Consider the following 121,896-nt stretch of genomic DNA (forward strand, 5'->3'; position numbering starts at 1 on the left):
GATGCAGCAAGATAATGCAACAAAAAGAGACACAGATTTGTGTGCCGCTGACAACAACAGAAGCGGACAAAGAAGAGCACACAGCAAAATAGACACAGAGAACAGACAACTGGAGGGGGGGAAAGGGGAGAGAAATAAATAAAAAAATAAATCTTTAAAAAAAAAGGGAGTGGGTATAGCTCAGTGGTTGAGCACCTGCTTCCCCGTGTACAAGGTCCTGGTTCAAGCCCTGGTACCTCCTAAAATATATATATATATATATGTATATGTATGTATGTATGTATGTCAGATTGTGATAAGTGCTATAAGAAAAATACAGACAACAAGGTGAGGCCTCACTGATTCTATTAGTCAAAGGGGTGCTGATGCAAAATACATCCTAAAGAAAAAACAGACAATGAGGGAAAAACAACTGCAACAACAAAACAAGGAGGAAAAGCAATGAGCAAACAGACAAGGGAGCCATCTTGACATGGGTGGTGGGGGACAAAACAAGTAAAACAAACAAAAAACCAACTCAGGGAAGCAGATGTAGCTCAGTGGTTGAGCACCAACTTCCCACATACAAGGTCCTGGGTTCAGTCCCCAGCCTCGTATCTAAAAAAAAAAAAAGAAAAATTGAATTGGTCCTAAGGATGGCAGGGTTTCTTTTTGGGGAGATGAAAATGTTCTAAAATTGATTGTGGTGATGGTTGTACGGTTCTTGGAATAGGCTGCAAATCACTGACTTTCACATTTTATACTGGTGAATTGTACAGTATGTGAAGTATTATCTTGACACAGCTGTTATAGTAAAAACAAACAAAAATAATGAGTTGGCATTCCAAGCAGAATGAGAGAATGAACATTTTAGGTGGAGGGAGGTTTTAGTTTGGGGAGCATATTTGTGAGGAAGTGTCTCTTTAAGAAATGGCAGTTCTCTTGTTCTGAGTCTTTGGAAACTGACAACTCAGGCTTTTATGGAATGCACCCTATACAGTGCCAGGCAGTGAGCTAGGCGTCTGGTTTGCAAAGATGAAAATGACATAACCATATCACTCACAGCTCTTAGACTATGTTTGGGGGTGGGGGGTGGGATGAGGAGGCAACACCATTCACTGAACAATTTAACTGTTCCATTCTACTCTGAAATGCCACCTTGACATACATTAAAAATGTCATTGGGAAATGATTGGGCTTCCATCTACCATGTGGGAGGACCCAGGTTCGGTCCCCAGGAACTCCTGGTAAAGGCATGCCTGCGTAGTGAGCCAAGTGCCCGCATGGCGAGCCAGCGCCTGTGCAAGTGAGTCACGCAGCAAGATGATGACACAACAAAAGGAGAGAAGAAGGGGAGAGTCAAGGTGAGCCGCAACGGAAAGTAGGAACTGAGGAGGCACAGGTGACAGGGAACCTCTCTCCACATCGGAAGTCCCCAGGATCGAATCCTGGTGAATCCTAGAGGAGAAAAACAAGAAGAGAAGACAAGAAGAGACATAGACACAGAAGATCACAGAGCAAATGGACATAGACAGCAAAAAAAAACCCAGCAGGGTGTGGGGAGGAAGAGGGAGAGGGGAGAGGGAGGAGGAAAAAATATATATCATTGCCACATTCTTTATTGTACTTTGTTTTTTTAACAGCTTCATTTAGGGATAATTTATATACCATAACATTCACTTGTTTTAAATGTACAATTCCATGATTGTTAATAAATACACAAGTTGTGTAACTATCACCACAGTCTGATTTTAGAATATTTTTATTACCCCAAAAAAGAAACTTAATGCCTATTCCCACCCCCAGCCAACACTAATCTACTTTGTCTCTGTGATTTGCCTATTGCAAGTATTTCATAAAAATGGAATCATACAACATGTGGTCTTTTATGTCTGACTACTTTGTTTATTTCTTTTTTTTTCAGACTTTAATTTAATTAATTTATTTATTCCCCCCCCCCCCGCCCCATTGTTTGCACTTGCTGTCTGTTCTTACTGTTTGTTGTGGGCTCGACTTCTTTTTAGGAGGCATGGGAACCGAACCTGCAACTTCCCAGGTGGTAGGTGGGAGCCCAATCACCTGAGCCACATCCTGCTTGTTGTGTTTCTCATTGTGTTTCCTTGTTGTGTCTCTTTGTTGTGTCATCTCACTGCACCAACTTGTTGCATCAGCTCATCGTGCTCATCGGCCCGTTGTGCCACTCGTTGACTTTTTTAGGAGGCACCAGGAACCTCTGCTCCCTGCTTCATTGTGTCTCTTATTACATTTTTTCTTGTTGTGTCAGCTTGCCATGCCTGCCCGTTGTGCCAGTTCACTGTTTTCTTTTAGGAGACACTGGGATCTGAACCAGTGACTTCCCATGTGGTAGGTGGGAACCCAGTTACCTGAGTCACATCTGCTTTCCCTGTTTATTTTTTTACTTTTCTCCTGTTTATTTCTTAATATGTGATAAGGTCTGTCTTCTTCCTTTATTCTTCATTGAAAAAAATGTATTGGTATTCTCATGTGTTCATTCTTTCCAATGAACTTTAAAAGCCAGGTTCACAGCTCATTTTATACATCAAAAGGTTATCACCCAGCTAGATTCCAACTTAATCATTGAGTTGGCTCTGAATGAATTTTGACTCTAAAAACCAAATCCATCTTCAAGGGACAGAGGATATATTAGTTAGTCAAAAGGGGTGCTGATGCAAAATACCAGAAATCTGTTGGCTTTTATCAAGGGTGTTTATTTAGGGTAAAATCTTACAGTTATAAGGCCCTAAAGAGTCCAACTCAAGGTTATTTCCTTACCAAACTCTGTTGCCACATGTTGAAGAAAGATGGCAGGCAATGTCTGCAAAGGTTCAGCCTGCCTTCTTCCTCTTAAGGCTCCATGGTCCCAGCTTCTCCTATCTCACTTGTAGGCTGGGATAAGGCTCGTCTCTCTTCCTGGGGCTTGTTTCTTTCTGGGCTCAGCTGCTCTGGTCTCTTCACAAGGTCACCTGCAGACTCTCAGGCTCATCTCTCCTCCTGGGGCCTCTGCCATGTCTAATGAGCTGTCCCTATTCCTCTGTGTTCTTCTCTGTGTATCTACTTCCATGTGAGAGTCTGTTTTATCAGCCCACCAAGGGGGCAGGGACTCAACCTTGTATGTCCTAATGGTTGAATCAAAGCTCTAATCATAATATAATTTTTTATTTTTATTTTTTTTTCTCTTCCCTCCCCCCATTGTCTGCTTTCTTGTGTCCATTTCCTGTGTGTTCTTCTGTGTCCACTTGTGTTCTCATCAGGCGGCATGGGAATCTGTGTCTCTTTCTTTGTGTCATCTTTCTGCGTCAGCTCTCCATGTATGCAGCGCCACTCCTAGGTGGGCTGTGATTTACACGCTGGGCGGCTCTCCTTGTGGGGCACACTCCTTGTATGTGGGGCTCCCCTCTACGGGGAACACCCCTGCATGGCATAGCACTCCTTGGGCGCAGGAGCACTGTGCATGGGCCAGCTCACCACACAGGCCAGGAGGCCCTGCGTTTGAACCCTGGACCTCCTATATGGTAGGCAGGTGCTCTATCAGTTGAGCCATATCCGCTTCCCATTAACATAATTTAATCAAAGACATCTCAGCTGAATCTAATACAATCAAAGGGTATCATGCCCGGAGGAACAGACCAGTTTACAAACATAATCTCTCTTTTTGGAATTCATAAATAATATCAAACTGCCACAGAGGGTATTTTTATTTTTCAGGACCCAAAAAAAAAAAAAAAGTCCAGCAGTTGTTTCAGACTGAGCTAAGCAGTAGCCTAGCCCCAGAATAAGTACATCGTAACTTTACAAGGTAACTATGTTGAAGGGCACTTTGTATGTAAGTTCTGGTTCCCTTTCTAAAAACAAAACAAAATGATGTACAGTTTTTTCTAAATCTGTATAACGGAAACTATAACACCTATGCCCTGGATATCATGACCATCTGTCTACTTGCTTTACCTCCGCTATCTGTCTTTAAAGTCACACCATCACCAAAACACAAAGAGTGTGCACAGAACAAACACTTGAGTTATGGCTACTGCTTAATGAGCTCTTGGCCACTGCCAGACACATTTAATCTTCCCATCGACCGGGTGTGGTAAGTATTGTCTTCATCCCCACTTCAGGTATTCAGAGGGCAAACATTAGGACCTGCCCTGGGTGGGCACTGGTAAACCCGAGGCAAGTGTTAACCAGCCCGTGGTAGAATGGGAAGACATAGTGCATAAAGTGGGAAACAAATGGTGACTATATAATCAGAAAAAGGCAGCCAACCATGGTTGCAATGGAGGATAATAATAACAAAGAAGGCTTTAGGGAAGGTCAGTCTAAGAAGAGGATCTTCAATCTCAGACTTAAAACTCAGAAAGGAGTCAACTCTTCCAAGAGCTCGGAGACTAGCATTCCAGGCAGAGGAAATTGAGGCACAGAGAGGGACAGGAAAGGCATGAGGTCATGCAGTGACTACACAAAAAGTCAGGATTTGAAACCCAATGACCCCAGTGCCAGAGCCAAATTCCTATCCAGGACACTCTAGTGGCTGCCCACTTCCGGGCACTCTCCTCTTCCCCTAGTGCAGGTAGTGTGGGATCTCACACACACAGCAGGTCCTCAATGAATATTGCCCTTGCTTCTTCCTGGATGGGTGGATGGCTGCTGAGGGCTGGCAGCGCTTGTGAGTTCTGAAAGCGTTTATCCTTCTGGACCCCAGTTGGGAAAGGAGGTGGGAGACAGGACCAGGGGAGTTTTACCCCATTGTCCTCCCTTCCTTCCTGGCTTTCCAACTGCAGCTCTGACAAAGCTGTTTTAATGAGTTTATTGAGGGTCCTTTCGTCTTCAGTCCACCTTTGAGCTGGAGCCTTTCCGGGTGGGTGGGGGAGGCTGGGCCTGGGGGAGGGCTCAGAGCACAAAGGCCACAGGCTGGAGAGAGGACAGAGGTGGGGAGGGAATCTTGGGGCCTGGAGGGATTGAATTCACTTCTTGACTGTCCCCTCTTCCAAGAGACCTTCCTTGCCTGCTTAGGATAAAATAGTTGTGCCCAGCCAAACCCCTGTCTTTCTCCCGCCTCTTCCCCTGCCTTATCTTTCTTCTGGTACTTAGCACATAGTAGGTATTCAATTAGTGTATGGTAAATAGACAAATATTTATTTGTGCACCTCATGTGAGAGGCATAGCCTTGGCCATTTTTCATCCCTTCCTTTCTACCCCGTCATCCATCTCGCACAGTGGTGACCACCACCCTGATGTAATAACCCTAGCTTCTGCCAAGCACTGGTTTTATTTTTAAGTTTCGGGCTTTTGTATTTATTGCTTTTTTTTTTAAACAAATCACTTTATTGATACATATTAATTATTACTTATTAGTGCAATGTCAATTCTTGGAGTGTAGATTCCAAGAAAGCAGGGCTACTCAGTGGTGTAGCCCCCTCCCCAACCCAGGGCCTGGGTAATCACTTGCTCAGTGAGTGAATGAACCCCGGCTCAGCTGGAAATGGCTTCCAGGCCTGCGACGCCGTGTGAGTGAATTCAAGGTAAAGTCAGCTGACCAGAACACTCCATGGGATTTTCCTCTTCCAAGTATATATGGGGGATGGCTCTGCTCTCCTTTCTCTAATACATGAACCTGATCTGGTCACTCCCTTGCTGAAAAGCCTTCAGTGGTTCCCTAGTGTCCTAGTGATAAAGTCCTAACTCCTAGTCTCTCTAGCACCTGCCTGATCTAGACCCTGTCTACCTGTGGCATCAAACACACCACGCGCTCACTGTTCTTGGGGCCCCAGCAATACTATTCCTGGAAGACTCCCCTCCTTCCTTCACTCTCAAGTTGCTCTTGCCTGGCTGACTTCTTCAGAATGAAGCCTAAAGGTGCTTTCCTCACAGAGGTGCTTCCCGAATCCCAACTGCATGAGGGCCCTCCTCTCCCCCCCCAGCCCTGTCCCCTACAGCAGCCCCGCTCGCAGGATATTCTGTAGTTGCCCAATTACTTCCTAACTTGTTCAATGGTCAGGTCAGGTCACTGAGAGCAGAAACCACCACAGTCCCTGGCATCCAGCACAGTGCCCGGCACAGGTGGCAACTTGGGGGAAGACGGCACTTGCTTATAAGCAATGTATTGAGAACTTACCCTGTACCCCTTTTTGTTGCTATCAAGCCCTAATCCTCCCCTCCTCTTTTTTTTTTTAAACTTTATTTTTAAAGAAGTTTTAGATGACAGAAAAGTTACATCAAAAATATAGGGGAGGGGCGGCAGACTTGGCCCAGTGGTTAGGGCGTCCGTCTACCACATGGGAGGTCCGCGGTTCAAACCCCGGGCCTCCTTGACCCGTGTGCAGCTGGCCCATGCGCAGTGCTGATGTGTGCAAGGAGTGCCATGCCATGCAGGGGTGTCCCCCCGTAGAGGAGCCCCACGCGCAAGGAGTGTGCCCCGTAACGAGAGCCGCCCAGTGCGAAAGAAAGTGCAGCCTGCCCAAGAATGGTGCCGCACACACGGAGAGCTGACACAGCAAGATGACGCAACAAAAAGAAACACAGATTCCTGTGCCGCTGACAACAACAGAAGCGGACAAAGAAGACACAGCAAATAGACACAGAGAACAGACAACCAGGGTGGGGGGGAAGGGGAGAGAAATAAATAAATAAATCCTTAAAAATATATATATAGGGAAACGGACTTTGGCCCAGTGGTTAGGGCGTCCGTCTACCACATGGGAGGTCTGCAGTTCAAACCCCGGGCCTCCTTGACCCGTGTGGAGCTGGCCCATGCGCAGCGCTGATGCGCGCAAGGAGTGCCGTGCCACGCAAGGGCGTCCCCTGCGTGGGGGAGCCCCACGCGCAAGGAGTGCGCCTGTGAGGAAAGCCGCCCAGCGTGAAAAGAAAGAGCAGCCTGCCCAGGAATGGCGCCGCCCACACTTCCCGTGCCGCTGATGACAACAGAAGCGGACAAAGAAACAAGATGCAGCAAATAGACACCAAGAACAGACAACCAGGGGAGGGGGGGGAATTAAATAAATAAATAAATGTTTAAAAAATATATATATATATATAGAGAGAGAGAGAGAGAGAGAGGAGGCCTGTGGAGCTGGCCCATGCACAATGCTGATGCGCACAGGGAGTGCTGTGCCATGCAGGGGTGTCCCCCACATAGGGGAGCCCCATGCACAGGGAGTGCGCCCGGTAAGGAGAGCCACCCAGCACAAAGGAAAGTGCAGCCTGCCCAGGAATGGTGCTGCACACAGGGAGAGCTGATGCAACAAGATGACGCAACAAAAAGAAACACAGATTCCCCGTGCCACTGATAAGGATAGAAGCGGTCACAGAGGAACACCCAGCGAATGGACACAGAGAGCAAACTGGAGAGGGGAGAGAAATTAAAAAATATAGGGGAGGGAAGCAGCTGTGGCTCAATCAATTGGGCTCCTGTCTACCATACGGGAGGCCCTGGGTTTGCGTCCTTGTGAAGGCAGGCTCACCAGCAGGCCGTGGAGAGCCGCGCAGCCTGCAAGCACCGCAGAGAGCTGACTTAGGAAGGTGACACAACAAAAAGGGAGACAAGCAACAATGCAAGAAGAGCATGCAGCAAATGGACACAGAAGTCAGACAGCAAGCAAGCTGCAAGGGGGAGGGGAATAAATAAAAATAGAGACACAGAAGAACACACAGTAAATGGACACAGCAGGCAGCACACAAAACGCTGCAAGGGGGGGGGATAAAAAAAAAGATCGGGACAGGAGACAAAGAAATAAAGAAAACAAAGAAACAGCTATCCAAAAGAACTTAAAAAAAAAAAATATATATATATATATATAGGGGACTCCCATATACCCCACCCCTTCCCCTCTTATATTTTTTCCTATTAATAACATCTTACCCCATTCAGAATGAGATTTCCTCCAGAAACCAGGAGAAACCCCAGATATTGTCCAGGGCCTTATCTTTTTTTTTTTTAATTATTTTTATTTTTTAATTGATTTTGTAAAAATGTTACATTAAAAAAATATATATATATATATATGAGGTCCCATTCAGCCCCACCACCCCCACCCCACCACTCCCCCCGCAGCAACACTCACTCCCCTCATCATGACACATCCATTGCACCCGGCAAGTACATCTCTGGGCATCTCTGCACCTCATGGTCAATGGTCCACATCATGGCCCATACTCTCCCCCATTCCATCCAGTGGGCCCTGGGAGGATTTACAATGTCCGGTGATTGCCCCTGAAGCACCATCCAGGGCAACTCCAAGTAGGGGGCCTTATCATTGTACTCCCCAGGGGGATTGATGGGTGGGGTGATCAATCAAAACAGCAAACAGTTGGGACTCCTTCACTGTCATTAGCAAAGGGGCAGAATAACTAATGGTTCAAATCAAGCGCAAAGGCTGATCTGGTCTTTCCTTACCTTTTTTTCCCCCTTAAGATTTATTTATTTATTTATTTATTTATTTATTTCTCTCCCCTTCTCCCCATTCCCCCAGTTGTCTGCTCTCTGAGTCTATTCCCTGTGTGTTCTTCTGTGTGTCAGCTCTCTGTGTGTACGGCACCACTCCTGGGCAGGCTGCACTTTTTTCGTGCAGGATGGCTCTCCATACAGGGTGCACTCCTTGTGCGTGGGGCTCCCCTACATGGGGGACACCCCTGTATGGCACGGCTCTCCTTGTGCACATCAGCACTGTGCATGGGCCAGCTCCACAGGGGTCAGGAGGCCCTGGGTTTGAACCCTGGACCTCCCATGTGGTAGGCGGATGCTCTATCAGTTGAGCCAAATCTGCTTCCCCCTTTCTTGCCTTTTGACCCCAGTTCTTGCCTTCTGCCCCCTCTTCTGGCCTTCTTCCTCCCCTTCCCCCCATGCCTGGACCAATATGCAAGTAAACCTGGGGATTTATAATCTATAATGGGGAATTGTAGTCTGTAAATCAGCCTTCTTTATCACTCTTCAGCTCTCTATCTGGGACCCATGATCTGTTATTTTCTCCCATTTCTCTTCTCACTATTCTTTAATAAATTACTGGCCTACCTAAAAATAAATAAAAAAATAACTTTGTATATTAGTGTGGTACATTTGTTGCAACTGATGAACAAATATTGAAGCATTGCTACTAACCATGGTCTACAGTTTAAGTTATGGTTTACACTTTGCACTGTAGAATTTTATAGGTTTTTACAAAATGTGTAGTGACATATATCCATCATTGCAATATAATACAGAACAATTCCAATGCCCCCAAAATGCCTTATGTTCCACCTATTCTTCCCAGTCCCTCCTCTCAGAACCTCTGGTAAGCACGCTTTTTATATCAATGTTACAAGTTCTTTGCTTACTAAAAGAATAATAAATCTACTTCCATCCATGTTTGCATTCCCCCCTATATTTACTCAAACCTCAATCTTGATGACTTTTGGGATTGTGATGCCCACTGCTTCAGACTGAGAAGGGGCTTAGATCCTGTGCCTCCCACCTCTTAGGTCTCCTTTTGTACCTTCTCCCTGATCCCCTGTGGCACTGTTGGTGATAATCATGCTAATAATTAAACGTTTGAAGTATTGATAATATTGATAACATACTAGTTGCTGCTTTGTGTGCTTTTCACATGCTAACTCAGTCAGTCCTATTTTAACACAAAGAGATAGGCCCTAATATTCCAACTTTCCAGACAAGAAAACTGAGGTACTGACTGACTTGAAGACAATAGTCTGGGCCTTTGAAACCAGCAGTTCTGGGTTCTAATCCAGCTATGCCAGACTTTGGGCGAGTTATTAAATGTCTCTGAGCCTTTGTTCTTTCCCACATCTGTAAAATGTGGGTAATACTAATACCTGATCCACCAGGTTGCCTGCCCTGAGGATTCATGCAAAGTGCTTAGCACATGGTGAGAACTCCACACACTAGTAGGTGTTATAATCAGTTTTCCCATCTTTGGCACATGACATAGGCATTCAAAAATTATTTTCTAAATGGAACTGAGGATTCCTAAAATAAATTGCCAGGGTTTTTAAATGGGGGATGCCTTATTTATTTTTTTGCCCCTTTGCAAGAGCCTCCTCGAATGCATTTGAACATTCTCTGAATACATATCGAACTTTTTGTGAGGCAAGGAGACAAGGAGATGTGGAGGTAAGCAGCAGGCCTCCAGGAAATGGCCTGATAGGCAGGGTGAACCAGTGGAGGCTCTGACTGCTGGTAAAAGGGGCTCTGCCCTGCTGGTAAAGTCAGGAACTGTACTGAGCGATGGTTACTGGGTCATTCAATCAGTCTTTTTTTTTTCTTTCTTTTTTTAATTATCTTTTTTTTTAAAAGATACATAAATCACACAAAATGTTACATTAAAAAATATAAGAGCAATGAGTCTTTATTGTGTGCCAGGCACAGTGCTGGGGTCCCTGCATTGTAGGGCTGACTCACCAGAGCAAAAGCAAGCATTATCAACACATTGTTACTTAATTACAATTATGAGGAGTGTAGAGGAAAGGAAGGCAGTGCTGAGAACCAGTAACAGGGGTCCCAGATCTGGTTCCCTGAGGAAGTAACACTTCCCAGGGAGGGTCTAAGGAAACTCCCAAGTGGAGGGAGGGTGTGCGGGAAGATCTCGGCCTGCTATTAGGATACCTGGGAATGGGCCAGGGTGTCTGCTGCTCTGCGATGGGAGAGAAGGAGGGCTGAGGAACTGGCAGAACTGCTGCTGGTCCAGCTACTCCTCCTTGGTGAGCCCTGCTCTCCCCTTCAGCCTCCTTTCTGACATAGATATCTGCTCAAGGCTCTCCCACGTGGAAGTATTTCTCTGACTGCCCCTGTCCATGTTACAGTACTCTCTCCTCCAGTCCTTCAATCACTCATCCATTCACTCGCTCCTTTCTATTCACAAATAAGCCAGATAAAGCTTGGATGCTGGAAAGAGAGAAAGATAACATTTAAATTACCCAGATGTAGCTGCCATTGCTATTTTAGATCTCTCCTTCCAGGTTTTGCCTAAAAATACATTTTTATGCATTAAAAAAATGAAAAATGATACACTCTATGTAAACTACATTTAAGAAAGCACTTTTAAGATGCTATAAACACTTGGCTGCGTTTAAATATCTACACAATGCTTTTAATGGTGACCTGGGATTCTATACTGTGCATCAGAAATACTCAACCAAATGCCTACTGCCCATGCATATGCAAATATGTAGTGAACACCTGTTTGCCTGCCAGGTCTTTGTGTAGACTTTTAGACTGACTGCAGTATCTTATTTTAATAGCAATCCTATTAAAAATGATAAGTTGCTGACTATCCTTGGGGCTAAATGTCTATATAAATCTGTAATTATTGCCTTAGGAAAATTCTCAGTAGAATTTCTGGATTAAAGATGAGGCATACTTTAAAGCTAAATTACCCTCCAATTAGATTTTACCAATTTGCACTCACACGCTCTTCCTGTATTTAGTTTCCCAATAGTGTCTGTGGCAGTTTGATATGGCTATGAATTCCAAAAATAGATTTTTGGATTATGTTTTTAATCTGGTCTGTACCTGGGCATGATTAAGTTATGATTAGGGCTTTGATTGGGCCACGTCATGAGGGCATTGAGTTCCCACCCCTTGGTGAGTGGGGACTCACAGACAAAAGACATGACAAAGGACAGAGTTGGGGGTTTTTTGATGTTGGAGTTTGATGCTGAAGCCTTAAGCTGGAGCCCCAGGAAGGAAGCACACAGAGGAAAGAGAAGCGAGCCCCAGGAAGACAGAACCCTGAACCCCGAGAGAAGTAAGACCGTGGAAGGGAGGAACCCAGGAAGCCTGAACCTTTGCAGGCATCGGCAGCCATCTTGCTCCAACACGTAAAAATAGACTTTGGTACCAGAAGTAACTTATGCTTTACCGCCTGGTATCTATAAGCTCCTACCCCAAATAAATACCCTTTATAAAAGCCAACAAACTTGTGGTATTTTGCATCAGCACCCCTTTGGCTGACTAAGACAGTATCCATTACTTATTTTACTGCCTCCTCTCATTCCTCAAGCCTCTGCAGTCTGCTTTCTGTCCTCACTACTCCACCTTCCTTGTTCTCTGAAGAGGCCACCAGATTATCACCCAAAATGCCAATTTCAGTGTTTTCTTTTCTGGCCTTATCTTTATTGACCTGGTTGTGGCATTTAATATCTGAGGTCAAACTTCTCATCTTGAAAGACTCTCCTCCTTCCTTGCTCAGATAGAGCAGATCCAGTCTCGTTAACTTCATTTTACACATAGGAAACCCAGAGATGTACCAAGCCAGTTAAAAAAGACTTCAAACCCAGACCTCAAGACTCCCACAGCCTTGAGTTTTTCTCATTTTTTAAAAAATAAAAATTTTATTGAATTATATAATTCCTACATGAACATGCATAAACAATACATGTAAAGTAAAAGCCATGAACTTACAAAACAAATATGTATATCATCATACAGTGTTCCCTTACATCATCCCACCACCAACACCCTGCATTGTTGTGAACATTTGTTACAAACCATGAAAGAGCATCATGGAAATATTACTACTTAAAAAAAAAAAATTACTAGTAACGATAGTCCATATCTTACATTTGGTGTTTATTTCCCCAACACATCTGATTATTATTTTTTAAAGATTTATTTTTATTTATTTATTTCCCACCCCCTCGTTGTTTGAGCTCGCTCTTTGCTCTCTGTGCCCCTTTGCTGTCTGCTCTCTGTGTCTGCTCATCTTCTCTTTAGGAGGCACCAGGAACAGAACCTGGGATCTCCCATGTGGTAGGCCGGAGCTCAATTGCTTGAGCCACATCGACTTCCCGTCCATTTGATTATTAACACGCTGTATTACTATTATACATTTGTTATAGTTCATGAGAGAACGTTCTCATATTTGCTGAGTCTCTTTTTGAGTGTGATTTTTGGAGCCCTTGCTGATGTCTGTAAAATTTTCTAATGTTACAGAGAATTAGGTAGTAGAATTACATTCTATTTCCAGTGTTGCTAATCTAATCGGTCCTCATGGCCTTGGCTGGAACAGAGTCCAAATGAGGAGGACTCTATAGTGGAAGCTGTAGAGGGGCCCCTAACTAGGCAAGTTTCCATCCTGAAGGTTCAGCAATAAGAGAAAAGCAGGCCAGGGATTCACAGGGAGATGTCCCCTGAGAGGCTCAGGAAGGAGCTTTGGAGCCAGGAAGCTGCAGGGTGTCTTGGGCAAAGGTGATCTGGCCTTACTGGGTGATGGGGGGGGGGGGGGGTGGGGGGCTGTCACTTCTCTATTAGCACGCTCATGCGACACATATATAAGCAATAGTTGTTTCCTTGCGGACTTGGACTTGTGAGGATTTAGTATGATGATCATGCAAAAAGCTCTGGGTTCCTTGCTGGTCACTCAAAATTGATAGTTATTTGGGTTTCTTTTTTTTTTTGGAGGTACCAGGGATGGAACCCAGAACCTGTACGTGGGAGGCAGGCACTCAACCACTTGAGCTAGATCTGCTCCATTCGGGTCTTTAAATTTAACAAGGATTTTTCTGTATACATAACGATCTCATTTGGGCCTTCCAACTAGTCAACTACAGTTCATTTGAGTATTTTTATATTGGTATCTGCATACGGGTATTTTAACCACAGTTCATTGAAGCAGAAACTGAAGACCAGAGGGCGAGCACTTGGCCTCAAAACCGCCGCCAAATGGAACAGCGCAGTTACACGTTCTGCGGGATACCCTGGGCAGCTTCAGCTTCGAAGGCCACAGAACTCACCCGGCTGCCCCAGCGGCAGCCTCCAGCGCTCATGTCTGCCCCAGGTGGCTCAGCGCCATCTTTGAGCCTGGCAAAGGCGTCGCACTCCCGCTCTTCCCGTTGCCCACAAGTAGCCGCGCCTGTCCCAAGCGTACCCGTTCCTGGGACAGGGTATCTAAAACTGTTCACGCTTGTCGCAGTGGGCAAAAAGAATTATTAATCTTTTTTCTCTCGGGCCATGAAAAAAAAACGAGGTGCGACCAATTAAAAAATGGCGCCGCGAGTGTCAGCTACCCAGTTTTCCGCTCCCGGAGGCGCGGAGGCAAAGGTCACGGCGCAGCGCGCCGACGTCAGAGGGCGGAGCCGTCTCCATGGCAACCCGCGGGCTGCCCCGGGCGTTCTGTGAGGCCCGGAGCGCGGGTGCGGAGGCGCTGGCGGCAGGAAGGGCTACGAGGGCCGAGGGGCCCGGGCGGTCCGGGCTGCTTCAGGATGAGACCCTGGGCGTGGTGTCGGTGCCCTCGCAGTGGAGGGGCGCCCAGGGCATCCGCGGGGAGACGGTGAGGGCCCGGGCCCGACGCGAGTGAAGTGAGCGGGAGTGAGGGCGGGGGGGCGTCGCGTGGCAGGAGGGCAAAGTACTTGACGTCCGTTCGTTTTATTTTTATATTTTAATGCACAGAACTAGCCCTTGGTATTACTCTCGTCCAGAGGTTCCCTAGTCTTTCAACAACAACAACAAAAAAAAAGTTTTTAAACTTCTAAGGACCCCTAGGCGTTTCAAACTTTCATTAAAAAAAATCAAAGTGTGTGGTACGGTCTAGATAAACTGGTTTCCAAGTTGTTTAATCAAAAGCACACAAAAGTAGATGCTTTAATGGGATGAGGGGCTGGTCTAATGGGTGCCAAGCCCTCTGCAGAGGCGTCTGTGTAGACTTGGAATGCCAGCCACATGCCTAGCAGTGTTTTGGTGCTGGGGATTGATTCATCAGTGAAGGAGACAGAGGTCTCCCTTGTGGAGCTTTCATGGGGTGGTTGCAGGAGATAGAAAATAAACAGTCTATGAGATAGATGACTAAATATGTAATATGTTAGAAGGACTGGTGCCATAGACAAAAGAAAAGAAAGGGTGAGGAGGACTGGGTTGGCAAATAGGAGGGTGGACTGCGGCATGGCCAGGGTGGGCTTCTTTCATAGTGTTGTCATTTCAGCAAAGACTAGGAGTGAGAGAGTTGGCCAAGTGGATCCCTCCAGTACAGGGGTGCAGGCAGAATGGGCAAGTGACACCTAGTGGGCTAAGGCAAATCTGGTCAGTTTGAGCAGGCAGGTGGGCTGGAGAGGACGGAAGGAAGGGGAGAGTGGTCCCAGTTGAGGCCAGAGAGGCTAAGGAGAGACAGGTCAAGTTGGGCCTGGTAGATCCTTGTAGATCATCGTAGATCATCCTAAGGGCTTTGACTTTACCTCTGAATGAAAATAAGCATATCAGGGTGCTGCACATTGTTTACAAGAGAAAACAGGCTTAGCTTGCCACACAGATAGCAGAACCTGCAGAGAGCCCAGGTCCTCACCAACACAGAGGAGGTTTCCACGAAGTCTCACTTAGGACACGTTTCTTGCCTCAGACCAAACAGTCTGCTGATCTCAAGCCAGGATGTGATCTAGCTTCAAAATGCTTCCACATTCCCATACTGAATTGGAATTGTTCTAGTCAAAAGCAGAGGCAGTGAACATTTTAGTTAAATCTGTCCATCCTTATAGATAAAGGTATATTTCCCATACACTGGCCTTTTAAAAAATGCCTGAAAAAGCTCCTGCTTGCTGAAAATTATTATTTTAGAAGACTTCAGGTTGGGAACCACTGTTTTAGTTGATCTCTTTTTTGCAGAGAATGAGATTAAAGCTTATTTTCTTTTTAAAAAGATTTATTTACCCCCCCCCCCCCCCACATTCCCGTTGTTGGCACTCGCTGTCTACTGGTGTGCTCTCTCTGCTCGTCTTTTTAGGAAGCCCTGGGAACCGAACTAGGACCTCCCATATGGGAGGGAGGTGCCTAATTGCTTGAGCCATCTCCGCACCCTGCTTGTTTGTCTCTCATTGTGTATCCTTGTTGTGTCATTTCGTGGTGTCATCTCACTACACCAGCCCATTGCGCCAGCTCACTGTCTTGCTTATCTTCTGTAGTATGCACTAGGAACTGAACCCCGGATCTCCCATGTGGTAGGTGGGTGCCCAACTGCTTGAGCCACATCTACTTCCCTGTTATTTTTCTTGTAGCTACAGTTTTAACCTCTAGGGTTCTAAGAAATGATTCTAGTACTTGGTATAAAATTGTTTTTATCTATGAGGGTTGTTCATTTTGAATCAGAGCCTCTTCTGTCTTGCTGAATGAGGGGTACACCCTTTATTAAGTTGTAAGAAGTTGCAGAGGCCAGAAAAAGTGGTAAGTTGCTCTTTCCAAATTAACTTTTTTACTCTTTATAACAGTAATCTATGTCCAAAATTTAGAAAAAATCCAGATAAACAAAAAACTGGAAATAAAAATCACCTACAAACATCTCATTTCTCAGCCATTTGTGTCTCTTCAGTCTCATTTTTTCTCCTCTTTTGGCCCATCTTCTCCCTTTTTTTTTTCTTTTCTTTTTTCTCCTCCTCCTCCTCCTTTTTTTTTTTTTTTAACAAAAATGGACTCACAGTATGCATTACATTTTATAAACCCACTTTTTCCACCTAATACTTCCTGAACATCTTTCTCTATTTGAAAAGATTTTTTTTCTATAACTTCAATTATTTAGCTATTCTCATTCAAAGGATCTTTAGGTTGTTCCCAGTTTTCCTCTAGTATCAACAGCCTGTGATGAATGTTGTAGCTAAATTTTTATAGTTTCTTAGCTACTTTTTAAGTTCTTTTAGAAAAGTTGAATAGTGATCTTTGCTTAGCACATGTAGCAGTGCAAATATTGGAGATACTTTACAACAGTGCAGGTACTTTCACATTGCAGTGATGGATTTTAAAAAGTATTAATGGTCTGTTACCTAACTTTTCTTGTCATATCTGGATCTGTTCACAGAAGGGCAGGGACCTGGATTTAGAATTGGAAGATCAGGGTTTAATGTTTGGATTCTTATTATTGGGGGATTTTGCACAGTGGGTTTTATTACAATACTTCTTATGGGGTTTCATGAGATTACTGATTTGCCATTTAAAAGCAAATTGCTGTTCCATTGGGAAGGGATTGTGAGTCGACCAGTCGGGCTGTTTGAGATAGAAAGCTTCTAAACACCCCTTACTCCGCCACTGTTTCTTGAACTTGGCTAATGCTGGAATGCCCTAGAGAATTTTGAATAATTTGAATACCTGGTCTTTTCCTGCAGAGATTCTGACTTCATTGGTATGTGGTGTGACATTGGAATCTGCTTTTATAAAAGCTCCCAGGCGTTTTTGATGTATAGCTAAATTCAGGAACCACTAATTTAATCCATCCTGTTTCCAGCAGAATTATCTTTTTAAAGCACCATTCTGATGCTGTCAAAATGTTGGATGCTTTTTTTTTTTTTTTTTTTTTTTGAGGTAAGAAGATATTTTTTTTAAATATTTATTTATTATTATTATTTTTTTATTACATTAAAAAATATATATGAGGTCCCATTCAACCCCACCGCCCCCGCCCCCCACTCCCCCCACAGCAACACTCTCTCCCATCATCGTGATACATCCATTGCACCTGGTAAGTTCATCTCTGAGCATCACTGCACCCCATAGTCAATGGTCCACATCATAGCCCAGACTCTCTCACGTTCCATCCAGTGGGCCCTGGGGGGATCTACAGTGTCCCGTAATTGTCCGTGAAGCAGTATCCAGGACAACTCCACGTCCCGAAAACGCCTCCACATCTCATCTCTTCCTCCCGTTCCCCACACCCAGCAGCCCCCATGGCTACCGTTCCCACACCCATTTCACATTTCCTCTGTGGACATTGGATTGGTTGTGTCCATTGCACACCTATGTCAAGTGAGGGCTTAGATTCCACATGGGTACTGGATGCACTCTTCCCGCTTCTAGTTGTAGACACTCTAGGCTCCATGCTGTGGTGGTTGACCTTCTTCAACTCCATGTTAGCTGAGTGGAGTAAGTCCAATAAGTCAAAGTGTAGGAGCTGAAGTCTGTTGAGGCTCTGGGCCTGGGTGTCATATTATCAGTCCAGAGATTCAAATCCCCTACATATATCTTAAACTCAGCACCAACTACAATTCCAATAAAGTAGCATGCAAGTCTTGTGAAAAGAGATCCCCTCTGAGTCCATTTCCATCACGCAGAAACACCAGCTCCAAAGAAGGGCCATCTGTCATGGCAGTGAACCCCTTCTGCCATGACCATAGAACCCGTGGGTCTCTTTATCCCTCAAAAGAACCAATACCTGGGGTTGTATCTACCTTATCTGTCTCTTAGACTCTGTTCAGTTGTACATAGGGGTATTCCTTCTGACAACCTCCAGACTCTTTTTTAGAGACTCACAGCCTTATAATCTCATTTCTCCTCTCCATTTCCCCCTTACATTAGGTCAAACCGCTTCCCGAAGTCATGTTATTATATGTAGACAGGTATATTCTGCTGTTCCGCATTGAATCTTTAATTCAAGGACATTTTCTAGTTGCTTCTTCAGCTGGTATGTGGTAGTGATCCCTCGGTGCCAGGGAGGCTCATCCCCGGGTGTCGTGTCCCACGCTGGGGGGAATGCATCACATCTACACGCTGAGTTTGGCTGTGAGAGTGGCCACATCTGAGTAACATGAAGGCTGTCAGGAGGAAACCCCCAGGCACAATGCTACTCTAGGCCTTGTTCATATTGCAGGTGCATAGGCTCAAAAGTGTAGCCATTAATATCAAGGGCCCACTGTTGGGCCCTCCTTCCTTCCTGGTTCTTGCCGTTGCACCTGGAGGATTGCCGCTGCTCTCCCAGGGCCCACAACAGTGACCCCCCGGCCAGGAGCCCAGTACCCCCCCAGCTGTTGTTTTTAATTGTTTCCACTATGAGTATATATAGACATTACCATATACCCTGGGCATATGCCCTGTATAACTCCCTGTCAACCATATATATCCTGTCAATAACATCCCATATCAGTATTCCTCCGCTGCCATTGTTGAACCACTCTGTGATCCACAACTTCCCGTAAAGTGAATCCCAACATAATGTCAGCTTCAGAAGAGTCTTAGATCACCAAAATTCGTATATACAATATACAGTATTTCCCCAGATCCACCATAAAACCTTTTCCCTTCCACAGCAATAATCTTTTAACTTATTCATATCATATTTCCTGAAACTGATGTACAGATTCCGAAACTATAGTTTTCAAACAAGGTAACATTTGTGCTTACTATGTGGTCCATACTTTAGGTTGTACAGTTTTCTAAATTTTTTAGTTATCCTATGTTTTGTCTTATGGTTTTCATTATTCGTCTGTCGTCCCCTATATGTTTTTGGTGTAATATTAGCTGTTTTATATTCATCCTCGTGTACTCTCACATAACTCCTCTTTTGCCCCCTTATTTACCTTTGTTCTATCCATTGCACGTCCATTTTCCCCTCCCCTTAGGGCCCACAACGCCTGCCAATCTAATGCCCTGGGAGCCGTCCTTTCTCACGAGAGATACAGTTCTCTCTATTCGACGGCATTAGTCTTCCCCAGGATATGGGTCCACCCCACCCAATGGTAGAACGCACCTTGGCAAAATGAGCCTTCAGCTATTCCCTCCGGAGTCCGTCCTGCATCAGACCATACCCCCTGAGCGTCCTAACCAGGTGACCCTCCTACTTATACTTTGATACGTTTTACTCAACATTTAGTTCTCAACAAACTTCTGGCACTCTCCCATGTTTGTATGTTGCCCCTCCCTCCCACCTATTTCTTGGACCATATTACCCCTCTTCCCATCCCCAGCCCCCCTCAAACCCAGAAAACCCCACCCAAAGGTAACCCCTTGCCCCCATTTTGTCCCTTCTTTGTGCTCATACTTACCCCCAGCTCATCACAGAGTCCACCCCTACAGACATTAACTCACATCCTTCCTCCACCCCCCGATTTCCAGTAAGCCACTTTTCCAGACTCTAGCTCTCTGAGGCAGTTAACTTATTTCATATCATTGAGGTCATATAGTATTTGTCCTTCAATGCCTGGGTTGCTTCACTTAACATAAGATTCTCAAGGTTCATCCATGTTATCACGTGCGATTGTAGTGTATTGGTTCTTACAGCTGAGTAGTATTCCATTGTGTGTATATACCACATTTTATTGATCCACTCATCTGTTGATGGACTTTTGGATTGATTCCAACTTTTGGCGATGGTGAACAATGCTGCTATGAACATTGGTGTACATATATCGGTTTGTGTCCTTGTTTTCAGATCTGATGGGTATATACCCAGCAGTGGTATTGCTGGGTCATATGGCAAATCTATGGATAATTTTTTGAGAAACTGCCAAACTGTCCTCCAGAATGGTTGGATCCTTCTGCATTCCCACCAGCAATGGATGAGTGTTCCCCTTTCTTCACATCCTCTCCAGCATTTGTATTCTACTGTTTTTTTCATGGCTGCCAATCTTATGGGAGTAAGATGGTATCTCATTGTAGTTTTGATTTGCATTTCCCTGATAGCTAGGGATTTGGAGCATTTTTTCATGTGCTTTTTAGCCATTTGTATTTCTTCTTTGGAGAAGTGTCTGTTTAAATCTTTTTCCCATTTTTTAAATGGGTTGTTTATCTTTTTGTTTTCGAGATATATGCGTTCTTTATATATGCAAGTTATAAGTCTCTTATCAGATATATGGTTGCCAAATATTTTCTCCCATTGTGTGGGTTCCCTTTTTACTTTCTTGACAAACTCCTTTGAGGTGCAGAAGGCTTTAATTTTGAGGTAGTCCCATTTATCTATTTGTTCTTTTGCTGCTCGTGCTTTTGGTGTGATATTCATGAAGCTATTTCCTATTACAAGGTCCTGTAGATGTTTCCCTACACTGCTTTCTAAGGTCTTTATGGTCTTGGCTCTTATATTTAGGTCTTTGATCCATCTAGAGTTGATCTTTGTATAAGGTGTGAGATGGTAATCCTCTTTCATTCTTCTACATATGGCTATCCAGTTCTCCAGGCACCATTTGTTGAATAGGCCATTCTCTCCCAGTTGAGAGGGTTTGGTGGCTTTATCGAATATTATATGGCTATATACATGAGGTTCTATATCTGAACTTTCAATTCGATTCCATTGGTCTGTGTGTCTCTCCTTATGCCAGTACCATGCTGTTTTCACTACTGTAGCTTTGTAGTATGTTTTGAAGTCAGGAAGTGTGATTCCTCCTATTTCGTTTTTCTTTTTCAATATGTCTTTGGCTATTCGGGGCCTCTTTTTATTCCAAATAAATTTCATAGTTAGTTTTTCTAGTTCCTTAAAGAAGGCTGTGTTGATTTTTATTGGGATTGCATTGAATGTGTAGATCAGTTTTGGTAGGATAGACATCTTAATAATATTCAGTCTTCCTATCCATGAACAGGGAATATTCTTCCATTTATTTAGGTCTTCTTTGATTTCCTTGAACAATCTTGTATAGTTCTCGATGTATAAGTTTTTTACCTCTTTAGTTAAATTTATTCCTAAGTATTTGATTTTTTTATTTACTATTGTGAATGGTATTTGTTTCTTGATTTCCTCCTGATCTTGCTCATTATTGGTGTATAGAAATGCTACTGATTTTTGCGCATTGATCTTATAACCTGCGACTTTGCTAAACTCATTTATGAGTTCTAGGAGCTTTGTTGAGGATCTCTCAGGGTTTTCTATATATAGGATCATGTCATCTGCAAATAATGAAATTTTGACTTCTTCCCTTCCAATTTGAATGCCTTTTATATCTGGTTCTTGTCTCAGTGCTCGAGCCAGTACTTCCAAGACAATGTTAAATAGGAGCGGAGACAATGGGCATCCTTGTCTTGTTCCTGATTTTAGAGGGAAGGATTTCAGGACTTCGCCATTGTAAACAATGTTGGCTTTAGGTTTTTCATATATACTCTTTATCATGTTCAAAAAGTTTCCTTGTATTCCGATCTTTTGGAGTGTTTTTATCAGGAAGGGGTGCTGTATTTTGTCAAATGCCTTTTCTGCATCTATAGATATAATCATGTGGTTTTTTTCTCTCAATCTGTTTATATGGTGTATTACATTGATTGATTTTCTTATGTTGAACCATCCTTGCATACCTGGGATAAATCCCACTTGGTCATGGTGTATAATTCGTTTAATGTGTTGTTGAATACGATTAGCAAGTATTTTGTTAAGTATTTTTGCGTCTAGGTTCATTAGAGAAATTGGTCTGTAATTTTCCTTTCTTGTGGTGTCTTTGTTTGGCTTTGGTACTAGGGTAATGTTGGCATCATAGAAGGAATTAGGCAGTGTTCCTTCTGTTTCGATTTTTTGGAATAGTTTCAACAGGATTGGTGTTAGTTCTTTCTGGAATGTTTTGTAGAATTCACCTGTGAAGCCGTCTGGCCCTGGGCTCTTCTTAGTTGGGAGATTTTTAATGACTGATTCTATCTCTTTGCTTGTGAATGGTTTGTTAAGATCATCAATTTCTTCTTTCGTCAGTATGGGCTGCTTATGTATTTCTAGGAATTTGTCCATTTCCTCTAAATTGTCATTTTTGTTGGAATATAGTTTTTCAAAGTATCCTCTTATGATAGTCTTTATTTCTGTGGGGTCAGTGGTGATATCACCTTTCTCATTTCTTATTTTGTGTATTTGCATCTTTTCTCTTTTTTTCTTTGTTAGTCTCGCTAAAGGTTTGTCAATTTTGTTGATCTTCTCAAAAAACCAGCTCTTGGTCTTGTTTATTTTTTCAAGTGCTTTCTTATTTTCTATTTCATTTAGTTCTGCTCTTATCTTTGTTATTTCCTTCCTTCTTCTTTCTGTTGGGTTACTTTGTTGTTGTTTTTCTAATTCCTTCAAATGTGCAGTTAATTCTTCAATTTCTGCTCTTTCTTCTTTTTTGATATATGAATTTATGGCTATAAATTTCCCTCTCAGTACCGCTTTTGCTGCATCCCATAAATTTTGGTATGTTGTGTTATCATTATCATTTGTTTCAAGGTAGTCATTGATTTCTTTTGAGATTTCCTCTTTGACCCACTGTTTTTCTAAGAGTGTGCTGTTTAATTTCCAAATTGTCGTGTGAAGTCTGGGTCTCTGTCCCTTGCAAATTTCCAGCTTGACTCCACTGTGGTCAGAGATATTGTTTTGTATGATTTCGATCTTTCTGAATTCATTAAGCCTTTCTTTGTGGCCTAGCACATGGTCAATCTTGGAGAATGTTCCATGAGCGCTTGAGAAAAATGTATATCCTGCTGTGTTTGGGTGTAATGATCTATATATGTCTATTAGATCCAGCTCTTCTAATATACTGTTCAAATGTTTTGTTTCTTTAGTGATTCTCTTTTGAGATGTTCTGTCCAGAGTTGATAGTGGTGTATTAAAATCCCCCACTATAATTGTAGATGCATCTATTCTTTCACTTAGTTTTTCCAGCGTTTGCCTCACATATTTAGAGGCGCCCTTGTTAGGAGCATAAATATTTATGATTGTTCGATCTTCTTGACAAATTGTCCCTTTCACTAAAATATAGTATCCTTCTTTGTCTCTCACAATTGTTTCGCATTTAAAGTCTATTTTGTCTGATATTAATATAGCTACTCCTGCCTTTTTTTGGTTGTTGTTTGCTTGTATGATTGTTTTCCAGCCATTCACTTTCAACCTCCATGAGTCTCTGGGTCTAAGATGTGTCTGTTGTAGGCAGCATATAGATGGGTCGTATTTCCTTATCCAGTGTCCCAGTCTGAATCTTTTGATAGGTGAGTTTAATCCGTTGACATTCAGTGTTATTACGTTTAGAGAGTTATTTATGGTAGCCATATTTTGGTTGGATTTGTGTTTGTTATATTTTGTTTGTATTATTTTATTTTCCCCTTCTATTTTTGTCTTTCTTGTTGCTTTTACACTCTCCTCCATCTCTGACTGTCCTGTTTTTTCCTTTCTTCCTGCAGAATTCCCTTAAGAATTTCTTGAAGGGGAGGTTTCTTGTTGATATACTCTTTCAGTTTCTGTTTATCTGTGAATATTTTGAACTCTCCATCATTTTTGAATGCTAGTTTAGCTGGATAGAGTATTCTTGGTTGGAGATTTTTTTCCTTTAGTACCTTGACTATATCATACCACTGCCTTCTTGCCTCCATCGTTTCAGATGAGAAATCAGCACTTAATCTTATGGAGTTTCCCTTGTATGTGATGGTTTTCTTTTCTCTTGCTGCTTTTAGAATTTTTTCTTTGTCTTGAGCATTGGATAATTTGACAAGTATATGTCTTGGGGTGGGCCTGTTGGGGTTTATGTCCAGTGGAGTGCGCTGTGCTTCTTGGATATGTACATCTGTCTCTTTCAGTAGATTTGGGAAGTTTTCATTCATTATTTCCTGCAACACTCCTTCTGACCCCTTTCCCTTCTCTTCTCCTTCTGGAATGCCTATAATACGTATGTTTGAGCGTTTTGCGTTATCATTCAGGTCCCTAAGTCCTATCTGGATTTTTTCTACCTTTTTATTGACCACTTCTACTATCTGTTTGATTTCCAATGCACTGTCTTCCACATCACTAATTCTCTGCTCTGCCTCTTCTAGTCTGCTGATATTTGCTGCAAGTGTATTTTTGATTTCTTGAATTGTGGTGTTCATTTCCATCATATCTGTTATTTTTTTGCGCATGTCTGCAATTTCCCCTCCAAGTGTTGTCTTCACGCTGTTAACCTCTTTCATTACTTCATCAAATTTGTCGGTGATAAATGTTCTGAGATCTTTCATTGCTTGTGCGAAGTCCTGCCCCCCTTCCTGATTTTCAGTTTGTTGACTGGATTCAGCCATGTTTTCCTGATTACTGGTTTGGTTTGTAGATTTTTGTTGCTGTCTTGTCAACATTTTTTCTTGACGGGTTTAATCAGTTCCTTAGCTTCTTTGTCTAGTCTTGGAGATTAATTAGCTGTTGTTTTTGCGTAAGTGTTATATCTTCTCTTTGTCACTTTGTTCTTCTTATTCCAATTTCTTATTGCTAGTTAAGCTCACCTTAAAGGAAAGTATTAGTGCTGGGGAAAGTCAATTGTGTAAGGAAGGAAAAAGTGTGAAGTAGTATTGGTGATATATGTTTACAAAGCAACAATATGAGTTCTGGGAGGATGGAGGTTAGATCATGTAAATTGTGTAGAGTTATAGTAGTAGGAAAGTACCTATAATGAGGTAGACGACTGAATATGGGAGGAATGTGGTACGTACTAAGAGGCTATTGTTTTCGTGAGAGAGGGAAAGAGAAAAGAAAGGTAATAGTTTCAGGGACGAATACCAGATGGAAAACTAAACAAAGGTATTAGAAATTAAGAGTTAGACACTTTGTGGATCAAAGAAAGGGAGATGGAATATAGGAGAGATAGCAGATGGTGGAGGATATCAAGTTGTAGGGGAAAGGGGATAGTGTAGATAGGCTAAATCTATTCACAGAGAAATGAGGCAGTGGAGGGTGAGGAAACCCAGGAAATGTGAGGTATTTCCTGTAGGACCTATTGTATTGTTAAGGTAAAATAGTATAAGAAGAATATTGGGGACAAGAAAGAGAGGATTGAAAAAAAAAAAAGAACAACAAGAACAACAACAACAACAAAAAATAAAAAATAAAAAAAAAAATAAAAAAAAAAACAAAACAAAGAACAGAAACCCCGCCGCCAGGCTCGGCTGGGCTCAGCTGGGCTCCGGTCCCCCGCCCGCCGCCCGCCGCGGCTCGGCTGGGCTCGGCTGAGCTCGGCTTTCCTGCCCGCCGCCCAGCGCAGCGTGGCTGGGCTTGTCCCCCCCACCCGCTGCGGCTCAGCCGGGCTCGGCCGGACTCGGCTGGACTCGGCTTCCCCGCCCACCGCCCGCCGCTGCTGCGAAGCGCGGCTCGGCTCTCCCGCCCGCCGCCGGCCGCGGCACGACTAGGCTCGGCTGGGCTTGTCTCCTTCGCCCGCCGCGGCACAGCGCGGCTCGGCTCTCCCGCCCGCCACCTGCCACGGTGCTAGCTGCCTCGGCTCCGCCTACCCAAGGAGGGAGTCCTCCACACGTAGCTGGGATCTCCGTGTATATTTCACAGATGGATCCTCTCTGTTACCTTCCCTCCAAATCGATGTCCAGACACCTCCGGACCAGGAAAAATCCCGAGACAGCCGGTCCCAAAGAGTCTCCGACGCCTCCCAGCCGATTCCCCCCAGGAGCTAGTAACCGGGAAGTTCACTCAGCCGCCATCTTGCCTCCCCCTCCTGAAAAGTCCCAAATTATATCTTATAGACCAGTCCTTTCCGTTACCTTCCCACCAAATCGATGTCCAGACACTTCCTGCCCTGAAAAAATCCTGAAAAAGCCTGGTCCCGGAGAACCTCCAGCGGTGCCCAGCTGCCTCTTCCCAGGAGAGACGGCAAGGCAAGCTCACTCAGCCACCATCTTGCCGGAAGTCCTGGATGCTTTTTTGACATTCCAGACTGTCTCCTTTGATGAATTGATTATGAGCTCCCTGAGGGCAGGGAGTAGGTCCTGTGTATTTTTGCATCTCCCAGAGGCCCCCTGGAAATGCTGATTGAGTCATAGCCCTGTGTTCTTTCATTTCAGCTGCTTCAGCATTTCTCGCTCTCTGCTGTTAGTTAAATCCAGCTGCCTCCCTGCCTGACTTTGCAGATTCCTGAAGGTAGTGGCCTCCCTCTCCTAGACCTGGCGGCACCTTCTTTCCTCTGCTGTTCCCCAACATAGGGCACCCCCTGCTGGAGCATGTTTGTCTTTAATCCGGGGTCTGGTCTCTTCGAGATTTTCAAGGGAGAATTAAACCAGTTGCACTCAGTGTTTTTGAGTTTGCTAGACAGTTTTGGTACTAGATTTTTTTCAAAGCACATGTGAAGGGTTTAAAATACTTAGGACAACATCAAAATAGTCTTCAGTAATTCCAACACAAAGGTGACTAGCATGACAGCGCCTCCTAATTTCTAAGAAAACATCCAATTATTGTCCTCTACACTTGATTGTCATTCAGCTCCAAGTCATTCCTCGAGTAGCCCTTCATTGGCCTCATATATCGAAGATGGCAAGTTCAGATAAACAGGGGATTACACCTTGATGCTGGTCGTTACGGCACAGTTTTTGAGGTCTCATTTGAGATAACTTAATCATCCAGATCACATCCTCAAACCCAGTCAGCTCAACATTGCATCTGACAAGATATTCCTGTCACATTGTATCTGCTCAAAAATTCTTGGTCAGATTTTGGCAGGGTATCCGTGTGGGGTTTGCTGGGTGCTGATAAAGAGCCACTGAATTACCCCACTGAATTGCTCTACTATCACATCGTGTGTTTGTGTGTGTGTGTGTGTGCGCGTGTGTGCAGGACTTGGAAGGGAATTGAGTGTGGAGGGGAGGACTTCAGAATGAAGGGAGCCAGAGGAAAAAGAAGGGGAAGTGGCAATGGGCAGCCACTCCCAGAGGGCTCGGGCAGTGTCCCTTTGGTAGGCTCTCCTTTAGCAGTCCCTCAGCCTCTGGAGAGGAGCCCTGCCACCCCACTTACCCCAGGTGAAACCTTGGCCCAAGGCGTGGGAATGGTGGGTGATAAGGAGAGGCAATGGAAGAAAGAACGTGAGTGTTGTCTGCACAGTGCAAAGCATGGCTTGAACCCTGGAGTTGAGCCATGGGACTAAAGGGAAGGCTTTGGAGGTAATGGTCCTCCCCTTCAGACAAAAGGCCAAGAAAAGCATATGAAGGAGGGGCTTAGCCTAGCCCTGGGGGGTTCTGAGGGTAAGAGGCCCCTTGCCCCTGTAGGAGTGGCATCATCTGGTAGCTTCTTAGAAAACACAATGTCAGCCCCATGACAGACCTACCTGGACCGTAAAAGGGGGGTGGGGTGGGAGGGCAGCAATTTGTGTTCTAACAAGCCCTCCAGGTGATTCTGAGGCTGCTGCTCTGCAGGAGTCTCTAGGTTCCTTTTCACTGGGGAGCCTCGTGTGCCCGCTCAGGTGGGTTCCGAGCCCAGAGGCTGCTCCACAGCGGTGCTCACGGTCCTCGGTGTTTGTAGGTGGAGGGGAGGTAAACAGGGAGCCCGCCTTGGGCAGCAGGTCAACACGCACACACACACAGTATGGTACTGTATTTCCTCAACTGGAGAACATCTTCCTCTGCCCCCACGGACATTTTGACAGATCTTAGGAAAAGGAGGTCTCACACATATTACCAAATGTATATTTTATATAGTTTTCCCCTGAAGAAGTTGCTAAATAACTGGTATGTTTTATACTTATTCTTGGACCTATGTTTAATTTCTCTCGGATATATGTTGCTACTATTTTTAAAAATAGACTTTTTAAGATTTATTTATTTATTTTCTCCCCCCTCCCTCCATTGTCTGCTCTCTCTGTCCATTCGTTGTATGTTCTTCTGTGCCTGCTTGTATTCTCATTAGGTGGCTCTGGGAACCAATCCTGGGACCTTCCGGAGTAGGAGAGAGGTGATCATTCTCTTGTGCCACCTCAGCTTCCTGGTCTGCTGCATCTCTTATTGTCTCTCCTCTGTGTCTCTTTTTGTTGCATCATCTTGCTGCGTCAGCTCTCCGCGTGGGCTAGCACTCCTGTGCAGGGCGGCACTGACCCATAACTCCTATTACCCACCATCCCCAGATTCCCCTATTATTAACATCTTGTATGTTAATGTGCGCTACAGTTGATGAGCCAATATTGATACATTATTGTTATTAATATTATTTTTAAAGACTTATTTAATTATTTCTCCCCACCCTCTCATTGTTTTGCTCTTGCTATGTTTGTTCATCTTGTTTCTTTAGGAGACATTGGAAATTGAACCCGGTACCTCCAGTGCAGAAGGGAATCACCTAATCCCTTAAGCCACCTCCATTCCCTGCTTTTTTGGGTCTCTAATTAAGGTCTTCCTCCTGTGTCTCTTGTTGTGTCATCTTGTTGTGTCATCTTGCTATGCCTTCCCGTCACGTCAGCTTCCCTGTCTTGCCCATCTTCTCTAGGAGGCACCCAGAACCTCTGCTCCTTGCTTCTTGTGTCTCTCATCATGTTTTTATTCTTCTGTCTGTTGCATCATCTTGTTTTGCCAACTTACTGTGCCTGCAGCTTGCTGTCTTCTTTAGAAGACACCAGGAACCGAACCACAGACCTCCCATGTGATAGGCATGAGCCCAGTTGCTTGAGCCACATCCGCTTCCCGAGACATTATTATTTTTTTCCTCCTCTTCCCCACCCCTGCTGTTTTTGCAGTCTGTGTCCATTTGCTGTGTGATCTTCTGTGTCTGTTTCTTTTTTTTTTTTTGTCTGCTCATTTTCTCCTCCAGGCTTCACCAATTTTCGATCCTGGGGACCTCTGAAGTAGGAGAGAGGTTCCCTGTTACTTGCACCACCTCAGTTCTTGGTTTCTATTGTGTCTCGCTTTGACTCTCCCCTGCATCTCTTCTTTTTTTTGTTGCATCATCTTGGGGCATCACTCCCCGTGTGGTCCTGGCACACCTTTACCAGGAGGCCCCAGGAGTCGAACCCGGGTCCTCCCATATGGTAGATGGAAGCCCAGTTGCTTGAGCCACATCCCCTTCCCCTGATACATTATTATCAACTAAGTCCATAATTTACATTAGGGGTTACTTTGTGTTGTAAGCTCTGTGGGCTTTGACAAGTGCATAATGTCATGTGTCCGCCATTATAGTATCATACAGAATAGTTTCACTATCCTGAAACGCCCTCGGCCCTATCTATTCATTCCTTCCCCCCACTCTTCCTGAACCTTGGCTACCACTGATCTTTTTACTGGCTTTGTAGTTTTGGCTTTTTTCAGAGTGTCATGTTATTGAAATCATATAATATGTAGCCTTTTCAGACTGGCTTCTTTCAATTAGTAATATACAAATATGTGTTTTTGTGGCTGGATAGCTCATTTCCTTTTTATTATTATTAATTAATTTTTTATTTTTAAAATTTATTTCTCTCCCCTTCCCCCCAGTTGTCTGTTCGCTGTGTCCATTCGCTGTGTGTTCTTCTGTGGCCACTTCTTTCCTTATCAGTGGCACTGGAAATCTGTGTTTGTTTCTTTTTTTAAAAAAAGATTTATTTATTTATTTATTTCTCTTCCCTACCCCCCCCACCCCCGTTGTCTGTTCTCTGTGTCTATTCGCTGCTTCTTGTTTCTTTGTTCGCTTCTGTTGTTGTCAGTGGCATGGGAATCTGTATCTCTTTTTGTTGCATCATCTTGTTGTGTCAGTTCTCCGTGTGGGTGGCGCCATTCTTAGGCAGGCTGCACTTTCTTTCACACTGGGGAACTCTCCTTATGGGGCGCACTCCTTGCACGTGAGGCTCCCCTACGCGGGGGACACCCCTGCGTGGCATGGCACTCCTTGTGCGCTTCAGCACTGTGCATGGGCCAGCTCCACACGGGTCAAGGAGGCCCGGGGTTTGAACCGCGGACCTCCCATGTGGTAGATGGACGCCTTAACCACTGGGCCAAGTCCGTTTACCTGTGTTTCTTTTTGTTGCGTCATCTTGTTGTGTCAGCTCTCCGTGTGTGCGGCGCCATTCCTGGGCAGGCTGCACTTTCTTTCACACTGGGCGGCTCTCCTTACGGGGCACACTCCTTGTGCGTGGGGCTCTGCTACACGGGGGACACCCCTACCCTACATGGCACGGCACTCCTTGTGCGCATCAGCACTGCACATGGGCCAGCTCCACACGGGTCAAGGAGGCCTGGGGTTTGAACTGCAGACCTCCCATGTGGTAGGTGAATGCCCTATCCACTGGGCCAAGTTCGCTTCCCTCCTTTTTTCTTTTTTAAATTATTTTTAGTTGTGGTAAAATATGTATAACACAAAAGTCATTTTGACCATTTTAAGTGGACAAGTTTTTGACAATTACATTGACAGTACTGTGTAACTTTACCATTATTTCCAGACTGTTTTCATCATTCCAAACCAAAACTTACATCTTTTAGTAATAATTCCCCTTTCTCCTCTTTTCTCATCCCTGGAAATCACTCTTCTGCTTTCAGTCTCTGAATTTGCTTATTCAAAGAAGTTCATGTAAGAGAAATCATACAGTATTTGTCCTTCTGTGTCAAGCTTATTTCACACAACATGATGTCTTCAGAGTTCATCCATGTTGTAGTATGTACCAGTATGTCACTTCTTTTTATGGATGAATAATACTCCATTGTGTGGAAATGCCATATATATATATATATTTTTTTGGAAATGCCATATTTTATTTATCCATTCATCTTTTGTTGGACACCTGGCTTGTTTCCCCCTTTTGGCTTTTGTGAATAATGTTGCAATGAGTAGTGGTGTACATTTATCTGTCTGAGTAACTGCTTTCACTTCTTTTGGGTAAGTACCTCAAGTGGAATTGCAAGGTCGTGTGGGAATTCTGTGTTTAATTTCCTGAGGAGGCAGCAGACTCTTTTCCACAGTCGCTGCACCATTTTACATTCCCACCAACAATGTAAGAGGGTGGTTTTTTTTTTAGATTTATTTATTTAATTTACTCTCCTGCCCCCCATTGTCTGCTCTCTGTGTCCATTCACTGTGTTTTTCTGTGTCTGCTTGTATTCTCATTAGTCGACTCTGGGAACTGATCCTGGGACCTTCTGGTGTGGGAGAGAGGTGATCATTCTCTTGTGCCACCTCAGCTCCCTGATCTGCTCTGTCTCTTATTGTCTCTCCGCTGTGTCTTTTTTTGTTGCATCATCTTGCTACATCAGCTCTTGGCGTGGGCCAGCACTCCTGTGTGGGCAGTACTCTGCACAGTTTAGCACGCCATGAGGGCCAGCTCACCACACGGGCCAGCTTGCCTTCACCAGGAGGCTCTGGGCATTGAACCCTGGACCTCCTAAATGGTAGATGGGAGCCCAATTGCTTGAGCCACATCTGTTTTTCCCGAGGGTTCTTACTTCTCCACATTTTTGCCAACACTTATATTCCATTTTCTTTTTTTTAAATAAAATTTTATTGAAGTATATCATTCATACATGAATGTACATAAACAATAAATGTGTAGTAAAAGTTGTGAATTTACAAAACAAACATACATATCATCATATAGGGCTCCTGTACCTCTCCCCACCACCACATTACATTGTTGTGAAACATTTATTACAAACTGAAATAGCATTGTCAAAGTATTATTACTAACTATAGCTCATATCTTATATTTGGTGTATTTTCCCCCAGCCCACCCAATTATTAATATTCTATATTAGTATCATGTATTATTGTTCAGGAGAAAATATTCCCATATTTGCCCTGTTAACCACAGTCCATCATTCATGACTGGCTTCCCTGCGTTACACAGTCCCATGCTTTGTACAATCCATTAAAAAATGTATACTCAATGGCTCTCATTTCATCACAGAGTTGTTTACGTCACCTCAGTCAATTTTAGGACATTTTCATCATGCCAGAAGGAAAACTCCCATACCCCTTTATATCCCTCTATTGTCCCTTAGAAATGAAATAATATCTTTTTGCTATTGCTGCAAAATACTACATCACTGTTAACTATCGTCCATAAGTTACATTAGTTGTAATTTTCCTGCGTATCACCATATTCTTAGCACTTTGTAAAAGAAGAGGCTTCTTATATATTTATACTATTACCCACAGGTTTCATCTACCACCGAAATCGTTGTCTTTTTTTTTTTTTAGACTTTTTATTTATTTTGCCCCACCCCCGTATTTTTGCACTTGTTGTGTGTGTTCATCTTCCTTGTTTCTTTAGGAGCCTAATCTGGGACGTCTGATGTGGGAGGGAGGTGCCTAATTGCTTGAGCCACCTCCACTCCTGTTTTGTTGTGTCTCTTATGTTTTTCCTCCCTGTGTCTCCTGTTACATCATCTTGTTGCATCAGCTCACTGCGCCTGCCCATTGTGTCAGCTTGCTGTCTTCTTTAGGAGGCACCGGGAACTGAACCAGGGACCTCTCATGTGGCAGGCGGGAGTTCAATTGCTTGAGCCACATCCGTTTCCCACCATTTTTTTTTAAAGATTTATTTATTTCACTCCCCTTCCCCCTGTTGTCTGCTCTCTGCGTCCTTTCGCTGTGTGTTCTTCTGCGTCCGCTTGCATTGTCAGGCAGCACTGGGAAACTGTCTCTTTTTCATTGCGTCATCTTGCTACGTGAGCTCTCTGTGTTTGTGGTGCCACTCTTGGGTGGGCTGCGCTTTTTTCACATGGGCTGGCTCTCCTTGCAGGGTGCACTCCTTGTGCGTGGGGCACCCCTGCATAGGCACTCCTTGTGCGTGGCAGCACTGCTTGTGGGCCAGCTCACTACACAGATCAGGAGGCCCTGGATATCAAACCCTGGACCCTCCATATGGTAGGTGGACCCTCTATCAGTTGAGTCACGTCTGCTTCCCCCATTTTCTTAATAATAGTCATTATAGGGGGAGTCTAGTGGTTATCTCATTGTACTTTTAGTTTGCATTTCTCTAATGGCTAACGATGTTGATCATCTTTCCATATAATATTGGCCATTTGAACATCTTTGGAGAAATGTCTATTCAAATCCTCGGACTCCCCCCCCCCTTTTTTTTGAGGTTGATTTGTTGTTTATTACGGTGAATTTGACTCAGTTCCATTGCCTTGTATAAACTTTGGATTAGAAACTTTGCCAGAAATGTAACAAAAATAATTCTCATAGTTTTTTCATCTTGTACATATTTACAAATATTTTGGGCTAGACTAATATTTAATTGGAACAGTTAAAAGACAATATACAATGTTCAGCAAAGGCCTGACAGACCATGTGGGAAGCATTCAGTATATGTCAGTTACCATTTTTATCATTATTAACCACAGTTGTACGTATTTTCGTTGTATGAAAACTTTAATAAAATCATCACCTGTAACTTTTTTACGGGAAATCATAGATAGATTTCAGTTCCGGTTATTTTGAATAGTATATTGGTTTAAAGTATTGCTTACTATAATCTTTAATGTTTTTGTCCTGCAGAGACTGCCAAACACCTAGTATCACAGACTCATACCTTATTTGTCCTTTTGTGTCTGGCCTGCTTCACTCAACATAATGCCCTCCAGTTTCATCCATGTTGTCATATGCTTTACAACTTCATTTCTTCTTAAAGCTGCATAAAATTCCCTTGTGTGAATGTACTACTGTTTATTTATCCATTCATCGCTTGGTAGACAAGTGGGTTCTTTCCAACTTTTGGCAATTGTAAATAATGCTGCTTTGAATATTGGTGTCAGAACCGGGCATTGAACTCAGGACCTTGTATGTGGGAAGCTGGCGCTTAATCGCTAAGCCACATCAGCTCCCTTGAGTTGATTTTTTCACTGTTTTTTTTTTCTTTAAACATTTATTTATCCCCCCCTCCCCGCCAAGCCCTGCTGTTTTTGCTGTGTCCATTCCCTGTGTGATCTTCTGTATCTCTTTCTCTTTTTGTCTTTTCTTCTTGTCTTTCTCCTCTAGGATTCACCGGGATTCCATCCTGGGGACCTCTGATGTGGGGAGAGGTTCCCTGTCAGTTGCATCACCTTAGTGGCTGGTCTCTGCTGCATTTCACCTTGACTCTCCCTCACATCTCTCCTTTGTTGCTTTATCATCTTGCTGTGTGACTCACTTGTGTGGCCACTGGCTTACCCATGGGCATTCAGCTTGCTGTGCATGCACTTGGTTTGCCATGCGGGCACTCGGCTCGCCATTGTTGTTGTTTTTTTTTTTAAAGGAGGCACTGGGAACCAAATCTGGGACCTCCCATGTAAGAAACAGGCGCTCAACTGCTTGAGTCACATCCACTCCCTCAAATACTCTTTCTGCCGTTTTTCCCTTCTTTTCTCCTTCTGGAGCTCCCATGACACATACTTTGTTGTGTTTCGTGTTATCATTCAGCTCCCTGTACCCCTGCTCAATTTTTTCCATTCTTTTCTCTTTTCTCTCTTCAATTTCAGCTGTTCTGTCTTCTGTATCACATATTCTTTCTTTTGTCATTTTAAGTTTGTTGTTGTATGCCTGGGGCCTCTAATGTGTTTTGAACCCAGAACCTTGTGTGTGGGCAGCTGGCACTCAACCACTGAGCCACATCCAGGATTGGCTCTCCTGAGTTTTTTTTGTTTGTTTGTTGGTTGTTGTTTTTTATTTTTTTATTTTTTAAAGATTTATTTATTTATTTAATTTCCCCCCCTCCCCTGGTTGTCTGTTCTTGGTGTCTATTTGCTGCGTCTTGTTTCTTTGTCCGCTTCTGTTGTCGTCAGCGGCACGGGAAGTGTGGGCGGCGCCATTCCTGGGCAGGCTGCTCTTTCTTTTCACGCTGGGCGGCTTTCCTCACGGGCGCACTCCTTGCGCGTGGGGCTTCCCCACGCGGGGGACACCCTTGCGTGGCACGGCACTCCTTGCGCGCATCAGCGCTGCGCATGGCCAGCTCCACACGGGTCAAGGAGGCCCGGGGTTTGAACCGCGGACCTCCCATATGGTAGACGGACGCCCTAACCACTGGGCCAAAGTCCGTTTCCCGGTTGTTGTTTTTTAGGAGGCACTGGGAACTGAACCTGGGACCTTCTGTGTGGGAAGCAGTCACTTCAATTGCTTGAGCCATATCCGCTTTCTCTAATGTGTTAGTTTTTTTAAAAAAGATTTTTATTTATTTCTCCGCCCTCCCCACCCTGGGGGGTGGCACTACTGTGTGGGGCAACACTGCTGCACTGGGCGGTACTCCTGTGTGGGTGAGCTCAGTGTGCGGGCCAGCTTGCCTTCACCAGGAGACCCTGGGTATCAAACCTTGGACCTCCTGTATGGTAGATGGCAGCCCAAATGCTTGAGCCACATCCATTTCCCTCTAATGTGTGTGTATTGTTTTTTTTTTTTTTAAGATTTATTTACTTCATTTTTTATTTATCTTATCCCTCACCCAGATGGTTCTCTCGTCAGTCTGCTCATTTTTTTGCTAGCCTTCTCTAGGAGCACTAGGAACTGAACCTAGGACCTCCCACATGGGAGGCAAGTGCCCAATGGTCTGAGCCACATCTGCTCCCCTCTAATGTGTTTTTTTAAAAGATTTCTATTTTTATTTATTTCTCTTCCCAACTCCATTGTCTGCTCTCTGTGTCCCTTCACTGTGTGTTCTTCTATGTCCACTTGCATTCTTGTCAGCGGCACTGGAAATCTGTGTCTCTTTTTCTTGCGTCATCTTACAGCTCTCCATGTGCGCAGTGCCACACCTGGGCAGGCTGTGCTTTCTTTGCACATGCACTCCTTGCATGTGGGGCTCCCCTACATCCCTGTGTGGCAGGGCCCTCCTTGTGCGCATCAGCACTGCAAGTGGGCCAGCTAACCTCATGGATCAGGAGGCCCTGGGTTTGAACCCTGTACCTTCCATGTGGTAGGGGGATGCTCTATGCATTGAGCCAAATCTGCTTCCCTCTAATGTGTTTTTGATCTCATGTATCATGTTTTTCATTCCCATGAGCTCTGTTATTTTTTTGTTCAGCTTTTCAAATTCTCTGTTTTTGGGAAGCAGACTTGGCCCAATGGATAGGGCATCCGCCTACCACATGGGAGGTCCGCGGTTCAAACCCCTGGCCTCCTTGACCCGGATAGAGCTGGCTATGCACAGTGCTGATGTGCACAAGGAGTGCCATGCCACGCAGGGGTGTCCCCCGTGTAGGGGAGCCCCACGCGCAAAGTATTCCCCCCGTAAGGAGAGCCGCCCAGCGTTAAAGAAAGTGCAGCCTGCCCAAGAATGGCCCTGCACACACAGACAGCTGATACAAGATAACGCAACAAAAAGAAACAAATTCCTGGTGCTGCTAATAAAGATAGAAGTGATCACAGAAGAACACACTGCAAATGGACAGAGAGAGCAGACAACTGGGGGGGGGGGGAAGGGGAGAGAAATAAAAAAAAAGTAAATTCTCTGTTCTCACTCAGTGTCTTCTAGATGTCCTTTAGCCATATTGTCTTTCAACTCATTAATTTGATTTTTGGAATTTGTGTGAATCTCTTCGATTAGTTGTCTGAAATCCTCTGTCTCATCTGGGGCTTTGATATATTCCTTTGCTTGGGCCATTTCTTCCATTTTCTTGGTATAGCTTTTTAATTTTTTTTGATGATGTTTAGGCATCTGATTATGATGGTGAGTTTACTCTGATGCTTAATTTCTCCTTCACAGGGATTTAGCGATGGGAGGCTGTGTTAACTGCCATTCTTTGATACTTGGTTCAACTTGTTCTAGGTCTTTAGGATTGTCCCTGTTAGTTGCTCAAGTCTGGGTCCTGGACCAATTTGCAAACCTGCTTCCTAGGGCCTTGAGGAGGGAGGTGGTAAAGGCTGGACAAGGCCTCTCTCACTTAAGTACTTTTAATTTCTTCACATGCACGTCCCTTGGTGAGCCAGCAGGTGGTGCTCTTCACAGGCCTCTCATTCAAAGCCTGGTCCGAGTGTGTTTGCTGCAACACCAACTACCACAGTGTGATGGCGAATCTTGCCTCAAGGCTAAGAACCTCGGAAATAAAACTTTCAGAGGCTGTCCTCCAACTGTCACCCCTCTCTTTTCCTGGGTAGGAAATAATTCCACTCCCCTCTGTGTCTTCAACAGTTCTGGTCAGTAAGGAGGATGATTGAGAGGGTCAGATCTCTTTAGTTCCCTGCTGGCTCCCAGCACAATGGGCCAGCCCCTCCTGGCCTGGAAGGGCTTGTAGGACACAGCAGACCAAATTTGTTGGCCAAAAGCTCAATCAGCCTTAGGCTGTGTCCCTCTCTTTTCCTGGGAAAGTGGATCTCTGCAGCCTCCTCTGGAGCTGCTGGCCTGAGGCCAGAGAATTCAAAATTGTAGTGTGGGGGAGAGGTGCTAGCAGTTGCAGCTGCAGCTTTTACTCCTGGTCTTTCCGTTGAGATTTTTACCCTGTGCCCCTCTCTTTTCTGGGTGGTGTCCATCCTTCCCTGGTGTCAAAAACCGTGGAAAATTTTTTCCAAACTGTTTCTCTCTGTCCTCTAGCTATTTTTCTGGGAGAGGAGAGGGTCCTTTGTCTCGACCGTGTTATTTCTTTTTATGGTTTTCACTTACTCTCTAGTGTCTCTTTATTTAAACCTGAAGGACTATTCCTTGTAGGGTAGGTCTTCTGGTAATGAAGTCTTTCAGCTTTTGTTTATCTGTAAATGTCTGTATTTCTTCTTAAATTTTTTTATATCCCCCCCTTGTGACTTTTTTTTTTTTTAAAGATTTATTTATTTATTTAATATCCCCCCCCTCCCCTGGTTGTCTGTTCTTGGTGTCTATTTGCTGCGTCTTGTTTCTTTGTCCGCTTCTGTTGTCGTCAGCGGCACGGGAAGTGTGGGCGGCGCCATTCCTGGGCAGGCTGCTCTTTCTTTTCACACTGGGCGGCTCTCCTCATGGGCGCACTCCTTGCGCGTGGGTCTCCCCCACGCGGGGGACACCCCTGCGTGGCAGGGCACTCCTTGCGCGCATCAGCACTGCGCATGGCCAGCTCCACACGGGTCAAGGAGGCCCGGGGTTTGAACCGCGGACCTCCCATATGGTAGACGGAGGCCCTAACCACTGGGCCAAAGTCCGTTTCCCACCCCCCTTGTGACTTTTTGCATGCTGTCTGTTCTCTGTGTACATTCGCTGCACGCTCTTTTGTGTTTTTTTGCTTGTTTCCTCTTTTTTTTTTAAAGATTTATTTATTTATTTCTCTCCCCTTCCCCGCCCCCAGTTGTCTGTTCTCTGTGTCTGTTTGCTGCGTGTTTTTCTTTGTCCGCTTCTGTTGTCAGCGGCACGGGAATCTGTGTTTTTCTTCTGTTGCATCATCTTGTGTCAGCTCTCCGCGTGGGCGGCACCATTCCTGGGCAGGCTGCACTTTCTTTCACGCTGGGCGGCTCTCCTTACGGGGTGCACTCCTTGCGCGTGGGGCTCCCCTGTGCGGGGACACCCCTGTGTGGCAGGACACTCCTTGCGCGCATGAGCACTGCACATGGGCCAGCTGCACACGGGTCAAGGAGGACCGGGGTTTGAACTGCAGACCTCCCATGTGGTAGACGGATTCCCCATACAGTGGGCCAAGTCTGCTTCCCCCTTTTTTTGTTGTTGTTGAGTCACCTTGCTGAGTTGGCTCTCCACAGCACCTGCGGGCCAGGTGGCTCTCTGTAGCATACGGGTGAGCCTGCCTTCACAAGGAGGCACCAGGACATGGACCCAGGGCCTCCCATATGGCAGACAGGAGCCCAACTGATGGAGCCACAGCTGCTTCCCTCTCCTTAATTTTTGTAAGATAATTTTGCCAGATATAGAATTCTTGGTTTACAGTATTTTTCTTTAAGGACTTTATTTTAATTTAAATTTTTAAACTTTTTTTTTTGTCTCCCCTCTACCTCCACCCTCTTGTTTTTGCTGTCTGTGTCCATTTGCTGTGGGATCTTCTGTGTCTTTTTCTCTTTTTGTCTTTGTTTTCTCCTCTAGGATTCACTGGGATTCTATCCTGGGGACCTCTGATGTGGAGAGAGGTTCCCTGTCGCTTGTGCCACCTCAGTTCCTGGCTTCTGTTGCATCTCGCCTTGACTCTCCCCTTTGTCTTTTTTTGTTGCGTCATCATCTAGCTGTGTGGCTTGCTGCGTGGGCACTGGCTCGTCACGCGGGTTTCCACGTGGGCACTGGCTGTGTGGGCACTGGCTCACCATACAGGTCCCCATGTGGGCACTGGTTCACTGCACGGGCACTGGCTTGCCATCCAGGTTGCCATATGGCCACGCCTTTTTTTTTCTTTTTTTTTTAACCAGGAGGCCCTGGAGATCTAACCTGTTCCTCCCATAATGGTAGTTGGAAGCCCAATCAATCACTTGGGCCACCTCTGTTTCCCACTTTAAGGACTTTTTTTTTTAGATGTTTTACCTTTTGCCTTTTTTTAAAAATTTTATTTTATTTATTTCTCTCTCCTTCCCCCCCTGCCCCAGTTGTCTGTTCTCTGTGTCTATTTGCTGCATGTTCTTCTTTGTCTGCTTCTGTTGTTGTCAGTGGCATGGGAATCTGTGTTTTCTTTTTGTTGCGTCATCTTGTTGTGTCAGCTCTCCGTGTGTGCGGTGCCATTCCTGGGCAGGCTGCACTTTCTTTCGCCCTGGGCGGCTCTCCTTACGGGGCGCACTCCTTGTGTGTGGGACTCCCCTATGTGGGGATACGCCTGTATGGCAGGGCACTCCTTGCACACATCAGCACTGCACATGGGCCAGCTGCACACGGGTCAAGGAGGCCCATGGTTTGAACTGTGGACCTCCCATGTGGTAGGCAGACGCCCTATCTATTGGGCCAAGTCCACTTCCCATCCATTATTTCTTCAAATACCTTTTCTGCCCCTTTCTCTCTCTCTCTCATGCTTCTGGGACTTTAATGATGCATATGTTGGCATGCTTGATGGTTCCCACAGGTCTCTTCATTTTTCTTCATTTTTTCCTTCTTGCTTCTCACATGTCATAATTTCAGTTGTCTTGTATTGAAGTTTGCTGATCCTTTCTTCTTGTTCAAATGTGCTGTTTCATCCATCTAATGAGTTTTTTATTTCAATTACTGTACTTTGCAGCTCCAAAATTTGTTCTTTTTAGGATTTATTTTTATTTATCTCCCCCTCCTTATGGCTTGCTTGCTGTCTGCTCTCTGTGTCCATTTGTTGTGCATTCTTCTGTGTCTGCTTGTTGCCCTTTGTTGTGCCGTCTTGCTGCGCCAGCTCTCTGCGGGTGTGGGCCGTCAGCTCTCCGCGAGTGCGGGCGAGCCTGCCTTCACAAGGAGGCCCTGGGACGCGAACCCAGGGCCTCACATACGGTAGATGGGAGCCCAATTGATTAAGCCACAGCTGCTTCCCTGTTTGATTTCTTTTTATAATTTCCATCTCTTTATTTTGTTAAATCAACATTTTAGTAATTTCCTTTTGTGTTTGAATATAAATTCCCTTAGCTCATCCAACATGTGAGATGGTTAAAGTCTGTGAGTATTATTAGAGCCAGTATATCAGCTTGTTCAGGGATGGTTTCTGGCAAATTCTTTTTTTTCCTGTGAATGGGCCATACCTTCCTGTTAGTTTGCATGTTTTGCAATTTTTTGTTTTTGACAACTGGATATTCTGAGTATTGCATTGTTATAACTCTGAAAATCTAGTTCTCTTCCCACTCCTGGGATTGCTAGAGTGTATTTTTTTTAATATTAAAAATTTTTTTTTCCTAGTGCTTTGGTTGAGGGCTGAATCTGTTAGTTTGTGAATTTTCCTAACTAATTTTACTCCCATATATAACTCCCATATATACTCCCACATGGACATGGAAAGAGAAAGAGAAAAAGAAAAGGTACTGTCTCTTTAAGACCCTTCTGTGCCACTTTTGCGTGAGTGGAGTTGAAACAATAGCTGCCCTCAGAGCTGGTCCCCCCAGGGATCTGAAGTAGCTGATCAAAAGCTGTGATAGGCTGTGAGACCACACAGCCTGGATTTTGGGGAAGTAAGTAATTTTAGGCCACCCTCGCACTGGCAGGCTATACTAGGATCTGGGGTTGCAGTCCCCAGCGCTGCCTGCCATGCCATTTGCTGCTGCAAGTATAAGGAAATTTTCCAGCATTTACTGCATTTTAGCAGCTACTTTCTCTAGCCCTTCTCTGGATGCTGCACAGTATGGAATTTCAAAATATTTGATTCAGACAGTTCCTGCCAGGTCAATAGATGTTTTGGGGGTGGTGGTAGGGGACTGATTCCTGAAACTTCCTACTCTGCCATCTTCCTACAGTCCACCCAGCATGTGTATTTTTGATAAGAAACTTTTGTCTTTGAAGTTATCCCTTCCATAGTGGTACATCATGAATGGCTATCTCTGGGCAGGCAGTTTCTGGATGACTAAATCACACGCAGCTCTTAGGAGATACTAGCATCCATTTAACTGTTGAGGCTGAAGGCAAGGCAGACTCTGGTCCTCTGACAGCACACCGGGGGCCCACTGTTGGCAGCTATGTCCTGAGTTGGGTGGATGCCTGCCTGGCCGAGCGGGACCTTTTCCTCTGTCACGACAAGTGGTTCCTGAAATTGATTGGCCGGTCCTAGAATGGCCAGCTATAGCCCCTTATTTCAGAAGGAAGGTATTGTAAGGTGGTATTTTGGAAGTTGGGGAGTCCAGTCATCTGTTGTGTCATCTTAGGTATTGGTTAAGGACACCTTATTGGTTAACAGAAACCCGCCCAAACCAGCTTCCCTCAGACACTTAAGGATACAGAGATCTCTTGTCAGTCTCAGTGCAGGAGGTGCAGCTGGACCCGAGGAAGGGGCAGGACAGGAATCGAGGAGGCTTGGGGGGCTCTTTCTCCATGTCTCAGCTCTGCTCTTCTCACACATCCTCTTGATAACCTGTGTCTCTGCTGGTGGCCTTTCTCGGCTGGCTTCTCCTGTCCTGTGATTCTTGGCCCCCTAGTTCACATGTTTTGGTTCCAGGCATGTGCAGGCTCACTTATTGGGAGACTCCAGTGGCCCCAGCCTGGGTGAGTGTCCACTTCTCATCCACTTGGAATGACAGTCTGGTGAGGGGTCCCCAGTGAAACATAACTGCCGGGGCCCAGGCTGTGGGTTGTTCAGGAGGTTTTATTAAGAAAGTTCCCCAGCTAAAACAAATGCCATACAATGAGATGGCTTAAACAGCTGGAATTTATTGGCTTCTGGTTTGAGGGTAGGAGAAGACCGACTTTGAGGTCAGCAAAATTGATGTTTTCTCCTTCTGCATTCTGGGGCTGGCTGCCGTGAACCTTGGTCTTTGGCTTTTCTGTGACATGGCAATGTTCTTGGAGAATCATCTTCTCCTTGGTCTTCCATGCTCTATTGCCTTCCAGCTTCTGGTTTCTCTTCTGTGCCCAGTTTCCTTTGCTTATGTGGACTTCAGCCATTTTGGGTTAAGGCCCACTGTCATACAGTTCAGCACATCTCAATAACATCTTCAAAGGTTCTGTTTACAAATGGGTTCACACCCACAGGGCTCGGGACCTGATTCAGTCTCCAACAGGGTCCGTCTGTGGTGGGCAGACCTCCCTTCTCTGGGGCTGTCTCCTTAAACAAGAAGATACAATAGCTATAAAATCTCTTCCTGTCCTGCCATTCTGGGTTCTCCATGTCACAGATTCTCGGGACAGGAGAGCTGGACTCCAGGCTGCGTAGGATCTGACCTCCCATCCTCGGGCGCCCAGGCTTCCTGTGTGGTCTCCGCTCCCTGAGCCCGCCCCCTTCCCACGCCTCTGAAGCCCACTAGGGCTTCGGGCTCGCAAGTGCAAGGAGCCTAGTGGTCTGTGGGAATGTTCTCCCATTTTTCTCTGCCGAGCCTTCCAGTGTGATTATGTAGAGTCAGCCCCCAGCCCCCCTCTTTTCCCTGCAGTGCTTCTCAGCTTTCTCAGCGCTGTCCCTCGCAGATTCCCAGAGCTGCCGAGGCCCAGGACGCAAGAATCCTGCTCACCACTGAGATCTTCCTGTGACTTCTCAGTGTCTTTTTTAAAACTATTTATTTTGAAATAATTTCAAACTTATTGAACTGTTGCAAAAATAATATAAACCCCATACAGAGAACTCCAACTTACCCCGTCTGCCCAGATGCCAGATACTCAGCTCTATTTTTTTTTTCCTGAAAAAATTACGTTGATCATAAGGAAAATACAGAGCAAAACCGAGCAGGAGGGAAGCGGATGTGGCTCAAGCAATTGTGCTCCCGTCTACCATATAGGAGGTCCAGGGTTTGATGCCCAGAGCCTCCTGGTGAAGGAAAATGGCTAGTTAAGAGCTTGCCCTCTCTGTGGACGTTTTGCTTGTGGCTGTGATTTTACATTAATTTTCACATTGATATTCATGTAATAATTCTGTTGGAAACATGTTCTGAATTGACTTAATATGTCCAGGCGCCAGAATTTTATAGTGTTGGGAGGGAACACTCGGACTTGGGAGGCAATTAAGATCTGGAGTCAGACTGCCTGGGTGACCACTGTCACTTCTTTGCTGTGTGACCCTGGGTGAGTTGCTTAACTTCTCTGTGCCTCAGTGGCAACATTTGTAATGTAAAAATAAGATTTATTTTTAGGGTGGTTGTGAAGGTGAATATGATGATATGGGTAAAGCCTCGGGATAGTGCTGGCATTGAGCGTTTAATAACTGGTTGACTCCATTATCAGCACTGAGACGCTCAACAAGTTTGAGATTCACCCATGATCTCTCTCTTTCTCTCTCCTCTTTTTCTAGTTAAAAATTTTTTTTTATTGTGGTAATATATATGCAATGTGAAGGTTCTCATTTTAACCACTTTCAAGTATATAATATAGTGGTGTTAATTATATTCATAATGTTGTGCTACCATTATTACCAAAAGTTTACCAAGACTTTTCTATCACTCCAGACAGAAGCTCTGCACTGTTAAGCGTTAACTCCCCTTCCCCTCCCCTGTCCTCTGGTAACCTGTATTCTGCTTTCTGTCTCTGTGAATGTTTGCATGTTCTGGTTATTTCAGATAAGTGAAGTCATAAAGTATTTGTCCTTTAGTGTCTGGCTTCTTTCACTCACGCACCCGTGATCTCTTCAGTTAAGGTTTGCCTCGGCATGTGCATTTTCTGATTCCATGTCTGTCCACTAGTTCTGAGGGCCTCTCTCTGCTCTCTGCACCTGTGCCCTCTGTGGCCCCTCCAGTCCTGGGGCTGCAGGTCCCATCTCTGATGAGACGCTTCGCGGCATCAGGAGGCCATGTCTCATGACCTCTTGGGAGGTCAGCCATTTTGGACCTCATGCGGATGTCTAAGAGGCCTCTCAGTAGAAGCATCGTGTTCTCTTCTCCCAGATTTTGCCGTCACCTTCAGGGGCACCTCCATCCACCTGGTTCTCAGCCCTGGAGTTGCCCTGGATGCCTTTCCTTGCATCCCCTCTCCCTGATTTGTAGCCCATCGCTTCCTTTCAGCATTCCCGGAAAAGCACCTTGAAACCAGGCACGTCTCCTGATCTCTAACCACGTTCCCGTCCCAGCCACCCTCATTCTCACCTGGACTGCAAACCTCCTGTCACCTGGGCGCCTGTCCTCCTGCCACCACTGTTTCTGCCTGAGAGATTTGTCACAGTTTTATGCACCACACCCCTGCTTACAGCCATCCTGTGGGTGAAACCTAGGAGGAAACCCCAGTTCTTCATGGTGGCTCTCTTTGTGGCTGGACCTGGCCCAGGCCCAGGGTGCCACCCTCCACCCACCCGTGTGCCTTGGCATGCTGGCGTGCTATCTAGTGTCTGATCATGTGGACTCTTGGCACCTGAAGTTTTGATTCCCTCACCTGCCCAGGATGCTCTTTGTCACAGCTCTTCACTAGGCCATCTGCTGCTTCTCCTTCATGTCTCAGCTCAAATGCCATCTCCCCAGAGGCGCCTCCCTTGCCATCTCATCCAAATAGCCTCCCTCACCAATCTCTCTCCCTCCGTGTAACTCTGCATTGCACGCCACATGGTTTGTATTTGATGTCTTTTCTTGATTGTTTGAGTCTATCCCCTGTCCCCATGTAAGCTCCTCGAGCACAGGACACCTGCCTGTTTTATTCCCTGCTGTACCTAAGTACCCAGAAGAAAGCCTGGCAAGCAGCTGCTGAGCATTTCTCTCCTATAACCGAGTATCTACTGTGCGCTAAATACCATGCGAGGTGGTGAGCCTTCACGGATAGATCATCTGAGTTCCTGTGCTGGGGGACTCACAGCTTAGTGGGGAGACGGGCAAGCAGAGAGGGAACTAAGTAGGGAGTAATGGTGAGGCTGGGGTACATGCTGCAGGATGGAGCCAGCCACCTTCCCTTGGGTTCATTAAGATGGCCACTCCCCTCAGCACCAGCCCCCAAGCCTGAGTGTGACACAGGGTGGGGAGCGAGTGAGCAGGGCCCTGACGCACCGCCCAGTGGGGAGTGCTTATCACAACAGCAGTCACAGGCTGGCTCTCAACCTTAAGCCCTTCATTTGGTCAAGGTTGGATATACCTGTAAGAAAGGAGGCTGGCGTCTCCTTCCCAGACCCGATGTCTGTATCTGTACCAGCTGAACAGGGGTAAAGGAATAGAGACAGATGGGAGGGTGGAGAGAAGGCCACTGGGGACAGCCTGCCTTCCACTGACTGGCTCATCGTGGGCAGGCCTGTTTGCTTTCATCACCTGGGCCCCTTGGAAGGCACCCACCTGGGAAGGCTGCCTGTTGAGGGACTCGAGTGTTCTGCTGGTGACCAGGTCTGAGGTCCCACCAACGCGCCGGCTGAGATGGCTGCTGCTGGCTTTAAGATTACGTGGTTCTTACGCCGTGGGTATCTTCAAAAGGGTCACTTGTGCATCCTCCCAAAAAGTTTTACCAGAATCCCAGGACAGACTTGTACTGGGCCTTTTGGGCCACGTGGCCCTTCCTGAACCAGTCGCCGTGGCTGGAGGAGCACTGCAGTATTCTGATTGGCTAGCTGGAGGGCATGTGTCCCTCGCAGGAGTACATAGGAGCGTTGAGGGTTATCTCCACCAAACCTCATAGTTTGGGGTCCCCTTAGGAAGATGGTTGGCTACATGAGGAGGAGCACAGTCTTTGGGCAGACAAAATGATCAAGGTCCTTAGCCTGAGGGGAGCAGCAGCAGTGAAAGTGAGTTGTTGAGTAGAGGGAAGGTGAGTGCCGTGGGCTCTCAGTGGGCGATGCTGGGAGGCCAGCCCGGGTGATTGCTGAGTTTTGATCTTTCCCTCCAGAAAAGTTGCCAGACGGCCAGTATTGCCACTGCTGACGTGTCTGTCCAGACCCGGAAGCACGCAGATGCCGAGGTGCAGACGGAGCCCCCTGCGCCAGTCGGGGTGTCTGTGTCCCGGCAGGACAGCCCCCGGCTTGTAGCCTTTCTTCGGAGAGTGGAAGGCATGGTCATCCGAGAGCTGAGCAAGAATTGGCAGAGCCATGCGTTTGATGGCTTCGAGGTGAACTGGACTGAGCAGCAGCAGAGAGTAAGAGCAGGGCTGGTGTGGGCTGCTTCCCCCACTGCTTTAGAGGCCAGGCCTCTGCTCTACTTTATTTATTTTATTTTTTTAAAGATTTATTTTTATTTATTTCTCTCCCCTTCCCCAACCCCCCAAGCTGTCTGCTCTCTCTGTCCATTGGCTGTGTGTTCTTCTGTGACTGCTTCTATTCTTATCAGCGGCACCAGGAATCTGTGTTTCTTTTTGTTGCATCATCTTGTTGTGTCAGTTCTCCATGTGTGCGGCGCCATTACTGGGCAGAGTGTACTTTCTTTTGCACTGGGTGGCTGTCCTTACGGGGTGCACTCCTTGTGCGTGGGGCTCCCCTAAGCAGGGGACACCCCTGTGTGTCACGGCACTCCTTGTGTGCATCAGCACTGCATGCACGGTCAAGGAGGCCCTGGGTTTGAACCGTGGACCTCCCATGTGGTAGGTAGACGCTCTATCTGTTGAGCCAAGTCCGCTTCCCCTCTGCCCTACTTTAAAGCCTCCTCTTGCTTTACCCAGAGAATCACTGTACCAGTAATAATACCAGGCAGCAGTCATCGAGCTCTGACTTTTGCCTGGTGCTGAGCTCAGTGTTTTTATATATATATATATATTTTTTTTTAGATTTTATTTATTTCTTTCCCCTTCCCCTTGTTGTCTGCTCTCTCTGCATTTGCTGTGTGTTCTTCTGTGTCCGCTTGCGTTGTCAGGCAGCACTGGGAAACTGTCTCTTTTTGTTGCGTCATCTTGCTGCATCAGCTCTCTGTGTATGTGTGGCTCCACTCCTGGGCGGGCTGTGCTTTTTTTCACATGAGGCAGCTCTCCTTGCAGGGTGCACTCCTTGCGCATGGGGCACCCTACATGGGGGTGCCCCTGCGTGGCATGGCACTCGTTGTGCATGGCAGCCACTGTGCATGGGCCAGCTTACCACACGGGTCAGGAGGCCCTGGGGATCGAACCCTGGACCCTCCCTATGGTAGACAGATGCTCTATCAATTGAGCCACGTCCGCTTCCTGCTAAGTTTTATTAGAATATGTCATTGTCCCTTCATGCCTATCCTTTTAAGTAGGCACTGTTGTTATCTCCATTTTACAGTTTGCAAAGAACAGACCCAGACTTGAAGTAACTTTTCCAGAATCAAACTGACCTAGTAAGTGATAAAGGCAGAATTTGACCGGATCTTATTCTCTCAGCTGCTCAGCTCTGCCTTCTCCTAGGCACCACGCACGACACCTTCTCTGTGCTGGGTACTGTTCGAAGAACTTCTCCCATGTTAAATCTTTTCTTCCTCAGAGGAGGAAGTACTACTATGAGATGAGGGAGTAGGCTCCGAGAGGCTGAGTGATGTGTCCAGGGTCGCACGGCTATGAACTGGCCAGGCTGATTTCACCCCTGTCCTCCAGTGACTTCATTGTCTCTCAGTCTTTCCACTCAGGCAGAAGGACATAGGTGGGTGGTTCTTGGGTCTATGGGCTGAGGGTGGCCTGTCTCTTGCAGGTGTCCTGCTTGCATACCCTGTGCTACCCTCCAGCCCAAGGACAGGGTCTGCATGTGACCAGCATCTCCTGGAATACCACTGGCTCTGTGGTGGCCTGTGCCTATGGCCGGTGAGTGGCAGCAGGGTGGGCAGCTGGGGCAATGTGAGACCCTAAGACATTGACGGGGCTTGTCCTGACCCTCATCTGGGCCTCTGTCTCTCCATCTGCACAGTGAAGGGTTGACCTGGAGAACTTGGCCATTCTGGGAATCTCGGGCTTCTGAAGGCTACCCGGGCAGGGTTGACAAAGCAGTGACAGGAAAAAAGCAGGGGTGGGAGGGGCCAACAGCCCAGGACACCTGGTGCCCACCTGCCAGCATGGGACACTGAGCTCTGGGCTTGCCTCACCTTCTCTTTGAGCTATTTCCCTGTTCCTTGATGAACTGGGGTTCCCCCTTCCTATCCACTGCATGGACCCATTCTTGGTTCCTGGGGACCCTTTTCCAGAGGAAGTCATGTCCTTGGGCTGCCACCTCAGTACCCACAGCAGTGTCTGGGTGTGATGAGGACATGGAGGTGACTCTTGTTTGGGTTAATGGGGGAAGCAGTGGGTTAGGTGTTAGGAGCAAGGTGGGGAGCAGCAGGTTGGCATGAAGCTCCTGGCCTAGGGCCTGTGCCAGCTCAGGCACATCCTTGTGCAGGTTGGATGATGGGGACTGGGGCACGCTCAAGTCCTTTGTGTGTGCTTGGAACCTGGACCGACGAGGCCTGAGCCCCCAGCAGCCGTCCTCAGTGGTGGAGGTGCCCAGTGCGGTCATGTGCCTGGCCTTCCACCCCACACAGCCGTCCCACATTGCAGGTGAGCCCCCCCCCCCCGCCTGCCTCATCCCTTCTCAGACCTGCGCTTTCCACCCTGCGCAGGGGGAGGCCAAAGGGAAACCCAAACTGCAGCTGTTCTCGGAGCATGGCTAGGGCCAGCTTTACTGGGAGGCAGAGAAACAAGGCTGGCCCTGGCCTCCTGAGCTCAGCCAGCGGAGTGCCACAGTGGGCACTGCCGGGTGTGGAGGGAGAGGAAGAGTGTCCTTGGGTGAGTCTTGAAAGGGCGCAGACGTGAGCCAGGGCAGAGGTGTGATCTTGGTAGAGAGGTAGTCTGGTGGAGGCAAGAGACAAGAAGCAGCGGGGACCTGTGGGTGGTTTTAGGTGAGTATGTTGGGCAAAGGAGAGATGAGGCTGGAGGGCTGCCAGGCTGTGGAGCAAAGAGGGATTGAGTTTGAGGCCTGGGGTACCAGGACTTTTCCTCCTTGGGGGTGGTTTTCGGAGAAGTGGCTTTCCTCCTTGGGGGTGGTTTTCGGAGAAGTGGCTTTAAGGCTGGTTCAGTGTGTGGCCAGGAAGGCAGGCTGCAGGGTGTGGGTGAGCTCCTGCCCAGCCTGTTTGGTCTTTGCAGGGGGGCTGTACAGTGGTGAGGTGCTGGTGTGGGACATGAGCCGGCCCGAGGACTCGCTGCTCTGGCGCACAGGCCTGACAGATGACACCCACACGGACCCTGTGTACCAGGTCAGGGCGGTGGGAATTGGTAGGGGCCTCATCCAGGAGGCAGGGTGAGAGAGAAGGCAGCCACTTGGCACAGTTGTAGGCTCCACTCTTAGGAAAGCCACCTGGGCGCTGACAGTTGGCCAGCTGCCTTCTGCATTCTTAGCGCTCCCATGGCCTGCGTCAGAACTCTCTGCCCCAGGAGCTGCCCCCAGGGCCCTGTGGCCATGCCCAGCTTCCTACACAGGAGTTGCAGTGTGGGGCACCCAGCTTTCTGCCAGCACAGGGATTCTAGGACTAGGGGAGGGTACCCTGGAACCCTCTGTGACTGTATCTGGTGGGTGAGGCTGTTTCCAAGGTCTCTCCTCTCGCTTCTTTTTCTAGAAGTGAAAGTGGAACCTGAGACTTAGCCCAAGGAAGACATGTGGTCTTGCTGGGAGGTGTGGGGCAGGCTGGGGTCTGGCATCCCTCTTCCTAGATCTTGCCACCATCACTGTGTTGTCCCAGGTGGCTTGGCTGCCTGAGCCCCGACATAGCCACCGCTTCCAGTTGCTGAGTGTGGCCACTGACGGGAAGGTGCTGCTCTGGCAGGGCGTCGGGGCGGGCCAGCTGCAGCTCACAGAGGGTTTCGCCCTGGTCGCGCAGCAGCTCCCGCGGAACACCAAGCTAAAGAAGGTACGTGCGGGACAGGCCCTGAAGGCAGCCCCTGGCCTGGGGGACCTTGGGGCCCAGAAGAGTCTGCTTCCCTGCACTGGTGAGCCTTGGTGGCGGAGTGGTGGGAAGGCAAGGGCATCAGGCCTCCTGGGTGGTTGTGACCAGTGCTATCAGCTCAGCCGTGACCTGCTGCATGACCTTGTCAGGGCCACAGTCCCCCTCCCATACACTGACCTTATTGGGACAGTGACCTGGAATTCTCTTGGCTCTGACCCTGGTGCTGCCGTTTCTCCACAGCCTACCCGGGGCGAGACTGAGGTAGGGGTCACGACCGTGGCTTTCTCCAGCTTTGACCCCAGCCTTTTTATTCTGGGCACTGAAGGCGGCTTCCCACTCAAGTGTTCTCTGGCAGCAGAAGAGGCAGCCCTCACGCGGATGCCCAGCTCAGTGCCCCTGCGGGCACCTGCCCAGTTTACCTTCTCCCCCCACGGTGGTCCCATCTACTCTGTGAACTGTTCCCCCTTCCACAGGTAAGGAAGGCCAACACCTGAGGCCGTTTCCCCCATCAGCCAAAGGGCCTCTGGTACCATTAGGCCGCTCAGAACTGTTTAAAGGACCTGCTATTTTCTGAGACTGTATCTTCCCCATTGAGCTCAGGTATTCAGAGCTCTGGTGGTTTGGGCTTGGGGAATCTTCCCCTCTCTTGTTGGAGGCCAGCCAGCCAGGAGTCTGAGAATGTCCTAGGATGCCTAGCACTGATCCCCTGCCTCTACCTTGCACCTATCCCTTCCAGAAATCTCTTCCTGAGCGCAGGGACCGATGGGCACGTTCACCTGTACTCCATGCTGCAGGCCCAGCCCCTGACTTCACTGCAGCTGTCCCACAAGTACCTGTTTGCTGTGCGCTGGTCTCCAGTGCGTCCCTTGGTTTTTGCCGCTGCTTCTGGGGAAGGTAAAAATGGGCCACCTGGTCTAGACCCCTCTTAAGGGTGGTATGAGCCCAGCCTGTAACAGGGATTTTGGGTTGCGGAGAGACAGCACTGGACCTGGGATGCCTTCCCTCCAGTAACCCAACTGCCAAATACCTTGGACTCAATTTTTAAAAAAACTAGTACATGTGTAACTTTAAGAGGCTCCAAGACAGTCATTCTGGGCCCCTCTTATACCTGCCCCCACCCCCAATTCTCTCTCACTGAAGGGGAAGTACAGCTGTTTGATCTCCAGAGAAGCTCCCAGAAACCCAGAGTTTCTATCAAGCAAACCCAGGATGAAAGTCCTGTCTACTGTCTAGAATTTAACAGCCAACAGACCCAGCTTTTGGCTGCTGGTGATTCCACGGGCACAGTGAAGATCTGGCAGCTGAGCACCGAGTTCACAGAACAAGGACCCCGGGAAACAGAGGACCTGGACCAGCTGGCAGCAGAGGTGGCTACCTAAGGAGCTCCTGCGGTTCAGCTCCTTCCCTGATGGAGGCTTGGCCGGGTGGAACACAGAGGCAGTTGTTATGAGCCTTGATTTGTTGAGCTGTGTATTTGTAAGCCCAATGAAAAGAAAAGCTTTAGGGAGAAGAGTAATTTATTTGTTCTTTACATGAAAACAGAAATTTAGGAGAGGGAGGGAGAACAAGAAGAGAACTAACCATCCAGCTGCTTAGATTTTTCTGAAGGCAGAATGAAGGCAGCTGGCTTCAAGACATAAATCTTGGTCCCCACGGCAACATGGCAATTGTGATGGGACTGGGAGCGTTTTATTGAAGCACCGTTTTCTACTAAGTCTTATCCCAAGCAAAGCAATTTTAAGGTTACACTGGAAAATAACACTGTCTGGAGTATTCTTAAGAGCACAAAAATGAACCGACATGCAGCAAGGTGACAACAAGCAGTGTGGGGCCAAGCTAACCCTAAGAGCTGAGGATCAGTTCACAAAGAGTGAGCGGGTAAATTCAATGTAGTCGAAAGCAGTGGGCAGTTCACGGCCCTTGCTGTCCACGTAGGGCTTCATGTGGGAGACGCAGTAGTCTGCTTGTTCTCGAGTCAGGTTCTGAGGGGAAAAACGGCACCTGTCAGCTCAGTCGTGCCTAGGCTGAGGCAGGGACAGCCCGACTTCAAATATTTCTCAACTCCCATTTTCACAAAGCTCTGCCTTTATGGAAGCACCATCGTGTAGGTGCTCAAAGTGTACAGCACAAGTGGGGTGTAAAGGTTAGGTCTATTAGCAGTTACAGTTTGACCAACTACTACTGAGTTTCACTTGTAAAAGGGACAAATCTGACGGGGTAGGTTTTAGAGGGATCAAGTAAGCTATGTGTTTTAAGCATCCAGGACAGGGTAAGACTCAAAATGGGACTGTGAATGGCTATAGTTCAGTGGTTGAGCACCTGCCTCCCACATATGAGGTCCTGGGTTTAGTCCCCAGTACCTTCTTAAAAAAATAAAAAAGAGGGCTGGCATTCTAGACTCAGCTCTGCCACTAATTCAGAGGTAACATTCAGCTATAGTTTTCAAAGGGACACTGCCTCACCCATCTCCCAAGGGAAAAGGGAAGGTCTTGGATGAACTCTTACTCTGAATCATGTCTTAGGCTCCTGGAGCTCACATACCTGGTATAGCTCCTCCTTGGTCACATAAGGCTTTCCCTCAGAGCTAAGGGCCCGGAAGGCACTCTCGATCTCCTCACTGGACTTGACATTCTCAGTTTCACGGCTGATCATGAAAGCCATGTATTCTTGCAGGGAGACATGGCCATCTCTGGGAGAAGGCAAGCAAGCAAGCAGAGTGAGGGAAGAAAGAGTGGTGCCAAGGGCAGAGGAGGCTTTGATACCTTTCCTGAAGCTCACCTGTTTGGATCCACGGTGTCCAGGATTGCCTCAAACTCGGGGTCGGGTTCCCCTTCCTCCACCATGGGCAGGTCATAGCCCAGGGAACGCAGGCAGGACTTAAACTCCTGGTGGTTCAGTCTGCCAGACTTGTCCTTGTCAAAGTGTCTACAGCACAAAGCCAAGGGCTGCTCAGCACACAGGCCCTGCTGCAGAGCCCCTACCTGGGAGGTTGAGGGGTATACTCACTTAAACATCATGCTGAACTCTTTGAGGGCCTCCTCTGTCACACCTGTTGTGTTCCTGGAATTAACAGAGTATTAGGGACCAGGCCCTTCACACTCCACAGCTGCTGACCTTATTTTCTACTGTCCCAGGGGGGCTTTACTAAGAGCTGGACTCTAGGGTGACTTTTATTTCCATTGCCCTTGCTGCTGCAAGTGCCCACCCCGCTGAAGGTGCAGGTACCTGGCCTGGATCTGCTGCTCCAGGTTGTGCTGCATGCGCATGCCCAGCTGGTCCAGCTGGTCCCACTGCTGGGCCAGGCCCACGGTGCTGTGCTCTGTGTACTTGTTGTCCAGGATAAGTGCTTCCTCCATGGCAGCCCCCAGGTCCTCAATCTTCTTGAGCTGACTCCTCATGGCTCGGATCTCTTGGTGCTTGCGCTTTAGGGGGTAGGGGAAGAGCAAAGATGGGATGGGGGCTCTTGCCTTAGCCTGCTTAACTGCCCTTCTCACTCTCCTCCCACTGAGCCTGGCCTGAGGACTCCAGGGCCCAATGTGTTGCTGCTAACTAAAACAGAAAAGGTGGGCTGGGGTGAAGGTGAAATTCAAAACAGCCTGGGAACAGGGGAAGACTTTCAATGTAATGAGTCACAAACCAGTGGCATACCCCCCAGGAAATGGTATATATGGAGAACAAAAGGAGATTCTCCCTTTATACGCAGGGCTTCCAGAAGCAGCTGTCATCTTTAAAATGACCAGGTCCAAGGCTGCTTTAAGCCAAGGGAAAAGGCTTAACCAGGCCATCTCATTCTAACATTAAGCCAGGAAGAAATTAACAGGCCTGCTCGGGTGGCTGGATTAAGGGCCAGGAGCACTTACTTTGGTAGCTTCAAGCTGGGATTCCAGGGTCCCCGATTCTTCTACCATGCAGGACCTACACACAGACACACAGTGAGGAAAGAAGGCCTGATCCCAGCAGACCAAGAGCTTGAAGTTAACTCCCTTCTCAGATAATGCCTGCTGTCTCAAATCTCTTATTAAGGAACACAAAACATATCTGCTAATGGCTACCTTTTCTTAACCAGCCCTGTGAGCCAGGGAGAGCAGATAATCTACCCCCTATATAGACAAAGGCAGCTGCTGTGTGCTGTGGTGTGCCACCTGACCAAGGCCAACTGGTGGGCCGAGGTCGAGTTCCACCCAGACTGTGACATGGTGCCTGACCCAAGTAACAGTAGGCCATTAAAGGGTGCCTTGGGTATCAATTTTAAGTTCCCCGGTGGTCATAGAGAAGCTATAGGCCTAATAGCATATGCCCCTCTGCAGTCACGTGGAAGATTGAGACACTCCAAGTAATCCTGACACCCAAAAAATGGGAGATGTTTAGGAAGGAAGGGAGCCTGACTGCCATCCCCCAGAGACCCCTGGAGTCTCCTTGCAGAACCTAAAGAAGGGTGAGTGACAGCAATGGTGGGGAGATGGACTCAGATGACCCCAGGGGAAAAACAACTAGGGTGCTCAGAGAACATGACCAGGTTAGGACCGTGGTTCGAATTAGATTTACCCAAAGCAGGGAGATGGCTTTGGCTAAGCCCTGGGATTCATGTTGCATAATCTAGAGACAGCCAGGACCTGAGACTCCTTTCTAGGGTCAAGTTCTAAAGAACAGGTGGACTTTGGGGAGCCTCTATCTTCCCAACGTAACACAGTGCGAGGTCACAGGAGGCTACCAATACAATGCCCACAAACAAATTGGGGTTATCGTGCAGGGACAAGTTCACACTGTGTTTGTGTCCTTTGTGGGATTTTAGCCCAGCTTCCCTTATGCCCACTTTTCCCCGAACCTACCCTTTTAAAACCCAGTGAGCCAGGGGTTAGCTTTGAAATCTCCCCGAGTTCAAAGTGCTGTATAGCAAGGCAAAAGCACCAAGCTTCCTCCTACCCCAGCAGATCAGACTCACAGTCACGTCATGTCCCCAAGGGAAAATCACACCCCTAGGATCTGGGGGCAGGGGGCAGGAGGCTCGGTGCCGGTGCAGTGGGAGGAAGACATCCCCCCTTCCCAAGCGGCCGAGAGCGGTGGGTTAGTCAGAAAGCAGAGCCGCCTGGGGAAGTCAAGAGTGCACTGGTAAAACCACAGGGAAGTAAGAAGAGAAATAAGAGGAGAAAAACCTTCCAGACAGATCATCCCCAACTTCATACTGATAGACACGAATGACCCGACGATATGCTATGCTATTCAAAGAAAAGAAACCAAATGAATATACCAAAGGGGGAGGAGGAGGAGGCGGCAAGAACACATCCAAACAGACACACGCCACAAGGTCTAAGCCGGCAGTGCACAGGACATGGCAAGATGGTGCCCAGGCAGGTACCTGGAGGGAGACCCAAAGACCAACCCAGGAGGACAGGCAGCCTTGGGGCAGCTCACACTAGGGCTGGGCAAGACGGGACAGGGCTTGGGAGGAGCCACCAGGTAAGGGGAGCATGGCACGTCATGGAGACAAGACCAAGACCAGTAGACACAAGCCATGGAGGGCTGGGGAGAAGGGCCAGATGGCCAGGGTGTCTGAAGGACCTCCCGACTAGCAACTGCAAAACCTAAGTCTCTACCTGCACTGCCTTTAGCATGTGCAGTCTGCCTGATTTGGGCATCTCTCCATTACCATTTTTAAATATCTTATGTACCTATCTGCTAGACCTTAGAAATGAAATGCTGGTCTAAGACAGGCAGTACAGTCCCACCAACATTGGCCTCTTTAATCATTCAGAAATAATTTATGGTGGGCCTGAGAGATTGCAAAGAGGCCTGGACCCAGGCAGAGGGCAAGCCTGGAGGAGGGGCATAAACTAGGACTGGATGGGACAGCCCTGCTCCTACCTGCTGGCTTCTCCCAAGCCCTGTTCCTCCATCATATCATAAACATTATGCATTTCTGTCTTCTATTGGGGGCCAACAGCACTTTCACCTCCCTCCCCCCAGGGAATGCCAGGGGGTGGGGATATGGAACATGCAGAGCCTTTTCTCTGAGCTGTGGACTTACTGTACCCAGCCAGAGTCCTGAAAATACTGTATCATCCAGCTTCATGCCTCCTGACCACCTAGGGGCTAAACACAGTCTCTCTTGACAAACTGGGGAAACAGGCAAAAGAGAAGTCTAATACAGCCCCAGTGGCTAAGTAAGCGTATGGATTCTCAGAAGCTTCAGACTCCAACTCTGGCCTTCTTGCTTGATCACATTCCCTACCAGACAGAACCTTTAGAATCTGAACAGAAACAGGAGTGGCTCCCCTCCCCAGACCACAGGCTCTGTCCAGGACAGTGTACTGTGGGGCAAGGAACAACTTCCTTGTAGGGTGATGGGGACCACACAGGCTGAGGGAAGTGCAGCCCGCCCTGGGTAGGAGGCCCATCCTAGAATCCTCTGCAAGCCAGGCCACAGGGGGATGGAAGGGCAGAGGGACAAGCACATGAGACACCACCACACCATGAGCCCAGAAAATTCAAGACGATATTAACCCATCGAGGAGATACGTTCTGTGGAGATGAGATCCAAACAGCCGCAAGATAAGGTGGTATCCAGGATGGCAGCAATTAGGAGGTGGGGGACAACGGGAAGACAAAGAGAAACAAAACCGAGAACATCAGTACCCAGTGCATTCCACCCTGTTCCATCCCTGAGTTGCTTTGGGGGCTGAGCATGGGCTGAGCATGATCTGCCCAACCCTAGGAAATCTAGCAACATAATCTTTGGGAAAATGCATCTTGGGCAATGCTTTTCTAACTGCCCACTCCCTCTGACTCCAGAAAATAATCAGGCTGTGCTCTTAACCCTTCTTTTTTTAACCGTAAGCATGGCTTCTGGTTTAAACCCCATACCTTGAAGCTACAGTGATATCTTGGTCCTTCTCTTCATCAGTCTGGAGCTAGAGGCCTGGGGGGTTCAGCCATGGGGACCAGAATGCTCCCTAGGGCCTGAGCACTTGGGGTTTGCTGCAGCCACCCCTACTCCCACCCCCACCCCTTGGGGCCCTGCAGTGGCTGGGCACCTGGTCTCCTGGATCCACTGGTGGAATGCATTGGCATGCTGGGCAAACTCCTGGCGAAGCTTATCGTTCTCCTCCTGCCGGCGCTGTTCCTTCTGCAGCTCCAGTTCCCTTTCCTAAGGACCAAAGAGCAGCAGATACCATGTATTGTTGGGACCTTCACCCCTAGCTTCTCCTTCATAGGTGAGCTTCGGATAGGAAGCCTCTACCCTCAAGGACTGATCAGGTGGCCCTACACTGTGAGAGAACGGATTTCTCTGAGAAGGGGTCCCAGTGGGAGTGGAGTACCAAATGGGAGGAAAACAGGGGAAAAGATGTACCTTGATGATTTTCTGCAGGTTCCTCCAGGTTTCCTCTAAGGCCTCCATGGTGAACCAAGTATAAGGGTTGGAGGCCACACGGAAGCTCTTGATCTGGCGGTCCAGCTCAGCCAGCTGGTTGAAGTCAGCCTGGGCTGAGCTGAGGGAGGAGCGGAAGGCATCATGGGCCTCACGTAAGGCTTTGATTTCTTCCAGGGAGTTGCAGCGCACTGGGTCTGTTAAATCCTCCTCTGCATTTTCAAACCAGCTATTAAAGGCAGAAGCCTTTTTGGCAAAGGTCAGGAAAAGGTCCTCTACCTAGAAACAGAGAAGACCAATTTATGACAGTTGCTAGGGCTTGATGGGCCTTCCTCAGCAGGAGGACGGGGACCATGCGCTGCACTGACAGGAAAGGCCAAGTAGTTTAAAGAGACTCAGAGCTGATTACAGCATGCTGGCTGGCTTCATTCAACTGCTCCTTTCTTCCACTTCCACTTAAGTCCTCACTGGCCTTTCTACCCTTTGCCCCTTGGTATGTGGAAATTATAAGTTTGTCCTGTGTGCTTCTGAATGGCAACTTCATGACAGCAAAGGTCCCATTTGCCTTGACTTATGTTGACTCCACGACTGTGTTTGGAACCTCTCACTGAGTTGCTTTACAGTTGCTATGCCTTCCAGGATGGTAGATTATGGCCAAAAGAAGATGGGTTTGCCATTTCTATGCACTGGGTCAGCTGAGATTTGCCTGGTTCCATCCTCACCTTACGGAAATGACTCTGAGCCTCTAGCAGCTTCTTCTTACGGGTGGCTGAGTTGGCCAGAAGCTGGCTCCATCTTTTCATGAGAGAGGCATGCCGGGCCTCGATGGCCTTTGACTGAATGTGCTTGGCAGCCAGCAGCTGATCTTTGAGGGCAGTGATGTTAGCAATTCCTTCCTGCTGGAAGGCCTGCAGGCCAGCATCAAATGTTTCCTGAAACAAGGAGGGATAAACCAAGTTACAGTGACCACAGGGAGACTGGAATTTACTTCTCCTGGGCATCTCAGTTCAGAACGGCACCAACATCTGTGTCTGCCTAGTCCAAGCCAGACTGTCAGCCTAGAGTCCCTACCTTCTACTGGCACTCTGTCACCCCTGCCCCCTTTTCCTACATTTCTTTGAGACCACCTCCTTCTCTAATGCAGATGAATGTACAGCCTCCTCCCAGTCTCCCTGCTTTGAGCTGTGCCCCCATCCAACCCAGCACTCTTGGCTCGAGGCAGACTGAGGCACCCACCAGAGTTCCCTATGCAGAACACTCACTGCTCTTCACCTGACCGGTTTCAGTTTATCCTTCGTGTTTAGCTAAGATGTAGTCTTCCCTAGGTAGACATCCCTGAATAACACTCTACTGCTGAAAATTAGGCCAGGTGTCTCTTGTGTATAAGTCTACAATTCACTCTTCTATACTCCTCCCTGTTAGCACCCACCATACCGTAGCATAAAATGCCTAATTATTTGTTTCCCTGATGAGTCTGGAAGCTCCCTGAGGACCCTATCTTATTCACTGCTGAATCTCTAGTACCTAACATAAAACAGTCAAATATGTCAATGAAAGATGTTGACTATCATTCACCTAGCAGGAAATAAATACTACTGAATAATTTTCAATCTATCAATAAATTGGCCACAACCTACTTGTTTGGTAAGAAGAGTCTGGACAGAAGACAGGTCTCGGCCATAATCATCTGTCTTCAAGCTGTTCTCCTTTTCACCTAGAAAACAAGTATGGGAAATATACCACCCTTCTCAGTATAGTAAGATAAAGAAAAAGTGACCTATTACTTTGTTTACATTTCACTTCCACGAATTACTAATAGCAGCCTCTGAATCCACATTAGTGGGCTCCTTCCTGCACCTCAAGCCCCATTCTCCATCTGTGTCACAAAGAGGCTGGACTGGACTGTCATACAGCCTATACTAGATGTCTTCAGTTGCTTCTTAGGTCAAAGCAACTATCAAGGACAAGTGGGTCCTGATATCAGAATCTAGTTCTTCCTCATCAAGGAAGTGGACCATATACTTGATCAATGAGCTGGTGGGACAGTTCTGATGGAGCCTAGGTGCCTTTAGTATTCCCACTTTGTTTATGCTATGAGTCTTCAACTCACTTCAGCATTTATGGGTCTTTGTTTTGTTAAACCTAGTGTTAGCCCAGTGCCTGGCACAGCTGTGCCCCCAACTATCTGACTGCCTTCCCGCTGGTGGCCAGTGGTCCATCCTACTGGCAGGGCTTTCTGAAATGCTTGCATTCAGGCTCTGTTTTCTTTGCAGAAGAAAACCAACTGCACGGGAAATAGAAAAGCTGTGGTTCTGGGAACAATCTTTCTGGCTTGGAATAGTAAGTAATGTTGGGTTTTGCTGGAACACTGCTTACCAATCCAGGATTCCACCACATCAGCCTTCCAGTTGAACTGAAGGAAGGCAGAGTTTTCGTTAAGTTTAGCCTTCCTCTGAGCTGCAGCCTTCTCCAGGTCTGATACTTTTCCATTTAAGCCCTTCATTTTTGAAGAGATGTTCTCCTCGTGGTGATTGTTCTATGTCATGAAGAAAAAAGTACACACACTGGTCAGCCTCACCTCCTGCTGCAGTTACCTGATCTGTGTCCTTGTTGGGAAGCCTCTCAATTTCTATGAGGTGGACATTTGTTCCTCTGTCCATAGCCAGGGGGAAGAATAATGGGTAAAATGTTTCTAAGAGTAACACAGTAAAAATCTTAAAAAGAAAAATACCCTTTACAACACTGGCAATTCTATTTCTAGGAATTTGTTCTAAAGAAATAATGAGCAGGGAAGTGGATATGGCTCAAGTGGTTGAGTGTCTGCTTCCCACACATGGGAGGTCCCGGGTTCAGTCTCCGGTGCCTCCTAAAAACAAAAAAAAAAACACAAGCAAATAAATAAAAAAATGAACTCAGGGACGCCGATGCAGCTCGGTGGTTGAGTGCTGGCTTCCCACATATGAGGTCCTGGTTCAATCCCTGGCCCTGGTATCTCAGGAAAAAAAAAAAAAAGGAGCAAAGAGCTTAAATGTTAACTCATAGTGATGTATTTGTTATATTATTTTTGATAGCAAAAACCCTGGGAATAATTAAAATAATGAACATGCAAAGAATGGCGACTATATACATACAATAAAACACCAATGGTTCATAGAAACATTTTGACACTGAGGAGATGGAATATTGTTAAGCATGAGATACTTTGAGTCAGTCTTGGTTAAAATCATATTTTAAAAATATACATAAGTCTAACCACAGAATTTAAAGAGAAACTTGGGGAGGAAACAGTTTTGAGCCAAGTGCTGCTAGGAACAAAGCACTGAACTTTTTGCTGGAAGGTTGAAGAATATAAACCTCTCCTCTCACAGGTTTAAAGAAGAGAGAACATTATCTAGGAAGTTGTGTGTGTGTGAGAGTGAGAGAGAGAGAGAAAGGTATGGGGGTGGTTATCTAGTAACTCTATACATGTGGAGAGGAAAAAGTCTGGAAGTTCACTCACTGAGATCTTAGTAGTAGTTATCTCTGGGTGGTGGGCTGAAGTGTGATTTTTATTTTATGTTTTGCTTATTTATGTTTTCTGCTATACTATAATGAACTTGTATTACTCAAGAAATGAAAAACTTAGAGAATAATCATTTGGGAATGGAGTTCCAATGTCACAGAAAACTAGCTAGAAGATTTGAATAGAGATACTTTTCTGCTTAATTAAGGTAGAAAAATACGCACTAAAGACTAACTTGACTTTCTTTTTTTTCTTTAAAGATTTTTAAAATTTATTTCTCTCCCTTCCCCTCCCAGTTGTCTGTTCTCTGTGTCCATTCACTGTGTATTCTTCTGTGTCCGCTTGTATTCTTGTCAGCGGCACTGGCAATCTGTCTCTTTTTGTTGCGTCATCTTGCTGCGTCAGCTCTCTGTGTGTGCAGCACTACTCCTGGGCAGGCTGCGTTCTTTTCGCATAGGGCGGCTCTCCTTACGGGGTGCACTCCTTGTGTGTGGGTTCCCCTATGTAGGGGACACTGCTGTATGGCATGGCACTCCTTGCGCACATCAGCACTGCACATGGGCCAGCTCCACACGGGTCAGGAGGCTCTGGATTTGAACCTTGGACCTCCCGTGTGGTAGGCAGATGCTCTATCCATTGAGCCAAATCTGTTTCCCTACTAACTGACTTTGAAAAGCAGGAATATATCCAACTTACAACATAATTTGTCTTTTTATGAAATGCATAAATGGCATTATCAGTTTCCATGTAAACCTTTGGTAATTGTTTCTGGAGATGAGCTTTACAGGGCAAGTGTTGAATCAGCACCTGGTATCCTGGAGTGGGAAATGAAGGTTTCACCAGTGGGCCAGACTCACCTTCTTAATGAGGTCTTGTCCATTAGTGCAGACATCATTCACGCGATCCTTGTGGACAGTGAAGTCTGTCTCAAAAGCTTCATGTTTCTTCAGCAAGCCCTGGAGTAGAAGTGCAAGACCATTAAGAGCCTGTAGCAGCTTGAGATTATTTATGAATAAAAAAATAGAGATTAGGTTTGTAAACTGGTCTGTTCCTCTGGGTGTGAATCCCTTTGATTATATTAGATTCAGCTTAGCTGTCTTGATTAAATTACTTGTTAAGATGACCATTTTGATTTGGCCATCATCAGTAGGGTGTGACTCAGGGTTGAGTCCCTGCCCCGTTGGTTGGCTGATATAAATGGACACTCACTCAAGAAGACACATGAAGAGGAAACGAGAAGGCTCAAACAGCTAAAGCCCCGGGGAGAGATGAGCCATTTGCCTGAGAGTTTACAGCCAAAGAGAACAGAGAAGCTGAGCAGCTGAGAAGGCCCAAGAAACCAGGCAGAGATTGTCCACTATCTTGCTTCAACATGGGGCAACTGACTTTGGTGAGAAAGTAGCCTTGGGTTGGACTCCTTAGGGCCTTGTAACTAAGCTTTTACCACAAATAAATACCCTTTAAAAAAAGTCAACAAATTTCTGGCACTTTGCATCAGCATCTCCTTGGCTGACTAATGCAGAGCCTATCATATGCCAGCATGCTGGAGATAGAGGGCAACAAAAGCAATATGGTCCTTGCCCTCATACCCATTAGTCTAATAGAGGACTAAGACAAACACAGACAAAAATGTAATTATAAAAATAGTAGAGACAGGATGCAGAGAGAAGAAGCTGTGGTGGGGTAGGGGTTGAGAAACTACAGTTAGAGAAGGCCTTTCTGAAGGAGTTAACATTTGAGCTCGGCTTTTCCTAAACAATCTACATAGCATTCCTCTTTCCCTCTAGGAGACCACACGAATGAATGAACATAGAACAAGCTTACAGTAAACACCCAATAAAACAATCCAACCTATTTTTAAGGTTTATTTGAGCACAATGCATAAAAGACTTTCTAATACCTTTTCTTTACTTCAAGTCAAACACTGGAGACAACACCCTTTTTGTTTGTTTCTAAGGAAATTAAGCAGAGGATGGGACTTCACCTGAATTCTACCCAAATCATCCTGGAGATGATTCCCATTGTGAGAAATGTGGCTCAGGGCCTATCTTGATTTTGGGCTCTGCTTTCATTTCTGGTGGCAAAAAATTAGAAAGATTTGGTTTGTAGACTGAAAAACATGGCCATATTTTGCAACTCCTCACCATCAAGGTGTGGGTTGTTTCTCTACCCCCTGACTCTCTCTGGGCTGCCTTGTAACTTGCTTTCACCAATAGAATGCAGTGAGTATGAGCATGTGTGATGTCTGAGATAAGGCCTTAAGAGACTTGTGGCTTCTGCCTTTGCCTCTTTGAATGCTGCCTTGAGAGCAACACGTGCAGACAAGAGACCACTAAGGGAACAGAGATGGTCCCAGCCAACAGCCAGGGTCAGGTGCCAGACATTTAGGTGAGGCCACTGTGGATCTTTCAGTCCAGCCCACCATTCACCTGAATGAACCTGCACCAATGATCCCATGTGAAAGCAGCAGAGGAAATGCCCACCCATTCACACAGTCATGGGAAACAATAAACTCTTGTTTTCAACTGCTGTGTTTGTGCTGCTATACACCCATCTATTTAGGGAGCACAACCAACCTGTGGTAATGATATTTCTTGACTGACAACAGGGCTCTACAAACAGAACTCGACAAAGGCTGATTTTGTTTATAGAGAGAGGCAACATCCCTAGTGTGGGATCTTGAGGGCAAAAATCAATCAGTGAGAACTTGGCTTCTGGCTCTGTGAGTACTCTACTGGTAAGAGCAGGACCATTTAGCAAACCACCAGGAAAATGATAAACTAGAGGCAGCTGCTCACAGGGAAAGCAGGTGGCATCTCCAGTTTCTTTCTGACCTGTATAGCAGCAAGAGTGTCTCCATAATCTTCACTGGCTACCAGAGTCATTTTCTCATTGATCCAGGCTTCTTCCTCTTCCACGTTGGCTACAAACTGCTGATATTCCAAGGATTCTTCTAGCCGCTGACCCCTAATAGAGGAGACAGGAGAAAAAACAAGGATGAAATATCAGCCATAATCTCTTCCAACTTTGATTCTGATAGTTAACACGTTTAAAAATATTCATGAAGACAATGGCACATAAATATTTCAGATAAGCCTTTGTGTACTACCAACTAGAAATTCAAGGAGCAGAGGTGGCTCAAGCCATTGGGCACCTCCCTCCCACATGGGAGGTCCTGGGTTTAGTTCCAGTGCCTCCTAAAAAAAAAAAAAAAAAAAAAAAAAGAAATTCACATAATGGGACCAGCTCAGTGTCAGCCTGTTTGAGGTGGCTGTGGTGCTAGCAGGAGAGGGTGGGTCAGCCTGACATTAGGGTGCTGGCCTTGCTTCTACAACCCAACCAAGAGCAGGAGAACGTGTCCCTTCCTCTGACCACTCACTCACCTGGCTGTTGCCAGCTGCTTTAGCTCTTTCCAGTGCTCCACAAACTGCGCAAGACGCTGCTGAATCTCCTCCTTCCCAATAGTGTTATCATCGGACAACTTCTTTCCAGTATCCAGGACACCCTGACATGTCAGAAATGATTAAACGAAGAGTGGGCAGGTCATCTGTTGCCTTTCTTGGTTACTCTCTTGAGGCTTCTAAGGAAAAGCCTCAATATCATATTCAAAATGTCTCTTTCCCGGTTTGGGATAATGAGTTACAAACACTATGGAGATCTTAGTGAAATAAACAAGAGCAAAAAATTTCTCTCTATCTCATCTTGGGACCATTCAAATTCCCCTGCTTCTCACCCAGAAGATGATCTTCTCACCTGAATTGCTGGCTCATGAGCAGCCAGTTCTGCCTCCAGCCGTTTGTGCTTCTTCCTCAGGTTCTGAACACCTGTTAAGTCTCGGCCATAGTCCTCAGAACTCACTAGGAGCTTCTTCTCCCTGGATAATACAAGCAAGCAGAGTCAATCTGCACCTCCCTGTTTTCAATTTGAGATGTACGGTCAAAGGAGGTTTAAAATTTAGAGCCCATGATACCCTCACCTACAGCTACCAGATTTTCCAGGAAAATCTTCACCAGTCTTCTCAAAAAATGAAAGCCTATATTTCTCAAATGAACAGTATCCACAGAAGGCTGGGGGTACATTGGAGAAAAAGGGAGAACCTATTTATTATATTAAATAAACAAGTTTTCCTTTAAAGAAGTAAGGAATTGAGAGGCTTTTATTAAAAAAAAAAAGTTTATTTATATGCTACATCAGCTGGAAAAGGTAGAATGAAATTTTGAGGGAGAAGATTAAACAAAAGCTGATTCTCTCTCAAGTCCGGACCTTCTCCAGATCAGATTGTCTTTTCCAAATACAAACTCACTAATTTTCCCAGGGATCTAAAGGATAGGGTCTGGGTAGGGTCTACTGTATTCATCATGAATCATTACCATTTTAAAAGTTCATCACCAATAACTGTTACTGCACACCTGCACAATAGAAGCAGCCCCTGACCTATAATGAGTGTGTGGCAGTGCTGAGATCCCAACACCCAGGATTCACTTCTGAGGCTGCCCGTTTTCTGCCACACTTCTCTATCTTATCCCTACAATCCAGAAAAAACTGAACCCTTACAACCCATACCTCCTGACTCACAAAATTAGACTCATGGCTCCTATCACCAGCTATTAAAAGCTCAAGGGTCAAAAAAAAAAAAAAAAAAAAAAAGAGGTTGCTGGGGTGGGTGGGGCACAGGGAATGGGAAATTAATGTATAATGTGTTTCTATTTGGGAAGACGAGAGGTTTTGTGGGTTTTTTTTCCTTTTATTTTGAACTAATTTCAAACTTACAGGACAATTGCAAAAATAATACAAACCCTATCAGAAAACTCTGACATATCCTTTCCCCATCCCCACCCTCAAAGTTTTAGTAATGAAAAGTGATGAGGGGAAACGGACTTTGGCCCAGTGGTTAGGGCGTCCGTCTTCCATATGGGAGGTCCGCGGTTCAAACCCCAGGCCTCCTTGACTCGTGCGGAGCTGGCCATGCGCAGTGCTGATGCGCGCAAGGAGTGCCGTGCCACGCAAGGGTGTCCCCCGCGTGGGGGAGCCCCACGCGCAAGGAGTGTGCCCGTGAGGAGAGCCGCCCAGCGTGAAAAGAAAGAGCAGCCTGCCCAGGAATGGCGCCGCCCACACTTCCCGTGCCGCTGACGACAACAGAAGCGGACAAAGAAACAAGACGCAGCAAATAGACACCAAGAACAGACAACCAGGGGAGGGGTGGGACATTAAATAAATAAAAATAAATCTAAAAAAAAAAAAAAAAAGAAAAGTGATGAGGGTACCACAACTTTGTAAATATGATTAATCCCAATGAATGGTATGCTTCCAAGTGGTTGACATGGGAAAGTTTATGTTGTATATATGTTCCCACAATTAAAAGGAAAAAAAAAGAGTAAAGAGACAACGACAACTGTAATATGTGATCTTGGACAGGATCTAACAAGGGAGGAGAAAATAATCAAAAGGACATTATTGAGGCATGAAAAAATTGGGATAGAGACTGTAGCCTTCATATGTTAAATTTCTTGAACTTGATAACTGCAAGTTACATGAATGAAATGTCATTGTTCTTAGGAAATGTACATGGCAGTATTCAGTGTCCAGAAAACGGTTTGATTGATTGATAAGATTGACTGATGAAGAGATAGAAGGGTCATTCCAGAGGACCCAGAATACATACTTGATCCAGGACTCCTCATCATCCATATCCCGGAAGAACTGGTGTAGGCGATGGGATTCATTCAGTTTGGCTCGCCGGGAGGCTGCCATGCTTTTGATCTTCTGGAAGCGACCATTAATGGTGTCCCGCTTGTCCTTTACTTGGGAGGTGTCAAAGGCACTGCTGGTCATTAGGCTATCTGCTTGGCTGTTCAGGTCCTTCAGGCGATCCTGAGTAGGGGACACAAGGGAGAATGCTGGGTCTTCCTTGCACAGCTGCTTGAAAACAAGAACTCAGTAATTCCTTACTGAGGTGATGGCACCAGCAGGTTTAACAGGTTTATTTAACAAGAGGACCATAGTTTATAGTCTGCCCTGTAGAGTGTCAATATTCTTTAAGGCAGTGGTTCTCAAAAGTGTGGTCTGTGGACCCCTGGAGTTCTATGAGGCGAAATTATTTTCTTAACAATACTAAGACATTATTTGTCTGCTGCAATGACAGTGCAAAAGTAATGGGGGTGGGGAAGGGATAAAACAGTGCATCAGCAGTGGCAAACAGTAATACCAGAAACCAGATTCTTTGCTGCCATGTGTACACAATAAAAAATGCCGGTTTCATTTAAGAACATCCTTGAGAAAGAACAGCAAAAGTTGTTACTTTTATTAAATAGCCATCTTTGAGTACATGCTATTTTAATATCCTGTGTGATAAAATGGAAAAATACATAAAGCACTTCTGTTGAACTGAAAAGTATGTGTTGCAAACTGAACTAGCTGCTTTTTTCATGGACCACCATTTTTACTTGAAAGAATAACACAAATGAAGAGTCATTTAAACTTGGACATTCAGCAGATATTTTGTTGAAAAATCAACGAGTTGAACCTGTCATTTCAAGGAAAATTGACAGTTAATGATAAAATTTCATCTTTTTTTTTTTTTTAAATTTCATCTTTCATGAGAAAGTTAGAGTTTTGGAAAGTCTGTATCCATCATCATGAACTTGATAGTCTTTTTATTTTCCTTTTTAGGTGCTAGGCCAGAGATTGAACCCAGGACCTTGTATGTGATAAGCCAGCACTCAACCACTGAGCCACACTGGCTTCCCTGAGTTGTTTTTTTCCATATGTTTTGCTTGTTGTTTTTTTTTTTCTTTTTCAGGAGGCACAGTACCGAACTGGGAGGCAAGAGCCAAACCACTTGAGCCACATGTGCTTCCTAATAGTTTCTTAATATGTAAAGATTTTTCTGATGAGATTGATGGTAATATTAACAAACATGATGTTTGATATTGAAAAATGAAAGCTGATCAACATTTAGATGATCTGCATAGCTCAACAAACCAGTATTCTACAAATGATTTTTTAAAAAGATTTATTTATTTATTAATTCCCCCTCTCCCCTTGCGGCTTGTTCCATTCTTTGCTGTCTCTTCTCTGTGTCCATTCACTGCGCATCTTCCCCTCCTGTACCTGCTTGTCTCCCTTTGTTGCGTCATCTTGCTGTACTAGCTCTCTGCGGTGTACGAGTTGTCAGTTCTTTGGGGCACACAGGTCAGCTTTTGCCTTTACAAGGAGGCCCTGGGACGTGAACCCAGGGCCTCCCATGTGGTAGATAAGAGCCCAACTGATTGAGCCACAGTCACTTCCCTCCAAATGATTTTTAAGAGTAGACAAATGGTCCTGAGACCAAAATGTTTGAGAACCGCTGCTTTAATTGATGTATAGCACTCTCCTTCCTCAAATGCACTAGTTCTCCTGAGAAGCCATGCAGTCATTTCCTAGGACACCCTGTGGCCTTGCCTCCCTCTTTCTACTCACCTCATGGGCAGATATGTCCGCCTCCAGCAACTGATGTTTTTTCAGCAAGTTATTCACAGAAGCCAGGTCTTTGCCATAATCCTCGGATGCCAGAAGGGCCTCCACCTTGGCAGTGGAAACACAAATGGGAAAGGCTACTGTATGGTACATACTTAAGGTTCTGGAAAATCCAGGATGCCCCAGAGTTGTAGGTATTACTCTAGGTCCTTATTTAGATAGTTCTTAGTCATAAGTTTGTTTTAGCTATTACTCAGCTCGTGCTAGCCTGCAGGGCCTAGGGCACCCTTCCCCGTCAAATGAATTCATACTTGAGCCTATTAATTTCAATACTACATTTAAAGGCAGAGGCCACTGAGTCTTTGCTGTGGTACAATGGGTAAAACACAGGGTAATACTACTTCAAGGAAACTCCCTTAGTGCTCCCTTTGTCAGCACCACAGACAAAGATTAATATGCAAAGTATTCACTGCAAAAAAATAAAACCACCAAAAAGCTGGGAATATCTAAATGTTCAACAATATGGGAATAAATTATGACATAATTCTGTGATAGATTGTTATATACAGTTATTCAAATGTTTAGGAGGAACTTTCAGTGACTTGAGATAACACTCCCAATATATACACTGTGAGCTATATATAAAACTATGTTGACACATTCATGGAAATATATGTAGACTGGAAAGAAATACTCTAAAAATGTTAATAGTGGTGGTCTCTAAAAGATTTTGCTTAATTATATTTTTTGAGCTAACCAAATTTTCCACATAGAAAATGTATTTCTTTCTGACTCTGGCTTCCATATTCATTGCTATTTCAGTTTCTTTCTGATGCATAGATGCATTAGAGCTGCCTGCAACAAAGACACTACAATTTCTTCCAATTTGCGTTTCCTATGGAAATGAGTGATCTGTGGTCCATACCCCACCAAAATAAGCTCTCTCTTATCTAAACATTCATTCCTTCTGCTTATGAATCTCTTACAGTACACAACCTGGGACCTTGCATGCGGGAAGCCGGTGTTCAACCACTAAGCCACATCAGCTCCCGAGATGGCTTTTTTGTTTGTTTGCTTGTTTGTTTTTAGGAGACACCAGGAACTGAACCCAGGACCTCCCATGTGAGAGGCAGGTGCTCAATTGCTTGAGCCACATCTGTACCCCACAACTCACATCTTAACAATGAAGTCTTCTGTTACAGGACCATCTGATAAGCCCTGCTTTTCAAAGTTGCAACATCATCCCAAATCATTAGAAATCCCTCAGTGATGCAAAGGGAAAAAAACTTAGCATTACCTCAGAGAGCCAGAAGTCAAAGTCCTTGATTCCAGTGTTAAAGTTCTGCTGCTTATTGGCTTCTTTCAGTTTCTGGCTTTTTTCTGCTGATTTCTGTACTAGGAACTGCCACTGGTCAGCTAAAGCAGCCAGCCGGGCCTGGGGAAGGGAAGGGAGCCATTAGAGATGTTGAAATTCATCAAGAGGCCCTTCCTCTCCTAAAGCCTTATTGACAAGATTTAAAAGAATGGAAAACATTTGTAGAAACCATTCTTACTAGCATTTAACCATCTGTAATGCAGTCAAAAGTCTAATCTGTTTCTTTTCTTAAGACTGTATTTATTTACTCTCAAGGTGACAATAACAAGCTATGTCTCTATACTTCCTGAGATGAGAAGAGGAGCTACAGGACCGTACCTTGACAGCATCTTCGCTGCCAGCACAAGCCCCACGTTCAATAAGGGAGTTGCCCATATCGATGACCCCACGGATTCGGTCGGCATTGGCATGTAGCTCTGCTTCAAAGGCCTGGTGCTTCTGGTGCTTGCTCTGAAAATACCAAAAACCACCTTTAAAAACCAGATTCTGCTCCATTACATGTTTTCTTGAAAGAAGGGATTCTTAGAGGGAAGGGAATGGTAGTAAATCTAAAAACCAGGGGCAAGGGTCAACATTTTTTTTTACCAAATCTGTTATGAGATATTTCGGGGATCAGTCTGTAGGGGAGTCCAGCAGAGTCTGGGTCAGAGAAGAAGGGAAGTGTAATAGCTCAGATAAATTGACAGTCAATTCTTAAATCAGCTGGGATGTTTTGGGGAGTTAAGTCCTAGAATTAAATGCTTTCTAACATTTGCAGAGATGGCAAGGCAAATTTCAGTTTGAATCTACCTGTACATCAATTTTCAATCATGGCTTTCTCCTAATTGGACAGTAGCTTCTAACACATGGATATCTCATGATCTAAGGCAATAATCACTATAAAGCAATATATTTGATGGTTGGTCTTATGCCTCTGTTGAAGGATGCCTTTGGTTTTGTTGGCTACTATTTGGTAACTGTCATTAATTAAAATTTCTTGACAAACTCAGGCTTGCCTGCAGGGAGCAATTTATTTTTGCTAGGAAAAGGAAACTATTGAGAAAACTGGTATGGTTTTTAAGAATTAAACAGAAAGTGCTCAAACATCACCAACAAAAGACAATTGCAAGGACAAAGCAGCTGTGGCACAAATCTGGGGGAAAACAGCTGACTGGGTAAGAAACACAGGGTCTCAGGCGACAATGTTATTTGAGAAAAAATTAAAAGAAAAAAGCACTACAGTAGGGTAAGAATTCTACATCAAATGTTTCATTTCAGAGGCAGCAACTGTGAAAGATGGAGCCATGAGGCTGGTTAAATTCAGCACTAAAATGAAATGTACTTAAGTATTCCAATAATCTGACTCAAAATGTAAGAACAAAAAGGGTCTCTCATATACTCATACATACTGACAAAAGTCCAATTTCCCTTTGCCTCTCTTTCTTGTCCTGATCATTCTCTGGTTCAACGCCCATTCATTTTCTTTTATTTATTCAATTCTTCCACCCATTTAAGCAATTTCTGAGTTACATGCTGACTAGAAAGGTCCCTTTCACTGCCCCTTGATAATGTCCCCGTTTATGCATAGCCTCTTATCCTCCATAGTTCTCTAGCTATTTCTCTTCAGTGACCAGTACCTCTGGAAGTCCCACTGGACATACAATGAAAACTCTCACAGACTTCTAGATTCCCGTGCCCTGGACTACTGAATACCATGATCCAGCAGAAAAGAGTGAACCATAGTCTATACAGAAAAAGCTGGTTATTCCATTTTTAAAAAGAAGCACTCCCTGAAATCAAGTAGTGAACTACTGCCTCCAAAATCAAACACTGTATACAGAATTTGCCTAAATGATAAACTGGGGGAGAGGGAAAGTGAAGAGTTACAAGCTAATTAAAACAGAGAAAGCCACATCCCACAGGGACACTTGAATGGAGAGTGATAGATCATTAGAAATGAAAAGAAGGATGAAGGGACACTAGCAGACTCTGTGTGACTACAACAATAATAATCTATACAGCAGAACACAAATACTGGAGCTCATTTAACTAGAACTCTTTAAAAAAAAGCAAAACAAAAACAAACTTACCAGCAGCTTGGAAAGCTACAAAAGTAGATTAAAAGAACAAGAGTTCAGTACACTGAGGTGAGTACACATATCAGCTATTAAAACAGAAAATCATTATGCTGTCATTCTTCCCCTGGGAAGCTCAGCATTTGGGAACGGTAAATACAAGAGTGATTATATGGACTTTTATAGCAGACATGGTATCAATACAGACATTAAAATCATAAGCTTCACCAAGGGGGAAAGTAGACTGATTTATATGTATATTCCTTTTTACAGATGCATAATTTAACAAAATCTGCTCAATAACATAGGGCTGCTTCACAAGCAAATAGATCAATGGTTCTGCTCACCTGAATGTTTGTGGGATCCTTGTAGGACTCATCACTCGCTGTCTGTAATTTTTCACTGATCCATGCTTCAATCTCATCTACATCTCGGCTGAACTGCTGGAGGGTTTGAGATTCTCCTAGCTTTGACCTCTTCTCAATCATCTGGGCTTTTAGACGTCGCCACCTAAGAAAGTGAAACCATTAGGTCAATGTGAACATACCTTCCCTCGTTGAGAAGTTAAGTTGAAAAACACAGCAATTTCTGATCCTTTAGAATAAGAAAGATCAGAGCTGTTGCACAAGAGTTCATGTTCTCTTGAAGTTGTCAAGATGCATCAGCACTACTGAACACTCACCTGTCTAAAACCTCATTGCGCCGGCTAGAAATGTCTCCTTTAGCATAGTGACCGGCAGAGATGAGCTGGTCAGCAAAGGACTGCAGAGCGGCAATTTTCTCTTCCTGTTGGCAAACAAAGGAGGAAGGTCAAGATGGGGCCAATGACTCTGCCCTACCTAGAGTACAGGTATTGAGAAAAGAATGGCTGTTTTGGGTGACATGAGAACTAGGTGGTGACAGGATCAGAATACACTGACACTTTAGAAGCAGGAGCATAAAATGCCAGAAGAAAGCTTGATTTCAATCATTACTAGAGTAGAGTTTAACTCAAGAAAATTCCAGGTCACAGAGGGGGGAGAGAGAGGCTAGAAAGTAGCTGTCACACAAAAAACGTTGTCAGATCCTCAACAAAACTATATAAATCAAATAGAGGTTTAGATCTTGCTGATTATGTTCATGTATTCCCTTACCTATCCATGATTTTTTTTTTACTCCTGTCACAGTTTTTTTGGTGACATTCCTTATTGAAACCTTAGAAGGTCAGAATTTACATTAATTTTTCTATTACTGATATGCACCTTTTTTGTGGGTTACACAAGTTTTCCTTTTAACAGTGACTATGTTGTTTCCTTTGTGTGATCAACATCAAGTATTTAATTTTTTTTAAAGATTTATTTCTCTCCCCTCCCCACCCCACCCCCGCACCAGTTGTCTGTTCTCTGTGTCTATTTGCTGAGTTGTCTTCTTTGTCCGCTTCTGCTGTTGTCAGTGGCATGGGAATCTGTGTTTCTTTTTGTTGCGTCATCTTGTGTCAGCTCTCCGAGTGGGATAGCTCTCCACGTGGGTGGCGCCATTCTTAGGCAGGCTGTACTTTCTTTCACGCTGGGCAGCTCTCTACGGGGAGCACTCCACGTGCATGGGGCTCCCCTACATGGGGAACCAACCTGCGTGGCACAACACTCCTTGCGTGCATCAGCACTGTGCATGGGCCAGCTCCACATGGGTCAAGGAGGTCTGGGGTTTGAACCACGGACCTCCCATGTGGTAGACAGACACCCTAACCACTGGGCCAAGTCCGCTTCCCGACATCAAGTATTTTAATCTAACATAGTTGCCAAAGTCCTCTAGCTGAAATAACCCAGATTATTTTTTATTTTAATTGTCAAGAGAAGAAAGCAGAGTAAATCAACAGAGAAAAAATAATCTGGAAAAATTCAGATTTGGACTCTAAGGCACAAAGACATCACCTGGACATTAATTGCTTTGTCAAAATCTTCATGTTTTTTGATCAGAGCCTCCACACTGTCCAGTGAATCTCCTTTGTCTTCAGTATTCAGGAAGGCCTCCCGGGCAGCCATCCAATTCTCAGCCTGCTCACAGTCCCGATGAAACAGCTAAGGAAGAAGAGAGGCAGGTGAAAAGATAGAGGCTTTGTCAGTGAAATATCTGGTCAGAACTCTGTAGCAAACAGAAAGCTACTGTAGAGAACACAGATACCTGCAATTCAAGGCACTGATCCAACATCATCCTGCGCTGAACCCAGGCCTTTTCCAGATCTGCACGTTCCTGATCTAGAATATCCAATTTCTCTTTGATCTCTGGACTGGCGTAGTGCCCATGAGCCAACAGCTGTTGCCCAAACTGCTCAAATGCCTGGAAAGTGCCAGCCCTGGCATCAATTTCTGTCCGGTGTTCCTGCCAAGAGGAGGGAAGGGATTAAATAACAGGCAGTAGGTGCCCACTCAGCCACAGACTCACAACAAAGAGTGGGGTGGTGAGGCCTTCCACAGCCCAGCAGAGTAGCCACATTTCTGCTACTCAGCAGACGTATCCACCCACCTGGTGTCGCTCTAGCAAAGCTTCAGCTCCGGTGACATCTTTGGCTAGCTCGTCTGAGGACACCAACCCCCGTATTCCATTGATCCAAGACATGAGGTCCCTGAAAACCAGATACACAAATGAATAGCTATTATATTATCTGGCAAGCAGGACTTCTGCTCAGGAAAAGAGAACCACATAATTCTTTCCTCAGGTTATTTTGGGTTAATCTAATCCAGGGGTTCCTGAACTTTTTTGTTCCATGGACCCCTCTGCCAGTCAGGTGAGAACCACGAAACCCTTCTCAAAATGCAGCAGCAGATATTTTTACGATACTCAATAACAGCATGTCTTTAAGTTTTATGATTATTCAAAATTACATTTTACAATTTTCCCATAATTTCAATACCTGATAACCTAACATGGTTCAACATCTATTCAAACAGTCATTTTCAGAAACATTTAGAAGTTTGCGTTTTCCCACAGCATCACAAAACAATCTCTGCCATCCTTACTAAGTCCACATTATACTGTGTATTATTTAATAACTATATCACACCTGTACCAACATGTCTCCACAAGAATAATGTACTTTTTAAAATTTTCAATTCAAGCTCACAGACCCCCTGAAATCTTCCACAGATCCTGTCTGGTGAAGAATCCCTGATCTAATGGTGCTAAGTCTCTGAGCAGTCTCTTTTCTTCATGTTGAAATATTGAGAAAAAAAAAATTTCTTAGAGGAAAAATGAATAGCTTTATAACTAACATCTTTTTTTACCCTACAGAATAACAAGCTTTAACAGAGGTGATAATCTATGGTTAAGTTTTCTACAGTTTCATATGAAAAAGTCTCTCATTAGGATTAAGCCTTATAATGAAGTCTGAGCACTGCAAAGACAGATACAGGATATTATATATCCTGCCATAACCTACAGAATGGAGTGGGAGAGAATGTAAACTGCAATATAAACTATAATCCATGCTGTGTAGCAGTGCTCCAAAATCTGTTCGTCAATTGCAACTAATGTACCACAGTCATGTAAGAAGTTGTTAATGTGGGGAAAAGTGGATGGTGTGGGGAGTGGGGCATATGGAAATCCCTAATATTTTTTTATGTAACATTCTGTATAATCTAAGTATCTTTTAAAAATAAATAAATATATTTTTAAGAAAAGTCTGAGGCCTGTGCATACATTTAGTCCAGCTTTTACAGATGTATACACACAAGATTAAAAAATATATGTGTAAGGTCACATGTATTTTTCATTTGATATATACAGAATAGGCAAATTTAAAGAGATGGGCAGTAGATTAGTGGTTACAGGGGGTGAGGGGTAGAAGAGAATGGGGAGTGATTATTGAATAGGTATATGGTATTCTTCTGGGGTGATCAAAGTTTCAAAACAAGAGAGGTGGTGGTTACACAACATTGTGAATGCTCTTATGCCACTAAATTTGTATGCTTTATTATACAAAGGAAATGTCTGTTTTAAATGGGTACGTATTAAACAAGATATAATTGTAATACAAATTCAGTGGAAAGCTATGTTAAAAAATCTGATCTGTACTAGATCACAGGACACTGTACAAGATAACTGGCCTAGACTCCTCAAAAATGTCAGTGTTGTGAAAGACCATAAACAAATAAAAGAGGGAGGAGGGGTACTGTTCTAAATTATAGGAAACCAAAGAGACAAGACTCCCAAACGAAATGCATAATCCTTGATTGGATCCTGGATAAAAAAAAATAAGTCCTGGCTAAAATATCTATTTTAGACAACTGGAAAAAATTGAATATGGGCTTAAAATATTATTGAATTAATGTTAGATTTCTTGGGTGTGATAATAGAAACTTAATTATGGAGAACATCCTTGTTCTTAGGAGAGGTATAAAGTATTTAGGGATAAAGTGTCATGGATCCTTAACTTACTTTCATGTGGTTCAGAAAAGTAAAAGTACATATTTATAGCCAAAGTGAATGTCACAAAAAGTTAACTGGCGATGACAGGGGCAAAGGGCAGGGGAATGGGGTGTTCACTATTATCATAATAACTTGTCTGTTGTCTTTAAATTCTTCTCAATAAAAAAAGTTGGCAGAAAAGACTGAGGCATCTCTATATTCATTAAGTAAAAAAAATCAAAGAAAAAAATACATTACATGGTGGGGACAGGGGGAGATATACGTATGTATGAACATGTGCTTGGATAGGGAAGAGTGCTAAAATTTTTTACTTTCTGGTATTCAGCATTGTTTGCATACATTTACATTGTTTTTATTATGTAAAGAAGGCATGCTCAATTATTGAAAAGAAGATTCTATGCTCAGAGCTCTGAGCTAATACTTTGTGTTTATACCGGAAATCACTAAGGAAACGCTGCAGGTCATGGGAGTCACCCAGCTTGGCTTTGCGTTGGTCTGCACGTTTTCCCAGGCTGTTCCAGGCCTGGTTTAACTCAGTGCATTTTTCCTGTAGGTCCTCTGCAGACTCAGGATGGGACTGGATCAGGCGCTCTGCTGTTTCTCCAAGGGAATTTACCTATCAGAAGAGGATGGTAAGAAAGCAAGAAAAAAAAGGGCAGGAAATGGATGTGGCTTAACCAACTAAGCTCCTATCTACCATATAGGAGGTCCAGGGTTTGATGCCCAGGGCCTCCTGGTGAGGGTGAGCTGGCCCACGCAGAAATGCAGCCCCATGTAGGAGTGCCACCCTGTGTAGGAATACCATCCCGTGTGGGAAAGCCGCCCTGCGCACAAGTGCTGGCTGACGCAGAGAGCTGGGGCAGCAAGATGACACAACAAGAGACACAGAGGAGAGAAAACAAGAAGCTGTAGCAGAACAGGGAAGCTGAGGTAGTAGAGAGAGTATTGCCTCTCTCCTACTCTGGAAGGTCTCAGGATTGGTTCTGGGAGCTGCCTAATGAGAACAAAAGCAGACACAGAACACACAGTGAATGGACACAGCTGACAATGGGGGGAATGGGTGTGTGTGTGTAAATAAAATAAATCTAAACAAACAAACAAAAAGAAATAAGGAGAATTCTGTTCTGCACAATGTAAGACTTTGCACTGGACAAAAATTAAAGATGATTTCACATCCTCTCACCTTGTCACCAAGAGCAGCAAGGTCTCTCTCAAAGCCCTCGTGCTTACGCTGCAGGGCTTGAACACTGGCCAGATCATGGCCATAATTGTCTGTGTTTAGAGCCTGATTCTTCTCTTCAATCCATTCTTTGGTTTCATCAGCATCTCTATATGAGAGGCATATTCGAGTTAACAAATGAGAAGTATAGTTCTCTTGATTACAGGATAAGCACAGGAACATAATTTACTTAGCTGGCATTTGTACATTTGTCAGTGGCTATCACCAGAAGCTCTAAAAACCTAGAGAATACACATGCATTCAACTGAGCAGTAGTTTTCAAGAACCCATCCTGTGTCAGAGATGGATGGTTCTAGGTGCTAGAGAACAAATATCAATAAGATCCAGCTATTATTGAGAGATTTCAGTCAGCAAATTTGGAGACTGGCTGGTATAAACCCAACAATCACCTGTTACTCCCTTTCCCAGCCTTGAGCTGGGCCCCTCACCTGTGGAATCTCTGTACTTCATGGGCACTGCCCAAGAGCTGGCTTCGCTCCTCAGCCAGCTGCTGTAGGGACCGCCAACGCTCATTTAGCTCCTGCAGGAGGACAACAAAGTATCAATTCTGTTACTGCAACCCTTCTTCTGCCATGCCCACACTTGTCTTTGGGAAAAAGACCAAGGACTGATGGCCTAACTTGAAAAGAAATGTTTGGGCACATATAATTTTCTGTTAACAACCTTCCGAGTTGAATAAATTACTATGCAACTACAGCAAAAATCCAAAGTCAGAACCAAGCCAAAGCTAGCTATGGCCTGGACACCTACAAACACCTGCCCTAGGAATTGCCTTTGAAGCAGGAGCACAGCTGACTTGTTCTCACTCTCAACATCTAACTTGATGCCAGGAATGTAGCAACTGCTTCATAAACAACTGAATGGATAAACTCCGAAGAGTCTATTCCTCCAAACACTTAACACAGCTGCATCATCCAGCCCTGGTAGGCCTAAAAAAACCCACAAAATAACAAAAGCTGGATTGCTATAGGACATTGTGCTGGAGCAGGCAAATTAAAGTTCAGAAAGAGAAAGAGTGGGGTCAAACCTCTCCTGTGAGGAGACAAGGAAGGTATTCTCTACTTTCTTCAGAATATGCTCCTTACATATCTCAGCCTACTGGAAACCAAAGGGAAGGCAAACTTTACTGTTATGAATTATTTTCAAATTGGGAAATGTAACGATAAAGAAAAATAGAGGATCCAAGGTATTAAAAATAAATAAATATTTCACACCAATACAAAGAGTTGGTGGAGGGGTGATGTATGAGACCCTTGTGTGATGTTATTTATGTTTATTTTGTACGTTTGCAATCTTTACTATACATTTATTGTTGGTGTGTGTTCATGTATGAATGACATACTTCAATAAAAAAAAGTGGGGGGGGAAAAATAACAGAGACTCCTTCCCTAAGTTTAGAAGATGCCAATACCTACACAAAAGCATTTATAGCTTAGAATTGTCAAACTCTTGACCAAGAAAGCCAACCAAACCTCCTTGCTTCCACAAAGTGTGTTGATATTTGTCTGGGATACTCGAACCCTAGAAGAGTCAGAAGTACCACAGCTCACACAACTAAATAGGACAAGAGCTCCACTACAGAAGGGAAGGAGGGTGGTAAAGAAAACCAGGGGCAACTGGTCATTGTTTCTTACCTTGATGGAATTAAAGGTGGCCACGGAGTGAACCATCAGACGAGCAGACTATGTAGGGAAGAGGAAAGCAGAAGAGCAAAACTAATCAAGTGTTAGCCAATAAAAAGAAACGTGAGATGCAAGTGCCACTAATTAGGTCCCAATTGTCAGCCAAAATTATCTTATAGGCTACTGTGTCAAAATTCTGAGAGGAGCATTAATAAAAGAGTTGACCGCTAGAAAGTCATGAAAAAACTTGGACATGCACATTAGACCCAGATCAGCAATTAATTTTACCTAATGAATAGTGAAAAGCAATGGTAAAAGTCAAAATTATAACAGGTGGGATGGACAGAAAAAAAACAACTCAGACTAATGGTGTGTCATTTTTTCTTGTCCATACCACAAGGAGAACACTTCAGAAAACACAGTTTAGCAAATACGTGTGGTTGAGATTATTTATTTAAACAGAGCAAGGGCATTAATAATTGATTTCATTTCTAATTATGGTTACTGGGTTGCTATTCATCTTAACAGCAACCCTTAGAATTAAAGATCAAATGCCGTACCAGACAAAAAAGAAAGTAAAGCAGCAAACTGGCTTTCTTCTCAACAATGTAGTTATCCTTCTTAAAAATCAAATGTCCCTAGGAGCTTAGTGCCCACCCAGTTTTATATGAAACTCCTCTTGGCATACATTATAATGCCCACAATACTTCATGTATGTAAAGAAAATGAGAGGCTAAGCTTGGCTGCAAGGAAGTTAAGCTCATGGGATGTTCCTATGAAATCCGCAAGTGACATTTTCAGCCAGTAAAAAGTGTATTCATAGTTCATAAGGCAGAAACCACTGTCAACAATCCTTTTCATAAATAGGAAGTATTTGTATTTATAAAGACATCTAAAATAAATTTCTGAAAGAATACTTAATGTTATCAGTAAACTCCTCTGGGAGATCTGATAAAGATGTTGCCCTCTCATAACACTCATGGTCTTATTTTGCTGTATGAGAAAAATTAAGAAAGAGAAAAGGGGAGAAAATTGAATGAAAGGAAAAATGATTTCACCCTGAATTTGAAGCCCTTCTTATTCAATGAGCAGGGGAGTCAAGCAAAGTGGAGTGTAAGAGGCCAAAAGAAACAGACCCCTTTTAGCCTCAGTTATCAAGTCAAGTCAGATGACTGAGTAGGTAAAATGTATCAATTTAGGTGAACTGTTGCTATCTCTGGTGTACGGTTTCTTTATTTTTGTTTACATTTTCTTTGCATTTCAGGAAGATAAGACTTTTACAAAATAAAAATCTAACTTGCCTATAATTGAAATGATACATTCCTAAGGGCTGGCCCAAGAGGGATGCCAGAATTGAGACTTAAGCAAGTATCTCCTTAATCATAGCTATAAACAGGGAAGGGAAGGGGGAAGGGAAGGGGAGAAAGAAAGAAAAACAAATTTCTTTAAACTTCCTATCAGAGTTGCTGGTCAAACAACACACCTAGATTTGTTTATATTAATTTCTACTACTGATGGTAAACATCTCTTGTTCCTCTCTTTATGTCTCTCCCCTGTCTTCTATAAAGCTTTTCTCAGGCTACAGGAGAAAGTGGTTGGAAGACTGAATGGAAAGTATACTGACACTAACCTCCTTTATACCCCCAATCAATTTCTTGTTTGTGTCATGTACTTTTGGAAAGCAATCCTGCTGGTGGGACCACACCAGACTCTGCAGCTCCATCCCTCCACTCCCCCCAACCCCCTTCACCCAATACAGCTAAATGCCATCTAATCCTACTGAGCATTTAAATGTCAACACTTTGCTTCTGTACACTTGGCATTGCATTTCAAAAGATAATAGATGCAAAGAATATCACACCAGAATCAGAAAGCCCCAAAATGATCAAAAGCTTAAGAAAAGCCTGAAATTCTCAGAGAAAGGTATACGAACAAAGAACATAAAATATTTTTAGGCTCCTGCAAAATCTTTGGAAACAAGGTGCTAAGGAGTCCTTACCTTCCATGGCGAGGCTGTCTTAGAATCACTTTCATCCTATTCAAAGAAAGAGGAGTTCAGCAACCATTTAATGGACCACAAAATTATACAATAACCTCAACCACTCTTTTTAATAGCCTTATTATTTCCCTAGGGGGCATTCACAGATAAATAAACCAGAACAAGATTTTTCCACCATAATTTACAGCTTTTAAGTAGCTAATAGCAGAGAGAGTTTACACAAAAAAAAAAAAAAAAAGGGAAAATTTCAATTTTTTATTGCACTAGAAGAATTGGAGAGAATGAGGAAATTTAATAATAAAATGACCAACTTTTCTTTATGTCATACTCACAGAAGTCTTTCAAAGAGGCTAATAAAAACAAACCCAAATGCTTTATTGAGGAAGAGTTTTAGAAAAATGAAGAGAGAAACTTTTTTGGACTTTTGGAGAATGGCAAATGGAAACTCATTTCCAATTTTTTTTTTCCACAGGCTTTCGCATTTTGATAAAAGGCATTTCTGAAGTTCCAGAACAGAAATTTGTAAGAGGCTCTTTGACTTTATATTCTTCCCAAGATCGAATCCTCATGTTTAAGTTCCACATGGAGTAGTTGGGACTTACCCTGGGCATCATGCCATACACCTCCTACAAGGAGAGAGGGACACCAGTTTTATAATTAGAGGAAACATTCAAAAATATTCTCTCAGAAATACTAATTACTCTCAAATCTGGAGATAAAGAAGAGTTACTTTAAAAAAGCATATAGAAATGCAGCCCAGCTGGCCAGAAAAGCTTTTTAAAGTCTACTCTCTACAAAAAAGGCCAGGATTTATAGTAAAACCTTTTATTTACTTAAGGAACTCCAGTGTATTATTAGTTTAGGGTTACACAAATATTAAACCACTTTCACAATACGCATGAATTAAGGAGAAGATAGGAGCTATTTCCCTCCCCTGTTTGGAAGGTAAGGGTTATTGGCTCAAGGAAGCTAAACAAAATGGCTGAGGTCTAGGTCTAATAAGGGCCCTGACCTATACCTTATAGAGGTATGAAGGACACAGGAAAGAACGAACACAAGAAAGAAAGAACAGGTTGCTTCCTTAAAAGCTTTGATCCAAGACTGAGATACCCACCTGTTGTTGGACTGCCTGCACTTCCTCTGCCATTAGACCTTCAGACTCCAGGTCTTCAGAAACCTTGTTAATGTCCTTCAACCGTGACTCATTGGCCTTCAGATCCTTTAAAGCAAAAACCATAATAACTAAAACTCACAAGAGAAAGTCTAAAGAGAAGGAGGGTAACAGATGTTCATAAACTACTGCCTGAACCTATCTATTTTTGTTCATTAGGTAACCTATGAGTTGGTTTTTCTACTCTTATAGTAACCTAAATCAGGAATTTGTGATTGTCACCATCAAGGCAGAAAATAATAGAATACTGTCTCAAATTTACTTAACTGTAATTAATGAACCATTATACTCGTTGAATGGAGATATTTTTTAAAACTTTTTTTTTGGGGAGGAGGAAACAATGTTTTAAAATATGAAATTTTAATGCCTATCCACTATGGGGAGAAAAGCTACACTTTAATTAGTTATAAGGATACTTTAAAAGTGATAAACAGATAAACAAAACATGGCCTATCCACACATCAAAATATTCAGCCATAAAATGGAATGACGTTCTGATACATCCTGATACATTCATACAACATGGATGAATACTGAAAATATTAAGCTAAGTGAAAGAAGCCAGTCACAAAAGGTAACATTATATGAAATATCCAGAATTGTTAATCCACAGATTAGTGGTTGCCAGAGACTGGGGGGAGGTGGGAATGGAAAGTGACTGCTTAATGGGTATGGGGTTTCCGATTTTGTTTTGTTTTTTTGTTTTATTTTTTATTTTATTTTTTTTGGGGGGGGGGGTCCCTTTTGAGGTGATTAAAATGTTTTGGACCTAGAGAGAGATGATGGTTGTTGCACACTATTGTGAATGTACAAAATGCTATTGAATTATACACTTTAAAATGGTCAGTTTTATGTGAATTTTGACCCCAATTTAAAAAAAAGAATTCTTTTATACATTTTAATATTTTAGGTTTAGAAACATTCTTAAAATAACATGTAAAGAAAACTGCATCTCTTTCCTGTGAAACTAAACTGGCCCAAGAAAAGTCTGATTAGGATTATTTAAAAATAGCTACACAAGGGAAGTAGATGTGGCTCAAGTGACTGGGCTACCTACCCTCTACCATATGGGAGGTCCAGGGACCAATTCCCCAGGCCTCCTGGTGAAGGCGAGCTGGCCCATGCAGAAGTTCTGGAGCAGCAAGATGAAAACAAGAGAGACACAGAAAAGACACAATAAGAGACACAGCAGATCAGTGAGCTGAGGTGGTGCAAGAGATTGAGCACATCTCTCCGACTCCGGAAAGTCCCAGGATTGGTTCCGGTGCCACCAAAAGAAAGGACAAGCAGACACAGACGAACACACAGCAAATGGACACAGAGAACAGACAACGAAAGGGGGGGGGATTAAAAACAGTAGCTACACAGGTTGTGGGTGTGGCTCAGTGGTTGAGTGCCTGCTTCCCATGTACAAGTAAGGTCCCAGGTTCAATGCCCAGTATGGTACCTCCTTTAAAAAAAAAAAGCTACAAAGGCCCTGTCATGGTCAAGATTGGGAAGCGAGACGTTTCAGGACTCCATACCCCCAACAAAAGCTTTCAACAACCAGCAACGACTGGCAAAACTATCTTTAATAAAGCTCCAGAAAACAGCTGAAAGAGTGCAGTAACAGGGAGAGCACCGAATGAAGAAAAAAGTCAACTTAAAAGAGGTAGGATCTTGTGGCACCCTGGGTGGCCTCTTCCCTACCCCTCACTGGCTTGGCATGGAGCTGGCCTGGGCTTCCAGTCTGGATCCCTGGTTCTGGTTCCAGAGAGCAAAGTAACCTTCATACACACACCTCAAAAGCTGAGGAACTTGCTGTCCTGGAACTTGACCTATGCATATAGAAGTTGGTTTACAGAGTTCTTCCACAGAATGCTATGGGACAGCGGTCAAGGGGCTACCTGGGGCAAGTGACTGTTGCCTGGGACTATGAGGAAACTGTTTCTTTGGGATGAGGGAACACTTGTATCCAGGTAAACAGGGGAATTCCTATGACCAAATGTACAGGCCAGGACAAGGGAAATGCATAGAAAGTACCAAGGAAGCCCATATACTTTGGCCTGGAGCTATTCACGAAGCTTACTGTATAGATAAGTTCTGAAAAAGAGCCTTGCATGGGTCAATCTGCAAAGAGTGGGAAAGGTGTTTTCTCTTGTTCCTCTTTTTTTTAATTTAAAAAAGTTTATTAGTTTTTATTAGTTCCTGGCATTCAAGGAAAGCTCTATTATAACACAAACTGTATAGAAGTTTAAGGAATACATGCCTCAGAGTCTAAATTCCAGCAATGACAATAATATATCAAACTGTCATGTTTCAGTAAAAGATTAGAATCTCAATAGAGGTTTCCACATCTACTATGAAAAGGAACCAGAGTGGAAAACCAAGTAACAAATTAAAAATTCCCTAGAGTGATTCAATAGCGGCTTGGAGCTGGCAGAATAAACAATCAGAGAACTTAAAGACAAGACAACTGAAATCATTCAATCTGAGGAGTGGAAGGAAATAAGAATAAAGAAAAGTAAACAGAGCCTGAGGAACTTGTGGGACAAACATACCACTATACACACAGTGAGATTCCCAGAAGAAAGAAGGAAAGAAGAGAGAATTAAAAAAAAAAGAAATTTAACCAAAAACATGAGTACAACACATCCAAGATACTCAACAAACCCCAAACAGGATAAACCCCAACAGACCCTTACTGAGTGGTATTATAATCAAACTGTCAAATGCCAACGATAAAAAAGAGACTCCTGAAGACCAGAAGAGAGAAGCAATGTTAATTAAATGCTGCTTTCTTACCGGAAACCATGGAGGCAGGAAGGCAATGGGATGTGCTTAAGGTGATTATATATGTGAATATCTTTGTTCACAGGAAATGTACATGAAAGTATGTGCTCAAAGAATATGATGCATGCAACCTGCTGTCAAATGTTCAGGGATAGAAAGATACAGCAAAGGTGACAAAATGTTAAAATTGGTAGATCTGGGTATCTGAAGGTGTTGGAGTATGTTGGAGTTCTTTCTACTGGATTTGTATTATTTTTGCAGCTATCCTGCAAGTTTAAAATTATTTCAAAACAAAGTTAAAAAAATAGCAACACAGGTGGTGGAATATAATCTATGTTATTTTCACACCAGTAATCTGTGGTGGAAAAAAAGAACCAAGTCTTTAAATGACTTTTTAGCACAGCCCCAAGACTTCAGACTTCTCCTACCTTCTGGAAGTCATCAAACTTCTTCTGGAGCACCTCAACCTGCTCCAGGTCTGCACCGACCTCCTCACTCATCAAAGCCGCTTCCTTCTCATTGATCCACTGCTGTAGTTCATTTGCTTCACGGAACAACATAAACTTCTTACAACTCTTCTCTAACATGCCTTTACGCTTCTCACCCAATTCCAGCAGAGAATGGTACCTGATTTAATTCAAGAGGGTGACAAAAAAGGGAAAACAAAACAGTTAGTTTCCTACAGGTGATAATTATGGCTAACCACCAATTATCTCCAAGATGTGGCTCCAAGGCTAGGAGTTTGTACTGATGATGCTCTTGTGACAAAGTGTCAGAATGCACATGAAGATGAAGAACACCTAAGTATCCACACCACAGCCCCAGAACAAGCATATGCTGTACTGTTCACAACTGAGTGGCTAGAGTAGACAGGCACACTCATCCCCCAGCCAATTTTTCAATTATAATATCACAAACATATATGACTGAAATGAGGTGTTTAGCACAATAACACAGGGCTCATGCAATTACAGTTGAGAGATGAGTGCAATTTGCCGGGCATAATGTGTACATAGATTTTTCCTCTTCTAATTCTCTAAGAGCTCCAGGCTGAGAGGGGGAGGGAAAAATAAACTGAGCTTTCAAATAGATACAGGAGGTTTGTAGATCTGGATCAGTAGGCAATCTCTGAAATAATGCTTACTTCTCAGAAATTTTTGGCAACTTCAGAAGGAAAATCAGGTAGGGTATAGAGTACCTGTACCATTTTATCCAAAGATTTCTTAAGAATCAAACAATGTTTTAACCTTTTGGAAATAAAATACAAAAGGTGGCATTGCTACTATATTTGGGGACATGAAAACGTCAAACTCAATAAAACTAAGTTAAAAGTTAAAGCAAGCAAACAAACTTAGAATCACCACCAAATCTAAGCTTCCTAAACCAAAAAAAAACAAGGAGGGGAACGGATGTAGCCCAAGTGATTGAGCACCAGCCTCCCAAGGTCCCGGGTTCAATCCCTAGCCCTGGTACCTCAAAAAAAAATTTAAAGAAAAAAGCACATGAGTTACCACTATTAGAGCTCTCTTTAAGGGAAAAATTTAATTTTCTTTCTTCTAAGGAATACTTTAGAATCAGCCTTCAGGTTTGCTGCTGATAGTGGCTGGTCCATCATGAAGAACCAATAAGAGGGGAAACAACAATCTGAACACATAGCAGCACATGGAAGCAACCAACGAGATAAGCAAGTCATCAAGTACACGGCTTCACCAAAACCTCTTCCCTTGTGAGCGCAAGCTGCTGTACAGAAACACATTTCCTCCCACCACCTCTTCTTTTCTGGATGAACAAACTGCCTTCAAGAGAAGCAGCAAAGGGAGGATGGACAAGTATAGCAACAGATAAGGGTGCTCAGCAAGGCTTTCAGCCTACTCACAGTTCTTCCACCTGTTTCATACGCAGAGATACACTGCCGGCCTCCTTAGTTATGCGTGTCCTGCACAGAGGGGCACAGCAAAAGCATGCACAAATTAGTGGGATTAATCCACATGAATGAAAAGTGGCAGCTCCAACTAGTGCCGTGATAGTGGGATGCTTTAAGTGGGGAAAATTAAGGAGTCATTCAAAAGCTATTAGAAACAGGCCAGGCCATGAATGAAATTAGTTAAGAAATAGGAAAATGAAGAGGATTAGTCCACTTTTATTTTCCTGAGAAATCTGTCATACTTAAGGGAATAGATTTTCCTGAACTGGAAACACTGGTAATTTCACAAAGCCAAGGTCAGAGAATAAATAACTCCTAAATAAAATAAAATTTTACTGAGAGCTAACAAGTAATTTTGGCCATGTAATACTTAGTCCACTTTTTTGCTCTCACATTGATGACTCAGGCCACTGGTAAGAATACCAACCGACACCTTTCATTCTTGTTTCAATAGCAAGGGAAAGAGACTGTGTCCAAGTAACTCTGATCCCTTTTTCGGGCATCACCAGGGCCAGACAACTTCAATTACTCTCAACCCTAGCAGGAATGGAGTTTCTGGATATTTCCCAAGTGTCCAAACCTGGTGATTTCATCAGTGGCATAAAAGATATGCCACAAAGGAGGAACACAGGTCAACACGGGGACTAGCTATAGGAAAGAGGACAGAGCCATTTCATTAAAATAAATTCCATTCTCAGAACACAAAACTACGGTACAAGAGAGAGAGGGTCCCTGAGCAGTGTTTGAAAAGGGGGAGAACTGTAGGGGTATGGAACCTCTAAAAATCCAATTCCAGAAAGCATCTCAAACCAGAGGATGAAAGTTAAGGCTGGAATGATTAGAAAAATGTTGTTTAGGAAGAGAAACCCATGAACTCAGGGGATTTAAAAAAAAGGAAATAAGACATTAGGGATTTTAGGTTAAAACAGGGACTTTTGTAGGTTAAAAATTCCTTGGGGAAAGCAGGAAGAATTATGTCTTCCGAGTGTAGCTGGGCACCAGAAGAACATTCACTCCAAAAGCCTCAGGACACTCTGTCTTAACCTAGAGCGCACGTATGATGCAGATTAAGTCTCTGGTAATATTGGATCTTTGTAATCTGACTATACCGCCCTTACTGGTTGTCAATTTGCTCCTGCCGCAGTGCTATACTGCCTTGCTCCTCTAGAAGATTCTCCCGGGATGCTGACTGGGCGGGGTCCAATTTCTTCACGTATGCGGCTGGCACAAAACCCTGACGATCATTCACTTCAACTTTCCACCAGTCCTAAAAAATAAAAAATAAAAAAAAGGAAAAAGGTGGTAGTGAGAGTTGTGTTTCTCCCATTCTCCCACAGAAAGGGAGAATCCAAGGAGTGTTGTGTACACAAAAGAGAGCTCTAATCATTTTAGGAGGATTCCATTACAGTGTCAAAGTCACTCTGCCCAAGGACTGAAACTGTGGGTCCTGTCTTTTCATGACCTGCCAAGCATGGAGATAGGCACAAGTAAAGCCACAATGACATTGAAACATGAAGGACATACTTCTCTTTGCTTAGACACTCTAGAACTGTGCTGTTTGATACTGTACCCACTATCCAAATTTGGCTATTGAAATTTAATTAAAATAAAATAAAAAATTCAGTTCCTTAGTTGCACTAGCCACATTTCAAGTGTTTAATAATCACATGTGGGGAATAGCTACTGTACCACCAGCACAGCCATATAACATTTCTATCACCACACTAAGTTTTATTGGACAATGGTGCTCTCAAATAAATTAGATTCAGGACAACCAGGTGGGCTTGGATTTAAATAAGAGTTAGGAAAAAGATACAAATCCATTTTCTAAATGTCTGATAAATTAGGGTAGATTGTGGCTATGGGAATAAGGAGGCTCTCAACAATGGCTGATAACATTTCTCTAGCCTTAACCAAGACGGAAGGTAGCATCCTTTGGAATTAGGCAGATATATGGAATATCATCCACTTCACTTCCAAGCCACTGTCACTCCCTGTGTCGGGGGGGGGGGGGGGGGAAGAAATAAAATAAATATTAAAAAAAAAAAGAAAGAATTCCACCTGAAGGTGCTCAATCATGAAAAAAGCAACCCTTCAGAGTATGGGTCTCTATACTACTTACAGGTATTCAAGAATACAAAGCTGGGAAGTGGACTTGGCCCAGTGGTTAGGACGTCCGTCTACCACATGGGAGGGCCACGGTTCAAACCCGGGCCTCCCTGACCCGTGTGGAGCTGGCCCATGCGCGCCAAGGAGTGCCATGTCATGCAGGGGTGTCCCTGCGTAGGGGAGCCCCATGTGCAAGGAGTGCACCCCTTAAGGAGAGCCGCCCAGCGTGAAAGAAAGTGCAGCCTGCTCAAGAATGGCGCCACACACACGGAGAGCTGACACAACAAGATGACGCAACAAAAAGAGACACAGATTCCCGTGCCTCTGACAACAACAGAAGTAGACAAAGAACACCCAGCAAATAGACACAGAGAAAAGACAACTGGGGCGGGGGGGAGAAGGGAAGAGAAATAAATAAATAAATCTTAAAAAAAAAACAAAAACAAAGTTATTACCTTCCTGAACATATGTAGTATAAGACAAAACTATACTAAATGAAAGATTCTGAACAGAATATTCTTACTTCTTCAAATTCTAAATCAGCCCGATTTAGGGAGACAAAAGCACCCAAAGATACCCAACTGAGGAAACTTGGTAGTCCTGACAGAAACACACACACAACCACTTTCTATGCCTTGCCTTATTGGTGCTGTTGAGTAAGGTGAGAATATCTCCTTTTTTCATGGTGACCTCTCGAGGACTCTTCTCCTGATAGTCATAGAGAGCTAAGACTAGCTCCTTCCCAGTCTCATCATCCATGGGGGCCACTTGTTGCTAAATAGCCAAGAGAAAGGCACACATGGTTAAGTCCGCAACAGATCCCAACCTCAATGGCTGTATCAAATTTACCAAATATGCTATTATGAGTTCTTAGCTGAAGCAATCAATAAAACTGACTAAAGAACTTTAGCTGCTTGATACCTTTAAAATAATTATCTATAAACCTTTGTGTCACAGGATTTAGCAGTAGTAGTCACGAAAATGTTGTCTATGGCCGTAACACCAGGTGCTGGCAGTATCCAGAATTCCTCAACTTTCCCCCACCCCCAAATACCTCATAATTGATGAAAATAAAGCCAAGTTTACCCGGCATGACTGAGCTTGCTCTCGCAAAGCCTGAATGCTGCTGCCATAGGCGCTGAGATCTGACATCAAAGCTTCATGTTTCTTTAGTAGAGCCTGAAACCACAATCACACATGGTGCACCTTGCAAAAGAAGTTTTAGCCCATCAATGGTTCCCACCAACATGCCATCCTCCCTCTGAAACCTTTAATTACATGAATAGTTGATCACCTCCCACTCTGTACTTTCCCTCCCTTTTAAAAGAAAATACTTAATTTGGAGGAAACATTAATTGTGATTGAGAAGTATTGTCTTTCACCCTATTTTTACATACTCAATTATGTAATACTTGAAATATGCAGAGATCTAAATAACAAAATCGTATATATTGCTGAATCAACCATCCATCTTAAGAAATAAAACATTATTGATAAATAGAAGTTGGCCATATATACAGCCCTCCTTGGTTTTATCCCCTTATGTCTCTACATTCGTTGCTTTATTATTTCCCACTATTACTATTCTCAAAGCTTTTTAGTTGTCCCATCTTTTGGGAGAATAGTATACAGTCATGTCAATATTCAACTTTTTTATGAAGACTATGATAAGAAAAGAGGTAGGTACAGGGACTACAGCTCCATCTTTATGAATACAATGTAAGAGTTTTAGTTAGCCAAAAATAGATGAACAGCAAAAGAGGGTGCAAGTATGTGTGGACACATATGGTAGGTACAATAAACAATGAAACAAGATGACAAAATAATAATGCTTGAAGCTGGGTAACAGGTAGCCATCTCTTTAGTTTTGGTGTGACTGAATTTCTACAATAAAAAGTGAAAAATACTCTAAAACACCTTAAAAATCAACCAATCATAAATAGAGTCAAAAACGAGAATGGAAGTTGAGAGACGCAGAGGTGGGGAGTTAGTGCTTTAATTGGTGGAAAGTTTGTTTGGGGTGAAGTAAAAAGTTTTAGTGATGGATGGTAGTGATGGTAGCACATAATTGTGAATGTAAGTCACACCACTGAATTGTATCACTGAAAATGGTTAAAAATGGGAAATTTTATGTTGTATATATGCTACCACGATGAAAACTTAAAAAACAAAACAAACACTAAAAAAAAAAAAAAAAGCTCAACTGTGATGCCATACATTCCACACATTATTTTTCCCAACTTGTTTCTCAATCCAAGCCTTGGCCAATCTCCCTGGGAAGTGCAATGCTTCTCAAGCTCAGAGATTACCTCAGCAGAGTCCTCATCCTTCCCATAGTCAGTGCTTCCCACAATAGGCTCCTTCTCGCGCATCCAGGACTCAGCCTCATTGGCATCAGCAAAGTACTGCTGGGCTTGCAGGGAGTCCTCTAGGTCCTGCCGACGTTGGGAGGCTTTGGCTTTTAGTGACTCCCACTTCTGGTTCAGTTCATTAAGTTTGGCCTTCACATCCTCTGCAGCAAAATGGCCTGGAAAGCAGGACAATGAAATGTATTTTGACACAATATAGGATGACAAAAAAGAGGTCTTCTATGTATTCACAGAACTTTCATTTTTATATTTTGGTAAGCCAGGTCCCTTTCTAATTCCAAGTTTTATGGAGGCTTGAGTTCCAATCCTTTTAACAGATTTTCTTTATTTTTTTTTTGCCTCTTCAAACCATGACCTCAGTACAGACACTAAGAAGCAAATAACATTAGTAATGCCAGATTGGACTGTCAGTGAATGAGTCTTACGTGTGCTAGCACTTTAATACCTGATCTCAATTAATCCTCACAACTACATTAGGTATTGTTATCCCATTCTACAGATAAGAAGCTGAGACTCAGTGAGGTTAAGGTCTAGTTAAGGTCATACAGTTAGGAAAGAATGGATATGTATTCACCCTCACAGCCCAGCCTTACTCTCATCAGGTTGTAGTAGTTTGATATTGTATAGACCCCAGAAAAGATCATGTTTGTAGAGCTAAACCATTCCTGTGGGTGTGAACTCATTGTAGGTGGGACCTTTCGATTAAATTACTCAGTTAAGGGTCTCTTGATTGTATTACTTCAGTAAGGCATGACCCAGGGTGGATCTTAATCTTCTTACTGGAGCACTTTATAAAGAGGATGAGTACTCAGACAGAGAGAGAGAGAAATTTCCAGAAGCTGAGTGAGAAAGCCCCGGAAGCCAGAAGCAGGAAGCTGTGGGCAATGGAACCCAGAGGAGGAAGGAGAACCCCAGCAGATGCCTGCATAGGCCTTGCCATGAAAGAGAGGATTCTGGACTGCTGAAAGCTCATCTTCAGGAAGAAAAAGCATCACCTGATGAAGGCTTGATTTAGACATTTTTCTCAGCCTTGAAACTGAAAGCTTTAAAACTAATCCTCATTGTAAGAGCCAATCCATTTCTGGTATATTGCCTTGGCAGACTTAAGCAAACTAAAACACAAGTCCATACACTTAATCAAAAAAGGAGACAGAAAAACAAAAGCAAAGCCACTTTCACTCATGACAGTCTCCACAACACTCACCTTCTTCCACCATGGAATTTCCCTTTTGTGTAACTGCTTTGATGCGGGGTTCATGTCCAGCAATTTCTGCTTGCAAGGCCTGGTGTTTCTTTAGTAGATTCTGTACTCCAATCAAATCCTTGCCTGAAAGCAGAATGCACCCTCTAGTTATCCAAGCCATGAAGAGAAAAGTCAGCACTAACCTCTCACTCTCAGCTACCATGGTTCCAGTTTAAAGTTAATTTCTTTATCTTGCTCATTCGGAGATGTGTCACTTTTATGCTGTAATAGTAGAGGCATTCCCAATTAAATTCCCATTTGATGGAAATAGACTGACCTCTGTTTGTGGATGCAGCAATGGGCTCTTTCTCACGAATCCATGTCTCTTCATCTTCAACATCACGGAAGAGCTGCTGCAAACGCAGAGAATCAGCCAGCTTCTGCTTCCGGGCAACCATGGGATCCTTGAGAGCCTCATAACGAGCCACAAGGGCTTCCTGCTTCTTCTTGATGTTTTCAGCATCAAAATGGCCAGCATCTTGGAACTGGCGGGCCTGAATGGTGATACCATCAATACGATCCTGGGATTGGGAAAGAACAGAATCTTGAAAGCTTTGACCAATGTTGGGCAACTATGTTCTGGATATTTCTAAGTTGACATTTCTAGGTGTGGTTTTATCATAAAAGTAGTATTAACATGGTCCTGCTCCCATCCCTGAGAGTATTCTTTTTGGCATCTCCCATATCTTGGGCTCAAAAAGCTCTGAATTTAATTTGAGCAGAAACATATGGAATATATAGGGTTATCTAAGAAAATCAATACATTTCATCCCTCCCTTCCCAAAATAGTCTGGTCTTGATAACTGCTTGCTATTCTTCACTTCCATTGTTTCTACATTCACTTGTACAAGTACAGCCCCCAATTCACACTCTACCTGGTGAGCAGCCACATCTGCCTCCAGCAAGGCATGCTTCTTTTGGAGGTTTTGGACGTTGGTAAGATCTTTGCCATAATCATCCGAAGCCAAGTGTCCTTCCACTTCATACAGCCACAGTTCAATATCCTCAACATTGCGATTAAATTGCTGCTGCTGGTTAGCTTCACGAAGCTTTATTCCTATTCAAAGAGGCAAAGTTTAAATTTCTCTTTCTTAACTCCTTCTATGAACACTGTTCATAAATAATGGTGTCTCAGTGAAAAGACTATGGATGAGTTTTAGTTACTGGTTCATTTCTATCTCATAGGCAAAAATAAATAAATTCCAACCACCTCTCTACCTTCTGGAGGCTGAATTGGAAGTTGTCTGAAAAGCATTCTAGTTGCCATGAGATAGGCACATCTTTATCTCACTTATCATGAGAATTACTAAATGCTTTTGGCTCATTCAGTGATGGAGCCCAAATTTACTCAAGGTAGGTTGGCCATTTCATTTCCTTCTTAGTCAGGCCTTCCCCAATGAGCACACTCAGTCATATTTACCAGATCAACAAAGCATCAGAGCCTAAGCCAAGTAATTTCTACTCAAGAAATTAGCTCTAACGCCCAAGGATCATAAACATCACCTTCTCTGGGTGGTTCATGTTCCCTAAAACACCTAAGATTTAGTTCCTCAAATATTCCAGTTACAATCCAGTGAAAACATTTTCTCCTACCTTTCAGTTCCGTGGCCTCTAACAGCTTCTTCCACAAACTGATGACCTCATTCATACGTGCTGCTACTTCATCCTTGGCATAGTGGTTGACATCAATCAGCTTTTGCCCAGCTTTCTCCAGGGCATCAATGCGGCTTTGGTTTGCTGAAAGCTCAGCCTCAAAAGCCTGATGCTTCTGCACTTTTCCTTGTAGGTTGGATGGGTCCTGCCAATAAAAGAAAGAAGGGGATTCTATCTTGAGCCTGAACATGTCAAGTTACTTCATGTCACCTTCATACCTATCTTTTGGTGGCAATGTATTAAACAGTCAACTTACATTAAATAGTGTGGTTTATGGAATCCCCTATCTCTCTTTGTAGCTACAATTTACTTTTCAGAGTTTCAGATAACTACCCTGTGTTCAGTTTCCTTAGCCAAGTGCTATATAACAATGCAAACAATACAATACCTTATAAGCTTCATCTGTGGCAGTTTTCATCTTCTCGTTGACCCAACTCTTGAGCTCATCAGAATCACGGAAAAACTGCTGCAGGTGGAATGAATCAGCCAGCTGGGCCCGGCGATACATAGCTCTCTCATGAAGGGCATTGCGGCGGCTCAACAGCTGAAAGACAAGGATTCATGTGAATCTTGGTTCTTACTCCCAAGACTTTGTTTTCCAGCTTAACTTTAATATCTGTCTTAGGAGGGATACCCACATATAGAAAGGAGCATCATGAACCTAGAAACTCACAGCATCTCGGCGAGTAGCCACATCTTCCATTGCATAGTGGTTGTTCTGAATTAGCTTGGTTGCAAATTCATCTAATGCCTAAGAAGGAAGATTAAGAGTTCTTCACTAGTAAGCATATTATTTTGTAGACTGGATACTAGAGAAAAGTAACTGCTGAACAAGTCACAAAACATTCTAAGCATTAATACAGGTCAAAGTTCTCATTCTGTTTTAGGACATTTTCCCTTAATTTTTTTTTTTATGAACACTTTGTGATTGCATAATTTAAAAGGCTGGTTATAAGTTCAGTTATTTTGATTCCTGGTTTTAACAACAACAACAAAAACAAAGATAATCCATAAAGAGACAGAATTCCAATAATGGTGTTTTTTGGTAGGATTAAATCATTATGCATATTTTTTTTTCCAATCTCAAGTACCATGCTCAGGTTTTTCTTGAGATTCAATTAATAACTTTCCATCTTTCCTGGTGTCAACTTTTTTTTTGGTTTAATATTTTATTTTAGTAACATATATACAACCTAAATTTTTTCCTTTTAATGACATGCATATATATAATTCAGTGATGTTAGTTAGTCACAATGTTGTGATATCACCACCCTCCTCCATTACCAAAACTTTTCTGTTCCCTCCAATAGAATTCTGTATCAATTAAGCTTTAACTCTCCATTCCCTACCCCTCCCCAGTTCAGGTAACCTGTATTTTAAGTTTCTGGGTCTATGAATATGCTTATTCTAATTATTTCATACCAGTGAGACCTTACAATATTGTCCTTTTGTGTTTCACATATTCTATTCAACAGGTCTTCGAAGTCCATGTTGATGCAGGTTTAAGAACTCTGCTCCATAAAAAAACAAAACAAAAAACTCTGCTCCTTTTTACAGCTGAATAATAGTCCATGATATATGTATACCACATTTTGCCTATCCATTCATCTGCTGATGGACACTTGCATCCTCTTAGCATTTGAGTTTTTCCATGATGTTTACTAACAATATTATGCTAGCTCCATTCAAGACTGGAGACATTAGATACATGACCTACTCACAGGGATTAGATGCAAGTTTACAGCCTTCCAATTCCTACTTCTAAGATCAGTTTTGAAGGGGAAGATCACCTCCTAAAATAATTCTTTACTTTGAGTAAAAAATAAATATCAATTTGGAGAGTTATAGCAAGCAAATGATTTCATTCTAAAAAGTTGCGTATGTCTCCACAAGATGGTTTATTACCACCACGAGATTTTAAATACTTACAGAACACCTTCCACATAGTTCCCTCATCAAATCTGTTCAGTAACCTTCTAGAAAAGAAGAGCCTTCTCTGGCTTACTCTAAGGATCATTTGAAGGCACTGAGAACAATAAGGATCTTACTGTAATCTTTTCTTCCTGAGCACTGAGGGATTTTTCAAAGTCCTCATGCTTCTTTAGAAGTGCTTCCACGCTATCCAAGGAATCTCCCAAGTCTTCATTCAATAAGAATGCCTTGCAAAAGGAAATAAAAGTGTTCAGAATAACATCCTATCTTTTGATCTTCTAAAACTGGAAAATTTAGAAGATAATTTGGCCAAAATACAGGAAGAAGGACTGAGAATCTATGGTTACTGAACTATCAAGTTCCCCTCTGGAAAGTCTAAGACTTTTTGGATTCACTTAAAATCAATTCAATAATACCATGAAATCCTTATTCCAGATTCCACTGAAACTCTTTTCAAATAACTCTGTTGCTTCTATTTAGGTTTAGATTATACATAATGCTAAATTCTAAGAAAGAAGTTTATTCTCTTGAATAAAAAACAATTTCACATCATACCTATCTTGCAATCTCACAAGGAGAAATGCTGGTAAAGCTAAAGAAAAGCTTGCTCAGCATCCTCTCTTCATTTGATTCAGAACTGACATGGTAGTGATGTCCTAAACTGAATAAACCAACTACCTGAAGGGTAAAAGACTTCTTTTATCATTTATGTGGCTAGGAACTTTGCTCACAAATTACCTCTTGTTTGCTCATCCAATTGTCCACCTGTTCAGTGTCTCGGTAGAAGAGTTGCAGGTCCATGCATTGCTCGTACTGCTGCCTGCGTAGTTCCCATAGCTCCAGCAGGGCAGCTCTTTCTTCAGAAAGGATAGTCAGCTTGGAGAAACAGGAAACAGAATGTGTCAAGTTCACTACTGTGATGAAATGTCAGTCCTAATGCTCTCTAGTCAGACGTAACGGCAGTCCATGGAATTTTTAATCCTAAACTAATCTTGAAGACTTTTTACTGATTTACAAAAGGAGAAGAAAACATTTGCTTTTATTTAAGCCATGCCACAACAAATTTATAAATACTGAGCAGCTTTGTATGTTTACGCTGAATATAAAAGGGATGGCCTCTTCCAGTAAGGAATTTACTGCCACATTATCACAAAATAATTCTAGGTAAAAATGCTAAGTAAACCCCTAGACTGAAGAAAAAGTGCATCTATCTGAAAAAATGGCAGTGTAAATAATAGAGACTCTCAACTGAGGAATGTCAATTGAGTGGGTGCTCCATAAAATGATTAAAAAAAAAAAATCCATCAATGTTCTAGATACAAGTTTTAGGTTCCAAAGTTATTGACAATTCATTCAGTCTATGAATTGTCTCCTCTTGGTATACGTATATTTAAAAGTCATTACTTATCTAATGTTCCCCAGGCAACTTTATACTCCAGGACAGGCCAACATTTAAGTGTTTATATATATAATTTTATAGTAATTTGTTGACTCTTGGCTCCAACTACTAAAATGCAGGACTCAACTCCCTGCAAAGTCCCCTTCAAATAGGAAACTTGTCACATATCTGCCAAATAAATGCAGTCTTTCTGTGATTAGATACCAATCACCATACTGTACCATACATCTAAATCTCTGAAGAGAGAAGGTGCTCAACTTTGAGATGGAGTCTCAGTCTGAAGTTTTTTCGCACACCATAGTGACATGAAATATTTATGGATGTATAACAATTATCTGAGACTAAAAAGAAAACACTATGTGATCTCTTCTTTAAAAGTTCCATTTCTACTCTCTTACCTTTTCCTTCACTTCATCTGAGGCATAATGGCCAGCAGCAAGCAGGGCCTGTCCAGATTCATCTGCAGATTTAAAGCTATCTTCATGAGCATCAATTTCACCCTATGGGCAAAAAAGAACACATTATGCTCAGCATCTTGTAAAAGAAAAATAAGCTGTGGAATTTCAAATGATCATTTGAAATCAGAATATCACATAGAGAACTAGACCATCACTTATTCATATATCCTTCACAACACCTCTGAGTTTCTACACATTCTCTCCTGTTTCACTGGTCTGTTTTCCTTGCAACTAATGGTTTTATTTGCTATGACTTTATATTACCTAGTAGGGAAAAGTTTCTCCCCACAACCCCACCTTATTCTCCAAAACTGCCTTAGCTACTTTTGAATTTCCTTCTTCCAAACAAATTTTAGAATCAGCTTATCTCGTATAAATGATACACTTCAATAAATTTTAAAATAAAAAAAATTAAAAGGAAATCAGCTTGGCTCATTCTAAACAACAAGAGAAAACCTACTGTGCCTTTGACTGGAATTGCACAGAACTTATTTACTTTGGGGAGAATTACACTTTTATAAAAGATCATTCCAAAGGATATGTGGGAATTCTGTACTTCCTGCATAAATTTTTCTGAAAACCTACAATTGCTCTTTAAAAAAATAATAATTCCACCCATGAACTAAGTAATCTCATTTATTTAATTTTTCTTGACTGTCTTTCAAAAAGCTTTACCACTTTCCCCACAAATGTCTTACACAACTTTTGCTAGATTTGTTTTTTGGTGCAATAAGTGGTATTATTATTATTACTATTTAGGTATGGAAGTAAAGAGTTTATTAAGAAACAAGAGTACATAATCTGAGACAAAGATTGTGGGCATGCTGCAGGGTGAGTTCTGTGTGTGGGGCCCCAGGTTAGGATCTTTACTCCTCCCTTTCATAACATTGGGGAGGGGCTCCAACTATTGGTTGCCTTACTATCTCCCCACCTGTTAGCTCACAGGGATCCAATGAAGAGGCCTGTTTGCATAAACTGTATTTTTAAAAAATCACATTTCTTACTCTTTCCCTAGTGTAAAGGAATATATTTGACTTTTGTATATTGATTTTATACCTAACACATTAAAACCTCTCTGAAGGCTTCTAGTAATAATTTTCAAAATTCTGCTCAACAGTGTTTTCTAAAATTACTTCACCCCAGAAAATTCCCTTTCTTTTTAAGGGTAAGAACTATTAAGATCTCATATAAATTAGTATTCCATGGAACAGATCCTGAGGAAATACTAGTATTTCATAGTATTTAACTATGAAATTCAGCATTTAAAGTTGTTTTTTTTTTTAGCATAGGAAGGGTGTGCTATATAATAGTGACGCTTCAACTTTGCCAGAGCTTTTCTCTTTGCTTTTATGGATCACAGTTAACCTCCTGATATTTAACCCAAGATTTCTGCAATCTATCAGAAATAGGCAAAGTAAAACCAACAACATTTTTATGAAAAGAACTACCTATGAACAAGGTTTCAACTACTCTGAATATAGACCTCACTGGATAATGACATGCTATCATTATAAGCTATTATCTTTGTTTCTGAAACATCTTGAACACATTACCTTGTGTTCTTGATGCCTATCCAGCAGGGCTTCAGCCCCAGCTACGTCATTGGCAAGCTCATCTGCATTGATGAGGGCTTTCATCTCAGTCACCCAGCTGGTGAGGTCACGGAAGTCAGCAAGGAAGCGTTGAAGCCTTGAGAAAACCAAAGGTAAGTCAGACTTTTCCACTGGATACCCCAGTGGCCCCCCAAAGGTCTGAATTCTATAATCTCAAAGGTCTAACAAGCTATATAAACTCTAGTCCTGGAAAATACAGAAGTCTCCCAAATCTAGATGGAAAAGAAAAGTATAAAGGAGGCTGAAATCAGTCTTTTAAAATTTAGGTTCCGTCCATCCCTATAAGGCCCCAATCTTGTCCAATGTTTTCAACTTCCTAGGTTCAATTCCTGGTTAGTAAGAAACATTCTTTTCCTTTCCAATCCTTGATTTACTTAATTTTAACCATATATTTCAAGTGGTGCTCAGCTAGCGTAAGGATATTTTTATTTCTATTGGTTATAACCTAGTGATATGGAATGGAAAAACGATACTTAGAGTACTATAAAGTTGTAAATCTCCAAAGTAATAGGATATGGGTAGTAGAAAGTCACTTGCACTTCCTTAAAATGAAACCTGGAAGGCATACAGAAACTTTTTCCAATATATAGAACAGATCCTTAACTTTGCCTTCCCCTCTTTTCTAAAAACAGACAAAAGACACAGGCAGTTGAGCACTGGAAGATTATTTCTACCTGTATGAGTCATTGAGGCGTGCATGTCTCTCTGCCGCAAGAGTGCGGATCTGCTCCCAATTTGTAATCAGTTCTTCTCGCTTCACTTGAATCTGAGTAGCACTCAGAGGGTGGGACTGCTGTAGGCGGTCGGCCTCAGCACACAGGGCTTTGACCTAGAAAAAAATTGTCAAAACTGCTCATCTGATCCTTGGTAACTTACTTATAGCAATAGCTGCTTTCAAAACTCACCCATTTTCATAATGTAATTTAAAAAAAAATAAATAATTAAAAAAAAACAAAAAACAAAAAACTCACCTTGTCCTCTAAAGCAGCAAGATCTCTCTCTAAACCCTCGTGCTTCCGAAGCAGAGCCTGAACACTTGCCAAGTCGCGGCCAAAATCGTCAGAGGCCATTAACTGCTCCTTTTCCTTAATCCAGCTAATAGTCTCATCCACATCCCTATAAAATAAAGGCACCAGGGAAGCACATGTGGCTCAAGCAATTGGGCTCCTGCCTACCACTAGGGAGGTCCGTGGTTTTGTTCCCGGTGCCTCCTAAAGAAGACAGTGCACTAGCACGAGGGGCAGGTGCAGCCAGATGATGCAACAAGAGACACAAGAAGAAAAACATGCAGGAAGCGGACTTGGCCCAGTGGTTAGGGCGTCTGTCTACCACATGGGAGGTCCATGGTTCAAACCCCGGGCCTCCATGACCCGTGTGGAGCTGGCCCACGCGCAGTGCTGATGCGCACGAGGAGTGCCATGCCACGCAGGGGTGTCCCCGGCGTAGGGGAGCCCCATGCACAAGGAGTGCACCCCATAAGGAGAGGCGCCCAGCGTTAAAGAAAGTGTGGCCTGCCCAGGAATGGCGCCGCCCACACAGAGAGCTGACACAACAAGATGATGCAACAAAAAGAAACACAGATTCCCGTGCTGCCAACAATGAAAGAAGTGGACAAAGAAGAACATGCAGCAAATGGACACAGAGGGCAGACTATGGGGTGGTTGGGGGAAGGGGAGAGAAATAAATAAATCTTTTAAAAAAAAGAAGAAGAAGAAGAAGAAAAACATGATTGACACAGCAAAGCAGGGAGCGGAGATGACCCAAGCAATTAGGAACCTCATTCCTACACTGGAAGTCCCAGTTTTGGCTTCCGGTGCCTCCTAAAGAAACAAGATAACAAATAGACACAGCAAGTGCAAACAACAAGGGGATGGAGAGAAATAAATCAAGTTAAATAAATAAAATAAAATAAAATAAAAGCACCAGTTAATCCACAGTTACGATGGTTCTCTAGAAGAACTGGGATGCCCGTACTGGGCCAAGGCCTTGCTTGTTATGGCATCTTATTAATATATGCCAGATACTTTATCAAGCCCCTTCAAGTGGATGTTCACTCTGACTTGGTACCTGTTAAAGCGCTGAACCTCAGCTGCGCCAAAGAGCTTTCCCTGTCTCTGAAGAGCCAATCCCTTCAGTCGCTGCCAGGCTGCATTTACTTCATCCTGCTTAGTTTTGATCAGTTCCTCTTCAGGATGCTGTTCCTAAACAAGAAGCAGTAGAAGAGACTGGATTTTGTCATAACTCTGGCTCCTACAACTAGTTACCCTAGAGTTGGCTCCTTGAACTGTCTGCTTTAGTGAAATCTCTGCCATTCTGAAGACAGTGACAGAAGAAATGCTGGTCTCTGTGAAATTAAGTGATCTGTATTTTAAAAGAGCTTGTTTCCGCTTCTCTAAAAAGGCGAGAGCTATTTTCTACCACTTGGAATAGAGTGGCTTATCTGTATAAAATGGTTATGTACTTATTAAAAACCTTTTTATTAAGAAACATTTCAACTGCAAATTGGCAATAGCTTCATCAACACAACTATCTGCCTCAACTGCTTAAGGTTTATTTCAAATGCTTGTGAGCCTGTCAAGCATGGTTTTCAGGGCTCCAAGTGTTCATTCCTTGCTTCAAACTGGAAACATTTCTTTAAAAGTATTCTTCTCTACCCATCACATTTTGGTAGCCCAATAAAAGCTTTTAACAAGTCCTACCCCAAAGTGGAGGGGAAAAACAGATCAAATGAACTTTGCCTTTCCTGCCCATGCTAACAAGTTAGAAAGCACTCTCTAATTTAGTTGCATGCAGTATTGTTGCCCTTCCTAGGTCTAAACAAAAACCTTAGACATGCTAACAAAAACTTAATCAGAGATTAAGGAACTGATCATCAAAAGTTAACATATGATGCCATAAGAAACACAGAACTGTATTTACCTGAATGAGTTTGGCAGCAAACTGGTTTACTTCATTAACTCTTTCTTCATGGGCAGCCATATCTGTTTGAAATTCTTCAAATTTCTTCTGTAAAACCTCCACGTGTTCCAGGTCCTGGCCCAGCTCCTCAGAAGTCACAATTGCTTCCTATTCAGGAATCATAACAGAGCCAGAGTCATTAAACCAACACATGGTAACAATGCCTCCCAGAAGTTTATGTGAAACAGACACATGAGGAATGGGGCCATATTAGCTTTAGTGGATGGAGCTTTCTATATGGTTTGTGATTTCTGTTCCTCTCACAGGCAAGAGGTTAAGTTCATACATTTATGTCTCAGAGACTCCAGGTTTCACAGCTACAGAATAGAATATACCCAGAGAGCAGCTGAGATATAGCAATCCCCCTTCCATCCTTTCTGCTTAAACTAGCTACATCTGCCATAAACACTGGCTATCAGCTGTAGGTCAGATAAGTCTCTTCCATTCCTTTGGGTAAAAGACTTAGTAGCAAATCTTCCTTCCCCAAACACACCTTGTCATTGATCCAGTCCATCACATCCTCACATTCTCTTAAATATTGCACCAACTTCTGGGCTTGCAGCAGTTTAATTCCTTTTTCCTGCATCTTCTCTAAAAGTAATTCCCACTGGCGGTGTAGCTCCATCAAACGAGTCTGAAGGATAAAAAATTACCCTACAGATTACTACCAGTTTCATGGGATCTGCTCTTCTAAAGAATTCCTATGAGATAAGAACCACATGGATAAAAATCTTTTGAAAAGACAGTCCCTAAACTGAGAGAAAATTATAGATCTGAGAGTAGAAAAAAGTCCATACTTTAGAGTGGTTTGGTAGGCCTTAAAAGTTATAAAATAACCTTCCATAAGTACATATTTTCTAATTTTTGTCAGGGGAATTATTGCCAAAAGTGGGATTTCTAACTCAGAAGAACTATTGTGGAGGGAAAAATGAGGAATTAACATGAAAATTTAACAGAAATTACTAAAGATTATCTCCTGAATTCATGGAGGAAAGGGGAAAAAAACAAAACAAAACAAAAAAGGTCCATTAGACATCAAAAATATAAAGAAATAATTAGGAGGCATATGTAAAGAATAAAACCTTTGTATAGAAGCAGAAAAGATAGGTGACCTGAAATGTCATCAACAGAAGAATCGACAGAAAAAGTTTTGGAATCTCTGAGAAAAGATACAGTTTGTAATAAAATACATCTTCAGTTTATTTCAAACTTCATACAAGTGGCAGCCACAGGCCCAAACATATTCACTTCCCAGCATCTTTGGGTTCTCAAGCAAGGCCCAATAAGGACTTGTCAAGAGGTGGGGCAAACTGATCATCAATGTAAGTTTAGGTAACATATTCCATATCCCAATCCAACCTCAATGCCTTGATTATACCTACCCAAGATACTGGGAGTTTCTATATAACAAAGACAGCATAAGAAAAACACAAAAGGTTTAACACTAAGAGAAAAGAAGTCTGGGATCCACCCACTGTTGAGATGACACTCCCAGCAAAATAAAAACTTGAAAGCCATGAGTTAGTCAACATGGGCGGTTTCTCTTAGAAACAAGTTTGGATGCTTAATTTGAAAGGAGAAAGCAGTGGGGGGGGGGGGAAATGTTCACACAAATTCACTTCCACCACTGCAATCACTTCTACCACTGCTTGTTAAAAACTGTAACCCACCACTGAGAAGGAAGTGAAAAGCATTCCAAGGCAAGGGAGGAAAGGCAACCAACAGCAAGTCAATACTCCACCTACTTGGATGTGGGACCCAATGTGGGTGGCAGTGACTATGGGGCGCCACGCTGTCCGGTACGGTGTGAAGGTCTAAACCAGTGATAGAAAGGTTATCCAGGACACATAGCCTTTGCATGCCACCCAACTTCCTCTATATTAATTCTGCCTGTCAAACTAAGTTATTGACTTATGGACCAGATAAGTTACCAAGCCAAGAACTCCATAAGAATTTTAAGCATGAAAATAAAAATTAAATGAAGCCTTTGCTCAAATTAAAACTGGAGCCACAGAAGGCTAGAGAAAGCCTTACCCTCAAATCAACTGTCAGTTTTTCACAAATTTCATTTCCCCAAATTTCACCTTCAAGTGAAGAACTAGCACAAGGCCCATCCCAGTACTGGAAAAATTTTCCTATTCCTGGTTTGTCTGATCTTGAAAATACTGTGGGTTAAGTAGAGTTCAGTTTCATAAGATTACTATTGTTTGAGAGTATGAATGGACAGGAAGGAAGGGTTACTAGTCAGAGAAAAAAAATCCCTAAACATCACAGGTGCACTTAAGAAACCCACTGGGAAAGCTGGCAGGGAGGAGAGGAAATCCTAGTTCTAATGCAGGTGATTTCTCAATAGAGCATGAACAAGCAGCAAGAGCTTTCAGAGACGCAGTCAGGTAAAAAAATTAAAGAAAGTCAATAGGAATGAAATGCAGGTTGGAAAAATAAAGCAAATAGTTGTGACTGGAGAAAGAAAGATTGAAATTTCAGTTCTGTTACTTATTAGCTGTGTGTCTTTGGGCAAATTATTCAAACTTCTCACCCTCGGTTTCTATCCTCTATATGGCATTCTATAATGGGGGGTGGGGGTGGGGATAGTGGCTACCTTGAAAGATTATTGGAAGATTAGAGATAACACATGAAAAATGCCTAAAAAAGTCTGCATATAAATAGCTAACAGCTACATAACAAATGGCAGCTACTAGTACATTTTATTTATTTTCTTAAGATTTTTTAAATTTATTTTTCTCCCCACCCCCCCTAGTTTGTCTGCTCTGTGTCCATTTGCTATGTGTTCTTCTGTGACTGCTTCTATCCTTATCAGTGACACTGGGAATCTGTGTTTCTTTTTGTTGCGTCATTTTGTTGCGTCACTTCTCCATGTGTGTGGCGCCGTTCTTGGGCAGGCTGTACTTTCTTTTGCGCTGGGTGGCTCCCCTACGCGGGGAACACCCCTGCGTGGCACGGCACTCCTTGTGCACATCAGCACTGTGCATGGGCCAGTTCCACACAGGTCAAGGAGGCCTGAGGTTTGAATCGCGGACCTCCCATGTGGTAGGCGGATGCTCTATCCATTGGGCCAAGTCTGCTTCCCTACCAGTACATTTTAATGTTGCTTTAATAAGAACTCTAAACAGGGCACATGGTATTAATAGACCAGGTTAATTACTCAAGACAAACCCTTGATCTATTTCTCATGATCCTCATCTGTTTCCTGGTTATACTTCAAAGTAGCCCCACTCACCCTGGGAGTATAATTTCTATTTGGGAAATAATAAGGCATGCTGATTTCATTTACTGTAAGATTATATAAAATAGTTAGAAAACGGGCAGATAAATATTTGTATTTAATTGCAGGGACACATATTACATTACTGAGATGGGTTGAATGCAATTAAAGAATAGTTGGTCTTACAGCATTTAGAATTCACTTTTTCTATTTGCAATCATTACTAGTAATAGTCAATAATTATTACTAAAAAGCTTAAGGCTAATTCCAAATGTTCAGTATAAGACCGTAGAGTTTAGCAGATCAAAGGTGAGCAACAAATATTTATTAAAGACCCTTTATTTGAAAACTACCAAACTGAGGAGGGGAGATGAAGCATTTCTGCTGAATGGAGCTTTCATCTCAATCTTCAGGTCCCAGACCTGACTTCAGGTTACTATAAAAGTCTGGTCCCTCAGAGGAACAGAACTTCTGATGACAAAAAACAAAGACAGATATGAGGTATTATCAAGATACACAAGAGCTTTCAGTTATGAGAAACTCAGTGTGCCCACCTTATCCTTAAGAGTCGTGTTTTGCATTATTACCTTGGTATTAGAAACATGAAACAAAACAGAGAAAGATCAGTTATTACCCCAACTTTAATGAACCAGCGCCAAAACGAGTCAGACCAAGAGTTTGAAGACTCTTGCCTCAAAGTCAGTTATATGACCATGGTCACTGACAAACAGATGCCACACAGCTGGACCTTTAACTGGCTTGCTAACTGGAGGTCAGTAAACCCCATCCAAGGTAAGCCACTGAGATTCAGACAGCAAGCTTTCCAAGAGAGCACTTTTCTTTTAATTTTTTTTCTTTCTTGAGAGACCTTTTCTTTATAGTGTTCATATTTCTCATTGTGTCCTAATTCCTTAATCCACCAATTTCACTAATACGCTTTCCACCTAATTATCTGCAGAGTTCAATTTGCATTGTAATCACATTCATTTCTTCACTGAGTTACACAAACATGTTTATATACATGCCCAGCTGTAGAATTTCGAGAACACATTTAAGAGACTTCATTAAAAGAAAAAAGAGACTTCATAAATTCTTTTAAAAGGTTGGCGAAATCTATCTTTTTTTAGAAATTCAATTGACATAGAATTTTAATCCACATTTCCTCTACCAACTAGATGAAGGTCTTCCATACCAAGCACTACCTGTACTTACCCTTATGGTTTCAGATGCAAAATGCCCTTCTGAGATCATCAGGTTTCCAGTTTCATCCAGCTTAACAATGGCTCCCGAATTGGCCTGTACTTCAGCTTCAAAGGCTTGATGTTTCTGAAGCTTCCCCTGTTGGTGAACCAGGAAGTGAGCCAAAAAGTGCAATCACAAAGTACTCATCTTTTCTCCTTCTCCCTTTATTCCTCCCCTCCTTAATCCTATACTATCTAATTATGGACACATCACTCAGCTTCTCACCCATCCCCATAACCATTCAATTAATCAAGCACTTTGCCTGCATCTATATTGGCTCTGAAAACTTTACTGAGAACTACCAACTTTGCAGATAAGAAGATGTATAAAAATCCTAATGTTATTGTCTATCAGGAAATTAACCTTAAATGAATATGCAATCCCTAGAAACATAGAACCATACTGACAGTTTCTTAGCATGTAATATCTTTACTCTGGAATAACCTATCCACATTCATTCATGACATGACACTTTGTTCAGCTTACTTTAGAAGCCACTCTTTTATCCTGCATACTAAGTCTACACTATACTGAAATTTCAATTCAAACTCATGGACCTCTGGTTAAGAAACCAGAGGCTTTTCAGAGTAATAAATTAGCCCTTCCTTATGTCTGATCTACATTCTTCCTGATGCCCAATCTCTCAAGGTCATATTAGTTTAACTTTCTTTGTCTGATTTTAGGGCAAGAACAACTGTGCTCTTTGAATTTTAGCAAGAATATCAAGGAGCTCAGACATACCTGCAAGTTGGTTGGGTCTTTGTAATTCTCATCAGATGCAATCTGAAGTTTCTCCTGAATCCACTTCTCCAACTCCTCGGCATCTCTTTGGAAAAACTGGAATCTATAGGAATCTTCAAGCTTCTGGCGCCTAAGGGTTGAGAGCTCCTTGAAGCGGTGATATCGGTCTAGGACCTGCTGCCGCCTCTCCTGAATGTCCTCTGCTGTTTCCAGCACTTTGACCCCGCTTGGATCCATTTTCTGAAAAGAGAAAATGCCCTAAGATAAGCACCAAAGAATAACAAAACAGATTCAACAGAATCGACCTCTGAAGGAAAGAGAAAGAATTATCAGATGCTCCTAAAGCAGACAAATGAACGGAGAAGGTAGCCCCTTCTAGGGAGATGAAATGAAACCCAGATCCTACTCCTAGAAACATGGCTATCTACTCCCCCAACACCTAACTAAATGGGTCCCCCTGAGGGCCACAAAACCAAGTAAAAAATATGGGTGGGAGGGCTATGGTTTATACTGTCAATTCTACAGAGGCTTTTAGGATTCAAAGAAAATATGTTTCCTACTCAAAGAATTATTGACAAGTTCATTCCAAAGTTCTTTCATCTGTCTATGCATTTAACTGTGCAAATTAGAAACAATTTACTGTTATTTAAATCAGCTTTCCTCTCTTTCCAGATCTCAGCCCGTTATTCAATGAATAAAAGGAATAATTATAAAATAATTGAGTCCTTAATATCAACAATTAATAAAAGTTACTAAGACAAGTAACTGATTTCTCAGTTACCCCCAAATGTCACCCCTACAAGCCTCCTTCAGATTATCAGAATGCCTGGGCAACGAATAGGCTCAATTTCATCTGAATGGGCACAATGAAAAGAAAACCAATACAAGGGGAATTAAAAAAAAAAAAAAAAGGAGTTGGGAAAGACTTGTCCTGTTATTTTGTTATAGTCTGTTATTTTGGAAAGCAGGGAGACTGCGTAAATTTAGCATCAATGTCAAGTTAACTAGAAAAGCAGGCTAACCAAATAGGTGGACATTTCCTGCTGTACTTAACTTGCCCCACCTTGAAACCCTCAGATTTCTGGGCTCAAATTTTAATGTCAAAGAGAATATTTGACTTATTTATGTGAGAAACCCAGAATATGCTAACTGCTCTTATCAAAAATAAGTCATTTTATCCTCCAAGGACCAGAGAAGGAATTAGGTACAAATGAATGATGAAAAGATTCTAAATTTGTCAGTAATGTGTGACCTTACATGAGCCACTTTGCCTCTCTATGCATCAATTTCCTAGAGTGATTAAAAATGGCAGGTGTAAATGAGATGGTTTCTCATATCTCTTCCAACTTAAAAACTATACTACAGGGACGAAGAGGTGGCTCAAGAGATTGGGCTCCTGTCTACCATATGGGAGGCCTTGGGTTCAATTCTCGGGGCCTCCTGGTGAAGGCAAGCTGGCCTGAGCGGCCGGGGAGAGCTAAGAGCAGACAGTGAGTGCTAACAATGGGGGGAGGGGGAGCTAAATAAAGTAAAATAAATAAATCTTTTTAAAAAACCAAACAAACTATATTCTACAAAGAGGACTCAGAATTGGTAAGGAAGCAGTCTAGGTAAGTTTTATGGTCCCTCTAGCTATTGTTCTATAAAAAAAGTATAAAAATTTTGCCACTGGGTAACATTTGGGAGTTATTCCCGTCATCCTATTAGACTGTCCCAGTTAAAAGGAAAGGATAAGCAGGCTAAGGATTAGGAATGGAAAATCAGTGAGAATGCTCACCACATTCAGCTCTGAGAAAAACAACATTGGTGAGATCTGTATGAGATCAGAGTTTCTAGTTCACAATCTTAGGGGATTATATCAGTTTCAAGAGGGGGTAAGAAAACACTGTTCACTCCTGACCAACTCTGTAAGCTACTTTCTAAGAGACTATCTTAGAGAAGTGAACATGAGGTGATTTTAGTCATGGAAGCATTCTTTCCATATTATTCTCCACATATTAACCAGTTTTCTTTTTAAACAAAGTCCAGTTTTTTGTGTTTTTTTTTCAATTATAAGGAAACTTATTCTTGACATGTCACTCCTATGCTTTAAGATCTTTAATGGCTCCTGTTTGGTAGAAAAATGAGTCTACCTGTTCAGCAGGGCATATAAGGCCCTTCATGAACTGGCCCTACATTCAGATCTGGTATCACCTCTCACCCATTCCCCTTACATCCTAGTCATATGAAAATTTTCCTTTTCCAAAATATGTAACTACCCTTTAAAAATGCTAAGCCATTGCACTGCTTCCTTTGCTCAGAATGTCTTTCTTCTCTCCCTAGGTAACTATTTATATTTCAATAAAGGAGGAAACTACAGAATTAACCAGTATTCAATGCTCTCTCCTTTCCAAATTCTCAGATTTAATCACACTCTTCTGTAGATTCACAGAGCACTTATATATACTTCCCATGGTATAATTAAACCAAGCAACCCAATCTTTGTATCCTGGATTTCTAGCATACAGAGATCCTTAAGAAGTGCTTGCTGAATAAATAATTAAGTACATGCTGAGTGTTGCAACTGCTATGGAGCAGTTCTGCATTCACTTGTAAGGGGTGCAGAGAGAGCTCAATAATCTAACCAAGTTTCACATTCCTCATTGTGAAATTGGAAATCCATCCAAGTAAAAGCTAGACAAGAATGGCAAACAAAGAATGTACTAACTGAAGCTATACAATTAGGTGTCAGTCTAATGATCAAGTCTGATATGCTAATTTTGGATTGACCATATGATGGTATATTCTAAGAAAGTAGCATCTCTTTTGACCATGGTAGAGTGGGAACTTAGGGAAATAAAGCTCAAGAAGGCACAATCTGTAGCATCAGTAGGACAGCTATGTTTGAAAAAAAATTTTTTTCTATTTTTAAAACAGGCTTCAAAAGAGTCCTTAAAACCAAAGACTGAGAGTAACCTCAAAAAATGAAGTGTCTGATCAGAGCAGAGTTTCTGTAATAATTACCAACAAGGCAGTTCTGGTTTATACTGCAGCCTGTCCTAAGTACAGCAGTCTATTTTGGAGAAGACCAGTTCTGACAAGGATCTTAAAGAATCACTATTATCACTAGTCACATCTACTAGTGTTTAAACATGACCTCACGCCTTCATCACATTTTGCTGTGTAATTATCGTTCTCTCCCTACCAAATTAATAAGTTCTTTAAGGGTAAACCATAACTTACTCTTAAGCACAGAACTTAGGACTTGGAACCTATCAGAGAGTCAATTATATTCTGAACTTGGAAATAAAAGAAATTGCTCACTTTATAATTAGGTAGTCAGAAACACAGGTCATTTGGTAAGCAAGTTGTGGAGTCTAAGGTGGCCAAAGGAGTCTGGTTTCCAGACCAGCTCACTAGCACCAGTGATTCCTAATATGTTTTGGTGCTAACACACTATACTGATAATTGTTTGGTTATTTATTTATTCCTTTCACCACCTCCTGTGTTTTTCATCCCCATTTTGGAGGGGGGAAAAAAAGGGAGGGATATAGTAATATTTAAAAAATAAATAAAAATTATTTTTGTTTTTAAGATTGAACCTTCTTAAGTAAACAATCAGGGTTAATAATTATGTATTTCCTTTGCTCTCATCCCTTAGGAAACAGTAAAGATGGAAAAATAGGGAAATGATGCATCTAATTTGCTTGCTTTCAAATACCAAAAAAGATATAGTTTATGTATAAAGCAGTAACCATGCTATACTTCAGTTTCCTGAAAGTAAAGTGTCTAAGTCTTTAGGATTAATGTTTATGGCATGTGTCCTACCTCCTCATATCACAGGATTCACTGCATTTCTAAAAATCCTTTAGCTGCTATGGAAATCACATTTGGAGAGCAGCCCTTTTAGATGAAAAAGAAATCTCCATCCTAATAGTGCATAGGTTTCACCTGAGCAAATTCCCCTGCTTGGGCCCAGCCTGCTGATCTGACCCTACCAACCCAGGCAGACAGTCCAAGGAGGCTTTGCTGAAATTAACCAACCTAAAAGGCCCTCTTTGTCACCCCAGTGAAGTAGAACAAGTCAATTCTATACCAAGTGCTTTGGTCAGGCAATAATGGACTTTTCTTTCCTGCAGTAGAACTGCTGACGTCAGTAGGTGGGAGATTTGCCAAGCCACAACTGGCTGACTCTTGGGAACTGGGCATGTATCTGAAAGTCATCAATGCTCTCCCTACTACTGTAAACATTCACAATTTTTACTTGCATGATTACAGGAGCCTAAGATTTATGGGTTAATAAAGAGTTCCCCCTCTTAACCTGATAGGGAGATGTTTCTAGTTTACCTACACAAGTTTCTGTTTCTTTTTTGCCCCTGAAAGGGAACAGAGATACAGGAAAAATACTCATATATCGCATCAAAGCTACTACTACCCAAAGGTGCTACAACCTCTACCCAAAACCATGTCATAGTTAAGTTACTAGAATTTCTTGGACTCTGCCAGTGTACAGTACATTCATTTCATGACTGAGGCTGCATATTGCAAGAACCCCGCCCTAGCCCTGGCACTGTGCAGCAGACTGATAAGGCAGATTCCAGAGAAAGTTCCAGGCTGTTCCAGTCCTAACGGGATTAACACCTTTGAGAGTGCTTCCTTTCTAGGAAGAACTTGGGAAATGTGCCATTAAAGAACAATATCCAGTCTTACTAGCTGGCTGTATGTATATTCCACTAACTGACTAAAAACTCCAACTGAGAAAAGTTCCTAGGAGTGCAATCACCTAACCACTTATCTCAAACCGGCAGATCAACTTTGATTTACTAAGTAAATCATTGTCCATAGAGAATGGACAGGAAAGGACTCACTAAATGTCTCCTCTATATGTTTAAGAATAGCTTCCCATTTAAAGAAACAAGAAAAAGGTCCTATTTTTTTCATATATTACTGGAGAAGACTGAAGATGAAGGCTATTTAAACACACTGCAATGCAGCAGTCAAAACGTTCGCTGCATCATTCAGCAAGCAATGTGAATTTATCTTAGGGGGATGAAAAAGAAATTACAACTATGCCATCTACTGCAATAAGTAAAAAGGACTTGTCAATGTTCTCACAATACTGACAAGTCTCTGTGAAGTAAGAGGGGTCCCAAAGATAGAAATGTTGACTAGAAATTTCTAACTTAATGTAGGTTTAACATACCTACAAATGACTCCCTTTATGTGAAACAAATTTATATATACTATCAACTGAAAATGGGTTCCTACAAAAGAGGCTAGTCATTAAAAAATATCTTTGTCTTCTTAATAAATGCCAAAAGAAAGCTGTCTGAGGCAGATCTTGGTACTCAGGTACTTTCAAAATGTAACCCTAACCTACAGAAACTAAATGCTTTCATTATGGGTATATATTTATCTTTGGGAGAGGAGGAGGCAGAGGGTGGGAATCATACTGTGTTAAGTAACACAAAAGACTGAAGAAACAAACATTTTCAAACCAAAGGCCAAACTTGTAAACTTGACATCTGCAGTGAGTGGTCTGCGACTCCCTCATACAGAGGGGAGGAATTTCATAATTATTTCCTCTACAGAATCCCAGAAAAAGGAAAAAAATTGTAAGGAAGATGAAACTCTCTAATAAAAACAAAGCACTGGGATTGTCATTCTTTCACCAAGCTGAATGCGCTGGGATGTTAAAGGCATTCAGAGTACAATAGAATTCTCAGGCAGGACACCAGATAAAACATTTTGCAAGGAAAGGAATGTTAGGGATGCACTAAAAGGACGAACAGATCACTTTGCTCTATGAAAACATTCATAAACATCACCCAAAGCAAAAGGTCATAAAAACCATTCATCAGTTTTGTTTTTGTTGCTTAGTCAGAGCCCAAATGTGCAGAACCGACAATGCCATTTTCCATGGCTTAGAAAGCCAGCCTACTACCACATTTTAGATTTGCAAAGCAAGAGAACTAAATCCATGGATGTGGAAGGGCTCCCCTGAGAACAAACCAAAGAACTGGTTAGCACCCATACAATTTTATATCAATTGATTCTCAGGTCAAACAAATTAATTCAAAACCAGGTCAGCTGCAGATTTTAGTGGCAGATCTGATGATAAGCAGATGGGTAAACAATACATAAGTTAAAACTGTCAATGCCATGAATAAAAATATTTTTGCTTTAAACCACATTCCAATCAGGATTGTGACTCTGCACTTCAGCCTTCAAATCGATTAATTCATTTCAACTTGTTAGCACAATTCTGCAAAGGTGAGCAGGGACTTAGCTCTAAGAAAGCAAAAGATTCATACTGCATTGCATCAAAATCCAGAAATGCACAGTGACATTGCGATAACTTACTTCAGAATGCTTCCCAAATACTATCTTGCTGCTACTTACCTTTTAACCTGTAAAATTCAGATAAGAGTATTTAAGTGCAACATATTGTTACTATGATTCAAAAACAGGAAAAGGTTATAATGTGGCCCATTTTTATAAGATTCATTTAAATAATTAACTGTTACAATTTATAAAAGGGCCTGCCTTGGATTTATCACCTATAATCCTAGAAATTTGCAAGTTTTATATTTCTCATTATGAGATATCAAGACATTAATTAAAACATTTTTTCTTTCTGAAAAAGGTCCAATTTGGCAAATGCTCAAAAGCCATACACAAATAAAACAGGTATGCATTGAGCTTTTTTAAACAATAAAATGTAAGCTCTACTTTATTACAAGGGTGGTGGCAGAAGAAATAAGTCAATGGGAACAGGAAACAAACCCAAGTTAACAAGATTTGTCAAATTAAAAATACCATTTTTAGTACATATTTTCAGATTATTTTTTCCAAATATCTGGGCTAATCTGTTTAAATCCCTTGGTTCTTAAGAACCAAGTTACTATCAATAAAAAAAATCTGCAAACACTACATGCAAACACCAGTAGGGTGCTAAGAAACTAAAAAATATATTCATGCCTTAAAGAGAGGAAGGTAAAAATAGGAGGCTTTGGAAATTTTTAGAGTAAGTTTACTAAGACTTCTGATCATGAAACATCAAAAACAAAACAAAAAACCCTAACCAATCTGCTTAACAGAAAGGTCATGCAGGCAGGGTTTTAATCCCCCCTCTCTTTGGATCATTCAACCTCTGACACAAATGTGTCTTCACTGCAAGCCAGGCAAAAATTGAAAAGGCAACACATTTCCTGCATGCTGGTCAAATACCTGGACTCTGCGTTTACGAAACGATGACAACATGATGGAGGAATGTGGAGTCTAAAGAGGGAGGGGGAAGAGCAAGATAACAAGCTTCTAAGGGTAAACTGAACAAAATAATTTAAAAATGAAGAAAACAGACCTTAAAAAACATATAAATCCAGATAAAAATAAATTTTCAGATATTTTCCTGTCTCCTTTGCCATTCTACACGTTTTTAATCCCACCAGGGATTTGAAATATGGAAAGAAAACCAAGGTTCTCTGATCTTAGTGGTTACTATCTACGTCCCTGTGCTGCCTTGGCCAAGTCACAACCCCTTTAGGCCTGTTTCCCCACTTGCCAAATAAATGTATAATTCTGAGTATACTTTTAAAAACTAAACATGCCTTCCCCTCCCCCCACAATCCAACACTCTGATAAATTCAGAGTCGCAGGACTAGATGACTCCTAAACTTCCTTCAATTCACTAATGAAAGCATGCTTTCATGAAATCAGAAACAAGAAAGAACTCAAGCTAAAAAGACCCGACTTGGACATAGTTTGCTGGAAAATTTTCTTTACAAAATACTATTCCCTGCTCAAAATTGGTACAAGAGGAATATGCAAAAAAGTTGGAAGGAAGGTGAAGGTCCAAAGCACAGCTGCTCCAGTCAGCTGGCCCCAAGTGATCAGCTATGCGTCTGCCCTCAGCATTTCTGGAGTCAGCATTTGTCATTAGGGTGTTTGCATTCTTCTACTGTACTCAGCCAACCACAGATGAAATGCTGCAGCAGACAGGCGTGCATAACTAGTGGAGTCCTAGCAGAGCCCACTGAGGATATGATTACAAAGGCAGGCCAGCCTTAGGCCTCCTGTCCTTGGTACAGGTTCAACAATGACAAGACTGCGGTGGACTATTCCTGAGCTCTACCTCTCATGCTCTGCAGCTGGCTCCTCCCTTTGGGATGAAGGTGAGTAGGAAAAGTAGGGAAAATTCTAACCCTGGGAACCAAAAGATATAATTAAAACAGCTCTCCCCAACTAAACTTGTTCATCAGATTGTTTGACAGGCTGACATTAGCGCTTGTGACATCAGATTTCTCTAATTATGAAATTACTGTGCCAAGACAAAAGCATATCAGAGAATTGGGTACTAAGCTGATGATTTATCAACAAGAACCACTTAACACCTATCCAGTACAGAGTAAATCCTCCTTTTGATTCTTGCCACCTAGGTCCCTGGATAACTGCTAACACACTTTGAAGGGTCCCTTTGAGTAATTACTGGCCCAGTTACTAAAAAAGGATTGTTAATTTCCTGCACAGAGGCACTTACTGCAGCCTTTTTGCCCCCTGCAGCACATTTTTTTTTTAAACTTTGACTTGAATTTGACCTTTCAAAATCTAAGACATTAGCTACAAGGAAAGAGAAATTGACTAGCTTAAGTTGGAACCTTGGCTCAATGGCTTCAAACAGCTAGTGTTTCGGCTGCTATTCTTAAGATTTCGTTCCCTGGCTGCAGGACACCCCCACCCTTCCATCTTTGATACATTCTGTTCACTTAAGTCCAATTGCTATGACGACGCAATTTCTCAACACGTTACGAAAATACTTCATATGGTCTCTCTTCTATTTTCCCTTCACAGCCAGGATTCCAAGTTTTTCTAAAATACCATGATGGAGACAGAACAAAGGGCCTAAATATGTTAGGATCTATTATGTAAAAGAGATCTGACCAGGTGTTACCGCAGTTCAAGCATCATCTCAACCCAGTTTCACGAGCTATTCAGGCTTTCACTTAAAACATATTCAACCCTTAACTTTAACAAACCCCTTATTTAAAATATATTTTATTCCAATATATTAAAGAGACTTTTAAAAGCCATTTTCGTTGGATAGCACCAAATTCGCAGGGACGGCTTTCAAACAAAAGATTGCTCTATTTTTCAACGCTAACAACGGTTGTAACATTTTTTACTAAAAATATACTGCACTGTCCGGAAAGACCCGGTCTCGAGGGGGAAGGGGGTTAAGATATTAAGTTATTTGATTTGTGTCTCCTACAAAGAGAGACATCTACCTATTGTTTACAAGCAAATCACAATTGAGAAGGAAAAAGATGTTTATTACAAGAAAGAGAACAAAATGGCTAGTCTCGGACTTTTTCACGTCTGGAGAGGGAGCTACGACTCTCCATTCAGAATGGAATTAAGGTCAAAGGGCTCTCTGCTCTAAGGTATGGGCCCTTCCTCCTTCAGGGGTTGGGCCGGCGTTGCTGCCGACCCTCAATCTTGCGGTGGTTTGGGAAAATGAGCGGCAGGACTCGCTCCCCGCGGAGGATAGGGACTGGGGCTGGCGGTGGGAGCACCCTGCAAAGGGGGAGATGGGTCGAAGATCCCAACGCGGGCCTCCACCCCACCTGCGGCAGCCGGATGGAGCAGGGCGGGGCCGCGGCCGGCGGGCGGAGAGGGGGGTGCAGGGAGGCACCCGACGGCCTTCCCCCCGCCCCCCTCAATGACATTCCAGCCGCGGGCGCCGGGGCTAGGCCAGGCCGCCCCTCGGGAGCCCACGCGCCACAAAGCCAGCCGGTCTCGGCCGGCCCGTCCGGTTCCGCACCCGACTGAAGGGAGCAATGAGGCGGGCCGGGCTCACCTGCCCTGGCGCCGGCTCCGCCCCAGGGCTTCCCCGTCCACCCCTTCCCTGTGGCCCGGCTCCCCGAGCCGGGGTCGGCTGCCCAGGCGCCCTGCACCCCCTCTCACCCGCTCCTGGGGGTGCTGAGGGACCGACGCGCGACCGCGGCCTCCGCTCCTCGCCGTTTGCTCCGCAGCGGGTTAGTGGCAGCGACGCGCGCGCCCCGCCTCTTTTATAGGCGGCCACGCGCGTTCTGGAGGCGGGCGGGCGCGAGCGCGGGGGAAGCGCCCCCAAGCGGTTCGAGGGGCGGGGTAGCGCTCTGGTAGCGCAAAGGGGGCGGAGCTCCTGAGGGTTCGCCCCTCTACAGCTCGGCGGAAAGGGCCGAACGCTCCCGGAAGGAGCCGAAAGCGGCGAGGCCGGGGAAGAGGAGAGGGGCGGGTTGAGACGCCGACGTCTGGGGAAAGAGGGCGCGCGCAAAGGGTGGGGTTTGGTGGTGCAGTGGAGTCACTGCCTCCGCCCTGTCGGCCCGAGATGCTCCAGCGACACCCCACTCCCCGCAGTTTAGGTCCTCTAATCCTGCCCCTCCCCTCTCTGCGGAGAATCTTCTCCACCCCAGCCCGGAGCCCCTGGGAGCCCTTCCAGAACTGCAGTGAAGGGCGGGGCAGGGGCCATCGCTGCAGTCTGGCTGGGGATGCTGCGCCGTGGCCGCAAAAACGCCTAGTCCCACGGGGTGAGGTCACCCGTCCTCTTCTCTTCTTCCAGCCCACTTTCTCTAGAAGGAGGCTGGTGCTGGTGGCCCGACAGCCTACTCTCCCCGCAGCCATGCTCTGATGAGGACTGGGGTCTAGAAAATGAGCATGATATTGGGACACCAGTTTGAGAGGGTGTTATGGAGAAAAGGCCAAATCTGGATCATAAAAATAAAGTCAACTTGTTTACTGAGGTATAAATCTGTCATTCTAAGATTTGGGGAGTTAATTTCTTGTATCCCTACAGCCAAAGCTTCCTCACCCGTTGCCAATAGAGTCAGATGCATTTGTCTTATTTTATAAACAAGACATTAAGGTTCTTTCTGCCACAATGAATTGAACTTTCCTTACCTACCAGACACTCAGCTAAATACTTCACATATATTGCCTATTTTTAAAAAATGTATTTATCTTTGCAATAATCTTATGAGGTTGATAGTATTTTCTCCATTTTACAAATAAGCACCCTCACAGAGAGGTCTCTGCTGAAGGTCACAAAGCTAGCAAAAAAAAAAAAAAAAACTAGCTAGGATTTGAATCCTAGCAATCAGAACCTTCTCTCAAACAGTATGCTACACTACTTCTCCATAGGAAAGGGAGGCATTGTGGTGCAGGTGGGTGCCAGGCTGCTGAGAAGAGAAAAATAAAGAGGATACCCCCTAGCAGTTTAAGAGCCTGATTCTAAACTCTAGTCCAGATACCCTCTGGTAAGAAGCCCTTTTCCCACACCCATTCCAGTGACAGCTAGGCTTCCTCATTGAGAGCAGCACCGAGGATATTCCTGTGCAGCCAGGCAGACTAGAAATTCATGAAGGCAGTTCATGAAGGCCCCAGCTTCCTGGTTACCAAGCAGCCCTTCTCTTTAAATAAATATAAAGGCACTGGGCTCTGACCCAGCACCTGGGCCCAGGCCCAGCCCTGAGCTCCCTGGTTCTCTGCAGTTTGTCTTCTTTTTCTGCGCCTGGAATCTGCAGTCTTATTTTCTAAGCTGCCTTGGCTGTAGCCAAAAAATTCCCCACTCCCTCACTCCATCAGAGTGGAGGGAAAAGAAAAGGAGTGGCCACACCGCAGAAGCAGCACTCCAGAATGTGGAGGAAAACCGTAGGAGCTGAGAGGCGTTTTCTGCAGTCTTCTATGTAGAGAAAACAAGGCCTGGTAACTCCTCCTTAGAGTGTGCATTTCTGGGAACAGCTGATGGCGTCGATAGTCTCCTCTTTAGTGAGTAGCAGCAAAGTGTTTAATCATTCATCTCTGGGTACAAAATGGCTAACACAATCGTAGCTCTCCAAAATTGCTAAGACATTCTGCTCTAGCAGGGAACAGGTCTGAGGGCCGTGGGCAGGAGATATAAAAAGAATTTTTCTTTCAAATCATCCCGGCCCCATAATGAAATGAGGGTTTTGCTGCTTTTTGCCAGATGTAAAACCGATTGGAGACTAAGAGCTTCTGAATTGATACAAAAACTAAAATCTTATTTATTTTTTTGTCTGATCTGAAACATGGCCAAGAAACAGTATTCCCAGTCCTCCTCACTTCCCACTCACTCACCTACCCTATTCTGCATTTGGCACTAGAAATGAGACATTTAAAAAGCCATTTTTCTTCAGTATTCTATTGTCTGCCTACCTCACCTCCCACCAATTTCACCATATGCCTGACACTCCGCTTAGGTGTGGGGAAAGGAGATGATTCAGTAGATAATGACCCTCTTCATTTTCTGAAACTCATTCAGAAACACAAATGTGTGCACACACAGACACAGACACACAGGAAGTGTAGCACAGCTCTGTAACCCATTAATTCCACGTTCTCAGTCACATCTCTCTTGGTCTCCTGAATAGCAGCCAGTAGGACTGAATTCTAAGCTCCTTTCTAGCTCCTGCAGTCCTTTGAAGGTTTGACATGCACCCTATACTTAGGCATCTCTGTAGTCTCAATATCTAGTTGTTCAAAAAGGACAAACATTGGGAAATAAACTAATTGTAATGAATTCAGCCATGGAAAGTCATTTGCCACTCCCTGGGAGGGAAATACATGCATACACAAAGCAAAGTTGACAGACAAGCACTTCCACTATTTTCCCTCCCTCCAAGGGAGCTGCCTGGGAAGAGTCACAGGCTGGCAAGCGGACTGTACTAAGGGATTCCCATATACCCCACTCCCCCTCCCACATTTTCCCCTATTAATAACATCTTAAAATAGTATGGTACATTTGTTACAATTGATGAATAAATATTGAAGCATTGCTACTAATCAAAGTCTATAGTTTACAGTGTGGTTTACACTTAATTCCAATGCCCTAAAAATGCACTGTCCTTCTAAAAGCAGGGACATTAGAGCAGATACTGATGGAAGAACTGACAGTTGGGCGTATGGCCTGACAGTTGCCAGGATGGCTTGTTTAAAAGGAACTCCCAAGTAATCACAGAGAGATGGATTCCCTGCTCCCTTCCTCCATTGTCCTAATCAGGGTTCCTCTCTACATCTGTACTTTTTTTATTTTTCACCACATCTGTACTCTTGTGGGACTGCCTGTTAGGCCAAATCAGTCTCCATGCCTCCCACTTATCTTGAACACACTGCTAGAATTGGTTCTACTATGAGAAACCTTTTAGAAAACTTTAATAGCTTCCCACTGCTTACAGGATAGCCCGAACTATTTAGAGTCCAGAGCATCCACAATCTTGTTCCAACTTACCTTTCCAGCATCATGTCCCCTGCTTTTCTCCACCAACCCTGAGTTTAGTCACTTCCTAAACACATTGTGTATTTTTCCGACTTCAAGCTTTTGCTCATACTTTTCCCACTAATTAGAATGTCCTTCTTCCCTGACACTCACCTCTCATTTCTGCTTGGCAAATCTTAGCATTTTGAATATATATAGGCAGAACTTTTCTGGAAGAACAGTTTGGCAAAATGGATCAAAATATAAAAAACATACCATTTGACCCAGCAATGTTACATCTAGGAATTTATTCTAAGGAAGTAGCACAAATATATTTATCCACCCCCCCCGCCGCCAT

At 43.6% G+C, this 121,896-nt stretch overlaps 2 protein-coding genes across 16 annotated transcripts; one reads left to right on the top strand and one right to left on the bottom strand.

Moving 5' to 3' along the window:
- The first annotated feature begins 14,069 nt into the window (after positions 1 to 14,069).
- On the top strand, positions 14,070 to 51,999 carry DYNC2I2 (dynein 2 intermediate chain 2). The gene is made up of 9 exons (XM_004476441.4): positions 14,070 to 14,255; positions 46,519 to 46,764; positions 48,263 to 48,372; positions 48,944 to 49,101; positions 49,687 to 49,796; positions 50,280 to 50,447; positions 50,724 to 50,956; positions 51,220 to 51,377; positions 51,624 to 51,999. The coding sequence occupies exons 1-9, from the start codon at positions 14,070 to 14,072 to the stop codon at positions 51,860 to 51,862; spliced, it is 1,608 nt and encodes a 535-aa protein (XP_004476498.2). The 3' UTR covers positions 51,863 to 51,999.
- On the bottom strand, positions 51,983 to 118,420 carry SPTAN1 (spectrin alpha, non-erythrocytic 1). 15 transcript variants are annotated; one of them, XM_071216934.1, is made up of 58 exons: positions 118,253 to 118,379; positions 108,311 to 108,550; positions 107,540 to 107,665; positions 103,595 to 103,735; positions 103,063 to 103,209; positions 102,211 to 102,344; positions 101,115 to 101,259; positions 100,818 to 100,972; positions 100,084 to 100,219; positions 98,471 to 98,572; positions 97,412 to 97,549; positions 96,790 to 96,900; positions 95,415 to 95,492; positions 95,130 to 95,285; positions 94,682 to 94,886; positions 93,964 to 94,145; positions 93,366 to 93,609; positions 93,050 to 93,172; positions 91,786 to 92,003; positions 90,563 to 90,655; positions 90,116 to 90,250; positions 88,486 to 88,634; positions 87,320 to 87,379; positions 85,872 to 86,070; positions 82,615 to 82,719; positions 82,103 to 82,126; positions 81,501 to 81,536; positions 79,514 to 79,561; positions 78,308 to 78,399; positions 77,823 to 77,967; positions 77,074 to 77,255; positions 74,738 to 74,837; positions 74,396 to 74,593; positions 74,146 to 74,292; positions 72,918 to 73,021; positions 72,583 to 72,745; positions 72,251 to 72,265; positions 70,500 to 70,631; positions 70,104 to 70,241; positions 68,810 to 68,914; positions 67,014 to 67,222; positions 65,105 to 65,225; positions 64,735 to 64,856; positions 64,186 to 64,318; positions 62,209 to 62,307; positions 60,226 to 60,385; positions 59,487 to 59,563; positions 58,572 to 58,781; positions 57,832 to 58,128; positions 57,515 to 57,627; positions 56,985 to 57,002; positions 55,637 to 55,699; positions 54,344 to 54,398; positions 53,709 to 53,905; positions 53,490 to 53,543; positions 53,262 to 53,408; positions 53,025 to 53,172; positions 51,983 to 52,465 (listed from the first exon to the last, which is right to left on the bottom strand). In XM_071216934.1, the coding sequence occupies exons 2-58, from the start codon at positions 108,545 to 108,547 to the stop codon at positions 52,340 to 52,342; spliced, it is 7,497 nt and encodes a 2,498-aa protein (XP_071073035.1). In that variant the 5' UTR covers positions 108,548 to 108,550; positions 118,253 to 118,379; the 3' UTR covers positions 51,983 to 52,339. The 15 variants fall into 15 exon arrangements, with proteins under 15 accessions (XP_071073035.1, XP_071073036.1, XP_058158278.1 ...); XM_071216935.1 differs by lacking the exon at positions 79,514 to 79,561; XM_058302295.2 differs by lacking the exon at positions 72,251 to 72,265.
- Positions 118,421 to 121,896: the final 3,476 nt, after the last annotated feature.

Source organism: Dasypus novemcinctus, chromosome 8 (genome assembly GCF_030445035.2).
Source record: "Dasypus novemcinctus isolate mDasNov1 chromosome 8, mDasNov1.1.hap2, whole genome shotgun sequence".
Taxonomy (NCBI): Eukaryota; Metazoa; Chordata; class Mammalia; order Cingulata; family Dasypodidae; genus Dasypus; species Dasypus novemcinctus.

Coding starts and splice junctions, on each gene's coding strand:
- SPTAN1 (XM_071216934.1), bottom strand. CDS start 108,547: ATGGATCCAAGCGGGGTCAAAGTGCTGGAAACAGCAGAGGACATTCAG. Junction 90,656..91,785: donor AGGATGAGGACTCTGCTGAG/GTAATCTCTGAG, acceptor TTGTGGTTTCAG/GCTCTACTAAAGAAACATGA. Junction 74,594..74,737: donor CTTTGCTAGAGCGACACCAG/GTGGGTGGATAC, acceptor TCCTCTTGGCAG/GAACACCGGACAGAAATTGA.
- DYNC2I2 (XM_004476441.4), top strand. CDS start 14,070: ATGGCAACCCGCGGGCTGCCCCGGGCGTTCTGTGAGGCCCGGAGCGCG. Junction 48,373..48,943: donor GTGGCCTGTGCCTATGGCCG/GTGAGTGGCAGC, acceptor ATCCTTGTGCAG/GTTGGATGATGGGGACTGGG. Junction 49,797..50,279: donor ACACGGACCCTGTGTACCAG/GTCAGGGCGGTG, acceptor GTGTTGTCCCAG/GTGGCTTGGCTGCCTGAGCC.